General features: G+C 39.1%; 3 protein-coding genes and 1 pseudogene across 4 annotated transcripts; 1 reads left to right on the top strand and 3 right to left on the bottom strand.

Annotated features, from left to right (window-relative positions):
• Positions 1 to 274: 274 nt before the first annotated feature.
• Positions 275 to 74,615, bottom strand: LOC130838281 (zinc finger protein 665-like). Of its 2 annotated transcripts, XM_057711138.1 has the most exons (8): positions 74,363 to 74,615; positions 72,082 to 72,152; positions 61,942 to 62,127; positions 57,414 to 57,539; positions 49,403 to 49,529; positions 48,766 to 48,864; positions 41,967 to 43,826; positions 275 to 3,281 (listed from the first exon to the last, which is right to left on the bottom strand). In XM_057711138.1, the coding sequence occupies exons 4-8, from the start codon at positions 57,489 to 57,491 to the stop codon at positions 1,081 to 1,083; spliced, it is 4,365 nt and encodes a 1,454-aa protein (XP_057567121.1). In that variant the 5' UTR covers positions 57,492 to 57,539; positions 61,942 to 62,127; positions 72,082 to 72,152; positions 74,363 to 74,615; the 3' UTR covers positions 275 to 1,080. The 2 variants fall into 2 exon arrangements, with proteins under 2 accessions (XP_057567121.1, XP_057567120.1); XM_057711137.1 differs by lacking the exons at positions 41,967 to 43,826; positions 48,766 to 48,864; positions 49,403 to 49,529; ... (2 more) ...; positions 72,082 to 72,152; positions 74,363 to 74,615 and adding exons at positions 9,503 to 9,601; positions 10,110 to 10,236; positions 17,988 to 18,113; ... (1 more) ...; positions 21,411 to 21,700; positions 25,171 to 25,357 and having other exon boundaries at positions 275 to 4,262.
• Positions 74,616 to 102,220: 27,605 nt separating this feature from the next.
• LOC130838283 (zinc finger protein 11-like) lies at positions 102,221 to 124,635 on the bottom strand. The gene is made up of 5 exons (XM_057711139.1): positions 124,412 to 124,635; positions 117,790 to 117,913; positions 110,500 to 110,626; positions 109,891 to 109,989; positions 102,221 to 105,920 (listed from the first exon to the last, which is right to left on the bottom strand). Exons 2-5 carry the CDS (start codon positions 117,865 to 117,867, stop codon positions 102,919 to 102,921), a joined length of 3,306 nt encoding a protein of 1,101 aa, XP_057567122.1. The 5' UTR covers positions 117,868 to 117,913; positions 124,412 to 124,635; the 3' UTR covers positions 102,221 to 102,918.
• A 713-nt stretch (positions 124,636 to 125,348) lies between these two features.
• Positions 125,349 to 125,926, top strand: LOC130838167 (ras-related protein Rap-2a-like). Its single transcript, XM_057710910.1, has one exon. It carries the CDS (start codon positions 125,495 to 125,497, stop codon positions 125,924 to 125,926), a length of 432 nt encoding a protein of 143 aa, XP_057566893.1. The 5' UTR covers positions 125,349 to 125,494.
• A 10,998-nt stretch (positions 125,927 to 136,924) lies between these two features.
• LOC130838169 (zinc finger protein 665-like) lies at positions 136,925 to 138,315 on the bottom strand (annotated as a pseudogene).
• Between the last annotated feature and the right edge of the window lie 2,134 nt (positions 138,316 to 140,449).

The raw sequence follows: 140,449 nt of genomic DNA on the forward strand, positions 1-140,449 counted from the left end.
CGAAGTGTGCATTTGTCAATTCAAACCAAGATGAGCAGGATATTGCTGAGCTCGAGGAAGATGTCACTGAAGGGGTGGATGTGAAGTGGAACCTAGGATTCAGCGAGACTGTTGATCTCAGGGAAGGTTACCTAGTGCACAGTACCTACTGGACTGGCTAGTGTGAGGTCCAGGCACCTGCAGGCTGCCTGGCTACACAACACAGATGCTGAGGCAGCAACATCATGGAGCAGTTCAGGGAAACTCTCAACACCCCTCCTGTATTATCTTTATTATGACCACCACAGTGTTCCAGTAGTTACAGAAAGGGGGAAAGATACAAGAGAGAAATATGGAAATTACATGGCATTATTTCAGGTTTAAGGCCAGTAAGGAAACTAACTGTACATTCTACATTATGGTGTCCTTAATCTTCTAATGCAGGGGTCCCCAACCCCTGGGCCACGGATGGTTACCACACAGTAGGTGAGTTTCTGGCCAGTAAGAGAAGCTTCATCTCCGACTCCCCATCACTCCCATTACTTCCTGAACTGCCCTCCCCACACCACGGCCATGGAAAAATCATCCTCCACAAATCTGGCCCTTGGTGGGAAAAAGGTTGGGGACCGCTGGTCTAATGGAAAGCTAGTATAAATTATTCCCACCTCGTATAGAAGGGCTTCTCCCTCCTTTGAGGCGGCAACAATCATAAACATCAGTTCACACACACTAGACACAAAGCACAGCTTGTGGTAATCTGTGAGTTTAATTACATTCATTTTGGTTTTCAAATAATCTCAAATCATGTCAATATAAACAAGGATAGAATGATAATCACTGTACCTGTACAAACATCCATCCCTTCATCTTGGGATCCCCACCACCATGTCAATTTTCCACTTGTTATAACTATTGATGACTTCCTGTCGTATTCTCATTGACACTGATCAGAGAAAATAGGTATTGACTGAATGATTTCTAGTGTGCCTTCTCTTATCATTTTTGATTAAATACCTTTCTACATTGTATACATCATTCAAATACCTTTACTTACGTACTCTGGCGTTTTTTACAGTGGATATTTCAGACAAACCTCTTTCATCACTTATTACATTTGTAAGCTTTATTTCCAGCATGTACTCTCTGATGTTGAGTGAGGTGAGAGTTCTTAAAGCCTTTCCAACACTCTGTACATTTAGAAGGTTTCTCTGCACCATGAATCATCGGACATCGAGTAAGAGTTGAGCAACTGTTAAAGGCTTTGCCACATTCTTTACATTTGTATGGTTTCTCCCCAGTATGAGTTCGCTGATGTTTAAGAAGATCTGACTTCTGATAAAATGCCTTGCCACATTCTACACATTTGTACGGTTTCTCCCCAGTATGAGCTCGCTGATGCAGAGTTAGGCTTTCACGCCACTTAAAGGCCTTGCCACATTCTGTACATTTATAAGACTTTTCAGCCTTATGAATTCGCTCATGTTTACTAAGACTTGAGCTCTGAGTAAAGGTTTTCCCACATTCTCTACATTTATAAGGTCTCTCCCCAGTATGAATTCTCTGATGTTTAGTAAGGTGTGAGCTCTGATTAAAGGCTTTGCCACATTCTCTACATTTATAAGGTTTCTCTCTAGTATGGATTCGCTGATGTTCAGTAAGTCTTGACTTACGAATAAAGGCTTTGCCACATTCTACACATTTGTAAGGTTTCTCCCCAGTATGAATTCGCTGATGCAGAGTTAGGCTTGTAAGCCAGTTAAAGGCCTTGCCACATTCTATACATTTATAATGCTTTTCTTCACTATGAATTCGCTGATGTGTACTAAGGTTTGAGCTCAGCTTAAAGGCTTTCCCACATTCTCTACACTTATAAGGTCTCTCCCCGGTATGAATTCGCTGATGCTTAGTACGATCTGAGCTATTAGTAAAGACTTTGCCACATTCTTTACATGTGTATGGTTGCTCCCCAGTATGAATTCGCTGATGATGAGTAAGTTTTGAGCTATGATTAAAGGCTTTGCCACATTCTTTACATGTGTATGGTTTCTCTCCAGTATGAATTCTCTGATGTTCAGTAAGTTTTGAGCTATGATTAAAGGCTTTGCCACATTCCTTACATTTGTATGGTTTCTCCCCAATATGAATTCTCTCATGTTTATTAAGACCTGACTTTTGAGTAAAGGCCTTGCCGCATTCCTTACATTTGTATGGTTTCTCCCCAGTATGGATTCGCTGATGTTCAGTAAGTTTTGAGCTACGAATAAAGGCCTTGCCACATTCCATGCATTTGTACGGTTTCTCCCCAGTATGAATTCGCTGATGATAAATGAGTTTTGAGCTATGATTAAAGGCTTTGCCACATTCTTTACATTTGTACGGTTTCTCCCCAGTATGAATTCGCTGATGATGAGTAAGTTTTGAGCTATGAGTAAAGGCTTTGCCACATTCTTCACATTTGTATGGTTTCTCTCCAGTATGAATTCGCTGATGTTTAGTAAGACCTGAGTTCTGAGTAAAGGCCTTGCCACACTGCTTACATTTGTATGGTTTCTCCCCAGTATGGATTCGCTGATGTTCAGTAAGTTTTGAGCTACGAATAAAGGCCTTGCCACATTCTATACATTTGTAAGGTTTCTCCCCAGTATGAATTCGCTGATGTTTAGTACGATCTGAGCTGTGAGTAAAGACTTTGCCACATTCCTTACACTTGTATGGTTTCTCCCCAGTATGAATTCGCTGATGTTCAGTAAGTTTTGAGCTATGAGTAAAGGCTTTACCACATTCTTTACATTTGTATGGTTTCTCCCCAGTATGAATTCGCTGATGTTTAGTAAGACTTGAGTTTTGAGTAAAGGCCTTGCCACATTCCTTACACTTGTATGGTTTCTCCCCAGTATGAATTCGCTGATGTTCAGTAAGAATTGAGTTTTGTGTAAAGGCTTTGCCACATTCTTTACACTCGTATGGTTTCTCCCCAGTGTGGATTCGCTGATGTTTAGTAAGTTTTGAGCTACGAATAAAGGCCTTGCCACATTCTATACATTTATAAGACTTTTCTTCAGTATGAATTAGCTGATGTTGAGTAAGACCTGAGTGCTGCTTAAAGGCTTTCCCACACTCTGTACCTTTACAACGCTTCTCTCCAGTATGGATTCGCTGATGAAGAGTAAGATGTGATCTCTGATTAAAGGCTTTACCACATTCTGTACATTTGAAAGGTTTCCTTCTAGTATGAATTTGTCTGTGTCTACTTAGATGTGATGATATAGTAAAGACTTTTCCACATTTGTTACACTTGTAATGTTTCTGCCTCACATGAACACTCTGATGTTGGGTATGTTTTGAAGACTGGTTAAAACCTTTACTATATTCACTACAATTATATGTTTCCTCTCCAACAGGAATACTCTTATGTATAGTAAGACTTGAGCTGTGATCAAGGACAGTCCTACATTTACTACTTTTGGCATCGTTGTCTGGAAACTGAGGTCCCTGTTGTCTCAAAAGATTGGAGTCTTGGTCAACGTCACGCCCACTTTCCTTGCATGAATAGCTTGTCACTCCTTTAGAAATTCTCCTGTAACTATTGAAGGTAGATCTGTTGCTTAATCCCTTACTCATTTTATTACACATGAAAAGTTGTTCTGCATTAACTATATCATGATACCTATTAAACAATGGTGGTTGAAGAAGGTCTCTCTCATTATCTTCAACATTACAGATTTTGGAACAGGCAAAAAATATCTGTTGCTTGAAGAATGATGAACCCTTGCTACAAGATCCCTCCAACTGTTTATATTGAGATTTTTTTTCTTCATTTTCAAATTTCTGGTTTTCAGGCATGCTTGAACACATGTTTAATTGAAGTCTATGTTCAGAAAGGTTTGAATGAGGATTTGCAGTAGAGTCTAGATGACTTTCCAGATCTTCCAAATTTCCTTTCAGAGAACATATACATTTCAAAAAATGATGTGGGTCTTTGCTTACAAACATACATTTGTCTACACATGCAAAAGACTTCAATAGGTTTTTTCCCCATTTTGATTCATATCCTTGATTTCTTTTCGCTATCACGTTTGCATTACGGGAAACTGTCCCAATTTGGTTTTGACCATAACAACATCCTCTCTGCCCTTGACATGGCCTCGTATATTCCCCGTCTTCCATGAAGTATACCTTTCCAAGGCTACATCTTTTATATTTTCCCAGCTTCACTTTTCCGCACAAGTCTTCTAAGCCTGACTTTTTTGATATCAAACACTGGGTTTCAGGAGAAGGCACAGCTGAAAGATACCAAATAACAAGTTATTCGGCTACTATTCTCAGTGAATATACTTTGCAATTTATATAAAATTGATGGCCGCTTAGCTAAATTAAGAATAAAACAGAGATGACTCAACTAAAATCAGAAATGAAAGCAGAGACATTTTAAGTGATACCATAGAAAAAAAGCAATTACACAAAACTATTAAGAATAATTATATGCCAACATACTGGATGCTTTGAAAACACTTGTGAACTTCTAAAGATACACACTACACTGACGTTAGCATAAATACATAAAAATTACAACAAACCTACATGATTAAGTAGATTAAAAAATTAATTTATAAAAATTCCCAACAAAGACTATCCCTCATCGATATGAAATAATTGGGTCATGCCAAAATCATTTCAACAAAAATCAACACCAACTCTGAAAAACTGTTTCCAAAGTATGAAGAGAAGCAAAATTATCAAAATAGTTTTTATGAAGCCAGTGTTAATATTTTTGTTTTTTGTTTTTAATTTTTTAAAAATACATTATGGTATATACCCTTTCTCTCCTTTATTTATTTTTTTAATATTTATTTTTTTCTTGGGTTGTGCCTGTTATTAGTTGTGGCACATGGGTTCTTTTCAGTTGCCGCATGTGGGATCTAGTTCCCTGACCAGGGATCAAAACTGGGCCTCTGCATAGCAAGCGTGGAGTTTTAACCACTGGACCAGCAGGGAAGTCCCTCAGTATCATTTTCAAACAAAGACACTACAAATTAAACAAACATACACACACACACAACATGACAAGAAAGTATCTGGCATGAATACTGATGCAAAAGTCCTTAGTGAAACACTAGAAAAATAAATTCAGAAGCACATGTAAAGTAGTATACACAATGAAAAACTCAGAATTATTTGGAGAATGCAAGGTTGGTTCAATAAATTGAAACTTTTAAAAGTATATTAAGAGCATATGCACAGAATGAAGGTCATGCCACACAATTATATAAAATGATGCAGAAAAATAAACAATAGCCAGGAACCCATCACGAAAAAACACCCAAAATAGGAATTGACAAAAACAAACAGAATGTAATTAAGATCTAACACACAAAGATAAGAGTTACCATCATATTCAATAGTGAAAGACTGAAATCTACTTCTTAATATTCAAAAACATTTAAGAATCCACACTCTCACCATTATCATTCAACACAGTACTGGGTTTTGTACTCAAAACCATCAGGAAAAAGGAGAAAAAAAAAAGTCACTGAAACCAGAAAGGAAGGAGTAACAGATGTCTGTTCACAGCTGAAAAAAATCCTATATAGAAAACCCTCAACCAACCACATAAAAAAAACAGACAAATCGTAAAGTTAACAAAAATCAAACAAAAAATTAGTTGTATAATTATACACTAACAGAAAATATTCCAAGAAAAATACTGAGACTATATTTTCATTTAAAGTAGCATTAAAGAGAATAAACTACTTGGAGTTAATGAAGGTAGTGGAACACTTGTGTGATAAAAATTATCAAATATTCCTGGAAATAAGAAGAGAAGAGATAAACAAACATACATTCCCTATTCCTGGACCAGGATACTTAATATCATTCATTGTCAGTACTACCAAAGCTGATCAATTGCTTTGAAGCAATCTCTTTCACAATCCCAAGTTTGGCAAAAATTGAAAAGCTCCTTCTAAAATGAAGGTGGGATATCACAAAACAGTAAATATCCAATATAATCTGGTAAAGAAAATAAAAAGTTGGAAACACAATACTTGCTGATTTGAAAACATACTACACAGCAATAGTTACCGAAAATGGATACTTACAAACATACAAACAGAATAATGGATCAGCAGAGAGAGCACAGAGAGAAGCTCCTGTGTTTCCATCAAACAATCTTCAATAAGCGTGTCTACTGTACACAATTGGAAATGGACTGTATCTGAAATGGTGTTGGGAAAGTTGGATGTCCACATATGAAAGAATGTTGTTGGACCCTTACCTAATGTCACATATAAATGTTAACTCAAAAAGGGTTGAAGATAAGTATAAACCTATAACTATAAATCTCCTAGAAGAAAACACAGGGAGAAAAGTTCCATGACGTTTCATCTGGCAATGGCTGTTTGTATATGAAACTAAAAGCTCAGGCAAAAAAAGCAATAGTCAACTGGGATGACATCACACGTAAAAACTTCTGCACAGTAGACGAAACAATCATTGGGGTGCACAGACAACCTGCCGAAGGAGAGAAGACTTTTGCAGAGCATGTATCTGATAAGGAGGGGAGGTCCAGAATATATAAAGAACTCCTAAAACACAACATAAAGAAACAAACAACATGATATATGGACAAAGCATTTAGAGACATTGTTCCCAATAGGATATCCAAAGGGACAACAAACACATGAAAGATGAAGATCAAAACTGGCAATAATTAGAGAAATAAAAACAGAGCCACAATGAGGTACCTCCCATCCACTAGAGTGACCACTACCAAAGAAAAAATATATATGCATCAAATGTCGGCAAGGATTTGGAGAAATTGGAATCCTTATGCACACTTACAGGAAATACAAAATGGTGCCACCACACTAAAAAACTGTAGGAAGGTTTATCACAAAATTAGAAATAGAAGTATAATAGGATCCAGCCATCCCACTTCTGGATATACAAACAAAAGACTTCAAAGGAAGATGTGCAAGAGATATCTGCACACACAGGTACACTGTAGCGTTATTCATAAGACCATTAATAGAGCGAAGCAACTGAATATTTCCGGATACCTGAATAAAGAAAATATGGCATATACGTACAATAGATAAGTATTTACATTTTAAAAAGAAAAATTATTGTCACATGATACAACATGTGATCCTTGAAGACATTATGTTGTGAGATATGAGTCACACGATATGATTCCACTTATTTGAGTAATAAAATGTAGTCAAATTCACAGAAATAAAAAAGTGGAATGGTAGTTGCCAGGGTTGGAGTGAAACAAAATGAGGAAGGGGTTGTTTATGGAGTATTGAGTCAGTTTTGCAAGAGCAACATTTTCAGAGCTTAGTGGCACAACAACAAGAATATACTTGGCACACTGGACTGTAGGTAAAAATGCTTCAGATGGTAAACGTTATCTTGGGTTTTCCCACAATTAAAGACTAAACTAATACCAAAATAGAATCGTAAACGTGCTCAAAAATTACTTTCAATTCAAAATGTATCTCAAACACAAAGATGATATAAAATCATCAATAAATAGATGTGAAATTGAGACTATTTCCTAAACTCCTCACCAACAGAACAAAACAAATAGTGACCATTAACCCAAAGAGAAAGTAGATAAGTCATGAACACATTAGGGATAATAGGTATGTAGCTTTTTAGCAATACATGTGTAGCTTTTTAGCAATACATGTGGGAGATTCACACTTGACTTCAACACCGCATTGTCTTCAGTGTACTGAATTGAAAACCATCATTTACTTTTTGTTATAGAGGTAAAAACAAAAATCCTATTAACTAATTTTGAGCAACCTATCATAAAAAGGAAGCCAACTGGCACGGAATGACTAAATAAGAACAAGAGAAAACTCACTCCCCAAAATTCTGAATAAAATGAAATATTAAAATAGTCTCCATATAAATAACTTTTAATTTTCAACTGTGACTGTGCATCCATAAGAAGCAATCACTTTGAATCAATGGCATGTGTCGCAAAGCAGGAGAATGTCACAGAAATTGCTTTACACTCATTCATTAACAGCTGTAATGATTCTGCGAGTGGCCTAACCGCCAAAGTCTGGTCCTGAGGCTGTGGGGGGTGCGGGGGTGGGGGGGTGAAGGGGAAGCTGGGATGAAGTGAGAGAGTAGAATTCACATATATACACTACCAGATGTAAAACAGATAGCAAGCGGGAAGCTGCTGCATAACACAGGGAGATCAACCTGATGATGCATGATGACTTAGAGGGCTGGGATAGGGAGGGTAGGAGGTTGCAGGAGGGAGGGGATATGGGGATATATGTATAAATACAGCTGATTCACTTTGTTGTACAGCAAACACTGGCAAAGCAGTGTAAATAATTATCCCCCAATTAAGAGCTTCAAAAAAAAAACCAAAAAATGAAACCAAAAAAACCTCTAATGAAAAATGTGAATGAATGTGCATTCAAATGACAGAAATTTTTCATGTTATTAACATATTGCTCTTATATATGCAGAAAATATCAAGGACGTAACCCATTCTAACTAAGATACATAAAACCTTTTCTTATAAAGGAAGAACATGAAAGTTGTAAAATACCCAGAGAATCTACTAATTAATCATTTAAATTACTTCTTACCACACATATTTTTACTTAAGCCTGTTCTATTAGATCTTTTGAATCTAACATCATAGATGATCTGGATGAAGAACTAAATGAGAAAGTGAGAACTTATAGGCAACAGTCGTGGGAAACTCCATAACAAACAAGATAAACTGATAAAATAACAGTTAAGAAATTAAATAAGAATTGAGATGTTAAAATATGGTGGCAATGCTCTATGCTTCTGTATCACAATGATTTATTTGAGAATTCTAAGAGTGAAAAAAATGTATTAAAGTATTGTGGCATTGAGGAATTAGGGCAAATACACTTAAGATCTCTAATGTTAGTTCATACAAGAAAAGGGAACTCTTGTAGTAAAACTGAGTTTTGCATTTTCTCATTTTAGGGAGCTGCTTTATGCACAGCAGAAATTACTTGACTATGGAATTTATAAGGTCATATTTGACATTTGTAAGGGATTGGAAATTACAAAGCAGGCAACAAACACTATCTGTCCCCAGCATTCCCAGAAGTTTGGCAGTATCTCTATGACTCCATTAACTCACTTCCGTCTAAAGACAGAACGAGAACTTTCAAAAGGGCTTATCATAGTTACTCAGAAATGGGCAGAGTTTTCCTAGGACCCCAAGAAATGGAAGAGCAGCCAAGTCATGCAGGTCGTTGGAGGCCACGAGGAGAACTTTGGTTCTCACTGTGAATGTGAAAGGGAATCACTGGAGAAGAACATACGAATGAGTTAAAAGACAAGAATGGGCAGGAGATGACCCTCTAGGACAGTGACAGAAATATACCCAGACCTCTCAAAAATCACTTCCATTAAAGCAAATCTTCCCAAACCATATGACAAAGTATCACTTCCTCCATGATCCTTGGATCTCTCACCTCAGGCATCTGCTCCCTTGTTTCACACATACCTGGGTATAGGACTGTTGTCTCCACCATGTTCTTTACATTCCAGGGATCTTTGATGTGCTCCAATAAGGTGACCAGGTCTGGCTTAGAGACAACAAGTCCTGTTCATAAGGAAAGCAACATATGGGATGATGGAAATTCATCAGTTTACACTCCAGTGTGTGCTCAGGTGAGAAGAGAAGGCATCCTAGAATGTTAATAGAGTCTAGAAAATGATTTCCCCAAATACTTGATTGAAAGCATCTTTAGGATATTAACAAATACATAAAACTCACATCCTGAAAGACTGGAAAGTATTACTAAGTGAAAAGTAAGCACTGGAAATCGGATTTTAAGATGAGAAAAGAACTATTTTATACCACCATACATACAGAATTACCACTAATCTACAAAGAATGAGACAGATCACCTCAAGAAAGAGAAAGGTTAGAACTGTGATGAATCATCATGAAGTCTTTTGTTCTAAACTCAGAAATTTCCATTTTTTCCTAGAAAGTAGGGATCTGAAATTCTATTGTAGGAAGCAGAAGATTTCAGGAGACCTTCTAGAAATGAAGAAATCAAAACGCTGTGGGTGGATAAGGAATTCTGGAAGGAAGTGATCCTCACCCAAGGAGGCCAGGTTCCTGTAGTTCTCTAACATCACATCCCTGTACAATTCCCGTTGCTTGAGGTCCAGGCAGTCCCACTCCTCTGCAGAGAAATCTATGGCCACATCCTGGAATGTCAACAGTCCCTGAAATAAAAAGGACATATACAATGTGCCCAAGGGAAGACTTCATAATGTGTCCCAAGATAAAAACAGCAAGACAAGGAAACTGGTTTGATTTAGGAGAGGGTCTGCTATTACACAATAAGATAAGTTTTTCTGTGGGTTTTTTTTTTTTTTTTTTTTTGGTGCATGGGCTTAGTTGCTCCACGGCATGTGGGATCTTCGTGGAGCAGGGATCAAACTCGTGTCCTCTGCGTTGGCAGGTGGATTCTTAACCACTGAGCCACCTAGGAAACCCGATATAAGATTATTTTTTACACAGTAATATTCTCTACCATATTTCTAACCCCAAGAAAAGAGGATAACATATGATCCACAAAACCAATGTAGAGATTCTTCTTTCTGGAAGAAAAAGTATAAAATGATGACATCAACAAGGCATATGCCTTTTTCGAGTGTTGTAATTCTGTTACATAGGATAAACAGTCTATGAAGCAAAGGAGGAATATTTTTCAAAAGCAGACTGATTCAAAAGTTCTCAGGTGGGGCCACAATTCCACATTTTGAACAAACTCAGTTTTACCTTGTGATGCCAAAATCTCCGGTCCGTGAATGCTCCTTGTGAATAGCACAAAGGTAGAACAGCAAGTTCAGAATTCATAGCTCATGTTCAAGTTTAAGTGTTTCATGGATTTCACAGGTCTATTAGAAGAGTAAGCGTAGCAGCAACAATTCTTTTGACTATTCAGAATATACGAATGTGTCAAAAATTATCCGCACTCTGCTTATATTCAAACTTCTGTTGCCTGCATTGTCTTAGCAGCACTTTCTGTTCAAGGCTATTGTCTCCCCAGTCACTGCTGTGCAGGTGTGAACGTGTTACATCAGTTCATTTGTAACTGCGCTGCGAGCTAAAACGGATGCCCCACTTGTGATCTGCATGAAAGAAGAGCTGCATGCAGTGATTTGTTTTTTGGGGTCTGAGGGTGTCCCTGGTGACATTATTTATCAAAGACTTTGTATGCACACTTCTGCCCACACTGTCAAGACTCTGCACAATCTTTGTTTGGAGGTGTTAAAGCATCCTCCCTATCATTCTGGTCTTGCTCTGTCACACTTTCACCTGTTTGTCCCCTGAAAGCAGCCCTAAGAGACAAAGATTCACTGAAGAAGTGAAGACCGCGGCACATGCGTGGCTCACAGCTAAGCCTAGAACATTTGTTAATGAGGGAATACAAAAGCTTGTGGACACATGGACAAAGTGTATTGAAAAGCGAGGAGGTTATGTCACAAAAGAATATATTTGTGGGCTTCCTAGGTGGCGCAGTGGTTGAGAATCCGCCTGCCAATGCAGGGGACACGGGTTCGATCCTTGCTCTAGGAAGATCCCACATGCCGCGGAGCAACTAAGCCCGTGTGCCACAACTATTGAGCCTGCATTGTAGAGCCTGTGAGCCACAACTACTGAGCCCGTGTGCTGCAACTACTGAAGCCCAAGCACCTAGAGCCCGTGCACCGCAACAAGAGAAGCCACGGCAATGAGGAGCCCGCGCACCACAATGAAGAGCCCCCACTTAACGCAACTAAAAAGAAAGCCCGGGCACAGCAAAAAAAAGACCTAACACAGCCAATAAATAAATAAATAAATTTATTTAAAAAAAAAAAGAATATATTTGTCTTTTGAAAAGTTAATTAAAATAAATTCTACAGCCAACGTGTGGGTAATTTTTGACTCATCTTCGTACTATATATCTTCCTAACAAGTTTTTACATATTTTTGAATGAGCCACATAAACAATTTAAGAACAGTAATATTGCTGTTCCACCTTTTTAAGAATATTTTGTCAAATGTTCAGCATATGGTAGAGCTTGGGTTTTACTTCAGCGTTATCTGGACTAGAATATATCTAAAGAGAACTAAGAGAAATACACAGAGACAACTCTAATGAATATTTATTACAGTTTCCGTAACAAGTAAGAATGCTAAAAATAAGAAAAATGAATCAAATAATGTTAACATTTTCATGAACACAGGCATACACTAAAATGGGACCTACATACCTATTAAAAGTGATAGAGACAAAATATTCATGTCAATAAAAATCAAGACTTTTTTAATGGGTTCTATCTTATACATGTCTTTGTGGATGATAGTCTATCTTTTTAAGTACAGGAGGGTGCAAACCCACACAACAATACAGAATAAATTAGAGCTTTTGGTTCTGCATCTTTTATTTCTTGCAAATCTGGATCATTTGGGTGAGCTATGTTTTAGAAATATACCAGTTGAACACACATTCATAACAGGATTCTTGTAAATATTTTGGAAAATACAAAGATGTGATAAGAAAACTACATCTGTGCCATGAGCATGGAGTGCAATGGAAACTATCAGACCTGGGTTGCGTGATGAAAACCTCCATGCCCAAACCCAGTATCTCTACTAAACATGGCGAGTGTTCATTTTCCAAAACAAAGAGAAACGAAGAGGATATGGAGTTTCTACACTACCTGTGGTAGTCTATGCACATCCCTCAATAAACCTTTCCAAGACCCTTACTAAAGATAATAGGGAAAGTTTTGAACTTATTAGCACAGGGATCTCACAGAAGCATGTGAACCAGTGAACATCAGGTGCAATGCGATAAATCATAGCAGGTGACCGAAGTGTGTACACAGAAAGAGACTTTAAAAATGGAAAGAAAAAAAAAAGAAAGAAAGATATCACTACTTGGGTATTTTTGGCAAAAATACAGAAATCATAATTTGAATCTATCACGAAAATGTCAGTTTTGTGCAAATTTCAATTCATATACACCTCCCTTGTTCTGTATCCTAAGACTTTAAAGAGTACGTCTTCCACCTCCTAGAATAATGGAAATAAAAACAAAAATAAACAAATAGGACCTAATGAAACTTAAACGCTTTTGCCCAGAAAAAGAAACCATAAACAAGACAAGAAGACAACCCTCAGAATGGGAGAAAATGTTTACCAATGAAGCAACTGACAAAGGATTAATCTCCAAACTACACAAGTAGCTCATGCAGCTCAATATCAAAAAAACCCAACAACTCAATCCAAACATGGGTGGAAGACCTAATAGACATTTCTCCAAAGAACACATGCAGATGGCTACCAAACACATGAAAAGATGCTTAACATCACTAATCATTAGAGAAATACAAATCAAAGCTGCAATGAGGTATCACCTCACATTACTCAGAATGGCCATCAAGAAAAAAATCTAGAAACAATAAATGCTGGAGAGGATGTGGAGAAAAGGGAACCTCCTGCACTGATGGTGGGAATGCAAACTGGTACACTCACTATGGAAAACAATATGGAATTTCCTTAAAAAACTAAAACTAGAACTACCATATGACCCAATCATACCACTACTGGGCATATAACCTGAGAAAATGGTAATTCAAAAAGATATATGTACCACAATCTCCATTGCAGCACTATATATAATAGCCAGGACATGGAAGCAACCTAAATGCCCAACAACAGATGAATGGATAAAGAAGATGTGGCACATATAGACAATGGAATACTACTCAGCCATAAAAAGGAATGAAATTGAGTTATTTGTAGTGAGGTGGATGGACCTAGAGTCTGTCATACAGAGTGAAGTAAGTCAGAAAGAGGAAAACAAATACTGTATGCTAACTCCTATATATGGAATCTAAAAAAATGGTACTGATGAACTCAATATCAGGACAAGAATAAAGATGCAGATGTGGACATGGGGTGGGGGTCAGGGCAGGGGAAGCTGGGACAAAGTGAGAGAGTAACACGGACATGTATACACTACCAAATGTAAAATAGCCACAGGGAAGCTGCTGCATAACACAGGGAGATCAACTCAATGATTGCTGATGATCTACACAGGTGGGAAAGGGAGGGCGGGAGGGAGGCTCAAGAGGGAGGGGATATGGGGACATATGTATAGCTACAGCTGATTCACTGTGCTGTACAGCAGAAACTGGCATAACAGGGTAAAGCATCCATTCTAACCTCCTTATCAAATATGCTTTTACCTTTCATGTTCTCTCTCTTACAGGCTTTCTCAATCTCTCTAATGTGGATAAGCTGAGAATTTCCCACCATTTTGATTTGTGCTTCCCTTTTGATTAACAACTGTATATTTGCACTGTTTCTATCTTTTCACATTTTCCTATAATCATTCAAGAGAAACCAGGCCTCTCCTTTAAAACTATGCTTAGACATTTTCTCAACCAAAGATCCAACTACTCTACAACATACAGCTTGCACAAAACAGTAGGACAGAAACACAATTCAGTCAAGTCCTGTGCCACATTTTAATGACAATCACCTTTCCAATAACATGTTCCTCATTTCTGTCTGACACCACATTAGAATGGCCCTTACTGTCCACATTTTTACCACCAATTGGTGGATACACAAAGACCCTGAATAACCAAGGATTTGAGAAAGAAGAACAGAGCTGGAGGAATCACGCTCCCTGACTTCAGGCTATACTGCAAAGCTACAGTCATCAATACAGTATGACAATGGCACAAAAACACACACAAAGATTAATGGTACAGAATAGAGAGCCCACAAATAAAGCCATGCATTTATGGTCAATAAATCCATGACAAAGGGAGCAAGAATATACAATGGAGAAAAGCCAGTTTCTTCAATAAGTGATCCTGCCATGAAAGCAACCTAAATGTTCATCAAGAGATGAATAGATAAAGATGATGAGGTACATATATATAATGGAACACTACACAGTCATAAAAAAGAATAAAATAATGCCATTTGCAGCAATATGGTTGGACCTAGATATTATCATACTAAGTGAATTAAACCTGACAGAGAAAGACAGATATCATATGGTGTGTGAAATCTTAAATACCAATAGACATGAGCTTCTCTACAAAACAGAAATATACCCACAACATAGAAAACAAACTTATAGTTACCAAAGGGCATAGGAGTGGGGGGAGAGAGAAATTAGCAGTCTGTAATTAACATATAACACTACTATATATAAAACAGATAAACAGCAAGGACCTACTGTATAGCACAGGGAATTATATTCAATATCTAGATATTGAATATAATTCTAATTACATTGAGTATAGTTATAATTATAAATTAGTATAAGATTACAATTATTATAAGATTATAATATTCTTATGATATCCTAAAGGAAAAGTATTCTAAAATATATATATATATATATATATATATATATATATATATACACACACATGTGCATCACTTTGCTCTACACCTGAAAGTAACAAAACATTGTAAACCAATTATACTTCAATTTAAAAAAAGTATTGAGACGTCATGATCTGAATCTGATAAAAGTCACTTTAAATTGGGTACACAACTGGGAAACACGTTATTTAAAAATCAAAAGATATTCTGAAAGAAATTAAAGAGCATGCAAATAAATACGAAGACATCCTATGTTTGGTCCTTCCCTGGTTGGGCAGTGGTTAAGAATCTGCCTGCCAATGCAGAGGTCATGGGTTCGATCCCTGATTCGAGAAGATACCACATGCTGCAGAGCAACTAAGCCTGTGTGCCACAACTACTAAGCCTGCGCTCTAAAGCCCAAGAGCCACAACTACTCAATCCAAGTGCCACAACTACTGAAGCCAATGCGCCTAGAGCCCATGCTCCACAATAAGAAAAGCCACCACAGTGACAAGGCCGAGCACTGCAATGAAGAGTAGCCCCACAAGTAGGCACGTTAGAACTAAAGAAAGCCCTCACAGCAATGAACACCCAACACAGCCATAAATTAATTGATTAATTTAATAAAAACCAAAACATCCTGGGTTCCTTCCAATCCTGTGGATTGGAAGCTTAACCATATTAAAATTGTCCATAGGAACCAAAGAGATCTATAGATTCAATGTAATTTCTATCAAAACCGCAAAGGCATTTTTTAACTGGAAAAAAAAAATCATCTTAAAATTCACATGGAGTCTCAAAGAACCCAAGTTGCCAAAACAAACTTGTGCAAGAAGAGCCAAGCTGGAGGCATCACATTTTCTGATTTCAAGACACATTACAACCTAGAGTAATAAGGCAGAGTGGCACTGGCATGAAGACAGACATACAGACTAATGGAAGAAAAAACATGACCCCAGAAATAAGCCAATCCATGTACAGCCAACTGATATTTCATAAGGGCGCCAAGACCATATAGTGAGGAAAGATTCTCTGTTTAACAAATACTGGTGGAATAACTGGATACCTACAGGCAAAAAAAATGAAATGTTTCCCTTCTCTTACACCATGCACCAAAATGAACTCAAAATGGATGAAATATGGAAACATAAGTCTGAACATATAAAACAACTACAAGAAAGCTGGGGCCACTTTCTTCACTCTGAACTTGGCGATGATTTTGTGCATAGTGCACAGGCAACAAAAGAAGGTTTCTGTTTCATTTCACCATGAAATGAAAAGTGAGGGTGGGCTTCCTAGGTGGTGCAGTGGTTGAGAATCCGCCTGCCAATGCAGGGGACACGGGTTCGATCCCTGCTCCAGGAAGATCCCACATGCCGCAGAGCAACTAAGCCCGTGTGCCACAACTATTGAGCCTGCGCTTTAGAGCCCGTGAGCCACAACTATTGAGCCCATGTGCTGCAGCTACTGAAGCCCAGGCACCTAGAGCCCGTGCTCCGCAACAAGAGAAGCCACGGCAATGAGGAGTCTGCGCACCAGAGCGAAGAGTAGCCCCCACTCACCACAACTAAAAAGAAAGCCCGCACACAGCAAAAAAAAAAAAAAAAAAAAAAAAAAAAAGAGAGAGAGAGACACAACACAGCCAATAAAATTAATTAATTAATTTAAAAAAAAAAAAGAAAGAAAAGTTAGGGTGTCCCAGAGACTTAAGAAACTAGTGTTACAATGACGAGTCACAGTGAAATGAAACACTACACTCTTTAAAATTGCATCTTGCAGATAATTTTACTGTAAATAAAGTCAAAGAGAAATCAGATTGTTTAAAATGTGTATATTTTATTCTCTCCAGATATGAGAACCATTCACCAAAAGGTGCCCTTCACTCTGTTGCCCTCTCCCTTGAAAAAACAGAGAGGACACCCGGCCCCAGACCTGGAACAGCTGGATTTCACTGAAGGACAATTGGCAAGCTCATCTTGTCTATGAATATAGATGCCAGACTTTAAACTATTAATCAAAATGTAACCAACTATCAATTAAATTTCATTATGAACATATTCCCAATAATGAATGATTGATTTAATTCCCCTAAACAGTTATAAATGGAAATTTTTTTACTTTTATATAATTGAAATAAATAAAATGCATTTCAAAGTATTTTTAAAACTTCATAATTGTCAGCAATTCCCAGTCTTATATCATCCATTTCAAATCCCTCCTTTGCGGAGGGCAGGGGCAGAGTCAAATACTCTATGCATATCCTAGAAGCTTGTCAAAATTTGAGATTATTCATATCTTACACATTATATGCATGCCATAAAACTTATCATAAGAAATTGTTAATCCCAGATTTAAATCTCACTCAAAACGCCTAGATCATAACACAAAATCATTTAAGAATACTTAATATCATCTAATATCAGTTCATTTTCAAATGTTCCCAATTGGCCCACAAATATAATTTGCTGCGTGTATGTGCACTAAGTACATTTAACATGAGTTCTATGTGCTTAAGAAAATTTTAAGTGTGAAATCCTCAAAATTACTAAGTACACACAAAATGTACAGCACAACTCTAGCACTTACTCACCTTGCATAACTGAAAATGTATTCTTTTTGAACAGCAACTCTTCATTTTTCCTTCCTCGCAGACGCTGGCAAGCACCATTCTCTTCTTCGTTTCTATGAATTGCACTATTTTGCTGGATTTACAAACCTGGATTTAAACAGAGTTTATACATAAAAATTACTTCTTATAACCCTTAGGTTAAAAAATGTATGAATGTAATATATTATTAAAGGGGGAAATATCAAGTTAATAAAACAAATTTAAAAATTTTTGATATAGACAAACATGATTATGGCAAAAGGAACAGAAAAACAAACTGCCTTACAGATGACCCAACTCAGCTATTCAACAGCTAGTAAATGGTGGAGCCCTCACCTGAACCAGGTGGTCCGGCTTTAGAACAGAACCTACAGCATCACACATTTAAGTATCCCATGTGACACTAAAAGTACGTGACATAGTTCTTTCCTGAGAAAACCTGAAACAAGCTCAAGGCTGAAAACACACAACTGGCTGAAAGGTCACTATATACACATGTACACACACATGCATGCTGCTCTTAACTCATTCACATGGCAGGACAGGAGAAAACTCAAGGACATGGAAAGCATGTAAGACATCCTTTCAAGGATAATATAAATACAAGACTTATTTATGAAATGATGGTGTCGTTTATACACACCATGCCTTCCTGCTCACACACACAAGCATGTGCATACAAACACACATACTGAAACTAAGTGAAACAAAAGTGGTGGTGTCTAAAATGACATTTCAAAATATAGCTTCATTTTCTATTATTTTTTACTTGTGCATTTCAGCATTTTTGGTATAATGAACATGTATAAGTTGTACCAAATTTAATTAAGATTAAATTTATTTTAATTTATATTAAACATTATTCTATAGTAGCCTGGTTATTAAAAAACACTGCAAAAATTGGAAAAATACATTAAAAGACTTAACGTTGATCTCCATAAATACATATAATATGTAAACATACAGAATAGAATTTGGGTGGTGATGAGAGAAGATTGAAGGAAGGCCCTGGGGCGAGTCTGAGCAAACCTGTCAGGCAGGATACTTGAGAGTCAGAGATTATTAGTCCAAATGGCATTTCAGGACTGAGAGGACTGAACAATACACTAAGAATATGATCTTACCTGAGAAAGAGCCTCCTCTTCTTCCTCTTCAGGGCTTCCTTCTCAGGCAACAGGAGTCTTAAGATGTCAATCCTGAGTGTCAAAATATGCCACTTAATGCTTAGAATCAACACACCCCCTTCCTGTGCCACAACCACACACACAGGGAAGCCCTCACCACGTGGAACAGGCAGTCCTCTGCTGTAAGGTTTTTGACCCCTTTCTTCTGAACTCACTCCCCGCCGGTTAAGCCCACACACAAGCTGCACAGTGGGCATCTAGGAAGGACTGACCCTCCACTTCAAGGCAGAGAGCCAGCCCTGACCAAATGCCACGCAGAGGACAGCCCCCCCCACCTCTCTCTAGTTTAAGGGCAGGATTCAGTCCTCAGAAACACATGAGCCAGAGCCCTAGTGTTCTGGGTTAGATACAGATTCGATCCCCTGAGAATACTTAAACATCATGGAGGCTGGGCCCCAGGCAGCCATGACCTAGAAGAAAAATCTATGGGAACTGGGCACAAAAGAGGTATCTAAAACTGGCTCAGCCATCTAATGTAAAGTCAGGGTTGAGCATCCTTCAGAGAGGTCAACCCCAGCACACCTCCCACCCTGGGGCCCTGCTCTGTCCTGGGGCGCTGCCCTGTATCTGGACAGTGGGAGGGGAAGGAGCAGAGAGAAATACACAGAGCAGGCATTACAGGCTGGGGCTGGGGTAGGAGTGTGGCTGGAAAGTTAAATGAGAGGCTCAGACGAGGCCCCACTGAGAATGGGGGCAGGTGTGTGATCAGAACAAAGATCTGGGGGAGGAAGATCACCATGTGCATTTGAGGGGTCAAAGAGTTCTAGGAATCCCTGAGGCAGTGGTGACCCTGACTCCGGGAAAAGCAAACACATCTGTGTGGCTCAACCTCAGTGAGAAGGGAGGAGAAAAGTAGATGAGGTCACATAAGTACTGGGGGAAGTAGATCAGCAAGGCCCATGGTCTTAAGATGTTTTTTCTTCCCCATCCCAAGTGAATTCTGGACACTATGTATTGTCTCATCCATCTCCAGTTAACGTCTAATTCTTTTTTATCTAAAGTTAAAACACAAATAATGTAATAGCCTGTACACCTGAAAAACATGCTGAGATGGTCACACTGGCCCCGAGAAGTATGAGGCGGCTCTATTGCTTTTTTGGCCGCAACGTGCTGCACGCGGAATTTCCTTGACCAGGGCTCGAACCCGTGCCCCTCTGCACTGGACACGCAGAGTCTTAACCACTGGGCCACCAGGGAAGTCCAAAAGTACGACACTGCTCTTAACGGAGATGAGCAGGACTGGGGGGGGGGGGGGGGACACAACTGGGGATTCCAGGAGGTCATGTCTGGACAATGCAGCGAGAAGATGCCTGTTACACGCCCCAGCAGAGATGTGAAGGATACAGCTGGACAACAGGAGTCTGCAGTTGAGAGGTGAGTCTGAGTTGGAGATATGGAACTGAGAGACGTCAAGGTGTCTAAAGCCATAAGATAGTCAATGTGTGTGGCCAAATAAGGTCCCCAGATTGAGCTGGGGGCCCTTCCCCAATCAGAGACCAGGGGAAGGGCAAAACCAGAAGAAACTGAGATGGGAACAAGGAGAAAAGAAAATTAAAACAGATAGCCAGATTTTAAACGATAGTTAAAATTTATTTGTAAATACTGGGATGTCCTGAAAGCCATGAAAAATATAGGTATATATCTCAAGGAAGAGGGAGTGATCAATGGTTGCCAACAGGACAAGACAAAGACTGTCAATTAAACACTGGGTTTAGAAACAGGGAGGACATTACAGCCTCTGAAAGGAAAGTGGAACAGTAGATAGGAAAGCTTGATTAGATGGGGTTCAAGCAACAGCTGGAGGCAAAAGTGATGAACTATGTTTGACAAATAGTGCCATCATGTCCTCTTACTTGAGGACTAATCACTGTTTATCTTGAGAACATGTACATAATGGGTTGCATCTGTTTGGCTATAAAAAAGGGTGAGATATCGTTCTGCCATGTGGGTATACGTCCAGGAGTGTAACTGCTGGATCATATGGTAATTCTATGTTTAATTCTTTGAGCAAATTACCATACTGTTTTCCACAGCTTCTACACCACTTTATCTCTGCAAGCAATGCAAAAGGTTTCAATCTCTTCACATTCTCTCCTACACTTGTTATTTTCAGTTTGTTTGATAACAGCCATCCCAGGGGGTGTGAAGTAATATCTCACTGTGGTTTTGATTTCTAGTTCCCTAACGACTGGGGATGTTGAGCATCTTTTCGTAAGCTTACCGGCCATGTGTATATCTTCTGTGGAGAAATGTCTACCCAAGTGTTTTCCCTCTTTTGTAGTTGGGTTGTTTGTTTTCCAGTTGTAGGAGGTCTTTATATACTCGAAATAATAATCCTTTACCAGAGATACGATTTGCAAAATTTTTTTCTTATTCTGTGGGTTGCCTTTTCACTCTGTTGATAGTGTTCTTTGATGCACAAAGTTTTTTATGTTGATGAAGCCTATTCAACTATGTTTTCCTCTGTTGCCTATGCTTTCTGGTGTCATATCCAGGAGACTGAGCTTCATCCTGAAAACAATGGGAAGCCAGTAGAGGGTTAAATGCAACGTACTGAAATGATCTAACTTCAGATTTACTTCTGATGCGGAGACAGAACTCTGACACAGACTATGTCTCTGGGCTCTGCATCTTTCCTAATAGTTTTCATCCTTGTTGTTGGCCTGGCACTCCTCTAAGCTTATAATTACAATGGTCACCCTCTTGCAGAAAAAGGCCACACAGATAAACATACAATATTGCCAATCATTTCAGGGATCACTGTCATTCAGAAACCCTGATCTTGTTTATCACCTTTATGTTGTAGGTAGGTTCACTGAGGCCCAGAAGGGAAGTTACCTTAAGAACATCTGAGCTGACCTGTGGCACAGCACAGGGAGCTCAGCTTGGTGCTCTGTGATGACCTAGATGGGTGGGATGGGAGTGGGAGGGAGGTCCAAGAAGGAGGGAATATATGTATACATATAGCTGATTCACTTCGTTGACAGCAGAAACTAACACAACATTGTAAAGCAATTATACTCCAATAAGTAAATAAATAAGTAAGTAAACAAACAAAACAAAAGAAGATCTGAGCTGAGTGAGAACTGCATGTAACGGAATTTTCAAAGGGTGGCCTAGAGCAGGCACTGGGCAGTCTGTCCTTACCACCTCATTCCCCTTTTAAAAATCCCAGGATCATCTTTAATACAGCTGAGCAAAAGACACCTCTTTTGTACTTTTAAATACACTGATCTCAAGCATTTACTCCCTCTTTTGCATAAAATCACAGTGAAACATTGAAGAAAAATAAAATAAAGAACACAGATTTGGGTGCTGAAACTTTTAAAGAGGGTTAGCTATGGAAAGAAACTCACTGCAAATCTCTTTGCCATGAATAGATGGCCTCTGTTAGAATAAAGTTTCAAGGCAATCCAGTCCATCCCTCAATATGTTCACAGAATGGACAAAACGGACTTGAGGGGAACATCTACTTTGTAGCTCACAGCTCACTAATTCAATAAGTCACATAAAGGGAAGAAAAGAAGCTGTTGAATATTAGACTAACTCATAACCTACGTTCTAACTCTTAAGATCATAGACAGCCTTACCAAGTATATATTGAAATAGTCTAAAATTATTTACTAAGTACTAAAGAACGTTTTAACCTATGACAAAGGGTAGAAAGAATTCAGGGCTTATAATCAGAACCAGATACAATATATTGAAAAGAGAAAACAATTTGGGGCTTTTTTTTATCTAATGACTTCTGGATCAAATTTTTTAAAAAATTGAGACTACCTCATATTTAGAAAAGAATGATAAGAGCTGGTTATCACAACAAGTCAACAAAACTCATTTCAGAAGTGAATGATTTCCAGAACAGCCAGAATTCAGTATACTAAGATTTAATTCAATATGCCTAAAAAAATGCATTAAATGTAAGAGGGGTAGAAAGAAAAATGTACATCTACATAAAAGAAAAGAAAGCAATTGTTTTACTATTCCTTTGGAGAGCATCATATAGGGACAGAGTCACTAATTTTAGGTCCCAGTTCCCCTCCCTCACACCATTCCAAGAAAAGATGGAGACCCTAACTCTTGCCTTGAGTAAGGGTTGCAAATGGAAGCTACATTCTGAGACAAATAATGATAAAATGCAGAAGCCTTAGAAATAGGAAGTTTGCAATTCTCATTCTCATCTGTAAAAGGAAAACAATTAACCAAATTTTAAATTCAATATATAATGTAACAAGTCAATACATCACAACTTAATCAGCCATATCTCAACCAACTCACCACTCATGCAGAATCGCTTTCCCCTTCTTTCACCCTACTGTGTAATTCTGTCTATTAATCGGCTTATGTCTCCCTTTCCTTGTTTCTCTCCACTGTTTTTCCTTTTCTGTGTTTCCTCTCACATCCCCTGCTCCTCCCCTTTTCTCTATCCCTTTCCTTACACCTGTTTTGCACAAGTCTTAAAACCTACTTCAACTTCACTTTCTCCTCTCCAGCCTAGTCCCAATCTCTATGTGTCTGCCTTTTTCTCCCCCCATTTCTGTGCTCCCTCTGCTCTCCATTACATTGTCTTTCCTATCACACCCCCTCTGCCCCGACTCACTGCCATCCCTAGCCGCCTAGGCTCTCTCAGTGCTGTGTCTCACTCTGCCAATCCTAAGGCCCTGTGCTGTCCTTGCACTCAGCTCCCCCAACTCTTTTTCTCCTAACCACTCTGTCTGCCTCAAGTGCCTTGACCTTCCTGGGGAAGAGGAAAATGAGAAACTTGCACTCAGCTACAAATAACTTCATGCTCCTTCTGCTTCTGTAAGATATGGTTGCTGCGCAGAGAGGAACAAAATGACCTAGCAATCAACTGTAACCATAAGATGTTCTGATAAGCATGGAATGTTCTGCTCCTTCAAGTTTCTGTTTGGAAACTCCCTGCGCGGAACCCATAGCAACTCCCGCGCTCTGTAACTGCCCATAGCCCATAAAAACCAGGTAACCAATCAACCAATGCCAACTGTAACCTTGTGCACTGACCCCTACAAGGTAAAGCTCACCCTCAGCTCGCGGCCCCAGAACTTTAGAGCGTCAGCTCGTCTGGGACCAACGGCTTAATAAACCTGAGTTCTCCAACCCTCCGAGTGTGGTGCTTGGTTTCTCCACGGACTGATTTTCGCAATAGTGGCCCCCACTTCCACTAACCAAGGGTCTCTCCCTATTTTGCTCCCCTTCATCTTTCTGGAGCTCCTCCCTTTCCTCTATGTTTCTCTCTTCTCTTTTCTCCCCTTGCTACTTTCCGGAGTTCTTCCCTTTCACTTTGTCTCTTTTCAAGTCCTTCCCAGATCCCAGATCCCCTATCTTGCCTTCTCTCTATGGACAGCCTCACGGGTCTTTTCTCCCTCTCACTTTTCTGTCTCTCCTCACTCTCCCTGTTTCTCTTTCTCCTGACCCGCCTCACTCCCTTGCCCTGCCGCTTTCCTGGCCTCGCTTTGCGATCATCACCTCCACAAAGCCCCAGAGGCCCGCGTGGCGAAGGTGATTTGCTCTTGGGGCACCCCGACTTCTTCAGTCCTAAATCCCATCCTTCTGAAAAGTGTGCCCTTCCGGGACACTAGAACTCTTTTTAAAGGCGGGGAGGGGGAGGGACGAGGGGCTGGTTCTCAGGAAGGCGGTGGGGTCTGCAGAATCCCAGGGCCAGGGAGAGAAGCCAGGCCTCTCTGGGCCAAGACGGACGGGGACGAGGGGAGAGGCGCACAGTGTTCGCCTCCATCTCAAAAGCCCATCTTCCCCCGACGCTAAACACCGCGGGCTGGGAGGGGTGGTCACGGAAGGCTTTCACCGCAACACCGCGCGGCGGGCGGCACTACCGGCCTGAAGGCCCCAAGTCCACGCGCGGGGACGGCCTCACAAAGACTTTCACCCAAAACCAACGGGGACCCCGACCCTGCAGGCCGTGGTCAGGCTTGGGGAACGCTCACCCGGACGCCAGAACTTACCCAAGGTGAGAGGCGCGGGAACTTCCGCGTCCGTAGCAACCCCAAGTCCCCAGGAGTGTAGGGCCGCGGACTAGAGACACTCAGCTTTAAACTCTAAAAGACAAAAGGTCGCAGACGCCGGCGTGACCTCAAACGCCGGCGTGACCGCAAACCCCCGCATGACCTCAGAAACCCGCGAGCCTCTTCCGGGCGGCCGGACATTGCGCGCGCACGCGCGCTCCTTCCGGGCCTGCTGGGGGCGGGGCCTAGGCGGAGCGCCACGGAAAAGGGCGTTGATAGCGGCCAGGACTGGGCGGGGATCGCGGAAGGGCGGGGCAGAGCCGGGGCGGGGCCTGGACACCCCTTAGCTGTTCCCTGAGGGCCGGCGGTCCGGGAACTCGCGCCTGGACTCGGAGTCGCTGTGGGGCGATGGTTGGGTGCAGGAATGTCTCCTGCGATTAAAATGTAACTTCATGTAATTAAGCAAGGAGTGCAGTTGTCTGTGCCGGAAGTGCACACACGAATGTGAAATGCAAACCTCTGCGGGTGGGACGTGGGCCGCTTGGTGGGGACGTCTGTCAGAGCATCACATCTATTTCCACCTCTCACTTCCCCTGTGCTCAGTCCTGGGCTCAGCTCCAGGAACTTTCACAGCACAAGACCTGACAGTGGGCGTTAGAGGAATGAGGCATGGGATGACTTGGTCACCAACCATTGCTTTCAGAATGTTAAAAAGGAAAAATTGATAACAGACTGTGTTGTTTTTTTAGTACTTGTTAAATTCCATTCCACACTTGAGGTGAATGATAAACTCAAATACCTTTGAGAAAAATTTTTGAGACGTCATAATTCGTCAGTAATTTCTAAATATACCAATTTCTAATTCACTTTACATCTATCCAACAGTAACTAGGAAGAATATTTTTGATAAAAATATTGTTTTACAATTTAGCTCTTTTGTTTATTTTCTATTTCTCAGTGTTCTGTCAGGTGTGAATAACAAACCCTGTATGTACTCTTTAGAAAACTATTGAAGTTATTTTCACCTTAAAACTACTACTGCCATAATATTGCATTTGATAGGGATGTCTATATTATTTTATATGAACCCTAAAGGAGGCTAACTAGATTCATCAAATCTCTAATGGTCTTATTTATACCTACAATAAACACTAAGGCAATATCCCTGAGTTAATATCCACCATGAATATATGTTTCTTTCAAATCCCTAAACGTAGATTTCTCTCCAGTAAGAATTTTTTGATGCCTTAGAGGGCCAGGACAGGAAGAGAGGGAGGGAGTCGCTGTAGGGAGGGGATTTGGGGATATATGTATAAATACGCTGATTTGGTGTGAATCAAAAGCTGGTACCAGAGTGTAAAGCAATTATAGTCCCATGAAGAGCTTAAAAAAAAACATTTTGAATAAAAAATCTTTTAACATATTTAATCTGTAAGGTTTCACTGCAGTATATATTATATAATCTTTCACAAGGTTTAAGCATTGATTATGGCTTTTGGATGTTCATTACACTTGAATTAACTAATACTTAGGGAGGCTTGAGCATCATTACTCATAAATTCAAAAGATTTCACTCCCAAAATAATATCGCGACGATCTCCCAGGGATTGAATTTAGGACGAGAACTTAGCCACACACATCTTTTTAAAGATTACTCTTGGGTATTTATTTCCTGATGTTTAGTAATGTTTGGTTTGGGGTTAAATACATCGTCCCATTCATTATAATTTTAAGATCTCCCCCAGTGTGCATTTCTGATGACCAATGACGATTCTTGCTGCCTAAAGACCTTCCAAATTCATCGCGTTCTTTTTTTCTTTTTTCTAAATTGTATAACTCTAATATTTTTTTATCGAGGAAGAATGGATCAAAACTTTACCATGTTTATTGCCAAGACTGGTTTTGACACAAGGACGGATTCTTCCCAGTTGTGAAACTAAGGAACCATTTTGATACATTTCTTAACGTGATTACATTTATTCTATGCATGCTCAATTTTAAATCTCTGTAATTCACTCAGAATTAACTGAATGCTCAATCCAATCCTATTATTCAAATTAGTCCATGCATTTCTTCCCTGCACTAGACACACTTTTTTTTTAATTAAAAAAATATATATATAGTGTCAGGGATAGATTTTTAGATCTTTAGAAGGTAGATTATATAAATTATGCCATATTATGTATTATTGCCAACTAGCCATGTTGGCACAAAAGAGATTTCAGCATGGACTCCCATGTTCTCATGCAAATAAATAAATGGATGGTGAAACTTTTCTTCAAACAGAACAGCTGGAGAGAAGGCAATCATAGATGAAACTCATGAATCCACCTTATTTAAGGGAAGTTTTGTTGCTTGTTAAATTTACAAGGGAGCAAAATAAACTAATTCACAAGAAAAAAAAAGGATATTTCCTTAACCACAGGAAGATTTTGACATATGTCTCCCTGCAGTATTATAAAAACAGATGCAAATCATTAAAGATTGTTAAAGGGTTGAAAATAAAGACTTCAAAAATTTGAAAAACACAGGAAATAGTTTGACCTAGTGCATTAAACTCTGTATCAGAGAGAGATATTACATTTTTTAAGCACCCTGTAATATATAATATTTACTACTACCAAAATTTCTTAAAATATCTGGACTTAGGTAAGGAGATACTTTATACAAAAGATGATTGCAAACAGAGAGAATGCTCAACCAACCATGTATAAATAAGAATAGCTTCAGCATCCAGGCACTAATCATAATTCTTTCAAGACAATTTTTTCTTCATTTAATAAAAAATACTTCTATTAAAATTATACAACTCTAGAAAAAAACCGCCAGAAACAGAAGGGATATGGGTAAACAGGAACCTTCATTTGCTGCCAGGGAAAATAGAAATTGAATGATACAACCTTTTGGAAGAGCAAATTGGCAATATTAAGTACAGAGATGTGGGACTCCAAAAGCAGCAGTTTCACTGTAGTCAGATGAGCTAGAGAAATTCTCAGATAAATGCACAGAGATATGTTCAATGCAGCACTATTGTTACTAAAAGAAGAAAAAAGAATCTAAATGTATATTAATTTTAAAATAGAAAATCAAATTCACAAGGGGAATATTATTCAATAAATAAAATGAACCAATTCAATCTACGTGTATCAACATGCTGAATAAATTTTAAAGTCATGCTAAATAACCACGATGAGCTGCAGGAGAATATGCACAGTATGATGTAATTTATACAAATTTATAATTTTACAAAATTATATATATTTTAAAAGTGATCTGTGAAAAAAGTATAAAACCACAGAAGTATACTGTTTACGATGCTTGTCAAAATCCCCGGTGACTCCCTTCTTTAGGCTAAGCCTAATTTGGGTGCTTTTAAAAATAAGTGATGAGGTAGAAGTTTCATATTTTCAAAAGACCACAGATCACTCAAAGATTTTAAAAAACTTTTGATTCTTTCTGCAAAAATTTTCAGACATGACCACTCTGATTTCATCATCCTATGTATGAAATTTCTTCTTTTCATGTGTCCAAGTGAATCTGAACGCCCCTGCCCTCATGACCATCACCATTGATGTAGAGGACTTTCACCCCAATGAACGTATGCTTCCAAGTGGACAAAAAGAGGTACTATGGCTGTTTAGAAAATCACCTCTACTGGGGTCAAAATAAATTATAGTATAATATAGAATATATATAATCATATCCTCATTTGAGCCAAGTTTGATGGGTAGATTCCTCTCTGTTCTCTATTAGCAACATTAATCAGAAGGGTGGCGGGGAGGGTTTGGGGGAATGAATTGGTAGATAGTACACTTTAAGTATATGCAGTTTATTGTATGTTAACTGTATCTCAATAAAAGTTCTTAAAAATAAATAAAGCCATTAAGCTTAAAAAGAGATAACAGTTGACATACAATAAACTGCATATATTTAGTGTACAATTTGATATTTTTTTCTTATTAGTAATGTATATATGGTAATCCCAATTTCCCAATTCATTCCCCCCTCAACCACCCTCCTCCCCCCACTTTCCCCACTTGCTATCCATATATTTGTTCTCTACATCTGTGTTTCTATTTCTGCCTTGCAAACTGGTTGATTTGCACCATTTTTCTATATTCCACATATATGTGTTAATACACGATATTTGTTTTTCTCTTTCTGACTCACTTCACTCTGTATGACAGTCTCTAGGTCCATCCACGTCTCTACAAATGTCCCAGTTTCATTGCTTTTTACAGCTGAGGAATATTCCATTATATATATGTACCACATCTTTTTAATCCATTCATCCATTGATGGACATTTAGGTTGCATCCATTTCCTGGTTCTTAAAAATCATGCTGCAATGAACATTGGAGTGCATGTGTCTTTTTGAATTCTGGTGTTCTCTGGGTATATGCCCAGCAGTGGGATTGCTCGGACATTTTTAGTTTTGAGAGGAACCTCCATACTGCTCTCCATAGCGGCTGCATCAATTTACATTCCCACCAACAGTGCAAGAGAGTTCCCTTTGCTCCACACCCTCTCCAGCACTTACTGTTTGTAGATTCTCTGATGATGCGCATTCCGACCCGTGTGAGGTGATACCTCATTGTCATTTTGATTTACATTTCTCTAATAATTAGTGATGTTGAGCAGCTTTTCATGTGCCTCTGGCCATCCGTATGTCTTCTTTGGAGAAATGCCTATTTAGGTCTTCTGCCAATTTTTTGATTGGGTTGTTTGTTTTTTTGATATTGAGCTGGATGAACTGTTTATATATTTTGGAGATTAATCCTTTGTGTGTTGATTCATTTGCAAATATTTTCTCCCATTCTAAGGGTTGTCTTTTCATCTTGATTATACAATCCTTTGCTGTGCAGAAGCTTTGAAGTTTCATTAGGTCCCACTTATTTATTTTTGTTTTTGTTTCCATTACTCTAGGGGGTGGATCAAAAAAGATCTCGCTGTTATTTACATCACAGAGTGTTCTTCCTATGTTTTCCTCTAGGAATTTTCTAGTGTCTGGCCTTACATTTAGGTCATTAATCCATTTTGAGTTTATTTTTATGTATGGTATTAAAGAGTGTCCTAATTTCATTCTTTTACACGTAGCTGTCCAATTTTCCCGGCACCACTTATTGAAGAGGCTGCCTTTTCTCCACTGTATACCCTTGCCTCCTTTGTCCTAGTTTAGTTGACTGTAGTTTATCTCTGGGCTTTCTCTCCTGTTCCATTGATCTATATTTCTGTTTTTGTGCCAGCACCATACTCTCTTGATCACTGTAGGCTTGTAGTATAGCCTGAAGTTAGGAAGCCTGATTCGACCAACTCCGTTTTTCCTTCTCAAGATTGCTTTGGCTATTCAGGGTCTTTTGCGTTTCCATACAAATTGTAAAATTTCTTGTTCTAGTTCTGTGAAAAATGCCATTGGTAATTTGATCGGGATTGCATTGAATCTGTAGATTGCTTTGGGTAGTGTAGTCATTTTCACAGTGTTGATTCTTCCAATCCAAGAACATGCGTGGTATGTCCCTCCATCTGTTTGTGTCATCTTTGATTTCTTTCATTAGTGTCTTATAGTTTTCTGAGGTCTTTTACCTCCTTGGTTAGGTTTATTCCTAGGTATTTTATTCTTTTTGGTGCAACGGTGAATGGGATTGTTTCCTTCATTTCTCTTTCTGATCTTTCATTGTTAGTGTGTAGAAATGCAAGAGATTTCTGTGTGTTAATTTTGTATCCTGCAACTTTACCAAATTCATTGATGAGCTCAAGTAGTTTTCTGGTGGCATCTTTAGGATCTTCTATGTATAGTATCAGGTCATCTGCAAACAGTGACAGTTTTACTTCTTTTCCAATTTGGATTCCTTTTGTTTCTTTTTCTTCTCTGATTGCTGTAACAAGGACTTCCAAAATTATGTGGAATAGTAGTGGAGAGATTGGACATCCTTGTTTCAAAACAACTTTTGCAACCTTTTGGGGTTTTGCCTTTATCAACCCCTGCCTTTTCTCTCCTCCTCGGAATACATTTTCAATCCCTACTCGAATGTTTATTCTACCAAATTGCAATTCTCACACCCCATAAAATGCTTTTCTTTGTAGCTCTGTGAATTTTGTTTGACACATCCCACAGAACCTGGGAGATGGGGTGCTATCTTCTTCGATGTTTCCATTTCAAAGAGAAGCCTCCTAGGTCCTTCGAAGACATTCTTGAGTTATAATTCCAACAAACTATCTGTTTTTCAAGAGGATTTACATACATGTCAAAGGAAGGAGAAAATACATGTTTTCTACAGTTTCCTAAAGCTTTAGGAAAAATATGAGGAGGGATCTCTTCCCTCATTTTCAACAGGGAGAATTAATCTCATTTTTAATTTGTATTTGTCTCAATATTGCTGAGTGATTTTCCTAGGAAAATCTCTTTCCCGACCTCCTACACATATCCCTTGTGCTGTTCAAAGCCCTAACTGGGAAGATGGTCTCATGCCCTCAAACACTCCCAGGCTCCTTAAGGACATGTCTGCTGTAGTGCTCCAAGTGCAGCCCTAGATGCTGCATCCTCTCCCTGGGCCTGGGATTCTGTAGATCACACTCCTTCCCTGAGAGTCCCCATCCTCAGGGTCTCCTGGGTAGGGATCTGCCTCTCCCCAGAACTTCCCTTGGCAGCCATTGGCTTGGGAAGTCTCCTGACCCCTGTGCTCTGAGAGGCGACAACTTCCTGTTCTGTGATGCCATGAGTTTCTTGTGTCCCATGTCACATCAAACGACTGTGATGGCTGTTCCAATTCCAATTCCCACCGGAAATTCCAATTCCCACCAGAAGTTCCAATTCCCACTGGAAAGTGTCCTTCCCAGTAGGGTGGCATTTTTATTCCATTCCTTTTTCCCAAATTTGATCTCAAATCATTTTTTTTAATTTTCAAAGTACTTCTCTGTTAAAATGTGCCAGATTCAGAGTATCAGGTTTCTATGATTTTCTAATTCTTATTAAATATTGAATATATTATTTGACATTTTACTATATAATTTTACACTAATTTTAAAGTCCACTTGGTAAGGATGTCCAAGACGTTTTATATTGATCACAACTTAGTTTAACCAGTTTAGCCTAATACTCAACAGCTTCGTTTCTTCCCTTAATTTGCTACATTAGTGAAATTATTTCCAAGTTTCTTTGCTCTTTTCTACACATGTTGAAGGATTCACAAGATTGACTTACAGTTTTGTTCCAACGGAGCCCATCTGTTCCTGTTGCAGGAATTGCTCAGAGCTTATCTGAACATCTTTCATATTTTTTAGCACTAATAACTAGGTCTCAGCTCCACATTAAAAAAAAATACTGCGACTTTATAGGAAAAACAAAAAACCAGAAATGTCTGTTTGACCATTGAAGAAGTTTCCCTTGCTCAGGCACATGAAAACTTACTGGAATTTTTACACTTATGGTCAGAAAATCAAACCCTGTCTGCTCTCCCCTCGTGAACAGTGGGCCTTTCTTTGTTGGAGGATTTTTGATAACTGATTCCATCTCCTTACTTGTCATCAGTCTGTTCAGATTTTGTGATTCAGTCATGGTAGATTTTTTTAAATTAATTAATTAATTGGCTATGTTGGGTCTTCATTGCTGCACACGGGCTTTCTCTAGTGACTCCAAGCATGGGTTCCTCATTGCAGTGGCTTCCCTTGTTGTGGAGCATGGGCTCTAGGTGCGTGGGCTTCGATAGTTGAGGCTCATGGACTCAATAGTTGTGGCTCTCAAGCTCTAGAGCACAAGCTCAATAGTTGTGGCACACAGGCTTAATTGCTCCGTGGCATGTGAAAGCTTCCTGAAGCAAGGCTCGAACCCATGTCCCCTGCATTGGCAGGGGGGTTCTTAATCACTGCGCCACCTAGGAAGTCTGATGGTTAATATTTCTAGAAATTTATTTTTCTAGGTTATCAAACTGGTCACACTGTTTATAGATAGTTTGTATTTGTGTTGTTTGTTGTAATGTCTCTACTTCCATTTCTGATTTTGGGTCTTCTTTATTAGCGTAAGTAAAATTTTATCAATTTGATATTTTTTAAATCTAGTCATTAGTTTCCTTGCCATTTTCTTTTTTTTTTTTTTCTGGTCTGTATTTTATTTATCTTTGTGCTGATCTCTGATATTTCCTTCCTTCTGCTAACTTGAGCTTAGTTTTTTTTCTTCTTTTCCAGACATTTGAGCAGTAAATTAGGTTGTTTTTGTTTGTTTTTTTAAATGCATATATTGTTACCAGCTCCCCTCTTAGAACTCCTTTTGCTGCATCCCGTAAGTTTTGGCATGGTATTTTCATTTTCACTTGTTTCAAGATGTTGATTTCTCTTCTGACTTCTCCTTTGACACAGAATATCTTTTTCCATCCATTCACTTTAAGCCTATGTGTATCCTTAAATCTTAAAGTCTGAAGTGAGTCTCTTATAAGCAGCATGAAGTTGGGTCTTTTTTTTTTTTCTTTAAATCTGCCAGTCACTGTCTTTTGATTGGAGAATTCAATTCATTTACATTCAGACTAATTATTGATAGGTAAAGACTTACTAATGCCAACTTAGTTTTTTTAAAGGTTGTTTTGTAGTTCCCTTCTTCCTTTCTTCCTCTCTTGCTGACTTCCTTTAGAAATTTATTGTAGTCTATAGTGGTATGCTTTCATCCGCTTTTCTTTTTTTGTGTGTGTGTATCTACTGTAGGTTTTTAATTTTTGGTTACTATGAGGCTTACATAAACCATCTCAGAAATAAAAGTCAATTTTACACTAATAACAACTTTGCATTAAAAAAAAAACCTTTCCCTTTAATTTCCCCTGACATTCTACATTTCTGCTGTCACAATTTAACTCTATTTATATATTAACAAATATTATATAGTTATTTTTAATACTTTTTCCTTTTAATTTTTATACTTGAGCTAAGTCATTAGCATACCACTCTTACTACAGTATTGGAGTATTCCAAATTTAATTATATACTTCACTTTACCAGTGTGCTTTCTATTTTTTTTTTTTTGGCACACGGGCTTAGTTGCTTCGCGGCATGTGGGATCTTCCTGGAGCTAGGATCGAACCCGTGACCTCTGCATTGGCAGGCGGACGCTTAACCACTGTGCCACCTAGGAAGCCCATGCTTTCTATCTTGATGTTACCAATTGGCTTTTTTCAATTTGAAGCTCAATGTCCAGGGATTCTCAAAACAGTATTTCAAAAGCACTTTAAACAATTATACTGTATAAAGGGTCCTATATGTGCAATAGAAAGGAATGTGTACGCAGTTGTTAGCATGAGGAAAATTGTGGTCTTTCCCAACCAAGGGAAAAGAAACTTCAAGAGTAAACATTCAATTGTGAACTAGTCTTTTTTTTTTTTAAGCTCTTTATTGGAATATACTTGCTTTACACTCTTGTAACAGTTTTTGAGGTACAACAAAGTGAATCATCTGTATTTATGCATATATCCCCTCCCTCCCGCAGCTTCCTCCCACCCTCCCTGTCCCGGCGCTCAACGGCATCACTCATCATCGAGTATATCTCCCTTTGTTATACAGCAACTTCCCACTAGCTATCTTTTTTACATTTGGTAATGTATATATGACTATGCTACTCTCTCACTTCATCCCAGCTTCCCTTTAGCCACCCCCCCACCCCCATGTCCCCCAGTCCATTCTCTGCATTTGCATCTTTATTCTTGCCCTGTCATTGGGTTCATCAGTACCATTTTATTAGATTCCATATATATGAGTGAGCATAGTTTGTTTTTCTCCTTCTGGCTTACTTCGCTCTGTATGATAGTCTCTAGGTCTACACACCTAATTACATATAGCTCAATTTCATTCCTTTTTATGGCTGAGTCATATTCCATTGTATATATGTGCTGTATCTTCTTTATCCATTCATCTGTTGATGGGCATTTAGGTTGCTTCCATGTCCTGCCTATTGTAAATAGTGCTGCAATAAACATTATGGTACATGTTTCTTCTTGGATTATGGTTTTCTCTGGGTATATGCCCAGTAATGAGATTACTGGATCATATGGTAGTTCCATTTTTAGTTTTTTAAGGAACTTCCATTCTGTTTTCCATAGTGGCTGTACCAACTTACATTCCCACCAACAGTGCAGGAGAGTTCCCTTTTCTCCACATCATCTCCAACATTTATTGTTTCTAGATTTTTTGATGATGGCCATTCTGACCAGTGTGAGGTGATACCTCATTGTGGCTTTGACTTGCATTTCTCTAATGATTAGTGATGTTGAGCACCTTTTCATGTGTTTGTTAGCCATCTGCATGTCTTCTTGGATAAATGTCTGTTTAGGTGTTCTGCCCATTTGTGGATTGCATCATTTTTTTTTTTGATATTAAGCTGCATGAGCTGCTTGTATACTTTGGTGATTAATCCTTTGTCAGTTGCTTCGTTGGCAAGTATTTTATCCCATTCTGAGGGTTGTCCTCTTGTCTTGTTTATGGTTTCCTTCACTATGCAAAAGCTTTTTTTTATTTTATTTCCATTATTCGAGGAGGTGGGTCAAAAAGGATTTTGGCATCTATACTCATTAATGATGTTGGTCTGTAATTTTCTTTTCTTAGGACATCTTTGCCTGGTTTTGATAGTAGGGTGATGGTGGCTTCGTAGAATGAATTTGGGAGTGTTCCTGCTTCTGCTATGAAATTGAGACTGTGATTAAAAATCTCCCAACAAACAAAAGCCCAGGGCCAGACGGATTCGCAGGTGATTGTATCAAATATTTAGAGAAGAGCTAACACTTATCCTTCTCAAACTCTTCCAATATAGCAAAAGGAAGAACATTCCCAAACTCATTCTACAAGGCCACCATCACCCCGATACCAAAAACAGGCAAAGACGTCACAAAAAAAGAAAATTACAGACCAATATCACTGATGAATATAGATGCAGAAATCCTCAACAAAATACTAGCAAACAGAATCCAATAGCACATCAAAAAAATCATACACCATAATCAAGTGGGGTTTAGCCCTGGAATGCAAATATTCTTCAATATACACAAGTCAATCAATGTGGTACATCATACTAACAAACTGAAGGATTAAAACCATATGATAATCTCAATAGATGCAGAAAAGGCTTTTGACAAAATTCAACATACATTTATGATAAAAGCTCTCCAGAAAGTGGGTATGAAAGGAAGTTACCTCAACATAATAAATGCCATATATGACAAACCAACAGCCAACATCATACAAAATGCCAAAAAACTGAAAGCACTCCCTCTAAGAACAGCAACAAGACAACGGTGCCCACTCTCACCACTCTTATTCAACATACTTTTCGAAGTGTTACCGACAGGAATCAGAGAAGAAAATGGAATAACAGGAATTCCAACTGGGAAAGAAGTAAAACTGTCACTCTTTGCAGATGACATATTATACATAGAAAACCCTAAAGATGGTACTGGAAAACTCCTAGCACTAATTGTTGAATTTAGTCAACTAGTAGAATATAAAAATAATGCACAGAAATCCCTTGCATTCCTATACACTAACAATGAAAGAGGAGAAAAAAATTAAGGAAACAATCCCACTTACCATTGCAACAAAAAGGATAAAATACCTAGGAATAAACAAGACGCTGATGAAAGAAATCAAAGACGATACAAACAGACGGAGGGACATACCATATTCTTGCATTGGAAGAATCAACATTGTGAAAATGACTATACTACCCAAAGCAATTTACAAATTCAACGCAATCCCTATCAAATTACCAACAGCATTTTTCACAGAACTAGAACAAGAAATTTTATGATTTGTATGGAAATGCAAAAGACTCTGAATAGCCAAAGCAATCTTGAGAAGGAAAGATGCAGCTGGAGGAATCAGACTCCCTGACTACAAACTATACTATAAGGCCACAGTGATCAAAACAGTATGATACTGGCACAAAAACAGAAATATAGATCAATGGAACAGAATGGAGACCCCGGAGGTAAACCCACGCACATATGGGGACCTTATCTTTGACAAAGGAGGCAAGAAAATACAATGGCAAAAAGATAGCCTCTTCCATAAGTGGAACTGGGAAAACTGGACAGCCACATGTAAAAGAATGAAATTAAAACACTTCCTAACAACATACACAAAAATAAACTCATAATGGATTCAAGAGCTAAATGTAAGGCCAGACAGTATAAAACTCTTAGAGGAAAACATAAGCAGAACACTCCATGACATACATCAAAGCAAGATCCTTTTGGACCCACCTGCTAGAATAATGGAAATAAAAACAAAAACAATCAAAAGGGACTTAATGAAACTTCAAAGCTTTTGCACAGCAAAAGAAACCATAAACAAGACAAGAAGGCAGCCCTCAGAATGGGAGAAAATACTTGCCAATGAAGCAATGGACAAAGGATTAATCTCCAAAATATACAAGCAGCTCATGCAGCTTAATATCAAAAAACCAAATAACCCCATCCAAAAATGGGTAGAAGACGTCAATGGACATTTCTCCAAAGAAGACATGCAGTTGGCTAATAAACACATGAAAAGATGCTCAACATCACTAATCATTAGAGAAATGCAAGTCAAAACCAGAATGAGTTATCACCTCACACCGGACAGAATGGCCATCATCAAAAAATCTAAAAACAAGAAATGCCGGAGAGGGTGCAGAGAAAAGGGAACCCTCCTGCACTAATGTAAGTTAGTACAGCCACTATGGAAAATAGTATGAAGTCTCCTTAAAAAATGAAAAATAGAAATACCCTATGACCCAGTATTCCCACTGCTGGGCATATACCCTGAGAAAACTGCTGGGCATATACCCTGAGCAAACCATAATCCAAAAAGAAACGTACCACAATGTTCATTGCAGCACAATTTACAATAGCCAGGACACGTAAGCAACCTAAATGCCCATCAACAGATGAATGCATAAAGAAGATGTGGCACACATTTACAATGTATTAGATGTCTTTAGTCTAAAATCATACATGACGACTTCCCTGCTGGCGCAGTGGTTAAAAATTCACCTGCCAATGCAGGGGACACAGGTTTGACGCCTGGCCTGCGAAGAGTCCACATGCCGTGGAGCAACTAAGCCCATGCACCACAACTACTGAGTCTTCTTCATCTGCCACATTTCGTCAGACATGTGGTATCTGAAAGATTTGTTTACAGAGTTAATTTCATTCAACAACCACTCTCTACCACAATGTCTCCAATCTAGGCCTGAGAAAGTATCATAATCTCCTCCTAATACCAGTATCTGGTGATCAGTCTTGCCTAGAAACTCTTTACAATCAGGACAAAATGTGATTTCCCAGATTCTCAGAAACCCACATGTGCCACATTCCTGACTCTGTCATTTGTACATCAGAATGCACCCCCACTAGAAGCCTAACCCTTGGAGTGATAAGAGGGAGCTTCCTTGTAAGTTCCTCCCTGCATTTCCAAAGAGCTCTGTATTTGTGCTTTCCACAGATTCTCTCTCTCACTAAAAAAAAAACAACACAGCATCACTGTATTTCAGTAGTTCTCCCATCACTCTCAGGGCTGACTGCCTGAATGAACCCTCTGGTCCACAGACACCTCTCCTCTCTACCTCAGTTAAGTGACCAGAATGTTGCATTTTAATCTTCTCAGTGGCCTCAGGTTCTTCAGTATAATTTTACTTCTCATTGCATTAGAAACATTCAAAAGCACTCAGAACGTTTACCAGGTCCTGCATGGATGACACAGGGTGAGGAGAACAGTGAGAACACTGTAGTCATAACAGAGACAAGGAAGGATCATGACGGTGACTCACATGTAGCAAAGATGACCATGAGGACAATTCAGGACCTGGAGATAATTAGGAAATACAACGTGGAGATGTTTCTCCTAAATCCAGATGTCAGTTGCATAACAAGAAAATACATAGCAGCCCTCCACATGCAGAACTCAGGCAGCTCTTCCTCCTGCAGGTTTTCTGTCTCTTGCTTCAGGGGATCGCATCACTCTGTTCACGTATTTTTCTTTTAATTATGGAGGAATTATTATACACCCACCAGCTTCATGTTTGTTTGCTGACTTCATATAAACACTGAAACAACCCCATGACGTACAAAGTTTCTAGGTTTTCTCCTGGTCAATTTTCATAGTGAACTCATGAACTCTGATGAAGTCAATTATAAGAAGCTATAAGAAACAATAACGTAAAATGTTGTCTTAGATCTCCTCCAAATAAGAAGGAGGAAATGAAAAGTGATAATTAAACAAAATCCGCTGAATATGCTCACTGGGAAATTACTCTCTTCTTGAAATTAATATCTGACCTCTATTAAATTCAATAAAAACTATTCTTAAAATCCCTGAGCAGATCATATAAGCGATAATGAATTTTGAACTAATAAAAGATAAAATGGATTTTCATCATTAACAGGCTAGAAAACAAGACAGGAACTGCATGTGGAGAAGCTGACAACAAAAGTCCTGACATTTGTAAAATCAATTCACTGAAAAGTAGACAAAATAGATTAAATTTACAAATCAGTAAGTTTTGCAGTTCTTAGTAACCATGAAAAAATTTGAAATTACCAGTTTTCATCTAACATTTCTAAATTCCTTGAAAGACATGCATACAAATACTTATACACGTACATTTCCTTCTTAGGTTTGTTACTGCTAAAGTATACCTTCATATATTTATATATTGCATTCAATGTATGTCAAGGCCATGAAAAACTGGGTTTGTTAAGCCTAGACAAGGAACATGTACAAAGAAACATATAGGGTAAATTATAAAATATTAGCTCAGAATGATACAAATGTTTTTTCATTATATTTGTTGTGACTTTGTTAAATTTATTAGTTAAAACTAGTTCTTAGCAGAGAAGAGTATCAGTGGAATAAAAGACCATAACAAAAACTGAAGTAGGTGAGTTTATCACTCAAGGTCAAGAGAGAATTAACAGCAAGACTTGAGGGCCCACTGAGAGCAGTCAAGGCAAGAACCAGGCAGAGAAAGTGGCTGTACTTGGGGTTCAAGCCTTTATAAGTGACACTGGGTGAAGTGCCCTGGGCTTCCCAGATCAATTATGCATTGGTCAGCCCAAAACAAGATAAGCAGGATATTGCTGAGCTCGACGAGGATGTCACTGAAGGGCTGCCTGTGAAGTGGAACCTGGGATTCAGCAAGACTGTTGATCTCAGGGAAGGTTGTTATCTAGTGCATGTGCTACAGGACTGGTTGATGTGAGGTCCAGGCACCTGCAGGCTGCCTGCCTACACAACACGGATGCTGAGGCAGAAACATCATAGAGCAGTTTAGGGAAACTCTCAACAACCCTCCTGTATAACCCTTGTTATTATGACCACCACAACGTCCCAGTAGTTACAGAAAGGGGGAAAAGATACAACGTAGAAATATGGAAATTATATGGCATTATTTCAGGTTTAAGGCCAGAAAGGACACTAATGGCTACAGATGCCATGCCACAGTGTTACCAAATACTTGTTCCAATCTCTTCCCTGCAACCTTAAATAATGTGGGAGACGTGAATGTTGGAGGTGGACTAACACTTCATTCATTACACAGGAGCTGTAACAGTTAAAATCCATTCAGTGTTATTAATAAACATATATTAATTTCACACACAATCCAAATAAAGCCTTTTACAATTCACTGTGTTTTCCTTAATCAAAATACACATTATAAACATACAGTTCCATTTTTATTCCTCTGATATAATGATCTGGGAATTGTGATTTCTATGGTTCACAAAACAGAGGCTAATCATTTAGTAAACATGGACATACATTAATTTTATGACTTTTCCAGGAAGGCTTTGCTATACTTTTCTTGGCGTCAGGGAAGACGTCTTTATTTCAACCATGTCAAGAAATATTCATGACATCTGCCTGTTGATGTTACAAAGATACATCAGAGTTTAGTGATGTCATTGTGTTATCGTTAAAAAGCAAGCAACATTATTTAAAATTTAGAACAAACTTTTGTCTTACTTTAATACATGGAATGATTCCCTGAACACTTCCATTATGGGGACCTATAGGGATGTTTGAAATCAATGACAAACACCTCCAGTGAGATGTTCATTGTACATTTTACATTACGGTGTCCTTAATTTTCTAATGCAGGGGTCCCCAACCCCTGGGCCATGGACGGGTATGACACAGCAGGAGGTGAGCAGCTGGCAAGCTAGTGAAGCTTCATCCCCTGGTCCCCATCACTCCCATTACCTCCTGAATGGCCCTCCACATCACAGGCCGTGGAAAAATCTTCCTACACAAAACTGGCCCCCGGTGGGAAAAAGGTTGGGGACCGCTGTTGCAATGGAGAAGTAAATATAAATGATTTCCACCTCATATAGAAGGGCTTCTCCCACCTCTGAGGCAGCAACAATCATAAACATCAGTTCACACACACACTAGACACAAAGCACAGCGTGTGGTAATCTGTGAGTTTAATTACATTCCTTTTGGTTTTCAGAGAATCTCAAATCTTGTCATTATAAACTAGGATAGAGTAATAATCACTGTACCTGTACAAATATCTACCCCTTCATCTTGGAATCCACACAACAATATCAATTTTCCACGTGTTGTATCTATTGAAGACTTACTGTCATATTCTCATTGAGACTAATCAGAGAAGATGTATTGACAAATGATTTCTAGCGTGACATATTTACTTAGATTTCATTTTTGATTAAATACCTTTCTACATTGTTTACATCATTCAAATACCTTTTCTGTATGTACTCTCTGTTGTTTTCTACAGTGTATATTTTGAACAAACCTCTTTTATCACTTATTCCATTTGTAATGTTTCTTTCCAGTATGTACTCTCTGATGTCGAGTGAGGTGACAGCTCTGCTTAAAGCCTTTCCCACACTCTATACATTTATAAGGTTTTTCTGTACCATGAACAATCAGATGTCGAGTAAGAGTTGAGCAACTGTTAAAGGCTTTGCCACATTCTATACATTTATAAGACTTTTCTGCATTATGAATTCGCTGATGTGTACTAAGATTTGAGCTCTGATTAAAGGCTTTCCCACATTCTCTACATTTATAAGGTTTCTCCCCAGTATGAATTCGCTGATGTTTAGTAAGATCTGACTTGTGATTAAAGGCTTTGCCACATTCTATACATTTGTAAGGATTCTCCCCAGTATGAATTCGCTGATGTCGAGTTAGGCTTGCATGCCAGTTAAAGGCTTTGCCACATTCTATACATTTATAATACTTTTCTTCATTATGAACTCGCTGATGTCTACTAAGATTTGAGCTCCGATTAAAGGCTTTCCCACATTCTCTACACTTATAAGGTTTCTCCCCAGTATGAATTCGCTGATGTTGAGTAAGATCCGAGTTGTGATCAAAGGCCCTGCCACATTCTTTACATTTGTAAGGTTTCTCCTGAGTATGAGTTCGCTGATGTCGAGTTAGGCTTTTATGGCACATAAAGGCCTTGCCACATTCTCTACATTTATAAGACTTTTCTTCATTATGAATTCGCTGATATTGATTAAGGCTTGAACTGTGGATAAAGGCTTTGCCACATTTTGTACATTTGAAAGGTTTCCTTCCAGTATGAATTTGTCTCTGTCTACATACATATGATGATGTACTAAAGACTTTTCCACATTCATTACACTTATAATGTTTCTGCCTCACTTGAATACTCTGATGTTGAGTAAGTTTTGAAGATTGGTTAAAAAGTTTACTATATTCACTACAATTATATGTCTCCTCTCCAATAGGAATACTCTTATGTGTAGTAAGATTTGAGCTTTGATGAAAGACATTCCTACATTCACTACTTTGGGTATTACTGTCTGAAAATTGAGGTCGTTGATGTTTCATAAACTTTGAGTCTTGGTCAACATCACACCCAGTTTCATTGCATGAATAGCTTCTCACTCCTTTAGAAATTCTGCTGTAATTATTGAAGGTAGAGCTCTTGCTTAAGGCCTTACTCATTTTATTCCACATGAAAAGTTGGTCCACATGAACTGCACCATGGTATGTACTGAACAATGATGGTTGGATTAAGTCTCCCCCATTATTATCAACATTACAGAAAATGGAACAAGGAGAAAATATCTGTTGGTTGAAGAATAAGGAACCCTTGTTGAAGGATCCTTGCAATTGATTATATTTGGATTGTTTTTCCTCATTTTTAAACTTCTGGTTTTCAGGCATGTTTGAATGCATGTTTAACTGAAGCCCATGTTCAGAAAGGTTTGAATGCATGTTTAACTGAAGCCAATGTTCAGAAAGGTTTGAACGAGGATTTGCAGTAGAGACTAGATAACTTTCCAGATTTTCCAAATTTCCTTTCAGAGAACTTATACGTTTCAAAAAATGATGTGGGTCTTTGCTTACAAACATACATTTCTCTACAAATGTAAATGACTTAAATGGGTGTTTTCCCCAATTTGATTCATAGCCTTGATTTCTTTTGCCTGTCATGTTTGCATTATGGGAAACTGTCCCAATTTGGTTTTGTCCATAATGACATCCTCTCTGCCCTTCACATGGCCTCGTAGATTCCCAGTCTTCCGTGAAGTATAATTCTCCAAGGCTACATCTTTTATATTTTCCCAGCATCACTTTTCGGAATAAGTCTTCTAAGCCTGGCTTTTTGGACATCAAACACTGGATTTCATGAGAAGGCACAGCTGAAAGATACCAAATAGCAAGTTATTCTTCTACTATTCTCAGTGAATATACTTTGCAATTTATATAAAATTGATGACCTCTTAGCTAAATTAAGAATAAAATAGAGATGACTCAAATAAAATCAGAAGTGAAAGGAGACATTTTAAGTGATATCAAAGACATAAAAGCAATTATACGAAACTATTATGAATAATTATATGCCAACACACTGGATGCTTTGAAAACATTTGTGAATTTCTAGAAAGATACACACTACATTGACATTAGCATAAATGGATAAAAAATTACAACAAACCTACATTATTAAGTAGACTTAAAAATTATAAAAATTCCCAACAAAGGATATCCGTCATCTTTATGAAATAACTGGGTAACTCCAAAACCATTTCAAGAAAAATTAATACCAACTCTCAAAAAATGTTTCCAAAGTATGAAGGGAAGCAAAATTATCAAAACACTTCCCATGAAGCCAGTGTTAATATTTTTGTTTTTAATTTTTAAAAAATACATTATGGTATATACCCTTTCTCTCCTTTATTTATTTTTTTAATATTTATTTTTATTTTTTTCTTGGGTTGTGCCTGTTATTAGTTGTGGCACATGGGTTCTTTTCAGTTGCTGCATGTGGGATCTAGTTCCCTGACCAGGGATCAAAACTGGGCCTCTGCATAGCAAGCGTGGAGTTTTAACCACTGGACCAGCAGGGAAGTCCCTCAGTATCATTTTCAAACAAAGACACTACAAATTAAACAAACACACACACACACACAAAGTACAAGACAGTATCTGGGATGAATAGTGATGCAAAAGTCCTTAATAAGACACTGGAAAAATAAATTCAGAAGCACATGTAAAGTATTATATACAATGAAAAATTCAAAACTATTTGGAGACTGTAAGGTTGTTGCAATAAATTCAAATTTTTAAAATTATATTAAGAGCATATGCACAGAATGAAGGTCATGCCACACAATTATATAAAATGATGCAGATAAACAAACAATAGTCAGGAATCCATCATTAAAACCCCAAATTAGCAACTGACAAAAAAAAAAGAATGTAATAAAGATCTCATACACAAAGATGAGTTACCATCATATTCAATAGTGAAAGACTGAAAACTACTTCTCTATATTCATTTAAGAATCCACATGCTCACCATTATCATTCAATATAGTAATGGGTTTTGCACTCAAAACGATCAGGAAAAAGGAGAAAAAAGAAAAGTTGCTGAAACCAGAAAGGAAGGAGTAAAAGATCTCTGTTCACAGATGAAAAAAATCCTATATAGAAAACCCTCAACCAACAGGATAAAAAAAAGAGAGAGAGAGAGAGAGACATCATAAAGAAACTTAGCAAAAATCAAACAAAAATTTGTTGTGTATTTATACATTAACAGAAAATAATCCAAGAAAAATACTGAGACTATATTTTCTTTTCAACTAGCATTAAGGAGAATAAACTATTCAGAGTTAACTTAATAAAGGTAGTCAAACACGTGTGAGATAAAAATCATCAAATATTCCTGGAAATAAGTAGAGAACATATGAATAAACAAACACACATTCCATATTGCTGGACTGGGGTATTTAATATCAGTCATTGTCAGTACTACCAAAGCTGATGAATTGCTTTGAAGAAATCTCTTTCACAATGCCTACAACTTTGGCAAAAATGGAAAAGCTCCTTCTAAAATGAAGGTGGGATATCACAAACTACTAAATATCCAAAAAGTAAAAAGTTGGAAACACAACACTTCCTGATTTGAAAACATACTACACAGCAATAGTTACCGAAAATGGATACTACAAACATACAAACAGAATAATGGATCAGCATAGAGAGCACAGAGAGACGCTCCTGTGTTACCATAAAACAATCCTCAATAAGGGTGTCTACTGGACACTGTTGGAAATGGATTGTTTCTGAAATGGTGTTGGGAAAGCTGGATTTCCACATGCGAAAGAATGATGCTGAATCCTTACCTGATACTACATATAAATGTTAACTCAAAAAGGATTGAAGATAAATATAAACCTATAACTATACATCTCCTAGAAGAAAACAGAGAGGGAAAAGCTCTATGACATTTCACCTGGCAATGGTTGTTTGCATACGAAACTAAAAGCTCAGGCAAAAAAAGCAATAGTCAACTGGGATGACATCACATGTAAAAACTTCTGCACAGTAGAGGAAACAATCACTGGGGTGCACAGACAACCTGCTGAAGGAGAGAAGACTTTTACAAAGCATGTATCTGATAAGGAGGGGAAGTCCAGAATATATAAAGAACTCCTAAAACACAACATAAAGAAACAAACAACATGATATATGGACAAAGCATTTATAGACATTGCTCCCAACAAGATATCCAAATGGACAAGACACACGTGAAAGATGAAGATCAAAACTGGCAATAATTAGAGAAATAAAAACAGAGCCACAATGAGGTACCTCCCATCCACTAGAGTGACTACTATCAAAGAAAAAATATATATGCATCAAATGGTGGCAAGGATCTGGAGAAATTGGAATCCTTATGCACACTTACAGGAAATACAAAATGGTGCCACCACACTAAAAAACTGTAGGAAGGTTTATCACAAAATTAAAATTAGAAGTATAATAGGATCCAGCCATCCCACTTCTGGGTATACAAACAAAAGACTTCAAAGGAGGATGTGCAAGAGATATTTGCACATGCAGGTACATTGTAGCATTATTCATAAGACCATTAATAGACTGAAGCAACTCAATATTTCTGGATACCTGAATAAACAAAATATGGCATATACATACAATAGATAATTACTTAGATTTTGAAAAGAAAAATTCTTGTCACATGATACAACATGTGATCCTTGAAGATATTACGTTGTGAGATATGAGTCACACTATATGATTCCACTTATCTGAGTAACAAAATGTCGTCAAATTCATAGAAAAAAAAATGGAATGGTAGTTGCCAGGGGTTGGAGTCAAACAAAATGAGGAAGGGGTTGTTTATGGAGTATTGAGTCAGTTTTGCAAGAGCAACATTTTCAGAGCTTAGTGGCACAACAACAAGAATATACTTGGCACACTGGACTGTAGGTAAAAATGCTTCACATGGTATATGTTATGTTGTTTTCCCACAATTAAAGATTAAACTAATAACAAAATAGAATCGTAAAAGTGTTCAAAAATTACTTTCAATTCAAAATGTATCTCAAATAGAAAGATGATATAAAATCATCAATAAATAGAGGTGAAATTTAGACTATTTCCTGAACTACTCACCAACAGAACAAAACAAACACCGATCTTTAACCCAAAGAGAACAAAAGTAGGTAAGTCATGAACACAGTAGGGATAATAGATAAACATACAATTATGTAGCTTTTTACCAATACACATGGGAGATTCAAACTTGACTTCAACACCGCACTGTCTTAAGTGTACTGAATTGAAAATTGTCATTTACATTCTTGTCATAGAAGTACAAACCAAATGCGGTTAACTAATTTGGGATAACCTGTCATAAAAAGGAAGCCGATTGGCACGAAGTGGCTAAATAGGAATAAGAAAAAACTCACTCCCCAAACTTCTGAACACAACATACTTGAAATATTAAAACAGTCTCCTTATAAATAATTGGAATTTTCAACTGTGACTGTGCATCCACAAAAAGCAACCACTGTGAATAACTGGCATGTGTCGCACAGCAGGAGAATCTCACAGGAATTGCTTCACAACCACTCATTACAAGCTATAATGATTCTGCCTGTGGGCTAACCATCAACGTCTGGTCCTGAGGCTGGGGGGGAGGCGCCGGGGCGGCGAAGGGGAAGCTGGGATGAAGTGAGAGTAGCACTGACATATATACCCTACCAGATGTAAAACAGATGGCAAGTGGGAAGCTGCTGCATAACACAGGGAGATCAACCTGATGATGTGTGACTACTTAGAGGGCTGGGATAGGGGGGTGGCAGGGAGTCAGGGGAGGGAGGGGATATGGGGATATATGTATAAATACAGCTGATTCACTTTGTTGTACAGCAAACACGGGCAAAGCAGTGTAAATAATTATCCCCCAATTAAGAGCTTCAAAAAAAAACAACAAAAAATGAAACCAAAAAAACCTCTAATGAAAAATTTCAATGAATCTGCATTCAAATGACACAGAAATTTTTCATGTTATTAACATATTGTTCTTATATATGCAGAAAATACCAAGGATGTAACCCATTCTAAGTAGGAAAAATAAAACCCTCTTAATAAAGAACATGAAAGCTGTAAAATACTCAGAGAATCTATGATGTACACATTAAACATCTGTGATTAAATTCTACCATGATTCAGACACACAGAGAAAGTAAATAAAAACTACTAATGATTATTTTTGGTTTGAAGTAATCTTAAATTTATGATCCAAATATTTTCATTAATAAATGGTGACTACTAATTAATCATTTAAATCACTTCTTACCACACATGTTTTTATTTGAGCATGTTCTATTAAGTCTTTTAAATCTAAAATCATAGATGATCTGGACAAAGAACTAATTGAGAAAGTGAGAACCTATAGGAAACAGTCATGGGAAACTCCATAACAAACAAGATAAACTGATAAAGTAACAGTTATTAAGAAATTAAATAAGAATTGAGATGTGAAAATATGGTGGCAATGTTGTATGCTTCTGTATGACAATGATTTATTTAAGAATTCTAGACTGGGGCAGGGAGGGTGGGGGGGACTCGAGGGGGGGGCGTCAAGGAAGGGAGGGAATATGGGGATATGTGTATAAAAACAGTTGATTGAACCTGGTGTACCCCCCAAAAAAATAAAATAAAATAATAATTAAAAAAAAAAAAAAAAAACCATATGACAAAGTATGACTTCCTCCATGATTCTTGGACCTCTCATCTCAGGCACCTGCTCCCTCCTTTCACACATACCTGTAGGGTGTAGGGCTGTTGTCTCCATGTTCTTTACATCCCAGGGATCTTTGATGTACTCCAATAAGGTGACCAGGTCTGGCTTAGAGTCAAGAAGTCCTGTTCATGAGGAAAACAACATATGGGTTGATGGAAATTCATCAGTTTACACTCCAGTGTGTGCTCAGGTGAGAAGAGAAGGCATCCTAGAATGTTAATAGAGTCTAGAAAACTATTTCCCCAAATACTTGATTGAAAGCATCTTTAGGGTACTAACAAATACATAAAACTCACATCCTGAGACTTTGGTCAAGCACTACTAAGTGAAAAGTAAACACTGGAAATTGAAATTTAAGATGAGAGAAGCACTATTTTATACCACCAAACTTACAGAATTACCACTAATCTAGAAAGAATGAGGCAGATCACCTCAACTAAGAGAAAGGTTAGAATTGTGATGAAGAAAGAGAAAGGTTAGAACTGTGATGAATCATCATGAAGTCTTTCGTTCTAAACTCAGAAATTTCCATTTTTTTCCTAGAAAGCAGGGATCTGAAATTCTATTGTAGGAAGCAGACGATTTCAGGAGGCCTTCTAGAAATGAAGAAATCAGAACCCTGTGGGTGGATAAGGAACTCTGGAAGGAAGTGATCCTCACCCAAGGAGGCCAGGTTCCTGTAGTTCTCTAACATCACATCCCTGTACAATTCCCGTTGCTTGAGGTCCAGGCAGTCCCACTCCTCTGCAGAGAAATCTATGGCCACATCCTGGAAGGTCAACAGTCCCTGAAATAAAAAGGACATATAGCATGTGGCCATGGAAAGACTTCATAATGTGTCCCAAGACAAAAACAGCAAGGTAAGGGAACTGGTTTGATTTAGGAGAGTGTCTGCTATTGCACAATAAGATAACTTTTTACACAGTAATATTCTCATTTCTAACCCCAAGAAAAGAGGATAACATATGATCCACAAAATCACCATAGAGATTCTTCTTCTCTGGAAAAGAAATTATAAAATGATGACATCAACAAGGCATATGCCTGTTTTGAGTGTTGTACTTCTGTTAGATAGGATAAACAGTCTATGAAGCAAAGGAGGAATACTTTTAAAAAGCAGATTCTGATTCAAAAGTTCCGTGGTGGGGCCAGCATTCCACATTTTGAACAAGCTCAGTTTTACCATGTGATGCCAAAATCTCTGGTCCATGAATGCTCATTGTGAATAGCGCAAACGTAGAACAGCAAGTTGAGAATTCATAGCTCATGTTCAACTTTAAGTGTTTCATGGATTTCACAGGTCTATTAGAAGAGTAACCGTAGCAGCAACAATCCTTTTGATTATTTAGAATATACGAGGGTGTGTCAAAAATTATCCGCACTCCACTTATATTCAAACTTTTGTTGCCTGCTGTCTCATCAGCACTTTTCACTTTCCATTCAAGGCTACTGTCTCCCCAGTTACTGCTGTGCAGGTGTGAATGTGTGACGTCAGTTCATTTGTAACTGTGGTGCGAGACAAAACGGATGCCCCATTTGTGATTTGCATGATAGAAGAGCAGTGTGCAGTGATTTGTTTTATGGGGTCTGAGGGTGTCCCTGGTGCGGTTATTTACCAAAGACTTTGTATGCACACTTCTGCCCACACTGTCAAGACACTGCACAATCTTTGTTTGGAGGTGTTAAAGCATCCTCCCTATCATCCTGGTCTTGCTCCATCAGACTTTCACCTGCTTGGTCCCCTGAAAGCAGCCCTATGAGGATGAAGATTCACTTCTGTGGAAGAAGTGAAGACAGCAGTGCATGTGTAGCTCACAACTCAGCCTAAAACATTTTTTAATGAGGGAATACAAAAGCTTGTGGACAGATGGACAAAGTGTATTGAAAAACAAGGAGACTGTGTCACAAAACAATGCATTTGTCTTTTCGAGAGATTAATTAAAATAAATTCTACAGCCAAAGTGCAGGTAATTTTTGACTCCTCTTCGTAGCATATATCTTTCTAACAGTTTTTTATATACTTTTGAATGAGCCACATAAACAATTTAAGACCAGTAATATTGCTATTCCACAATTTTAAGAATATTTTGTCAAATGTATACAGTAGCACTTCGGTTTAACTTCAGTGTATCTGGACTAGAATTTATCTAAAGAGAACAAAGAGAAATACACAGAGAACTCTAATGAATGTTTCTAATAGTTTATATAACTGGTAAGAATGCCAAAAACAAGAAAAATGGATGAAAAAATGTTAACATTTTCATGAACACAGACATACACTAAAATGGGAACTACATACCTATTAAAAGATATAGAGATGATACATCCATGTCAATAAACTCAAGATTATTTTAATGGGTTCTATCTTATACATCTCTTTGTGGAAGATACACTATATTTTAAAAGACACTACAGTGCAAACCCACACAACAATAAAGAATAAATTAGAGCTCCTGGTTTTGAATCTTTTATTTCTTGCAAATCTGGATCATTTGTGATGAGCTATGTTTTAGAAATATAACACAGTTGAACATACATTCATAATAGGATTCCTGTAAATATTTTGGAAAATACAAAGACGTGATAAGAAAACTACATCTGTGACGTGAGCATGAAGTATAATGGAAACTATCAGACCTGGGCTTGCATAATGAAAATCTCCACGCCCAAAACTAAGTATCTCTACTAAACACACGTGAATGTTCTTTTTCCAAATCAAAGAGAAACGAAGAGGATACAGAGTTTCTACACTACCTGTGGTAGCTTATGCAAATCCCTCAGTAAACATTCCAAGACCCTTACTAAAAATAATAGGGAAAGTTTTGAACCTATTAGTGCAGGAATCTCACAGAGGCATGTGAACCAGTGAACATCAAGTGACAGCAGGTGACCGAAGTGTGTATATAGAAGGACACATTATCACTGCTTGATATGGAAAATATGGAAATCATAATCTGAATCTATCAGAAAAATGTCAGTTTTGTGCAAATTTCAATTCATATATACCTCCCCTGTTCTGTATCCTAATAGGTTATTTAAAGAGTATGTCTTCCAATGCAAATCAAAACTACAATGAGGTATCACCTCACACCAGTTCGAATGGGTATCATCAGAAAATCTACAAACAGTAAATGCTGGAGAGGGTGTGGAGAAAAAGGAACACTCTTGCACTGCTGGTGGGAATGTAAATTGATACAGCCACTATGGAGAACAGTATGGAGGTTCCTTGAAAAACTAAAAATAGAACTACCATATATGACCCAGCAATCCCACTGCTGGGCATATACCCAGAGAACACCATAATTCAAAAAGACACATTAACTGCAATGTTCACTGCAGCACTATTTACAATAAGCAGGACATGGAAGCAACCTAAATATCCATCAACAGATCAATGGATCAAGAAGATGTGGTACATATATACAATGGAATATTACTCAGCTGTAAAAAGAAATGAAACTGGGACATTTGTAGAGACATGGATGGACCCAGAAACTGTCATACAGAGTGAAGTGAGTCAGAAAGAGAAAAACAAATATCGTATATTAACACATATATGCAGAATATAGAAAAATGGTACAAATCAACCAGTTTACAAGGCAGAAATAGACACAGATGTAGAGAACAAACATACGGACACCAAGTGGGCAAAGCAGGGAGGATTGAGGGGGGAATGAATTGGGAGATTGGGATACCAAATAGTACACTCTAAATATATGCAGTTTATTGTATGTTAACTGTATCTCAATAAAAGTTCTTAAAAAAATAAAATGAGTATGTTTTCCACCTCCTAGAATAATGGAAATATAAACAAAAATAAACAAATAGGACCTACTGAAACTTAAACGCTTTTGCACAGCAAAAGAAACCATAAACAAGACAAGAAGACAACCCTCAGAATGGGAGAAAATGTTTACCAATGAAGCAACTGACAAAGGATTAATCTCCAAATTTTACAAGCAGCTTATGCAGCTCAATATCAAAAAAGCCCAACAACCCAATCCAAACATGGGTGGAAGACCTAACAAATATTTCTCCAAAGAAGACATGCAGATGGCTACCAAACACATAAAAAGATGCTCAACATCACTGATCATGAGAAAAATGCAAATCAAAGCCGCAATGAGGTATCACCTCACACAGTCAGAATGGCCATCAACAAAAAAATCTAGAAACAATACATGCTGGAGAGGGTGTGGAGAAAAGGGAACTTCCTGCACTGATGGTGGGAACGTAAGCTGGTATACTCACTATGGAAAACAATATGGAGGTTCCTTAAAAAACTAAAACTAGAACTACCATATGACCCAATCATACCACTACTGGGCATGTACCCTTAGAAAACCATAATTCAAAAAGATACATGTACCACAATCTTCATTGCAGCACTATTTACAATAGCCAGGACATGGAAGCAACCTAAATGCCCGTCAAGAGATGAATGGATAAAAAAGATGTGGCACATACATATAATGAAATATTATGCAGCCATAAAAAGGAATGAAATTGAGTTATTTGTAATGAGGTGGATGGACCTAGAGTCTGTCATACAGAGTGAAGTAAGTCAGGAAAAGAAAAACAAATACTGTATGCTAACTCATATACACGGAATCTAAAAAAAATGGTACTGATGAACCCAATATCAGGACAAGAATAAAGATGCAGATGTAGAGAACGGACTTGATGACACGGCATGGGGGTGGGGTGCCAGGGACGGGTAGGGGAAGCTGGGACAAAGTGAGAGAGTAACATGGACATATATACACTACCAAATGTAAAATAGATAGCTACTGGGAAGCTGCTGCATAACACAGGGAGATAAACTCGATGATTTCTGATGATCTACAGAGGTGGGATAGGGACGGTGGGAGAGAGGCTCAAGAGGGAGGGGATATGGGGACATCTGTATAGCTACAGCTGATTCACTGTGTTGTACAGCAGAAACTGGCATAACGGGTAAAGCATTCATTCTAACCTCTTTTTCAAATATGCTTTTTACCTTTCATGTTCTCTCTTACAGGCTTCCTCAATCTTTCTAATATGGAAAAGCAGAGAATTTTCCACCATTTTGATTTGTCCTCCCTTTTGATTAACAACTCTATATTTAAACTGTTTCTATCTTATCACATTTTCCTATTATCATTCAAGAGAAACCAGGCCTCTCCTTTAAAACTGTGCTTAGACATTTTCTCAGCCAAAGATCCAACTACTCTACAACATACACCTTGCACAAAACACCAGGACAGAAACACAATTCAGTCAAGTTCTTTGCCACAATTTAACGACAACCACCTTTCCAATAACATCTTCCTCATTTCTGTCTGACACATCATCAGAATGGCCCTTGCTGTCCACATTTTAGCAACAATTTGTGGCAACATGAAGACCCTGAATAAAGAAAACAATCTTGAGAAAGAAGAAAAGAGCTGGACGAATCATGCTCCCTGACTTCAGGCTATACTGCAAAGCTACAGTCATCAATACAGTATGACACGAGCACAGAAACACACACAAAGATCAATGGTACAGAATAGAGAGCCCACAAATAAAGCCATGCATTTATGGTCAATAAATCCATGACAAAGGGAGCAAGAATATACAATGGAGAAAAGCCAGTCTCTTCTTCAATAAGTGGTCCTGCCATGAAAGCAACCTAAATGTTCATCAAGAGATGAATAGATAAAGATGATGAGGTACATATATATAATGGAACACTACACAGTCATAAAAAAAGAATAAAATAATGCCATTTGCAGCAACATGGTTGGACCTAGATATTATCATACTAAGTGAATTAAGTCTGACAGAGAAAGACAAATATCATATGGTGTGTGGAATCTTAAATACTGATAGACATGAGCTTCCCTACAAAACAGAAATAGACCCACAACATAGAAAACAAACTTATAGTCACCAAAGGGCATAGGAGTGGGTGGAGAGATAAATTAGGAGTCTGTAATTAACAAAGACACACTACTGTATATAAAATAGATAAACAGCAAGGACCTACTGTATAGCACAGGGAATGATACTCAATATCTAGATACTGAATATAATTATAATTACATTGAGTACAGTTATAATTTTAAATTAGTATAAAATTATAATTATAAGATTATACTATCCTTATGATATCCTAAAGGAAAAGTAATCTAAAGAATATATATATACATACACATATATGTAAATCACTTTGCTGTACACCTGAAAGTAACACAACATTGTAAACCAATTATACTTCAATTTAAAAAAAGTATTGAGACCTCATGATCTGAATCTGATAAAGTCAGTTTAAATTGGGTACACAATTGGGAAATACGTGTTTAAAAATCAAATGAGGACTTCCTAGTTGGTGCAGTGGTTAACAACCCGCCTGCCAATGCAGGGGACACAGGTTCGATCCCTGCCCCAGGAAGATATAACATGCCACAGAGCAACTAAGCCCATGCGCCACAACTAATGAGCCTGTGCTCTACAGCCTGTGAGCCACAACTATTGAGCCCATGTGCCACAACTACTGAAGCCCACACACCTAGAGTCTGTGCTATGCAACAAGAGAGGCCACCACAATGAGGAGCCCGCACACCACAATGAAGAGTAGCCACCGCTCACTGCAACTAGAGAAAGCCCACGTGCACAGCAATGAAGACCCAACACAGCCAATAAAATAAATGAATAAATTTTTAAAAAAATCAAATGATATTCTGAAAGAAATTAAAGAGCATGCAAATAAATACGAAGACATCCTGTGTTTGGTCCTTCCCTGGTGGTGCAGTGGTTAAGAATATGCCTGCCAATGCAGCGGTCATGGGTTCAATCCCTGGTTTGGGAAGATACTGCATGCTGCAGAGCAACTAAGCCTGTGTGCCACAAATACTAAGCCTGCACTCTAAAGCCTGCGAGCCACAAATACTCAACCCAAGTGCCACAACTACTGAAGCCAATGTGCCTAGACCCCATGCTCCACAATAAGAAAAGCCACCAGAGTTACAAGCCCGAGCACTGCAACGAAGAGTAGCCCCCATGAGTAGCACCGCTCGCTAGAACTAGAGAAAGCCCTTGCAGCAACGAAGACCCAACACAGCCATAAATTAATTAATTGATTAATAAATTTAATAAAAACTGAAACATCCTAGGTTCCTTCCAATCCTGTGGATTGGAAGCTTAACCATGTTAAAATTGTCCACAGGAACCAAAGAGATCTACAGATTCAATGTAATTTATATCAAAACCGCAAAGGCATTTTTTAACTGGAAAAAAAAAATCATCTTAAAATTCACATGGAGTCTCAAAGGACCCAAGTTGCCAAAACAAACTTGTGCAAGAAGAGCCAAGCTGGAGGCATCACATTTTCTGATTTCAAGACATATTACAACCTAGAGTAATAAGGCAGAGTGGCACTGGCATGAAGACAGACATACAGACTAATGGAAGAAAAAACATGATCCCAGAAATAAGCCAATCCATGTACAGCCAACTGATATCCCATAAGGGCGCCAAGACCACATAGTGAGGAAAGATTCTCTGTTTAACAAATACTGGTGGAATAACTGGATACCTACAGGCAAAAAAAATGAAATGTTTCCCTTCTCTTACACCATGCACCAAAATGAACTCAAAATGGATGAAATATGGAAACATAAGTCTGAACATATAAAACAACGAGAAGCAAGCAGGGGACATTTTCTTCACTTTGAACTTGACAATGATTTTGTGCATACTGCACAGGCAACAAAAGAAGGTTCCTGTTTCATTTCACCATGAAATGACAAGTGAGGGTGTCCCAGAGACTTAAGAAACTAGTGTTACCATGACGAGTCACAGTGAAATGAAACACTACACTCTTTAAAAATTGCACCTTGCAGATAATTTTACTGTAAATAAAGTCAAAGAGAAATCAGATTGTTGAAAATGTGTACATTTTATTCTCTCCAGATATGAGAACCATTCACCAATGGTGCCCTTCACTCTGTTGCCCTCTCCCTTGAATAAACAGAGAGCACACCCGGCCCCAGACCTGGAACAGCTGGATTTCACTGAAGGACAATTGGCAGGTTCATCTTGCCTATGAATATAGATGCCAGATTTTAAACTACTAATCAAAATGTAACCAACAATGAATTAAACTTTATTATGAACATATTCCCCAATAATGAATGACTGATTTACTTCCTCTAAACACTTTAAAATGGAAATTTTTACTTCTAAATAAATGAAGAAAATAAAATGCATTTCAAAGTAGTTTTAAAACTTCATAATTTGTCAACGATTCCCAGTCTTATATCATCCATTTCAAATCCCCCCTTTGGGGAGGGCAGGGGTAGAGCCAAATACTCTATGCATATCCTAGAAGCTTGTCAAAATTTGAGATTATTCATATCTTACACGTTATATGCATGCCATAAAAAATAAGACATTATTAATCCCAGATTTAAAACTCACCCAAAACTCCTAGATCATAACACAAAATCATTTAAAAATACTTAATATCATCTAATATCAGTTCATTTTCAAATGTTCCCAAATGGCCCACAAAATATAATCTGTTGCATGTATGTGCACTAAGAACATTTAACATGAGATCTATGCGCTTAAAAAAATTTTAAGTGTGAAATGCTTAAAACTATTAAGTACACACAAAATGTACAGCACAACTCTAGCACTTACTCACCTTGCATAACTGAAAATGTATTCTTTTTGAACAGCAACTCTTCATTTTTCCTTTCTCGCAGACGCTGGCAAGCACCATTCTCTTCTTCGTTTCTATGAATTGCACTATTTTGCTGGATTTATAAACCTGGATTTAAACAGAGTTTATATATAAAAAATTACTTCTTATAACCCTTAGGTTAAAAATGTATGTATGTAACATTTTATTATTAATTTAAAGGGAGAAATATCATTAAGTTAATAAAATGAATTTTAAGAGTTCGATAGAGGGACTTCCTAGGTGGCGCAGTGGCTAAGAATCCACCTGCCAGTGTAGGGGACACGGGTTCCATCCCTGCCCCAGGAAGATCCCACGTGCCTTGGAGCAACTAAGCCTGTGAGCCACAGCTGCTGAGCCTGCGGTCTAGAGCCCGTGAGCCACAACTCCTGAAGCCCACACGCCTAGAGCCTGTGCTCCACAAAAAGAGAAGCCACGGCAATGAGAAGCCCACGCACCGCAAGAAGAGTACCCCTTGCTCACCACAACTAGAGAAAGCCCGTGTGCAGTATTGAAGACCTAATGCAGCCAATAAATTACTTAAAAAAAAGATAATTACAACAGAATGTGCAGCCCATAAACAGACCCTCACATATCATAAATACTAAAATGACTGCGGTCTGAGAGGTCCAATAATTTCTAATGTCCATTTTAGTAGCTTTATGTTCTTCCTTTCACTTATGCTTTATTGAATATCCTTATCAGGTACTTTTCAGATTCCATAGCTCTGCTCATCATTTAAGGGATGGTGGACCGCACCGTTAATACACAATTTATTTTTAGGCAGATTAATACATAACTTATTTTTAGGCAGAAAAATCTATCAGGGAACCAGAGACTCCAGTGACACACTGCCAGGTAGGCTTGTCAGACCTCAGTATTTCCTGCTTCTTCCCTGTCTTCCTTGGGGGATCAGGGAAAAGAAAGAGCTTCTCCCAAACACTCCATCTCTTTGGGGACACCAACTAAATACACGCTGCAATTGTTTTTGGTAATTGTCAAATGGGGAAAAAAAATTCCCAAAATTGTTCACACGTCCCCAAGCCTGCACTGCCACTGCCGCTACAGGTGAAATGAAAATTGCAGGTCTGATGGGAGGTGAGGACACAGAATCACAAACTCATATCTAGGGTCTGGCTGCTTCCCTCCCACACATGCAGTGACAGAAGCAATCCTCACAGCGAATCCACCATCCTGGCAGCAGAAAGAATTCGGTTAAGTAGTTTCTATTTCAGGTTGAAGAACAGAGTCTGTAAGGGTAGAAAGCGCATCAGGAGTCTGGGAAAGCGATCATGTCAGAATAGGGGTTCTTCTGGGGTAGAATCTGCTGCAGTGCCAAAGGTACTGAGGAATGAGGAACATCCCAGAGGCATGGGCTGAGCTAGGAGAGGGAAATGGAAACAATGGCAACTCCAGAACCTACTCCAAACCCTGACGATTCTTTTGTGTGTCGCCTGCAGTGGAAGCGTTGAGTCTAAACCTTCTTAACGTAACTTAAAAAAAATTTTTTTTTATTTTATATTGGAGTATAGTTGATTAACAATGTTGCATTAGTTTCAGGTGTACGGGAAAGTGATTCATTTACACCTATACACGTATCTATTCTTTTTCAGATTCTTCTCCCATTGAGGTTGTTACAGAATATTGAGCAGAGTTCCCCGTGCTACACAGGAGGTCCTTGTTGGTTATCCATTTTCAATATAGTGGTTGGTACATGTCAATCCAACACTCCCTAACTATCCCTTACCCCCCACCCTTCCTCTAACCACAACTTCATTTTCTAAGTCTGTGATTCTGTTAATATAATCCTTTTTGACAGTGTTTGTTGGTGTTTCATCCAAGTGATCATGAAATTTGATTTTTAAAGTACTTAAGTATTATATCTTAAGATGCTTAAATCACTACTCCTCTCTTCAGTGTAGCTTGCAGAAATCATAGACTAAACGCAGCTTTATGAGAGGTGCACCTTTAACACTTCCACCCTTGTAATAAAGAGCAGGATGGATCTAGAGTCCTCACCTAATCCTTTACAGAAACAGTCCGTCTTAATGGTAGGTGCTGGAATAAACGTGTTTATCTTACCTGGGTCACGATACACGTAAGGGAGACATCGATTCTGTCTCTACTGACAGCATCTGTAGCCTGATGATTATGATGACACTCCTCCGTCTTCAAGGTGGTAAAAGAGCATTTTAGGAAAAGTAGCCCTGGATTTGCATGTTTCTGACAGAAGTGGTTAGGCTCAATATAATCTTGTAATATATGCTCTGCTTTAAAAATATTGAATTTCAATCCCAAGCTCAATGTTCACTTCTCTTTGACTTTATTTTCCACCACATAAAAACTTCGGGCTTCCCTGGTGGTGCAGTGGTTAAGAATCCGCCTGCCAATGCAGGGAACAGGGGTTCAAGCCCTGGTCCAGGAAGATGCTATATGCTGTGGAGCAACTAAGCCCATGTGCCACAACTACTGAAGCCCGTGCGCCTAGAGCCTGAGCTCCACAAAAAAGAAGCCAACACAATGAGAAGCCTGAGCACACCAACAAATAGCAGCCCTCACTCACCCCAAATAGAGAAAGCCCGTGTGCAGCAAAAAAGACCCAACACAACCAATAAATAAATAAATAAATTTATACAAAAGACAACAAACTTCATTAATCTCAACTAATAGTTTCACTTAATGCAGGTATGAAGAGATAAATTTGTCTCTTGTTAACAGCATATATATGGGTCTTGTTTTTGTATCCATTCAGCCAGTCTGTGCCTTTTGGTTGGTGCATTTAGTCCATTTACATTCAAGGTAATTATCGATATGTATCTTCCTATTGCCACTTTCCTAATTGTTTTGTTTTTGTTTCTGTAGGTCCTTTTCTTCTGTTTCCTGCTTAGAAAAGTTCCTTTAGCATTTGTTGTAGGGCTGGTTTGGTGGTGCTGAATTCTCTTAGCTGTTGCTTGTCTGTAAAGCTTTTGATTTCTCCATCGAATCTGAATGAGATCCTTGCTGGGTAGAGTATTCTTGGTTGTAGGTTCTTCCCTTTTATCACCTGAAATATATCATACGACGCCCTTCTGGCTTGCAGAGTTTCTGCTGAGAAATCAGCTGTTACCCTGATGGGAGTTCCCTTGTATGCTATTTGTCATTTTTCCCTTATTGCTTTTAATAACTTTTCTCTGTCTTTAATTTTTGTCAATTTGACTCCTATATGTCTTGGCGTGTTTCTCCTTGGGTTTATCCTGCCTGGGACTCTGCGCTTCCTGGACTTGAGTAGCTATTTCCTTTCCCATGTTAGGGAGTTTTCATTCAGCTAGAATCTCTTCCAGTATTTTCTCGGGTCCTTTCTCTCTCTCTTCTCCTTCTGGGACCCCTATAATGTGAATGTTGGTGCATTTAATGTTGTCTCAGAGGTCTCCTAGGCTGTCTTCCATTCTTTTCATTCTTTTTTCTTTATTCTTTTCCACATCAGTGATTATCACCATTCTGTCTTCCAGGTCACTTATTCGCCCTTCTGCCTCAGTTAATCTGCTATTGGTTACTTCTAATGTATTTTTCATTTCGGTTATTGTGTTGCATATCTGTTTGTTTGTTCTTTAATTCTTCTAGGTCTTTGGTAAACTTTTCTTGCAACTTTTTGATCTTTGCATCCAGTCTTTTTTCAAAGTCCTGGATCATCTTCACTATCACTATTCTGAATTCTTTTTCTGGAAGGGTGCCTATCTCCTCTTCATTTAGTTGTTTTTCCGGCGTTTTATCTTGTCCCTTCATCTGTTACAAAGTCTTTTGCCTTTTCATTTTCTCTGTCTTTCTGTGGCTGTGCCTTTCAGTTCCACAAGATGAAATACTGTTTATACTACTTGACTCTGCTGTCTGCCCTCCTGTGGAGGAGGCTGTGTAGGAGGCTCATGGGTGCTTCCTGATGGGAGGGACTGATGGTGAGATGGGCTGGGTGGGCGGAGCTCAGTAAAACTTTAATCTGCTTGTCTGCCAATGGGTGGGGCTTGAGGCGACCCAGCACTGGAGCTTACAGGCTCTCTGGTGGAGCTAATGGTGGACTCTGGAAGGGCTCATGCCAATGAGCGCTCCCCAGAACCCCTGCTGCCAGTGCCCCTCTCTCCTCGGTGAGCCACAGCTGCCCCCTACCTCTGCAGGCAACCCTCCAACACCAGCAGGTAGGTCTGGTTCAGTCTTCTATGGGGTCATTGCTCTTTCCCCCTGGGTCCTGGTGAGCACACTTTTTTGTGTGCCCTCCAAGAATGGAGTCTCCATTTCCCCCAGTCCTGTGGAGATCCTACAATCAAATCCCACTGGCTTTCAAAATCTGATTCTCTGGGGATTCTTCCTCCCTTTGCTGGACCCCCAGGTTAGGAAGCCTGACATGGGGCTCAGAGCCCTCATTTTAGTGAGTGGACTTCTGTGGTATAACTGTTCTCCAGCTTGTGAGTCACCCACCTAGCACTTATAGGATTTTACTGTAACGCAACTGTGCCCCTCCTACCGTCTCATTGTGGCCTCTCCTTTGTTTCTGGATGTGGGGTTTTTTTTTTTTTGGTGAATTCCAGTATCTTTCTGTGGATGATTGTTCAGCAGTAAGTTGTAATTCCACTGCTCTTGCAAGAGGGAGTGAGCCCACGTCCTCCTACTCCGCCATCTTGATTCCCACCAGAATAGATAAATTTGTGATCTGAAATGAAAATAGTAATAACTTTATCTCTCTGTCACAACATCACATCATTTATTAAAGTTACATGGCCCATAATTTAGGGTGAGGCATAAACTGTTTAATTATGCAATGTTACTCTTCATTTACTGTGATACATGGCATTGCACTTTGGTCCTGACATCAAAGAAAATGAGTCTTTCTGTGGACATCCTAATATTGTATTCACTAAATCCAATTTGGTTATGGGGCACATTCTTTTAGTACTATACATTCTACTATACAATCTACATTTCACTATAAATTCTAAAGCTTTATTCTTAATTGACATTGACTTACAGAATCAATCTTTATATATAACTAGAAGATTCTAAGACTAACATTATAAAACAGAATACAACACTTGACACTAAGATGTCAAGGTATAAGACACAAAACTAAATATAGACGTGAATTATTTGAAAACCCAGCTGTCTTGAGTTACTAGTATAACAAAGTGGTTATGGGCACAGTATTTGCTACCAGCCCTTTCCTAAGCAGTATGTGCATTATGCCTAAGTACTTTCCCTCTATTAAATAAAAATACCATGAGGCCATATCATACAGTGGTGAATATATTAAAATGGAACATACGTGCAATGTCCATACCAGTGATGCACTGAAAGTGTTATTTAAAGGTATTAACCTTTATATCATAACCTTGATATGATCAAAAATTGCAGGCTTTCTAACACACAAGAAACAATGTATGTGTTCTTTGAGCAAGAATTAAGAGTAAACGTAAACCAATGGATTACAATCGACATGACACATGCAACTCATGCCACAAATTCCCAGCGAGGACCTTCTGGCCATGAAGATGAAGATGAGTGCCTTGGAACTGGCAGCATGGCCTCCAGTAATATGGCAAAGGGAATGATCTTTTCATTCCAGGATAGAGCTGGAATCCTGGGGAATTTCTTTCTTCTCTACCACTATGTCTTCATTCACTGCACTGCATACAAGTTAAGGTGGACAGATTTCACCCTTTAACACTTGACCAGAGCCAGCTCCTTGGTTATTCTGTCTAAAGGAGTCACCAACACAATGGCAGCTTGGGGTGGACCCATTTGCTCAGTGACAGTGGATGCAAACTTGTTTTCTGTGTTCACAGAGGGCGCAGGGCTGTGTCCATTGGTACCACCTGCCTCCTGGGCATCTTCCAGTTCATCAAAATTAGCCACATGAACTCCAGGTGAGCAGAGATGAAAGGAAACGTTCCCAGGTACACTGGATAATCCAATTTGCTGTGCTGGATGCTATGCATGTTAATAAACTTAGTTGCTCCTATGTGCATAACTGGCAAATGGAGTGTCAAAAACAGCACAGAGAGAAAAGATTTCAGATACTGTTCTGCCGTCCTTCAGGACAAAGTGACAACCTCACTACTTACACCACTGTCATTGCTCCCTGATGTGTTATGCCTGGGGCTCATGCTCTGGGCCAGCAGCTCCGAGATCTTCATGCTGCACAAGCACAAGAAGAGGCTCCAATGCGTTTGTAGGACTAATGTTTCCACCAGGTGCCCGCCTGAGTCCAGAGCCACCCAAAGCATCCTCGTCCTGATGGGCACCTTTGTATCTCTTTATACCCTCTCCTCCATCTTTCACATTTCTTTGGCCATTTTCAATAACCCCATTTTATGGCTAGTGAACACCTCTGTACTAGCTGTGGCGTGTTTCCTACCTGTCAGCCCCTACATTCTGAAGCACTATGACTCCAGAGTGTCTTGGCCCTGCCTTTTCTGGACAAGGAATACAAAATGCTCTGTAATTATCAGGAAAATGTAAATTGTACATTTTTACAATATTTAGTTGTTTGTTGACTCATCTCTCTCATAGTCCTAAGCAGTGTTCTGAAGCAGTCACATAGGTGAGTGGTGAGACACACGGAACATTTTCCAGTAGTAAAAAGGAAACCATAATAATGACTGTAGATGAAAAGTTATGCTTTTATTACGTAGATATTTATATAATTACGTTATTCATGCCTATGATAGACAAGTTCAGACACTCTGCAATAATAAAATTTTGTTCTGAAACAACCTAGAGATTATGGAGAAATATTTAAATGTGTGACTTTCAATCTGACAAATTAAATGTTCCAGATGTTAACTAAGTGTGAGATTTTTATGAGAAATCCCATCATATGCCATGATCATTCAACAAACTGGAGGAAATAAAAAAACTGATCCAAGGAAAAATGAATTAGCCTGGCATCAAGCTGATGATATACTCAGTATCAGGTAGCAGAAAAACTGGAGACCAAGTTATGCATTTTGCACATGAGAACCTAGAAAATGATACTCTTTTGAAATATAAATGAATACTGAGGAGGGACATTACCATATTTTAAGAGTTTTGATGTGAAAAATGAGCATATTACACCAGATTGTGACAAAAGAGAACACAAAAACTTGTGTTTACTGAGTTATTAAGAGACATCAGACCAGATTCAAAAATATTACAACACATGGGAATGAACTACATGGATTCTGGATGTAAAAGGGGATTCTTCTGTATAGTGATTATGTCAGTTGTCCGTACCGGTAACAAGGGATTTTCAGGGCACAGTCTCAGGATTTCAAAGTGAGAAATAAGTGTATGGTGAAAGCTCTCATTACAATGAAGAATGGATTAAAAAAATCATTTGGAGGGACTTCCTAGGTGGCGCAGTGGTTGAGAATCTGCCTGCCCATGCAGGGGACACGGGTTCGATCCCTGCTCCAGGAAGATCCCACATGCCACGGAACAACCAAGCCCGTGTGCCACAACTACTGAGCCTGTGCTTTAGAGCCCGTGAGCCACAACTATTGAGCCCATGTGTTGCAACTACTGAAGCCCACGCGCCTAGAGCCCATGCTCTGCAACAAGAGAAGCCACGGCAATGAGGAGCCCGCGCACCACAACGAAGAGTAGCCCCCACTCACCGCAACTAAAAAAAAAAAAAAAGAAAGCTTGCACACGGCAACAACAACAAAAAAAGAAATCATTTGGAGAGGGGAATTCACAAGCCCACTACAATTTGGGAAGTCTGTGGACTGAAGATTTCTAAGGGAGGAAAACAAATATTTCTTCAATATCAGAAATATTTTAATACAGTTTTCTACAGAAAACATTTGAAATCTGATTTAAAATACTAAGCATTCCAAAATCGGATGCATAAAATAATTTGGTTGACTTGAGAGATATATATATTTCAAAACCTTTAGCATAAAAGTAAAGAAACAATGTTTTTACAAGCTTGGGAGCTGAGAATATTTCTTACTACATTTTTCTCAGTGGTGAATTAGCAAAGACAATCACAACTTTCCATTATGAGATCACAGAACTCTAAAGAAACTGTTAAAGTGTTTTGGAGAAGCCCTTTCTTTTCCATCACCCTTGGAGGCCATCAAAGTGTCACATGCGGGGGAGCAGATAAATGCTGAGGCCTGAAAGATGAGGAATGGATAGAAAACCGTGTTTCTTTCACTGGATTGCAGGTCTCCCAAAGAAATTTTTTTACCTGAGATTCAGTTCCTTCCTAACTTTCAGACCACTGAGCTGCATCATTGTAAGTCAAATTGCAACCAAACAAATAACCTGAAAGATTTTCCGGGACAAACAATTAAAATGATGGAAATGATGCCAGCAGTTGACATGAGCCTGGTTCGGTGTTTTGGTGTGTTTTGGTTTCTTCTGTTCTGTTTTGATCTGCCTGATGGATACCTGAAGGACTGGCTCAAAGTACTTGCAAAACTATACCTAGGTGGAAGCGCTAACCTGAGGGCTTGGTCAAAAACACTTAAAGGTAAATATAGTAGCCACTGCCACCTAGGGCAAGGGATAACAACTTGGGCAAACAACAGACTGAAAATCCTGAGGAAAAAGTGGGGAGTGACTTGTACTGAGAATTAAGGAGTTTGAAAATCTCCCACATATTCCAGGAAATCTAGATATATTTGGGCATGCCTAGGACTGGAAATGTGAGAAAAGACCTGAGAAGCTCCTAAGCCTTCACCTCCAGCTGAACATCAGATTCTCTGCTAGCAAGAAGCGAATGCTAAGGAAGAGTTGTAAACTCCTTGCCTGAGTGTGTAAGGAATTCTCCAACACACAGAGCTCATCTACAAAGAGTATAAGGTGGTTTGGTTTTGGTTCCTGGTGGTTAAGGAAATCTACCCAATCACTAGCTGACCAATAAGCCAATAAAGACTTCAGTGGCCACACACAGCAATGAAAACACATCACACAAAATTAGTCGAGAGAAATAAAGACACACCAGCAATCACAAGAAACAACAACAAAGTCCAGGACAGGCGAGGGTGGGGGGGAGTGGATTACGACTTCCACACTTTCAACATATGCAACATATCCCATGTTTTAAACAAAAAGTTATAAAGCAAGCAAGGCAACAAAGTATAACCCATACAGAAAAATCAATAAATAAACAGCATAAACTGTCCATAATGGAGCCCAAACTAAATAAACAAACTTAACAAACACTTTAAGTCAACTATTTCAGCTAAAGGGAATGATGGAAACAGAATTAATGAAAATAAGGAAAACAGTACTTAAAAAAACAGAGAATATCAATAAAGCAATAGAAACTATAAAAAGAAACTGAACAGATATTGTAGAGCTGAAGAAGCAAAAAGAAAAAAAGACTGAATGTAAATGAACAGAGCCTAGGAAACCTGTAGATACATCAGCGGGCCAACTTATGAATATGAGAGTCCCAAAGAGAAGGAGAAAGAAGGCAGAAGGAATATCTGAATATGGTCAAAACTTTCTTAAATGAGAATAAAGATGTGAATCTACAAATCTAAAAACTGTATGAACCCTTTGTAGGAAAACTCAGAAATCCACACCATAACAAATTATAATCAAACTGTTAAAAGACAAAGGGAAAGGGACTTACCTGCTGGCACAGTGGTTAAGAGCCCACCTGCCAATGCAGGGGACATGGGTTCGATTGCTGGGCCCAGAAGATCCCACATGCCTCAGAGCACCTGAGCCCGCAAGCCACAATTACTGAGCCTGCGCTCTAGAGCCTGCAAGCCACTACTACTGAGTCCACAAGCTGCAACTACTAGATCCCATGCTCCAAAACAAGAGGAGCCACCGCAATGTGAAGCCCAAGCACCGCAAGGAAGAGTAGCCCCCACTAGCCACAACTAGAGAAAGCCCATGCACAGTAATGAAGACCCAACACAACCAACAAATAAATAAATAATACAATAAATCTTAAAAAAAAAAAAGACAAACGGGGAGAGACTCTTGAAAGCAGCAAGGGAGAAGGTATTCATCACATACGAAAGATCCACAGTAAGATTAAAAGCTGATTTACTGCCAAAACCATGGAGTCCAGAGGCCATGGGATGACATATTTGAAGTGCTGACAGAGAAAAACAAGTCAGCCAATTTTATCTCTAGCAAATTTCTTTTAAAAATGAGAGAGAATTTATGACTTCCAAGACAAACAAAAGGTGACGGATTTTTTTATGACTAGACCTACCCTATAAGAAATAAAAATGAGAACATTTCTCTTTTTTTTCTTTTCCATTATGGTTTATTACAGGATATTGACTATTGTTCCCTTTATTATACAGTAGGACCTTAATGTTTATCCATTCTATGTATAATAGTTTGCATCTGCTAATCCCAAACTCCCAATCCCTCCCTCCCCCACTGCCTCAGCCTGGCAACCACAGGTCTGAAAAGAAAGAATATTTCTTAATTCATTCCATGAGGCTGGCATTATTCTGATACCAAAACCAGACAAAAACATCACAACAAAAGAAACCACAGACCAATAAACTTCATGAATATACATGAAAAATCCTCAACAAAATACTAGCCAACTGAATATACAGCATACTAAAATTATACATCATAAACAAGGAGGCCTTATTACAAGAATTCCAAGGTAGTTGATTCAACATATGAATATCTATCAGTATAACAGCCCACAACAATAGGAGGAAGGGGGTAAAAAACTACATACTCATCTTATTGTATGCAGAAGAGATATCTGAAAAAAATCCAGAAATTTTTCATGAGGAAAACACTCTGCATACAAAAAGTATGAATGCTAATCATACTCTCTGAAGAATAAACCATGGCATACACATGTAAGGAACACTGTTGCAAGAACAACTGTTTGGCCAATGGTCTCACCGATATGTGGTTAAGAGCTTGGTGATTTTCTCCCTGGAATAAATCCCTGTACTTGAGACAACCCCAAATCAAACAGGATGATCATTAGTATACTTAACAGTGCCCACACTGCCCTTGAGAGACACTGGTGTGATGACCCACAAAACCCAGAAGTGTGGTGGGAACTCTAGGAGCTTTAGGGCCCAGAAGCCATAACTCAACTAGAGAGAAATGTACCTGGGCCCAGTTGGTATCTATAGGTGCCTGCTTACTCTGAAACTCCTCTTGCATGTTTCCTGCCTACCTCTGTTACTATGTAGCCCTTGTAACTCTAAAAACAGCCCAGAGGCCATGAAAGAAGAGTATCCAACCAAATCACATGCTACCTTGCTTGTTACCTTATCTGCCAGACAAAGAAAGCCTAATGTATAGGAGCTTAAAGAAAGGTATAAAAGAAACTGCCCTGCTCTGTTCGGGGCTTGGCCTTTGGCTATGGGCCTGGGCCGGCACAAATAAACACTGCTTGCTGCGTATAGCCTCGGTGTCTTGCTTCACTCTGTAAAATCCTGCAACAGAAGAACAACTGGAACCATCTATGTCAGGCTCTCCTGATACTTTCTACCTCAGCACCCTGCAACACGCTGACCGCTCTACTCAGTTACTTCAGGGGCACTGCCCTACACAGCATGATGATACTGTAGTATCTAAATCAAAGCACTCTCCACCAGGAATTTTCTTTTCCCCAGTCAAACTCCTCCTGGGAGAGTTCACTAAAGGTTGACTAGCACCTAAAGGGTGAGTTATCACAGCAGAAAACAGAGAATAACATTTCAGGCGCCAAGTAGATGTATTTCAGGAGCAAGTTTCAGCGGCAGAATCACACAAATCTGAAAAAATATGAAATCAGGTAGAGCCCAAGTTTTTCCACATTCCCATACTAAGTAGGCACTGCCAGAGAGAGAAAAAGAAAAGATATGAGAGCAAAGCAAGGGATTCTGATTTTTGTGGGAGGTTGACATCGGCCCTGGGGTCTGCCTACACACCCCAGGCTGTGCCTGAGATACGCTCCCCGTGAAGGACTGGGGACCAAACAAAGCTTCTCTCTGCCCACCATGTTTACAGTACTGCTGAGTAACCATCTCAAAAGATTCATGCTAGTCCCATGACACATGCTCCTGAAGGCAAAAGCAGAAATGAAGACACGGCTGAGGCACCTGCAGGGGCAGAGAGGGCTTGAGACAGGCCCATGTACTTGCCTGGGGCCCCAGACACAGTGGAAAAGCAGCCACTGTCCCCCATCCCCCAAAGAAGCTCGCTCACGTATGTGAAATGGGCATGGAAGCTGGAGGACAGGAGCCGGGACAAGGGGGACCTCAGCTCAGATGTGTGTGGACTGAGCCTACCACAAGAGGCCAGTCCCCCAGAGTCCAAATACAAAAAAAGTCACAGAGGGCAGATAAGAGAATGTTGTGAGTCAGGAAAAACACTTTGCCTTTGTCTTTGCAATGAGCTGCAATACCACTGGGATGGGAACAAACTTTTAAGACATATGAATAAGAGGAGAGGAAGAATAAATTCCTTTGAGAGCTCACAGCAATCAACTTCTGTTTTCCCAAAGACCTCTCACCCTTAGAAAGAATTTCCTAAAAAATATGTGATGAAGCAGTCACCTCTTTGCCATCTGAGTTCTTCCTTATGTTCATATCTTTGATACATTCCCTCCCACCTGATTTGTCTGTTTTTTGGCTTTTTTTTTCCTTGCTATGTTCACCTCACTCTTCCGAGGCCACGGCTCTCTCCCCTGCTCCAAGAAGGAAACTAATATTCACCTCAGAAAGAGAGATTCCTGCTTATGTGAGAAAAGGTGAATGATGTGCTGTGGCTTTTCCATAACACAATTCCAGCCGTCTGTCCAGCTGAAAAGGACATTACAGATGGGACAGAATAATATTCCACAAAGGTGTTTAATGACTGTCTTCTTCCAAATGCTTAAAGAGTATTTTAAACATACAGATATGCAGCTTTCTTCCAAGAACTACTAAATCAACAGTGCAGCAGTAAAACCAAGCAGACATTTTAAAATGTCGCCATAAGATTTTGTACTTACTCAACTTTCACAACCACCAACACCTAGCAGGAAGTGGGCAGATCATCTAAGGAAGGGGAGGTTTAAATTCCAGACACTCCATTACACAGCTTCTCATTTCCAAAGCAACATGGCTTCAGCCTTAGTCCAGCAAGGCAGGGGTTCCCAAAAGACTCAAGATAAATGCAAAGACACCCAAGAGCAGATCCCAATTTCTGGAGGGAAACTATCCTCACCCAGGGAGGCCAGGTTCCTGTAGGTCTCCAGCATCACGTCCCTGTACAAGGCCCTCTGAGCAGGGTCCAGGCATTCCCACTCCTCCTGAGAGAATTCTGTGGTCACATCCCTGAATGTCAACAGTTCGTGAAATGAAAACACATGTCCCCAAGAGGCCATCAGGAAGAGTACTTATCTTCACAAAAATAAGAAGAGTAGAGAGGTGTCAGGGTCAATTAGATAGAAGTAAGTGTTCTGACAGAGTCGCAAAAGAGAATCTTGAGCAAGTAATATATTCCTAACTTTGCTTTATTACACTTTTCTATCAGAGAATGTTAAACCCACTAAATTACTGAGGAATTTAAAATTATATGCAAGAAAACACATACACACACATATATACACAAATGAAAAAAGTTCAACAAAGGATTGTCTATATGCAAGTTGCAGATATTATACACCAAATGATAACTAACTTCCAGATGAGGTAACATCTTCAGGGATGACAAAGTTCACAGCAGATTGAAAGGAAGGCGAGAACTGAAAAAATGAGATAACGATAATTACAGTAACAACCAAAAGTTACCGCAAAGTAAGCGTTACCTTAAATGTTTTTTAAGTATTAGCTCATATAACAACATAGCATCCAATTTACTCCCACCTTACAGACATGCAACTCAACTATTCAACAGCTAGTAAATGATGGCGCCCTCACCTGAACCAGGTGGTCCGGCTTTAGAACAGAACCTACAGCATCACACATTTAAGTATCCCATGTGACACTAAAAGTACGTGACATAGTTCTTTCCTGAGAAAACCTGAAACAAGCTCAAGCCTGAAAACACACAACTGGCTGAAAGGTCACTATATACACATGTACACACACATGCATGCTGCTCTTAACTCATTCACATGGCAGGACAGGAGAAAACTCAAGGACATGGAAAGCATGTAAGACATCCTTTCAAAGATAATATAAATACAAGACTTATTTATGAAATGATGGTGTCGTTTATACACACCATGCCTTCCTGCTCACACACACAAGCGTGTGCATACAAACACACACACTGAAACTAAGTGAAACAAAAGTGCTGGTGTCTAAAATGACATTTCAAAATATAGCTTCATTTTCTATTAATTTTTACTTGTGCATTTCAGCATTTTTGGTATAATGAACATGTATAAGTTGTACTAAATTTAATTAAGATTAAATTTATTTTAATTTATATTAAACATTATTATTCTATAGTAGCCTGGTTATGAAAAACACTGCAAAGTTGGAAAAATACATTAAAAAACTTAATGTTGATCTCCATAAATACATATAATATGTAAACATACAGAATAGAACTTGGGTAGCGATGAGAGAAGATTGAAGGAAGGCCCTGGGGCGAGTCTGAGCAAACCTGTCAGGCAGGATACTTGAGAGTCAGAGATTATCAGTCCAAATGGCATTTCAGGACTGAGAGGACTGAACTAAGAATATGATCTTACCTGAGAAAGAGCCTCCTCTTCTTCCTCTTCAGGGCTTCCTTCTCAGGCAACAGGAGTCTTAAGATGTCAACCTGAGTGTCAAAATATGCCACTTAATGCTTAGAATCAACACACCCCCTTCCTGTGCCACAACCACATGTACAGGGAAGCCCTCACCATGTGGAACAGACAGTCCTCTGCTGTAAGGTTTTTGACCCCTTTCTTCTGAACTCACTCCCCGCCGGTTAAGCCCACACACAAGCTGCACAGTGGGCATCTAGGAAGGACTGACCCTCCACTTCAAGGCAGAGAGCCAGCCCTGACCAAATGCCATGCAGAGGACAGCCCCCCTCCCGTCCCCCCGCCCCTCTAGTTTAAGGGCAGGTTTCAGTCCTCAGAAACACATGAGCCAGAGCCCTAGTGTTCTGGGCTAGATACAAATTCGATCCCCTGAGAGTACTTAAACATCATGGAGGCTGGGCCCCAGTCAGCCATGACCTAGAAGAAAAATCTATGGAACTGGGCACAAAAGAGGTATCTAAAACTGGCTCAGCCATCTAATGTAAAGTCAGGGTTGAGCATCCTTCAGAGAGGTCAACCCCAGCACACCTCCCACCCTGGGGCCCTGCTCTGTCCTGGGGCGCTGCCCTGTATCTGGACAGTGGGAGGGGAAGGAGCAGAGAGAAATACACAGAGCAGGCATTACAGGCTGGGGCTGGGGTAGGAGTGTGGCTGGAAAGTTAAATGAGAGGCTCAGATGAGGCCCCACTGAGAATGGGGGCAGGTGTGTGATCAGAACAAAGATCTGGGGGAGGAAGATCACCATGTGCATTTGAGGGGTCAAAGAGTTCTAGGAATCCCTGAGGCAGTGGTGACCCTGACTCCAGGAAAAGCAAACACATCTGTGTGGCTCAACCTCAGTGAGAAGGGAGGAGAAAAGCAGATGAGGTCACACAAGTACTGGGGGAAGCAGATCAGCAAGGCCCATGGTCTTAAGATGTTTTTTCTTCCCCATCCCAAGTGAATTCTGGACACTATGTATTGTCTCATCCATCTCCAGTTAACGTCTAATTCTTTTTTATCTGAAGTTAAAACACAAATAATGTAATAGCCTGTACATCTGAAAAACACGCTGAGATGGTCACAATGGCCCCGAGAAGTATGAGGTTGCTCTATTGTTTTTTTGGCCACAACGTGCCGCACGCAGAACTTCCTTGACCAGGGCTCAAACCCGTGCCCCCTGCACTGGACACGCAGAGTCTTAACCACTGGGCCACCAGGGAAGTCCAAAAGTACGACACTGCTCTTAAAGGAGATGAGCAGGACTGGGGGGGGGGGGGACACAACTGGGGATTCCAGGAGGTCATGTCTGGACAATGCAGCGAGAAGATGCCTCTTACACGCCCCAGCAGAGATGTGAAGGATACAGCTGGACAACAGCAGCCTGCAGCTGAGAGGTGAGTCTGAGATGGAGATATGGAACTGAGAGACGTCGAGGTGTCTAAAGCCATAAGATAGTCAATGGGTGTGGCCAAATAAGGTCCCCAGATTAAGCTGGGGGCCCTTCCCCAATCAGAGACCAGGGGAAGGGCAAAACCAGAAGAAACTGAGATGGGAACAAGGAGAAAAGAAAATTAAAACAGATAGCCAGATTTTAAATGATAGTTAAAATTTGTTTTTAAATACTGGGATGTCCTGAAAGCCATGAAAAATATAGGTATATATCTCAAGGAAGAGGGAGTGATCAACAGTTGCCGATAGGACAAGACAAAGACTCAATTAACCACTGGGTTTAGAAACAGGGAAGACATTACAGCCTCTGAAAGGAAAGTGGAACAGTAGATAGGAAAGCTTGATTAGATGGGGTTCAAGCAACAGCTGGAGGCAAAAGTGATGAACTATGTTTGACAAATGGTGCCATCATGTCCTCTTACTTGAGGACTAATCACTGTTTATCTTGACAACATGTACATAATGGGTTGCATCTGCTTGGCTATAAAAAAGGGTGAGATATCGTTCTGCCATGCGGGTATACGTCCAGGAGTGTAACTGCTGGATCATATGGTAATTCTATGTTTAATTCTTTGAGCAAATTACCATACTGTTTTCCACAGCTTCTACACCACTTTATCTCTGCAAGCAATGCAAAAGGTTTCAATCTCTTCACATTCTCTCGTATACTTGTTATTTTCAGTTTGTTTGATAACAGCCATCCCAGGGGGTGTGAAGTAATATCTCACTGTGGTTTTGATTTCTAGTTCCCTAACGTCTGGGGATGTTGAGCATCTTTTGGTAAGCTTACCGGCCATGTGTATATCTTCTGTGGAGAAATGTCTACCCAAGTGTTTTCCCTCTTTTGTAGTTGGGTTGTTTGTTTTCCAGTTGTAGGAGGTCTTTATATACTCGAAATAATAATCCTTTACCAGAGATACGATTTGCAAAATTTTTCTCTTATTCTGTGGGTTGCCTTTTCACTCTGTTGATAGTGTTCTTTGATGCACAAAGTTTTTTATGTTGATGAAGCCCATTCAACTATGTTTTCCTCTGTTGCCTATGCTTTCCTCTGTTGCCTATGCTTTCTGGTGTCATATCCAGGAGACTGAACTTCGTCCTGAAAACAATGGGAAGCCAGTAGAGGGTTAAATGCAACGTACTGAAATGATCTAACTTCAGATTTATTTCTGATGCGGAGACAGAACTCTGACACAGACTCTGTCTCTGGGCTCTGCATCTTTCCTAACAGTTTTCATCCTTGTTGTTGGCCTGGCACTCCTCTAAGCTTATAATTACAATGGTCACCCTCTTGCAGAAAAAGGCCACACAGATAGACACACAATATTGTCCATCATTTCAGGGATCACTGTCATTCAGAAACCCTGATCTTGTTTACCACCTTTATGTTGTAGGTAGGTTCACTGAGGCCCAGAAGGGAAGTTACCTTAAGAACATCTGAGCTGACCTGTGGCACAGCACAGGGAGCTCAGCTTGGTGCTCTGTGATGACCTAGATGGGTGGGATGGGAGTGGGAGGGAGGTCCAAGAAGGAGGGAATATATGTATACATATAGCTGATTCACTTCGTTGACAGCAGAAACTAACACAACATTGTAAAGCAATTATACTCCAATAAGAAAATAAGAAAGTAAACAAACAAAACAAAAGAAGATCTGAGCTGAGTGAGAATTGCATGTAACGGAATTTTCAAAGGGTGGCCTAGAGCAGGCACTGGGCAGTCTGTCCTTACCACCTCATTCCCCTTTTAAAAATCCCAGGATCATCTTTAATACAGCTGAGCAAAAGACACCCCTTTTGTACTTTTAAATACATTGATCTCAAGCATTTACTCCCTCTTTTGCAGAAAATCACAGTGAAACATTGAAGAAAAATAAAATAAAGAACACAGATTTGGGTGCTGAAACTTTTAAAGAGGGTTAGCTATGGAAAGAAACTCACTGCAAATCTCTATGCCATGAATAGATGGCCTCTGTTAGAATAAAGTTTCAAGGCAATCCAGTCCATCCCTCAATATGTTCACAGAATGGACAAAACGGACTTGAGGGGAACATCTACTTTGTAGCTCACGGCTCACTAATTCAATAAATCACATAAAGGGAAGAAAAGAAGCTGTTGAATATTAGACTAACTCATAACCTACGTTCTAACTCTTAAGATCACAGACAGCCTTACCAAGTATATATTGAAATAGTCTAAAATTATTTACTAAGTACTAAAGAACGTTTTAACCTATGACAAAGGGTAGAAAGAATTCAGGGCTTATAATCAGAACCAGATACAATATATTGAAAAGAGAAAACAATTTGGGGCTTTTTTTTATCTAATGACTTCTGGATCAAATTTTTTAAAAAATTGAGACTACCTCATGTTTAGAAAAGAATGATAAGAGCTGGTTATCACAAGTCACCAAAGCTCATTTCAGAAGTGAATGATTTCCAGAACAGCCAGAATTCAGTATACTAAGATTTAATTCAATATGCCTAAAAAAATGCAGTATATGTAAGAGGGGTAGAAAGAAAAATGTACATCTACATAAAAGAAAAGAAAGCAATTGTTTTACTATTCCTTTGGAGAGCATCATATAGGGACAGAGTCACTAATTTTAGGTCCCAGTTCCCCTCCCTCACACCATTCCAAGAAAAGATGGAGACCCTAACTCTTGCCTTGAGTAAGGGTTGCAAATGGAAGCTACATTCTGAGACAAATAATGATAAAATGCAGAAGCCTTAGAAATTGGAAGTTTGCAATTCTCATTCTCATCTGTAAAAGGAAAACAATTAACCAAATTTTAAATTCAATATATAATGTAACAAGTCAATACATCACAACTTAATCAGCCATATCCCACCAACTCACCACTCATGCAGAATCACGTTCCCCTTCTTTCACCCTACTGTGTAATTCTGTCTATTAATCGGTTTATGTCTCCCTTTCCTTGTTTCTCTCCATTGGTTTTCCTTTTCTGTGTTTCCTCTCACATCCCCTGCTCCTTCTCCCCTTTTCTCTATCCCTTTCCTTACACCTGTTTTGCAAAGTCTTAAAACCTACCTCAACTTCACTTTCTCCTTCTCTCCAGCCTAGTCCCAATCTCTATGTGTCTGCCTTTTTCTCCCCCCATTTCTCTGTTCCCTCTGCTCTCCATTACATTGTCTTTCCTATCACACCCCCTCTGCCCCGACTCACTGCCATCCCTAGCCGCCTAGGCTCTCTCAGTGCTGTGTCTCACTCTGCCAACCCTAAGGCCCTGTGCTGTCCCTGCACTCAGCTCCCCCAACTCTTTTTCTCCTAACCACTCTGTCTGTCTCAAGTGCCTTGACCTTCCTGGGGAAGAGGAAAATGAGAAACTTGCACTCAGCTACAAATAACTTCATGCTCCTTCTGCTTCTGTAAGATATATGCTTGCTGCGCCGAGATAGGCACAGGATGACTTAGCATCAACTGTAACCATAAGATGTTCTGATAAGCATGGAATGTTCTGCTCCTGCAAGTTTCTGTTTGGAAACTCCCTGCGCGGAACCCATAGCAACTCCCGCGCTCTGTAACTGCCCATAGCCCATAAGAACCAGGTAACCAATCAACCAATGCCAACTGTAACCTTGTGCACTGACTCCTACAAGGTAAAGCTCACCCTCAGCTCGCGGCCCCAGAACTTTAGAGCGTCAGCTCGTCTGGGACCAACGGCTTAATAAACCTGAGTTCTCCTACCCTCCGAGTGTGGTGCTTGGTTTCTCCACCGACCGATTTCTGCCAAACTGGCCCCCACTTCCGCTAACCAAGAGCCTCTCCCTATTTTGCTCCCTTTCATCTTTCTGGAGCTCCTCCCTTTCCTCTATGTTTCTCTCTTTTCTTTTCTCCTCTTGCTACTTTCCCGTGTTCTTCCCTTTCACTTTGTCTCTTTTCAAGTCCTTCCCAGATCCCCTATTTTGCCTTCTCTCTATGGGCAGCCTCACGGGTCTATTCTCCCTCTCACTTTTCTGTCTCTCCTCACTCTCCCTGTCTCTCTTTCCCCTGACCCGCCTCACTCCCTTGCCCTACCGCTTTCCTATCATCACTTCCACAAAGCCCCAGATGCCCGCGTGGCAAAGGTGACTTGCTCTTGGGGCACCCCGACTTCTTCAGTCCTAAATCCCATCCTTCTGAAAAGTGTGCCCTTCCGGGACACTGGGACTCTTTTTAAAGGGGGGGAGGGGGAGGGACGAGGGGCTGGTTCTCAGGAAGGCGGTGGGGTCTGCAGAATCCCAGGGCCAGGGAGAGAAGCCAGGCCTCTCTGGGCCAAGACGGACGGGGATGAGAAGAGAGGCGCACAGTGTTCGCCTCCATCTCAAAAGCCCATCTTCCCCCGACGCTAAACACCGCGGGCTGGGAGGGGTGGTCAGGGAAGGCTTTCACCGCAACACCGCGCGGCGGGCGGCTCTACCGGCCTGAAGGCCCCACGTCTACGCGCGGGGACGGCCTCACAAAGACTTTCACCCAAAACCAACGGGGACCCCGACCCTGCAGGCAGTGGTCAGGCTTGGGGAACGCTCACCCGGACGCCAGAACTTACCCAAGGTGAGAGGCGCGGGAACTTCCGCGTCCGTAGCAACCCCAAGTCTCCAGGCGTTTAAGGCCGCGGACCGAGACGCTCAGGTTTAAAATCTAAGACACAAAAGGTCGCAGACAGCGGTGTCACTTCAAACCCCCGCTAGCCTCTTCCGGGCGGGGGGACACTGCGCGCGCACGCGCGCTCCTTCCGGGACCGCTGGGGGCGGGGCCTAGGCGGAGCGCCACCGGAAATGGGCGTGGATAGCGGCCAGGCCTGGGCGGGGATCGCGGGAGGGCGGGGCCGAGCCGGGGCGGGGCCTGGGCGCCCCGCAGCTGTTTCCTGAGGGCCGGCGGTACCAGAACTCGCGCCTGGATTCCGAGTCGCTGTGGGGCGATGGTTGGGTGCGGGAATGTCTCCTGCGATTAAAATGTAACTTCGTGTAATTAAGCAAGGAGTGCAGTTGTCTGTGCCGGAAGTGCACACACGAATGTGAAATGCAAACCGCTACGGGTGGGACGTGGGCCGCTTGGTGGGGACGTCAGTCAGAGCATCACATCTATTTCCATTCCCCACTCCCCCTGTGCTCAGTCCTGGGCTCAGCTCCAGGGACTTTCACAGCGACAAGACCTGACAGTGGGCGGTAGAGGAAAGAGGCATGGGATGACTTGGTCACCAACCATTGCTTTCAGAAAGTTAAAAAGGAAAAACTAGTACAGACTGTGTTGTTTTTTTAGTACTTGTTAAATTCTCTTCCACACCTGAGGCGAATGATAAACTCAAATACCTTTGAGAAAAATTTTTGAGACGTCATAATTCATTTGTCAGTAATTTCTAAATATACCAATTTCTAATTCACTTTACATCTATCCAAGAGTAACTAGGAAGAATATTTTTGATAAAAATATTGTTTTACATTTTAGCTCTTTTATTTTGTGTTTCTCAGTGTTCTGTCAGGTGTGAATAACAAACCCTGTATGTACTCTGTAGAAAACTATTGAAGTTATTTTCACCGTAAAAATACTACAATATTGCATATGATAGGAATGTTTATATTATTTTATATGAACCCTAAAGGAAGCAAACTAGATTCATCAACTTTCTAATAGTCTCATTTATACCTTCAATAATCTTTAAGGCAATATCCATGAGTTAATATCCACCATGAAATATATGTTTCTTTCAAATCCCTAAACGTTGATTTCTCTCCGGTAAGAATTTTTTGATGCAATAAAAGCATGTTGAATAAAAAGTCATTTAACATATATTTAATCTGTAAGGTTTCACTGCAGTATATATTATGTAATCTTTCACAAGGTTTAAGCATTGATTATGGCTTTTGGATGTTCATTACATTTGAATTAACTAATATTTAGGGAGGCTTGAGCATCATAACTCATAAATTCAAAAGATTTCACTCCCAAAATAATATCCTGATGATCCCCCAGGGATTGAATTTAGGATGAGAATTTAGCCACACACATTATCTTTTTTAAGATTACTCTTGGGTATTTATTTCCTGATGTTTAGTAATGTTTGGTTTGGGGTTAAATACATGGCCCCTTAATTATAATTTTAAGATCTCCCCCAGTGTGCATTTCTGATGACCAATGACGATTCATGCTGCCTAAAGACCTTACAAATTCATTGCGTTCGTTTTTTTTTTTTTTTTTTTTTTTTTTGGGCACACGGGCTTAGTTGCTCCGCGGCATGTGGGATCTTCCTGGAGCTGGGATCGAACCCGTGACCTCTGCATTGGCAGGCGGATTCTTAACCACTGCGCCACCTAGGAAGCCCGCGTTCGTTTTTTATTTTCAAAATTATATAACTCTGCTATTTTGTTATCAATGAAGAATGGATCAAAACTTTGCCATCTTTATTGCAAAGATTGGTTTTGACACAGGGAAGGATTCTTCCAAGTTGTGAAACTATGGAGCCATTTTGATACACTTCTTAACATGATTACATTTATTCTATGCATGCTCAATTTTAAATCTCTGCAGTTCACTCAGAATTAACTGCTCAATCCAACCCTATTATCAAATTAGTCCATGCATTTGTTCCTTACACTAGACACACTTTTTTTAATAAAAAAAAATAGAGTGTCAGGGATAGATTTTTGGATCTTTAGAAGGTAGATTATGTAAATTATGCCATGTTATGTATTATTGCCAACTAGCTGTGTTGGCACAAAAGAGATTTCAAAATGCACCCCCATGTTCTCATGCAAATAAAAAAATGGATGGTGAAACTTTTCATCAAACAGAACAGCTGGAGAGAAGCCAATCATAGATGAAACTCATGAATCCACCTTATTTAAGGGAAGTTTTATTGCTTTTTAAATTTACAAGGGAGCGAAATAAACTGATTTACAAGAGAAAAAAAAGGATATTTCCTTAATCACAGGAAGATTTTGACATGTCTCCCTGCTGTATTAGAAAAACAGAGGCAAGTTATTAAAGATTATGAAAGACTTCAAAGTAAAGACTTCTAAAATTTGAAAAACACAGGAACTAGTTTGACCTAGTGCATTAAATTCTGTATAAGAGAAAGAGACACTACATTTTTTAAGCACCCTGTAATGTATGGTATTTACTACTACCAAAATATTTTAAAATATGTGGACTTAGGTAAGGAGATACTTTATACATAAGATGATTGCAAACAGAGAGAATGCTCAACCAACCATGTATAAATAAGAATAGCTTTGTTGCAGAAATCTGTCCGACGACAAACCAAGAACCACTCTCGGAGGGTTGAAGAACTCAGGTTTATTAAGCCAGCGGTCCCAGGCGAGCTAACGCTCTAAAGTTCTGGGGCCCTGAGCTCAGGGTGAGCTTTACTTTTATAGGGCTCAAAGCAAAAGGTTACCGTTAGCATTGGTAGATTGGTTGCTTGGTTGCTATGGGCTGCGCAGTTACTGAGTTCAGGAGTTGCTATGGGTTACGCACAAGGAGTTTCCAAACAAAAGTTTGCAGGAGCAGGAGCAGAACATTCCATACTTATCAGAACATCTTATGGTTACAGTTGATTGCTAGGTCATCTTGTTCCTATCTCGGCGCAGCAAGCATATCTTACAGAAGCAGAACAAGCATGAAGTTATTTCTAGCTGAGTGCAAGTTTCTCATTTTCCTCTTCAGCTTCAGCTTGCATGCACTAATCATAATTCTTTCAAGACAACTTTTTTCATTTAATAAAAAATACTTCTATTAAAATTATACAACTCTAAAACAAAAACGCCAGAAAAAGACGGGATATGGGTAAACAGGAATCTTCATTTACTGTCAGGAAAAACAGAAATTGTATGCTACAACACTTTGGAAGAGCAAATTGGCAATATTCAGTACAGTGATATGGGACTCGAAAAGCAGCAGTTTCACCTGTAGTCAGATGAACTAGAAAAATTCTCAAACACATGAACAAAGAGATATGTTCAATGCAGCACTGTTTTTACTAGAAGAAAAAACAACAATCTAAATGTATATTAATTTTAAAATAGAAAATCAAATTCACAAGGGGAATATTATTCAATAAATAAAATGAAGCAACTCAACCTACATGCATCAACATGCTGAATAAATTTTGAAGTTATGCTGAATAACCACGATGAGCTTCAGGAGAATATGCACAGTATGATGTGATTTATACAAATTTTATAATTTTACAAAAGTATATATATTTTAAAAGTGATCTGTGAAAAAAGTATAAAACCACAGAAGTATACTGTTTAAGATGCTTGTCAAAATCTCAGGTGACTCCCTTGTTTAGGCTAAGACTAATTTGGGTACTTTTAAAAATAAGCAATGATCTAGAAGTTTCAGAATATTTTCAAAAGACTACAGGTTACTCAAAGATTTTTCAAAAAACTTTTAATTTTTTCTGCAAAAATGTTCACACATGACCACATTGGTTTCATTCTATGTGTGAAATTTCTTTTTTTCATGTGTCCAAGTGAATCTGAACGCCCCTGCCTTCATGACCATCACCGTTTATATAGAGGACTTTGACTGCAATGAACGTATGCTTCCAAGCAGACAAGAAGAAGTACTATGGCTGTTTAAAAAATCACCTCTCCTGGGGTCAAAATATGTGATAGTATAATACAGAATGTATCTAATCATAACCTCATTTGAGCCAAGTTTGATGCGTAGATTCTTCTCTTTTCTCTGTTAGCAACTTTAATCAGAAGGCTGGCATACTTTGTGCAGGGCTTCTCATGGGAACTTTGCAAGCCCTACTATTGCAATAAAGTGAAATTAATCATAGAAAGATGCTTGCAGATCCTGATGAGACTTACTTGAGACAAACTGTTAGCAGTCAGTTTGTTTTTGATTTTTTTTTCAAGAACTTTTATTAACATACAATTGACATACAATAAATTGCATATATTTAAAGTGTACAATTTGATATTTTTTCTTATTAGTCATGTATACATGGAAATTCCAATCTCCCAATTCATTCCCCCGCCCAACCACACCACACCCCCCCACCCCCACTTTCCGCACTTGGTGCCCATATGTTTGTTCTCTACATCTGGGTCTCTATTTCTGCCTTGCAAGCTGGCGGATTTACACAATTTTTCTATATTTCACATATATGTGTTAATATACGATATTTTTCTCTTTCTCACTTCACTCCATATAACAGTCTCTAGGTCCATCCATATCTCTACAAATGCTCCAATTTTGTTCCTTTTTACAACTGAGGAATATTGCATTATATATCTGTACCAAATCTTTCTCCATTCATCTGTTGATGGACATTTAGGTTGCTTCCATGTCCTGCCTATTGTAAATAGTGCTGCAATGAACATTGGAGTGCATGTGTCTTTTTGAATTATGGTGTTCTCTGGGTGTATGCCCAGCAGTGGGATTGCTGGGTCATATGGTAGTTCTATTTTTAGTTTTGCAAGGAACCTCCATTCTGTTCTCATTAGTGGCTGTATCAATTTACATTCCCACCAGCAGTGCAAGAGCATTCCCTTTTCTCCACACCCTCTCCAGCATTTACTGTTTGTAGATTCTGTGATGATGCCCATTCTGACCGGTGTGAGGTGATACTTCATTGTCATTTTGATTTGCATTTGTCTAATAATAAGTGATGTTGAGCAGCTTTTCATGTGCCCCTTTGGCCATCTGTATGTCTTCTTTGGAGAAATGCCTATTTAGGTCTTCTGCCCATTTGTTGATTGGGTTGTTTGTTTTTTTGATATTGAGCTGGATGAACTGTTTATATATTTTGGAGATTAATCCTTTCTGTGTTGTCATTTGCAAATATTTTCTCCCATTCTGAGGTTGTCTTTTCGTCTTGCATATACAGTCTTTTGCTGTGCAGAAGATTTGTAGTTTCATTAGGTCCCACCTATCTATTTTTGTTTTTATTTCCATTACTCTAAAAGGTGGGCCAAAAAAGATATGCTGTAATTTATGTCAAAGAGTGTTCTTTCTATGTGTTCCCCTAGGAGTTTTATAGTGTCTGGCTTTACATTTAGGTCTTTAATCCATGTTGAGTGTTAGGAAGTGTTCTAATTTCATTTTTTTACATGTAGCCATCCAGTTTTTCCAGCACCACTTATTGAAGAGGCTGCCTTTTCTCCACTGTTTATCCTTGCCTCCTTTGTCATGGATTAGTTGACCATAGATTATCTCTGGGCTTTCTATCCTCTTCCATTGATCTATCTTTCTCTGTTTGTCCAAGTACCATATTGTCTTGATTACAGTAGCTTTGTAGTATAGTCTGAAGTCAGGGAGTCATATTCTTCCAGCTCCAGTTTTTTCCCTCAAGATTGCTTTGGCTATTCGGGGTGTTTTGTGTCTCCATACAAATTTTAGGATGTTTTGTTCTAGTTCTGTAAAAAAATGCCATTGGTAATTTGATCAGGATTGCATTGAATCTGTAGATTGCTTTGGGTAGTAGTCATTTTCACAATGTTGATTCTTCCAATCCAAGAACATGGTATGTCCCTCCATCTGTTTGTGTCATCTTTCATTTCTATCATTAGTGTCTTATACTTTTCTGAGTCCAGGTCTTTTACCTCCTTAGTTAGGTTTATTCCTAGGTATTTTATTCTTTTTGGTGCAACAGTGAATGGGATTGTTTCCTTCATTTCTCTTTCTGATCTTTCATTGTTAGTGTGTAGAAATGCAAGAGATTTCTGTGTGTTAATTTTGTATCCTGCAACTTTACCAAATTCATTGATGAGCTCAAGTAGTTTTCTGGTGGCATCTTTAGGATCTTCTATGTATAGTATCAGGTCATCTGCAAACAGTGACAGTTTTACTTCTTTTCCAATTTGGATTCCTTTTGTTTCTTTTTCTTCTCTGATTGCTGTAACAAGGACTTCCAAAATTATGTGGAATAGTAGTGGAGAGATTGGACATCCTTGTTTCAAAACAACTTTTGCAACCTTTTGGGGTTTTGCCTTTATCGACCCCTGCCTTTTCTCTCCTCCTCGGAATACATTTTCAATCCCTACGCGAATGTTTATTCTCCCAAATTGCAATTCTCACACCCCATAAAATGCTTTTCTTTGTAGCTCTGTGAATTTTGTTTGACACATCCCACAGAACCTGGGAGATGGGGTGCTATCTTCTTTGATGATTCCATTTCAAAGAGAAGCCTCCTAGGTCCTTCGAAGACATTCTTGAGTTATAATTCAAGCAAACTATCTGTTTTTCAAGAGGATTTACATACATGTCAAAGGAAGGAGAAAATACACGTTTTCTACAGTTTCCTAAAGCTTTAGGAAAAATATGAGGAGGGATCTCTTCCCTTATTTTTGACAGGGAGAATTAACCTCTTATTTTTAATATGTATTTGTCTCTCTATTGCTGAGTAATTATCCTAGGAAAATCTCTTCCCAACCTCCAACACATATTCCTTGTGCTGTTCAAAGCCCTTACTGGGAAGATGGTCTCATGCCCTCAAACACTCCCAGGCTCCTTAAGGACATGTCTGCTGTAGTGCTCCAAGTGCAGCCCTAGATGCTGCATCCTCTCCCTGGGCCTGGGATTCTATAGACCACACTCCTTCCCTAAGAGTCTCCATCCCCAGGGTCTCCTGGGTAGGGATCTGCCTCTCCCCAGAACTTCCCTTGGCAGCCATTGGCTTGGGAAGTCTGCTGACCCCTGTGCTGTGAGAGGTGACAGCTTCCTGTTCTGTGATGCCATGAGTTCCTTGTGTCCCATGTCACATCAAATGACTGTGATGACTGTTCCAATTCCAATTCCCACCGGAAGTTCCAATTCCCACTGGAAAGTGTCCTTCCCAGTAGGGGGGCATCTTTATCCCATTCCTCTTTCCCAAATTTGATCTCAAATCATTTCTTTTAATTTTCAAAGTACTTCTCCATTGAAATGTATTGTGCCAGATTCAGAGTATGAGGTTTCTATGATTTTCTAATTCTTATTATATATTGAAAATATTATTTGACATTTTACTATATAATTTTACACTAATTTTAAAGTCCACTTGGTAAGGATGTCCAAGATGTTTTATGTTGATCACAACTTAGTTTAACCAGTTTAGCCTAATACTCAACAGCTTCGTTTCTTCCCTTAATTTGCTACATTAGTGAAATTATTTCCAAGTTTCTTTGCTCTTTTCTACACATGTTGAAGGATTCACAAGATTGACTTACAGTTTTGTTCCAAAACAGCCCATCTCTTCCTGCTGGAGGAATTGCTCAGAGCTTATTTGAACATCTTTTGTACTTTGTAGCACTAATAACTAGGTCTCAACTCCACATTAAAAAGGAAAAATTACTGTGACTTTATAGAAAAAAAAAAAAAAAAAAAAACCCAGAAATGTTTTTGTTTGACCATTGAAGAACTTTCCCTTGCTGGAATTTTTACACTTATGGTCAGAAAATCAAGCCCTTTCTGCTTTCCCCTTGGGGACAGTGGGCTTTTCTTTGTTGGAAGATTTTTGATAACTGATTCCATCTCCTTACTTCTCATTAGTTTGTTCAGATTTTGTGATTCAGTCATGGCAGATTTTTTAATTAATTAATTAATTAATTAATTTATTGGCTGCGTTGGGTCTTCATTGCTGCACACAGGATTTCTGTAGTTGCTGTGAACGGGGCCTACTCTTCATTGTGGTGCACGGACTCGTAATTATAGTGGCTTCACTTATTGTGGAGCACGGGCTCTAGGCACGTGGGCTTCAATAGTTGCAGCACTCGGGCTCAATAGTTGTGGTTCATGGGCTCTACAGTGCAGGCTTAATTTTTGTGGTGCATGGGCTTAGTTGCTCCATGGCATGTGGAATCATCCCAGAGCAGGGGTCGAACCCCTGTCCCCTCCCTTTGCCAGGCAGATTCTTAACCACTGCACCACCAACGAAGTTGGATGGTAGATTATTTCTAGGAATTTATATTTCTAGGTTATCACACTGATCAGACTATTCATAGATCTTTTCTATGTGCATTATTCATTGTAATGTCTCTACATCCACTTCTGATTTTGAGTCTTTTTTCTTAGCAAAGGTAAAATTTGATCAATTTTATCTATTTAAAATCTAGCCATTAGTTTCCTTGACCTTTTCTATTTTTTTTGTTCTCATCTCTATTTTATTTATCTCTGTGCTGATGTTTACTATTTCCTTCCTGCTGCTAACTTGAGCTTAGTTTTTTTTCTTCTTTTCCAGTCATGTGAGCAGTAAATTAGGTTTTTTTTGTTTTGTTTTGTTTTGTTTTGTTTTAATGTGGGCATTTATTGTTATCACTTCCCCTCTTAGAACTCCTTTTGCTACATCCCATAAGTTTTGGCATGGTATTTTCATATTCACTTGTTTCAAGATATTGGTTTCTCTTCTGACTTCTCCTTTGACATAGAATATCTTTTTCCAGCACTTCACCTTAAGCCTATGTGTATCCTTAAATATGAAAGTCTAAAGTGAGTCTCTTATAAGCAGCATGAAGTTGGCTCTTTTCTTTTCTTTTAAAATCTTCCAGTAACTGTCTTTTGATTGGATAATTCAATTCATTTACATTCAGACTCCTTATTGATAGGTAAAGACTTACTAATGCCAACTTACTTTTTCTTTAAAGATTGTTTTATAGTTCCCTTGTTGCTTTCTTCCTCTCTTGCTGACTTGCTTTAGGAATTGATGCTATTCTATAGTGGTATGCTTTCATCCCCTTTATCTTTTTGTGCATCTACTGTAGGTTTTTCATTTGTGGTTACTACGAGGCTTACATAAACCATCTCAGAAATAAAAGCCAATTTTAAAATAATAATAATTTTGATTGCATTAAAAAATCTTTGCCCTTTAATTCCCCCTCACATTTTACATTTTTGCTGTCACATTTTAACTCTATTTATATATTAACAAATATTATATAGTAATTTTAAATACTTTTTCCTCTTAACGTCGTTAAGCTAAGTTGTTAATATACCACTCATTACAATATTAGAGTATTCCAAATTTAATTATATACTTCACTTTACCAGTGTGCTTTCAATCTTAATGTTACCAATTTGCTTTTTTCAATTTGAAACTAAATGTCCACAGATCCTCAAAATAGTATTTCATAAACACTGTAAACAGTGTTTCATAAACACAAAAGTGTCCTATATGTTCAACAGAAAAGAATGTGTACACAGTTATTAGCATGAGGAAAATTGTGGTCTTTCCCAACCAAGCAGTGAGAAACTTCAAGAGTAAACATTCAAGTTTATTATGAAAGGGTATAACAAGATGGTGCAGTAGGAGGACGTGCACTCACTCCCTCTTGCAAGAGCACTGGAATTACAGCTAACTGCTGAACAATCATCCACAGAAAGACACTGGAGCTCATCAAAAAAAAACACCTTACATCCAGAGAGAAAGGAGAAGCTGCAATGAGACAGAAGGAGGGGCACAATCGCCTTAAAATCAAATCCCATAAATGCTGGGTGGGTGACTCACAAGCTGGAGAACAGTTAGACCACAGAAGTCCACCCACAAAAATGAGGGTTCTGAGCCCCACGTCAGGCTTCCTAACCTGGGGGTCCAGCAACAGGAGGAGGAATTCCGAGAGAATCAGACTTTGAAAGCCATCAGGATTTGAATGCAGGACCTGCACAGGACTGGGGGAAACGGAGACTCCACTCTTGGAGGGAACACAAAAAAGTGTGTGCACCAGGACCCAGGGGAAAGGAGCAGTGACCCCATAGGAGACTGAACCAGACCTACCTGCCGGTGTTGGAGGGTTGCCTGCAGAGGTGGGGGGCAGCTGTGGCTCACCGAGGAGACAGGGGCACTGGCAGCAGGGGTTCTGGGAAGCGTTCATTGGCTTGCACCCTCCCAGACTCCATCATTAGCCCCACCAAAGAGACTGTAAGCTCCAGTGCTGGGTAACCTCAGGCCAAACATTCAACAAGGTGGAAACACAGCCCCACCCACTGGCAGACAAGCAGATTAAAGTTGCAGTGAGCTCCGCCCACCAAATTAGATTAAGGTCTTACTGAGCTCTGCCCACCCAGCCCAACCCACCATTAGTCCCTCCCATCAGGAAGCACCCGGGAGCTTCCTAGATAGCTTCCTCCACAAGAGGGCAGACATCAGAATCGAGCAGTATCAGCAGTTTTTCATCTTGTGGAACTGAAAAGCACAGCCACAGAAAGACAGAGAAAATGAAAAGGCAAAACTCTTTGTACCAGATGAAGGACAAAATAAAATGCCATAAGCAACTAAATGAAGAGGAGATAGGCACCCTTCCAGAAAAAGAATTCAGAATAATGATGGTGAAGATGATCCAGGACTTTGAAAAAAGACTGGATGCAAAGATCGAAAAGTTTACCAAAGACCTAGAAGAATTAAAGAACAAACAAACAGAGATATGCAACACAATACATGAAATGAAAAATGCACTACAAGGAACCAATAGCAGATTAACTGAGGGAGAAGGGCGAATAAGTGACCTGGAAGACAGAATGGTGATAATCACTGATGCAGAAAAGAATAAAGAAAAAAGAATGAAAAGAATGGAAGACAGCCTAAGAGACCTCTGGGACAATATTAAACACACCAACATTCGCCATATACGGGTCCCAGAAGGAGAAGAGAGAAAGTATGCAAGAAAATATTGGAAGAGATTCTAGCTGAAAACTTCCCTAACATGGGAAAGGAAATAGCTACTCAAGTCCAGGAAGCACAGAGTCCCAGGCAGGATAAACCCAAGGAGAAACACGCCAAGACATATAGGAGTCAAACTGACAAAAATTAAAGACAGAGAAAAGTTATTAAAAGCAATAAGGGAAGAACAACAAATAACATACAAGGGAACTCCCATAAAGTTAACAGCTGATTTCTCAGCAGAAACTCTGCAAGCCAGAAGGGAGTGGCATGATATATTTCAAGTAATAAAAGAGAAGAACCTACAACCAAGAATACTCTACCTAGCAAGGATCTCATTCAGATTTGATGGAGAAATCAAAAGCTTTACAGACAAGCAACAGCTAAGAGAATTCAGCACCACCAAACCAGCCCCACAACAAATACTAAAGGAACTTCTCTAAGCAAGAAACATAAGAGAAGAAAAGGACCTTCAAAAACATAAACAAAACTATTAAGAAAATGGTAATAGGAACATAAATATCGATAATTACCTTGAATGTAAATGGACTAAATGCTCCAACCCAAAGACACAGACTGGCTGAATGGATACAAAAACAAGACCCATGTATATGCTGTCTACAAGAGACCCACTTCAGATCTAGGGACACATACAGACTGAAAGTGAGGGGATGGAAAAAGATATTCCATGCAAATGGATAGGAAAAGAAAGCTGGAGTAGTGATCCTTATATCAGATAAAATAGATTTTAAAATAAAATATGTTACAAGAGACAAGAAAGGACATTACAAAAAGATAAAGGGATCAATCCAAGAAGAAGAGATAACAATGGTAAATATATATACACCCAATATAAGAGCACCTCAATACATAAGGCAAATGCTAAAAACTATGAAAGAGGGAATCAACAGCAACACAATCATAATGGGAGACTTTAACACCCCACTTACACCAATGGACAGATCATCCACAGAGAAAATTAATAAAGAAACACAAGCTTTAAGTGATACAATAAATCAGCTTGATTTAATAGATATTGATAGCACATTACATCCAAAAGCAGCAGATTACACGTTATTCTCAAGTGCACATGGAACATTCTCCAGGATAGATCACATTTTGGGTCATAAATCAAGATTTGGTAAATTCAAGAAAATTGAAATCATATCAAGCACCTTTTCTGACCACAACGATATGAGATTAGAAATCAATTACAGGAAAAAAAATGTAAAAAACACAAACACATGGAGGTTAAACAATACACTACTAAATAACCAAGAAATCACTGAAGAAATCAAAGAGGAAATCAAAAAATACTTAGAGACAAATGACAATGAAAACACAACGATCCAAAACCTATAGGATGCAGCAAAGGTAGTTCTAAGAGGGAAGTTTATAGCAATACAATTCTACCTCAAGAAACAAGAAAAACCCCAAATAAACAATCTAAACGTACACCTAAAGAAATTAGAGAAAGAAGAGCAAACAAAACCCAACGTTAGTAGATGGAGAGAAATCATAAAGCTCAGAGCAGAAACAAATGAAATAGACACCAAAAAAAAAAAAGCAAAACTCAATAAAATTAAAAGCTGCTTCTTTGAGAAAATAAATAAAATCAATACACCTCCAGCAAGACTCATCAAGAAAAAGAGGGAGAGGACTGAAATCAATAAAATTAGAAATGAAACAGGAGAAGTCACACTGGACACCGCAGAAATAAAAAACACCATAAGAGACTACTACAAGCAACTATATGCCAATAAAAAGGACAACCTGGATGAAATGGACAGATTTTTAGAAAGGTATAGCCTTCCAAGACGGAATCAGGAAGAAATAGAAAATATGAACAGGCCAATCACAAGAAATGAAATTGGAACTGTGATTAAAAATCTCCCAACAAACAAAAGTCCAGGACCAGATGGATTCACAGGTGAATTCTATCAAACATTTAGAGAAGAGCTAACACCCATCCTTCTCAAACTCTTTCAAAACATTGCAGAGGAAGGAACACTCTCAAACTCATTTTATGAGGCCACCATCACCCTGACACCAAACAAGACAAAGATACTACAAAAGAAAGAAAATTACAGACCAATATCACTGATGAATTTAGATGCAAAAATCCTCAACAAAATACTAGCCAACAGAATCCAACAACACATTAAAAGGATCATACACCATGATTAAGTGGGATTTATCCCTGGAATGCAAGGATTCTTCAATATACACAAATCAATCCATGACATACACCATATTAACAAACTGAAGGATAAACCCACATGATCATCTCAACAGAAGCAGAAAAAGCTTTTGACAAAATTCAACACCCACTTATGATAAAAACTCTCCAGAAGGTGGGCATAGATGGAACTTACCTCAACATACTGAAGGCCATATGTGAGGAACCCACAGCAAACATCATTCTCAATGGTGAGAAACGAAGAATTTCCTTTAAGATCAGGAACAAGAGAAGGATGTCCACTCTCACCACTATTATTCAACATAGTTTTGGAAGTCCTTGCCACAGCAATCAGAGAAGCAAAAGAAAAAAAGGAAGCCAAATTGGAAAAGAAGAAGTAAAACTGTCACTGTTTGCAGATGACATGATACTATACATAGAAAATCCTAAAGATGCCTCCAGAAAACTACTTGAGCTCATCAATGAATTTGGTAAAGTTGCAGGATACAAGATTAATACACAGAAATCTGTTGCATTTCTATACACTAACAATGAAAGATCAGAAAGAGAAATGAAGGAAACAATCCCATTCACCATTGCAATGAAAAGAATAAAATACCTAGGAATAAACCTAAGCAAGGAGGTAAAAAATCCTGGACTCAGAAAACTATAAGACACTAATGATAGAAGTGAAAGATGACACAAACAGATGGAGGGACATACCATGTTCTTGGATTGGAAGAATCAACATTGTGAAAATGACTATACGACCAAAAGCAATTTGCAGATTCAATGCAATCCTGATCAAATTACCAATGGCATTTTTCACAGAACTAGAACAAGAAATTTTACGATTTGTATGGAAATGCAAAAGACTCTGAATAGCCAAAGCAATGTTGAGAAGGAAAGATGGAGTTGGTGGAATCAGGCTTCCTGATTTCAGGCTATACTACAAGGCTACACTGATCAAGACAACATGGTACTGGCACAAAAACAAAAATATAGATCAATGGAACAGGATAGAAAACCCAGAGATAAACTATGGTCAACTAATCTATGACAAAGGAGGCAAGGATATACAATGGAGAAAAGGCAGCCTCTTCAATAAGTGGTGCTGGAAAAGCTGGACGGCTACATGTAAAAGAATGAAATTAGAACACTTCCTAACACCATACACAAAAATAAACTCAAAATGTATTAGAGACCTAAATGTAAGGCCAGACACTATAAAACTCCTAGAGGAAAAGATAGGAAGAACACTCTGTGATGTAAATAACAGCAAGATCTTTTTTGATCCATTCCCCTAGAATAATGGAAATAAAAACAAAAAGAAATAAGTGGGACCTAATGAAACTTCAAAGCTTCTGCACAACGAAGGAAACTATAAACAAAATGAATAGACAACCCTCAGAATTGGAGAAAATATTTGCAAACGAATCAACACACAAAGGATTAATCTCCAAAATATATAAACAGTTCATCCAGCTCAATATGAAAAGAACAAACAACCCAATCAACAAATGGGCAGAAGACCTAAATAGGCATTTCTCCAAAAAAGACATATGGATGGTCAAGAGGCACATGAAAAGCTGCTCAACATCACTAGAGAAATGCAAATCAAAACGACAATGATGTATCACCTCACACCGGTTAGAATGGGCATCGTCAGAAAGTCTACAAACAGTAAATGCTGGAGAGGGTGTGGAGAAAAAGGAACGCTCTTGCACTGCTGGTGGGAATGTAAATTGATACAGCCACTATTGAGAACAGTATGGAGGTTCCTTGAAAAACTAAAAATAGATCTACCATATGACCCAGCAATCCCACTACTGGTCATATACTCGGAGAACACCATAATTCAAAAAGACACATGCACTCCAATGTTCATTGCAGCACTATTTACAATAGGCAGGACATGGAAGCAACCTCAATGTCCATCAACAGATGAAAGGATAAAGTAGATGTGGTACATATATAGAATGGAATATTACTCAGCTGTCAAAATCAATGAAACTGGGACATTTTTATAGACATGGATGGACCTTGAGACTGTCATGCAGAGTGAAGTGAGTCAGAAAGAGAAAAACAAATATTGTATATTAACACATATATGCATAATATAGAAAAGTGGTACAAATCAGCCAGTTTGCAAGGCAGAAATAGAGACCCAGATGTAGAGAACAAACATATGGACACCAAGTGGGGAAAGTGGGTAGGGTTGGGGGGAGAATGAATTGGGAGATTGGGATACCAAATAGTACACTCTAAACTTATGCAGTTTATTGTAAAAAATAAAATATTTTTTAAAAAAGGTATGGTACTGGCACAACACCAGAAATATAGATCATTGGAACAGGATAGAAAGCCCAGAGATAAACTACGGTCAACTAATCTATGACAAAGGATGCAAGGCTATACAATGGAGAAAAGGCAGCCTCTTCAATAAGTGGTGCTTGGAAAATTTGTCAGCTACAGGTAAAAGAATGAAATTAGAACACTCTTTAACACCATATTTTTGATAAACTCAAAATGGACTAAAGACCTAAATGTAAGGCCAGACACTATAAAACTCCTAGAGGAAAACATAGGAAGAACACTCTTCGATATAAATAACAGGAAGAACTTTTTTGATCCACTCCCTAGAGTAATGGAAATAAAAACAAAAAGAAATAAGTGGGACCTAATGAAACTTCAAATCTTCTGCACAACAAAGGAAACTATAAACAAGATGAAAAGATAATCCTCAGAATGGGAGAAAATATTTGCAAACGAATCAACACACAAAGGATTAATCTCCAAAATATATCAACAGTTCAACCAGCTGAATATCAAAAGACCAAACAACCCAATCAACAAATGGGCAGAAGACCCAAATAGGCATTTCTCCAAAGAAGACATACGGATGGCCAAGAGGCACGTGAAAAGCTGCTCAACATCACTAGAGAAATGCAAATCAAAACCACAATGATGTATTACCTGACACCAGTTAGAATGGCATCATCAGAAAATCTACAACCAGTAAATGCTGGAGAGGGTGTCGACAAAAGGGAATGTTCTTGCTCTGTTGGTGGGAATGTAAATTGATACAGCCACTATGGAGAACAGTATGGAGGTTCCTTGCAAAACTAAAAATAGAACTACCATATGACTCAGCAATCCCACTGCTGGGCATACACCCAGAGAACACCATAATTCAAAAGGACACATGCACTCCAAAGTTCATTGCAGCACTATTTACAATAGGCAGGACATGAAAACTACCTAAATGTCCACCAACAGATGAATGGATAAAAAAGACGTGATACATATATAGAACGGAATATTACTGACCTGTAAAAATGAATGAAACTGGGACATTTTTATAGTCATGGATGGAACTAGAGACTGTCATACAGAGTGAAGTGAGTCAGAAAGAGAAAAACGAGTATCGTATATTGACACATATATGTGGGCTATAGAAAAATGTTACAAATCAACCAGTTTGCAAGGCAGAAATAGAGACACACATGTATAGAACAAACATATGGACACCAAGTGGGGAAAGCGGGGAGGGTTGGGGGGGAATGAATTGGGAGATTGGGATACCAAACATTGCACTCTAAATATATGCAGTTTATTGTATGTTAACTGTATCTCAATAAAAGTTCTTAAAAAAAAAGAGTAAACATTCAATTGTGAATTATTCTTTTGTTTTTTATGCTCTTTATTGGAATATAATTGCTTTACACTCTTGTACCCGTTTTCGAGGTACATCAAAGTGAATCAGCTGTATTTATACATATATCCCCATATCCCCTCCCTCCCAGGACTCCCTCTCACCCTCCCTGTCCTGACCCTCTAAGGCATTACCCATAGTCAAGTTGATCTCCCTTTGTTATACAACAACTTCCCACTAGCTATATATTTTACAGTTAGTAGTGTATATGTGTCTATGCTACACTCTCACTGCGTCCCAACTTCCCCTTTGCAACACCGCCCCCTCCACAAGCCCATATCCTCTAGTCCATTCTCTGCAACTGCACTTTTATTCTTGTCCTGTCACTGGGTTCATCAGTACAAGTTTCTTAGATTCCACATATATGAGTTAGCATACAGTATTTGTTTTTCTCTTTCTGGCTTACTTCGCTCTGTATGACAGTTTCTAGGTCTATCCGCCTCATTACCTGTAGATCAATTTCTTTCATTTTTATGGCTGAGTAATATTCCATTGTATTTATGTGCCTCATCTTCTTTATTCATTCATCTCTTGATGGGCATTTAGGTTGCTTCCATGTCCTGGCTATTGTATATAGTGCTACAATGAACATTATGGTACATGTTTCTTTTTGGATTATGGTTTTCTCTGGGTATATGCCCAGTAGTGGGATTACTGGATCATACGGTAATTTCATTTTTAGTTTTTTAAGGAGCCTCCAAACTGTTTTCCATAGTGGCTGTACCAACTTACATTGCCACCAACAGTGCAGAAGAGTTCCCTTTTCTCCACACCCTCTCCAACATTTATTGTTTAGATTTTTTGATGATGGCCATTCTGACTAGTGTGAGGTGTTACCTCATTATGGCCTTGACGTGCATTTCTCTAATGATGGGTGATGTTGAACATCTTTTCAAGTGTTTGTTACCCACCTGTATGTCTTCTTTGGTGTAATGTCAATTTAGGTAGTCTGCCCATTTGTGGATTGGGTTATTTGCTTTTTTGGTATTAAGCTGCAAGAGGAAATCAAAAAATACCTAGAAATAAATGACAATGAAAAGACAATAACCCAAAACCTATGGGATGCAGCAAAAGCAGTTCTAAGAGGGAAGTTTATAGCAATACAATTGTACCTCAAGAAACAAGAAAAGTCTCAAAAAACAACCTAACCTTACACCTAAAACAAGTAGAGAAAGAAGAACAAAAAAACCCCAAGGTGAGCAGAAGGAAAAAAATCATAAAGATCAGATCAGAAATAAATGATAAAGAAATGAGGGAAACAATAGCAAAGAGCAATAAAACTAAAAGCTTGTTCCTTTAGAAGATAAATAAAATTGATAAACCATTAGCCAGACTCATCAGGGAAAAAAAGAAGATGCAAATCAACAGAATTAGAAATGAAAAAGGAGAAATAACAAACGAGATGGCAGAAATACAAAAGATCATGAGAGACTACTAGAAGAAACTACATGCCAATAAATTAGATAACCTGGAAGGAGTGGATACATTCTTAGAAAAGTACAATCTTCCAAGACTGAACCAGGAAGATATAGAAATTATGAACAGACCAATGGCAAGCACTGAAATTGAGACTGTGATTAAAGATCTCCCAACAAACAAAACCCCAGGGCCAGATGGATTCACAGCCGAATTCTATCAAACATTTAGAGAAGAGTTAACAGCTATTCTTCTCAAACTCTTCCAAAATATAGCAAAAGGAGGAACACTCCCAAACTCATTCTACGAGGCCACCATCACCTCGATACCAAAAAAAGGCAGAGATGTCACGAAAAAAGAAAATTACAGACCAATATCACTGATGAACATAGATGCAGAAATCCTCAACAAAATACTAGCAAACAGAATCAAACAGCATATTAAAAAGATCATATACCATGATCAAGTGTGGTTTGTCCCTGGAATGCAAATATTCTTCAATATACGCAAATCAATCACTGTGATATATATTAACAAATGAAAGGGTAAAAACCATATGATCATCTCAATAGATGTAGAAAAAGCTTCTGACAAAATTCAACATCTATTTATGATAAAAGTGGGCATAGGAGGAACTTACCTCAATATAATAAAAGCCATAGATGACAAATCAACAGCGAACATCATTCTAAATAGTGAAAAAGTGAAAGCATTCCCTCCAAGAACAGGAACAAGAGAGGGGTGCCCACTCACACCACTGTTATTCAACATAGTTTTGGAAGTGTTAGACACAGCAATGAGAGAAGAAAACAAAATAACAGGAATCCAAATTGGAAAAAAAGAAAAATTGTCACTCTTTTCAGATGACATATTACACATAGACAACTCTAAAGATGCTACCAGAAACTCCTAGCACGAATCAATGAACTTAGTCAAGTAGCAGGATATAAAATGAATGCACAGAAATCTCTTGCATTCCTATACACTAACAACGAAAGAGCAGGAAGAGAAATTAAGGAAACAATCCCATTTACCATTGCAACAAAAATAATAAAATACCTAGGAATACACCTGCCTAAGGAAGCAAAACACCTCTACACAGAAAACTATAAGACACTGATGAAAGAAATCAAAGAGGATACAAACACATGGAGGGACATGCCATGTTCTTGCATTGGAAGAATCAACATTGTGAAAATGACTATACTACCCAAAGCAATTTACAAATTCAATGCAATCCCTATCAAATTACCAATGGCATTCTTTACAGAACTAGAACAAAAAAATTTATGATTTGTATGGAAAAGCAAAAGACCCTGAATGGCCAAAGCAATCTTGAGAAGGAAAGATGGAGTTGGAGGAATCAGGATTCCTGACTTCAAACTATACTACAAGACTACAGTGATCAAGACAGTATGGTACTGGCACAAAAACAGAAATATAGATCAATGGAACAGAATAGAGACCCCGGAGGTAAACCCACGCACATATGGGGACCTTATCTTTGACAAAGGAGGCAAGAAAATACAATGGCAAAAAGATAGCCTCTTCCATAAGTGGAACTGGGAAAACTGGACAGCCACATGTAAAAGAATGAAATTAGAACACTTCCTAACACCATACATAAAAATAAACTCAAAATAGATTAAACAGCTAAATGTATGGCCAGACAGTATAAAACTCTTAGAGGAAAACATAAGCAGAACACTCCATGACATACATCAAAGCAAGATCCTTTTGGACCCCCCTCCTAGAATAATGGAAATAAAAACAAAAACAAACAAATGGGACTTAATGAAACTTAAAAGCTTTTGCACAGCAAAAGAAATCATAAACAAGACAAGAAGACAGCCCTCAGAATGGTAGAAAATACTTGCTGATGAAGCAATGGACAAAGGATTAATCTCCAAAATATACAAGCAGCTCATGCAGCTCAATATCAAAAAACCACATAACCCCATCCAAAAATGGGTAAAAGACGTCAATAGACATTTCTCCAAAGAAGATATGCAGATGGCTAACAAACACATGAAAAGATGCTCAACATTACTAATCATTACAGAAACGCAAGTCAAAGCCACAGTGAAGTATCACCTCACACTGGTCAGAATGGCCATCATAATAAAATCTAAAAACAGTAAATGCTGGACAGGGTGCAGAGAAAATGGAACTCTCCTGCATTGTTGGTAGGAATGTAAATTGGTACAGCCACTATGGAAAATAGTATGAAGGCTCCTTAGAAAACCAAAAAGAGAACTACAATATGACCCAGCAATCCCACTGCTGGGCATATACCCAGAGAAAACCATATACAAAAAGAAACATGTACCACAATGTTTATTGCAGCACGATTTACAATAACTAAGACATGGGAGCAACCTAAATGTCCATCAACAGATGAATGGATAAAGATGTGGCACTTAATGTTCTTTTTTTGTAGTATGTTTGTCTGGTTTTGGTGTCAGGTGGCCTCATAAAGTGACTTGGGGAGTATTCCTTCCTCTGCAATGTTTTGGAAGAGTTTGAGAAGGATGGGTGTTAGATGTTCTCTAAATGTTTGATAAAATTCACCTGTGAATCCATCTGCTCTTGAACTTCTGTTTGTTGGGAGATTTTTAATCAGATTCAATTTCATTACTTGTGATTGGTCTGTTCATATTTTCTATTTCTTCCTGATTCAGTCTTGGAAGGTTATACCTTTCTAAAAATCTGTCCATTTCATCCAGATTGTCCATTTTATTGGCATATAGTTGCTTGTAGTAATCTCTTATGGTACTTTTTATTTATGTGGTGTCCATTGTAACTTCTCCTGTTTCATCTCCAATTTTATTGATTTGAGTCCTCTCCCTCTTTTTAAATATATCGTTTCTTGTATATTAACTGTATCTCAATAAAAGTTCTTAAAAATTAAAAAAAAATGTGGCACATATATACAATGTATAAGATGTCTTGAGTCTAAATTCATACATGACGACTTCCCTGGTGGTGCAGTGGTTAAGAATCCACTTGCCAATGCAGGGGACACAGGTTCAACCCCTGATCTGGGAAGATCCCACATGCTGTGGAGGAACTAAGCCCGTGCACCACAACTACTGAGTCTTCTTCATCTGCCACATCTGGTCAAATGTGTGGTAACTGAAAGCTTTGTTTACACATTTCACTTATTCAACAAACACTATCTACCACAATGTCTCCAATCTAGGCCTGAAAAAGTATCCTAATCTCCTCCTAATACCAGTATCTGGTGATCAATCTTGCCCAGAAACTCTTTAGAATCAGGAGGACAAAATGTGATTTCCCAGATTCTCAGAAACCCACTTTTGCCACATTCCTGACTCTGTCATTTGTACATCAGAATGCACCCCCACTAGAAGTCTAACCCTTGGAGTGATACGAGGGAGCTTCCTTGCAATTTATTCCCTGAATTTCCAAAGACCTCTGCATATGTCCTTTCCACAGATTCTTTATCTCTCACTAAAAAAAAAAAAAAAAAAACACACAGCATCACCGTATTTCAGTAGTTCTCCCATCACTCTCAGGGCTGACTGCATGAATGAACCCTCTGGTCCACGGACACCTCTCCTCTCTACCTCAATTAAGTGACCAGAATGTTGCATTTCAATCTTCTCAGTGGCCTCGGGTTCTTCAGTACAATTTTACTTCTCATTGCATTAGAAAACTGCAAAAGCACTCAGACCGTTTACCAGGTCCTGCATGGATGACACAGGGTGAGGAGAACAGTGAGGACGCTGTAGTCATAACAGAGACAAGGAAGAATCATGACGGTGACTCACATGTAGCAAAGATGACCATGAGGACAATTCAGGACCTGGAGATTATTAGGAAATACAACATGGGGATGTTTCTCCTAAGTCTAGATGTCACTTGTGCAACAAGAAGATACAGTGTCCCTCCACATGTGGAATTCATGCAGCCCTTCCTCCTGCAGGTTTTCTGTCTCTTGCTCCAGGGGATCGCATCACTCTCGTCACGTATTTTTAATTATGGAGGAATTATTATACATCCACCAGCTTCATGTTTGTTTGCGGACTTCATATAAACACCGAAACAACCCCATGATGTATAAAGTTCCCAGGTCTTCTCCTGGTCAACTTTCATAGTGAAGTAATGAACTTTGATGAAGTCAATTACAACAAATGTAAGAAACAATAATGTAAAATGTTGTCGTAGTTCTCCAATTAAGAAGGGGGAAATGAAATGTGATAATTAAACAAAATCCACTGAATATGCTCACTGGGGAATTATTCTCTTCTTGAAATTAATTTTTGACCTCCATTACATTGAGTAAAAACTACTCTTAAAATCCCTGAGCACATCATATAAGCAATAGATAATGAATTTTGAACTAATAAAACATGAGATTTTCATCATTAACAGGGTACAAAACAAGAAAGGAAATGTATGCGGAGAAGCTCAAAAGAAAAGTCCTGAGATTTGGAAAATGAATTCATTGAAAAGTAGGCAAAATAAATTTAATTTACAAATCAGTAAGTGTTGCACTACTTATTAACCATCAAAAATCTTGAAATTATCAATGTTGATCTAACATTTCTAAATTCCTTGAAAGTATACAAATACTTATACACACATTTCCTTCTTATTTTGTCACTGCTGAAGTATACCTTGATATACGTATATATATTGCATTCAGTGTATATAAAAGCTGTGAAAAACTGGGTTCTTTAAGCCTAGACAAGGAACATGTACAAAGGAACAGACAGGGTAAATTTTTAAAATATTGGTTCAGAATGATACAAATGAGTTTTCATTGTATTTTTTGTGACTTTATTAAATTTGTTAAAATTAGTTCCTAGCAGTGGATGCAGAGTATCAGTGCAACAAAAGGCCACAAGAAAAACTCAAGTAGGTGAGTTCACCACTCAAGGTCCAGAGAGAATTGAGGGGCCACTGAGAGGGGCCAAGGCAAGAATCACACAGAGAAAGTGGCTGTACTTGGGGTGCAGGCCTTTATAAACTGACCCTGGGTGAAGTGCTCTGGGCTTCCCAGGCGAAGTGTGCATTAGTCAATTCAAACCAAGATGAGCAGGATATTGCTGAGCTCGAGGAAGGTGTCACTGAAAGGGTGAATGTGAAGTGGAACTTGGAATTCAGCGAGACTGTTGATCTCAGGGAAGGTTGTTACCTAGTGCACATGCTACCAGACTGCCTGATGTGAGGTCCAGGCACCTGCAGGCTGCCTGGCTACACAACATCATGGAGCAGTTCAGGGAAACTCTCAACACCCCTCCTGTATAATCCTTGTTATTATGACCACCAGAACGTCCCAGTAGTTACAGAAAGGGGGAAAAATACAAGATAGAAATATGGAAATTATATGGCATTATTTTAGGTTTAAGGCCAGTAAGGAAACTAACTGTACATTTTACATTATGGTGTCCTTAATCTTCTAATGCAGGGGTCCCCAGCCGGTCAGTCACAGACAGGTACCACACAACAGGAGGTGAGCTTCTGGCCAGTAAGTGAAGCTTCATCTCCGACTCCCCGTCACTCCCAATACTTCCTGAACTGCCCTCCCCACCCCACGGCCATGGAAAAATCATCCTCCACAAATCTGGCCCTTGGTGGGGAAAAAGGTTGGGGATCACTGCTCTAATGAAGAACTAATACAAATAATTTCCACTTCGTATAGAAGGACTTCTCCCACCCCTGAGGCAGCAACAATCATAAACATCAGTTCACACACACACTAGACACAAAGCACAGCTTGTGGTAATTTGTGAGTTTAATTACATTTATTTAGGTTTTCAAATAATCTCAAATCATGTCAATATAAACAAGGACAGTGATAATCTCTGTACCTATACAAACATCCACCCCCTTCAAATTGGGATCCCCTCCACCACATCAATTTTCCACGTGTTATAACTATTGATGACTATCGAATTCTGATTGACACTAATCAGAGAAAAGAGGTATTGACTGAGTGATTTCTAGTGTGCCTCCTCTTACTTATTTAGATTTCATTTTTGACTAAATATTTTTCTACATTGTTTACATCATTCGAATACCTTTCCTATATTTACTCTCTGGTGTTTTTTACGCTGGATATTTCAGACAAACCTCTTTCACTGCATTACATTTGTAAGGTTTCTTTCCAGTATGTACTCTGATGTTGAGTGAGGTGATAGCTCTGCCTAAAACCTTTCACGCACTCTACATTTATAAGGTTTCTCTGCACCATGAATCATCTGATGTCGAGTTAAGAGTTGAGCAACTGTTAAAGGCTTTGCCACATTCTTTACATTTATAATACTTCACTATGAATTTGCTGATGTATACTAAGGTATGAGCTCCCATTAAAGGCTTTCCCACATTCTCTACACTTAAAAGGTTTCTCCCCAGTATCAATCCGCTGATATTTACTAAGACTTGAGCTCTGAGTAAAGGCTTTCCCACATTGTTTACATGTCTATGGTTTCTCCTCTGTATGAACTCGCTGATGCTGAGTAAGTTGTGAGCTATCAATAAAAGCCTTGCCACATTCTATACATTTGTAAGGTTTCTCCCCAGTATGAGTTCGCTGATGTTTAGTTAGGCTTTCACGCCACTTATAGGCCTTGCCACATTCTATACATTTATAAGACTTCTCTTCATTATGAATTCGTTGATGTTTACTAAGAGTTGAGCTCTGAGTAAAGGCTTTCCCGCATTCTCTACATTTATAAGGTCTCTCCCCAGTATGAATTCTCCGATGTTTAGTAAGGTGTGAGCTGTGATTAAAGGCTTTCCCACATTCTTTACATGTGTATGGTTTCATCCCAGTATGCATTCGACGATGCTTAGTAAGGTGTGCGCTATGAGTAAAGGCCTTGCCACATTCTATACATTTATAAGGTTTCTCCCCAGTATGAGTTCGCTGATGTTGATTTAGGCTTTCACGCCACTTATATGCCTTGCCACATTCTATACATTTATAAGACTTTTCTTCACTATGAATTCGCTGATGTGCACTAAGCTTTGAGTGCCGATTAAAGGCTTTCCCACATGCTGTACACTTAAACGGTTTCTCCCCTGTATGAATTCGCTGATGTACAGTACGATCTGAACTGTGAGTAAAGGCTTTGCCACATTCTTTACATTTGTAAGATTTCACCCCAGTGTGAGTTCGTTGATGCTTAGTTAGGCTTTCACGCCACTTAAAGGCCTTGCCACATTCTATACATTTATAAGACTTCTCTTCATTATGAATTCGTTGATGTTTACTAAGAGTTGAGCTCTGAGTAAAGGCTTTCCCACATTCTCTACATTTATAAGGTCTCTCCCCAGTATGAATTCTCTGATGTTTAGTAAGGTGTGAGCTGTGATTAAAGGCTTTCCCACATTCTTTACATTTGTATGGTTTCATCCCAGTATGAATTCGCTGATGCTTAGTAAGGTGTGAGCTATAAGTAAAGACTTTGCCACATTCTATACATTTGTAAGGTTTCTCCCCAGTATGAATACGCTGATGTAGATTTAGGCTTGCACGCCACTTATAGGCCTTGCCACATTCTATACATTTATAAGACTTTTCTTCACTATGAATTCGCTGATGTGCAGTAAGGTTTGAGCCCCGATTAAAGGCTTTCCCACATTCCGTACACTTAAAAGGTTTCTCCCCAGTATGAATTCGCTGATGTATAGTACAATTTGAGCTCTGAGTAAAGACTTTGCCACATTCTTTACATTTGTAAGGTTTCACCCCAGTATGAGTTCGCTGATGTTTAGTTAGGCTTTTATGGCACATATAGGCTTTGCCACATTCTACACATTTATAAGGATTCTCTCCAGTATGAATTCGCTGGTGTTGAGTCAGGCTTGCATGCCACTTAAAGGCCTTGCCACATTCTATACATGTATGAGACTTTTCTTCACTAAGAATTAGCTGATGTTGAGTAAGACTTGAACTCTGCTTAAAGGCTTTCCCACACTCTGTACCTTTATAAGGCTTCTCTCCAGTATGAATTCGCTGAAGTTGACTAAGATATGAAAAATTATTAAAGGCTTTGCCACATTCTTTACATTTGTGTGGTTTTTCCTCAGTATGGATCTGCGGATGTTCAGTAAGATTTGATCTCTTATGAAAGCTCTTGCCACATTCTGTACACTTATAAGGTTTCTCTTCAGTATGAATTATCTGATGTCGAGTAAGGTTTTTGCACCAAGTAAAGGCTTTACCACATTCTTTACATTTGTATGGTTTCTCTCCCGTACAGATTCGCTGGTGTCGAGTAAGGCTTGAGCTCTGGCAAAAGGCTTTGCCACAATCCTTACATTTATAAGGCTTCTCTCCAGTATGGATTCGCTGATGAAGAGTAAGATGTGATCTCTGATTAAAGGCTTTACCACATACTGTACATTCGAAAGGTTTCCTTCCAGTATGAATTTGTCTGTGCCTACTTAGATGTGATGATGTAGTAAAGACTTTTCCACATTCGTTACACTTGTAATGTTTCTGCCTCACATGAATACTCTGATCTTGAGTAAGTTTCAAAGGCTGCTTCAACACATTACTATATTCGCTACAGTTAGAAGTGTTCTCTCCAATATGAATACTGTCATATATACTAAGACTTGAGCTGTGATCAAGGACATTCCTACATTTACTACTTATGGCATCGCTGCTTGCAAATTGAGGTCCTTGTTGTCTCATAAGATTGGAGTCTTGGTCAACGTCACATTCCCTTTCCTTGCATGAATAGCTTGTCACACCTATAGAAATTTTCCTGTAATTATTGAAGGCAGATCTGTTGCTTAAGCCCTTACTCATTTTATTACACATGAAAAGTTTTTCTGCATTACCTATATCATGATATCTATTAAACAAAGGTGGCTGAATAAGGTCTCTCTCATTATCTTTAACATTACAGATTCTGTAACAAGCAAAAAGTATCTGTTGTTTGGAGAATGATGAACCCTTGCTACAGGATTCCTCCAATTGTTTATATTGAGATTGTTTTTCTTCATTTTCAAATTTCTGGTTTTCAGGCATGCTTGAACGCATGTTTAATTGAAGGCTATGTTCAGAAAGGTTTGAATGAGGATTTGCAGTAGAGACTAGATGACTTTCCAGATTTTCCAAATTTCCTTTCAGAGAACATATACGTTTCAAAAAATGATGTGGGTCTTTGCTTACAAACATACGTTTCTCTACAAATATAAAAGAGTTCAATGGGTGTTTTCCCCACTTTGATTCATATCCTTGATTTCTTTTGGCTATCACGTTTGCATTACAGGAAACTGTCCCAATTAGGTTTTGTCCATAATAACATCCTCTCTGCCCTTCACATGGCCTCGTATATTCCCAGCCTTCCATGAAGTTTACCTTTCCAAGGCTACATCTTTTATATTCTCCCAGCTTCACTTTTTGGTGTAAGTCTTCTAAGCCTGACTTTTTTGACATCAAACATTGGGTTTCGTGAGAAGGCACAGCTGAAAGATACCAAATAACAAGTTATTCGGGTACTATTCTCACTGAATATACTTTACAATTTATATAAAATTGATGGCCCCTTAGCTAAATTAAGAATAAAACAGAATAAAACAGAGATGACTCAACTAAAACCAGAAATGAAAGTGGAGACATTTTAAGTGATACCATAGAAAAAAAAGCAATTACACAAAACTATTATAATTATATGCCAACATACTGGATGCTTTGAAACATTTGTGAATTTCTAAAAAGATACATACTACACTGACATTAGCAAAAATGGATAAAAAACTACAACAAACCTACACAATTAAGTAGACTAAAAAATTAATTTATAAAAATTCCCAACAAAGACTATCCCTCATCTATATGAAGCAATTGGTTCATTCCAAAATCATTTCATGAAAAATTAATACCAACTCTCAAAAACTGTTTCCAAAGTATGAAGAGAAGCAAAGTTATCAAAACAGTTTCTATGAAGCCAGTGTTAATACTTGCCTTTGTTTTTTTGAATTTTTAAAACAATACATTATGGTATATACTCTTTCTCGCCTTTACGTTTTTAATGTTTCTTTTTATTTTTTTTATTTGGCTCTGCCTGTTTTTATTTGTGGCACATGGTTTCTTTTCAGTTGTGGCATGCGGGATTTAGTTCCCTGACCAGGGATCAAAACCGGGTCCTCTGCATTGAAGTGTGGAGTTTTTAATCACTGCACCAGCAGGGAAGTCCCTTAGTATCATTTTCAAACAAAGACACTACAAATTAAGCAAACAAACACACAGACACACACACAGAAAATACAACAAGCCAGTATCTGCGATGAATACTGATGCAAAAGTCCTTAGTAAAACACTAGGAAAATAAATTCAGAAGCACATGTAAAGTATAATCCACAGTGAAAAATTCAGAATTATTTGGAGAAGTCAAGGTTGTTTCAATAAATTGAAAATTTTAAAAGTATATTAAGGGCTTCCTAGGTGGCGCAGTGGTTAAGAATCCGCCTGCCAATGCAGAGGTCATGGGTTCGATCCCAGCTCCAGGAAGATCCCACATGCCGCGGAGCAACTAAGCCCGTGTGCCAAAAAAAATTCTAAAAAAAAAAAAAGTATATTAAGAGCATATGCACAGAACGAAGGTCATGCCACACAATTGTATCAAATGATGCAGATAAATAAACAACAGTCAGGAATTCATCACAAAAAACACCCAATATAGGAATTGACAAAAACAGCCAGAATGTAATACAGATCTCATACAAAAAGATGAGTTACCATCATATTCAATAGTGAAAGACTGATATCTTTTTCCCTATATTCAAAAAAAATTTAAGAATCCAGGGACTTCCTAGGTGGTGCAGTGGGTTAGAATCTGCCTGCCACTGCAGCGGAAATGGGTTCAATCCCTGCCCTAGGAAGATACCACATGCCGTGCAGCAACTAAGCCCATGCGCCACAACTATTGAGCCCATGCTCTAGAGCCCATGAGCCACAACTATTGAGCCCATGTGCTGCAACTACTGAAGCCCATGTGCCTACAGCCCGTGAGCCACAACTGTTGAGCCCATGTGCCACAACTACTGAAGCCTGTGCGCCTAGAGCAGATGCTCTGCAACAAGAGAGCCCACCACAATGAGAAGGCCGCGCACCACAACGAAGAGGAGCCCCCGCTTGCCGCAACTAGAGAAAGCCCGTGTGCAGCAACGAAGACCCAACACAGCCAATAAAATGCATACATACATACATACATACATAAATTTAAAAAAAAAAAGAATCCACACTGTCACCATTATCATTCAGCACAGTAGTGGGTTTTGTACTCAAATCGATCAGGAAAAAGTAGGAAAAAATAAGTCGCTGAAACCAGAAAGGAAGGAGTAAAAGATCTCTGTTCACAGATGAAAAAAATCCTATATAGAAAACCCTCAACCAACCACATAAAAAAACAGAGAAGTCATAAAGTTAACAAAAATCTAACAAAAATTAGTTGTATATTGGACTTCCTAGATGGCGCAGTAGAATCTGCCTGCCAATGCAGGGGACATGGGTTTGATCCCTGCCCCAGGAAGATACCACATGCTGCAGAGCAACTAAGCCCATGTGCCAAAACTGTTGAGCCTACGCTCTAGAGCCTGTGAGGCACAACTATTGAGCCCATGTGCCGCAACTACTGAAGCCCATGTGCCTGGAGCCTGTGCTCTGCAATAAGAGAGGCCACTGCAAAGACAAGCCCATGCACCACAAGGAAGAGTAGCCCCTGCTCATCACAACTAGAGAAAGCCTGTGTGCAGCGAGAAGACCCAACACAGCCAATAAAATAAATAAATAAATTTATTTATTTGAAAAAAAAATTAGTTGTATATTTATACACTAACAAAATATTCCAAGAAAAATATTGAGAGTATATTTTCATTTCAACTAGCATTAAAGACAATAAACTATGTGGAGTTAACCTGGTGAAGCTAGTGGAACACTCGCTTTATAAAAATTATCAAATATTCCTGGAAATAAGTAGAGAACAGATAAATAAAAACACATTCCATATTCCTGGACCGGGACACTTAATATTGTTCACTGACAATACTACCAAAGCTGATCAATTGCTTTGAAGCAATCTCTTTCACAATCCCAAGAACTTTGGCAAAAGCAGAAAAGCTCCTTTTAAAATGAAGGTGGAATATCACATTACACTGTGTCTCTATGTGAATATGGACAGTTAGCATTTACCAACATGTATCTGTCTACTTTCTCTTGTTTAAAAAAAGAAAAAAAAAACTTAAAAAAATGGGGTTATAGAAGGTCAGCAAAGGGTGCGTTTGAGATGTTTGGGTGGGTTAAGTGGGCATTTTGACAACATGGCTTCTTCTTTGGCATGTTTAATTGATATTTAACGGACATCCTTGCAGTTTAAGATGACACTTTTAAAATAAAATTCTCTCCTAATGATGACCTGAGCCCTGCCACTCAATGGGAGAATCAGCAGAACCTGTAGGATCTTATTTGCAATTGACATTCTCTATTGTAATTTTGTTCCTGTTTACTTTTAAATTTTTCTTTTTGTTTCACTGGAAAGGAAAGATGATGCTCAGTTTTAAACGTTAAAAGTGTACAAGTTGCTTTGTTACAATAAAACTAAATGTGTACACACACACACACAAAATAAAATAAAATGAAGGTGGAATATCACAAAATAGTAAATATCCAAAATAATCTGGTGAAGAAAGTAAAAAGTTGGAAACACAACACTTCCTGATTTGAAAACATACTACACAGCAATAGCTATCCAAACGGGATAGTACAAACATACAAACAGAATAATGGATCAGCAGAGAGAGCACAGAGAGAAGCTCCTGTGTTTCCATCAAACAATCCTCAATAAGGGTGTCTACTGGACACAACTGGAAATGGATTGTTTCTGAAATGGTGCTGGGAAAGCCTGATGGACATATGTGAAAGAATGATGTTGAATCCTTACCTAATGTCACATATAAATGTTAACCTAAAAAGGACTGAAGGTAGGGATTGGAAATTACAAAGCAGGCAACAAACAATATCTGTCCCCAGCATTCCCAGATGTTTGGCAGTATTTCTATGACTCCACTAGCTCACTTCTGTCTTAAGACAGAAACAGAACGTTCAAAAGGGCCTATCATAGTTACTCAGAAATGGGCAGAGTTTTCCTAGGACCCCAAGAAATGGAAGAGCAGCCAAGTCATGCAGGTTGTCACAGGCCAGGAGGAGAATCTTGGTTCTGTGAATGTGAAAGGGAATCACTAGAGAAGAACACATGAATGAGTTGAGACAAGAATGGGCAGGAGATGATCCTCTATGACAGTGACAGAAGTATATCCAGGCTTCTCAAAAATCATTTCCACTGAAGCACATCTTCCCAAACCATATGACAAAGTATCACTTCCTCCATGATCCTTGGACCTCTCACCTCATGCATCTGCTCCCTCCTTTCACACGTACCTGGGACTAGGGCTGTTTTCACCACCATGTTCTTTATATCCCAGGGATCTTTGATGTGCTCCAATAAGGTGACCAGGTCTGGCTTGGAGACTACAAGTCCTGTTCATAAGGAAAGCAACATATGGGTTGATGGATATTCATCAGTTTATACTCCAATGTGTGCTCAGGTGAGAAGAGAAGGCATTGTAGAATGTTAATAGAGTCTAGAAAATGATTTCCCCAAATACTTGATTGAAAGCATCTTTAGGATATTAACAAATACATAAAACTCACATCCTGAGAGTTTTGTCAAGTACTACTAAGTGAAAAGCAAACACTGGATATCAGATTTTAAGATGAGAAAAAAACTATTTTACACCACCATACTTACAGAATTACCACTAATCTACAAAGAATGAGATAGATCACCTCAAGAAAGAGAAAGGTTAGAACTGTGATGAATCATCATGAAGTCTTTTGTTCTAAACTCAGAAATTTCCATTTTTTTGCTAGAAAGCAGGGATCTGAAATTCTATTGTAGGAAGCAGACGATTTCAGGAGACCTTCTAGAAATGAAGAAATCAAAACCCTGTGGGTGGATAAGGAATTCTGGAAGGAAGTGATCCTCACCCAAGGAGGCCAGGTTCCTGTAGTTCTCTAACATCACATCCCTGTACAATTCCCGTTGCTTGAGGTCCAGGCAGTCCCACTCCTCTGCAGAGAAATCTATGGCCACATCCTGGAAGGTCAACAGTCCCTGAAATAAAAAGGACATATACAATGTGGCCATGGGAAGACTTCATAATGTGTCCCAAGATAAAAACAGCAAGACAAGGGAACTTGTTTGATTTAGGAGAGTGTCTGCTATTACACAATAAGATAATTTTTTTACACAGTAATATTCTCTACCATATTTCTAACCCCAAGAAAAGAGGATAACATATGATCCACAAAACCAATGTAGAGATTCTTCTTCTCTGGAAGAGAAAGTAGAAAATGATGACATCAACAAGGCATATGCCTTTTTTGAGTGGTGTACTTGTGTTACATAGGATAAACAGTCTATGAAGCAAAGGAAGAATACTTTTAAAAAGCAGATTCTGATTCAAAAGTTCCGTGGTGGGGCCAGAATTCCACATTTTGAACAAACTCAGTTTTAACTTGTGATGCCAAAATCTCTGGTCCACGAATGCTCGCTGTGAATAGCACAAACGTAGAACAGCAAGTTCAGAATTCATAGCTCATGTTCAAATTTGAGTGTTTCATGGATTTCACAGATCTAATACAAGAGTAAGCGTAGCATCAACAATCCTTTTGACTATTTGGAATATACGAGGGTGTGTTGAAAATAATCCGCACTCTGCTTATATTCAAACTTCTCTTGCCTGCACTGCCTTATCAGCACTTTCCCATCAAGGCTACTGTCTCCCCAGTCACTGCTGTGCAGGTGTGAATGTGTTACATCAGTTCATCTGTAACTGCAGTGCGAGCCACAATAGATGCCCCACTTGTGATTGGCATGAGAAGAGCAGCGTGCCATCATTCATTTTTTAGGTTCTGAGGGTGTCCCTTGTGACATTATTTATCAAAGACTTTGTATGCACGCTTTTGCCCACACTTTCAAGACTCTGCACAATCTTTGTTTGGAGGTATTAAAGCATCCTCCCTATCGTCCTGACCTTGCTCCATCAGACTTTCACCTGTTTTATCCCCTGAAAGCAGCCCTAAGAGATGAAGATTCACTTCTGAGGAACAAGTGAAGACAGTGGTGCATACGTGGCTCACAGCTCAGCCTAAAACATTTTTTAATGAGGGAATACAAAAGCTTGTGGACAGATGGACAAAGTATATTGAAAAGCAAGGAGATTATTTCACAAAACAATGTATCTGTCTTTTCTCAAGGTTAATTAAAATAAATTCTGCAGCCAACGTGCAGGTAATTTTTGACTCATCTTTGTACTATATACCGTTCTAACAGTTTTTTACATACTTTTGAATGGGCCACATAAACAATTTAAGACCAGTAATACTGCTGTTCCACCTTTTTAAGAATATTTTGTCAAATGTTCAGTATATGGTAGAGCTTGGGTTTTACTTCAGCATATCTGGACAAGAATTTATCTAAAGAGAACAAAGAGAAATACACAGAGACAACCCTAATGAATGTTTCTTACAATTTATATAACTGGTAAGAATGCTAAAAACAAGAAAAATGAATCAAATAATGTTAACGTTTTCAAGAACACAGGCATACACTAAAATGGGACCTACATACCTATTAAAAGTAATAGAGACAAAATAATCATGTCAATAAAATCAAGATTATTTTAATTGGTTCTGTCTTATACTTCTCTTTGTGGATGATACTCTATATTTCTAAATACATGAGGGTGCAAACCCACACAACAATATAGAATAAATTAGAGCTCTTGGTTCTGAATCTTTTATTCCTTGCAAATCTGGATCATTTGTGTTGAGCTATGTTTTAGAAATATAACACAGTTGAACATGTATTCATATAGGATTCTTGTAAATATTTTGGAAAATACAAAGATGTAATAAGAACACTACATCTGTGACATAAGCATGGAGTGCAATGGAAACTATCAGACCTGGGTTGCGTGATGAAAACCTCCATGCCCAAACCCAGTATCTCTACTAAACACAGGTGAGTGTTCATTTTCCAAAACAAAGAGAAACGAAGAGGATATGGAGTTTCTACACTACCTATCGTAGTTTGTGCACATCCCTCAGTAAACCTTTCCAAGACCTTTACTAAAGATAATAGGGAAAGTTTTGAACTTATTATTAGCACAGGAATCTCAGGAAAGCATGTGAACTTGTGAACAGCAGGTGCAGTGGGATAAATGATAGCAGGTGACCAACAGTGTGTCCACAGAAAGACACATTATCACTGCTTGGGTATTTCTGGTAAAAACATGGAAATCATAATCTGATTCTATCACAAAAATGTCAGTTTTGTGCAAATTTCAATTCATATATACCTCCCTTGTTCTGTATCCTAAGAGTTTATTTAAAGAGTAAGTCTTCCACCGCCTAGATTAATGGAAATAAAAACAAAAATAAACAAATAGGACTTAATGAAACTTAAACGCTTTTGCCCAGAAAAAGAAACCATAAACAAGACAAGACAACCCTCAGAATGGGAGAAAATGTTTACCAATGAAGCAACTGACAAAGGATTAATCTCCAAACTACACAAGCAGCTCATGCAGCTCAATATCAAAAAAAACCAACAACCCAATCCAAACATGGGTAGAAGACCTAATAGACATTTCTCCAAAGAACACATGCAGATGGCTACCAAACACATGAAAAGATGCTTAACATCACTAATCATTAGAGAAATGCAAATCAAAGCCACAACAAGGTATCACCTCACACCAGTCAGAATTGCCGTTAACAAAAAATCTAGAAACAATACACGCTGGAGAGGGTGTGGAGAAAAGGGAACCTCCTGCACTGATGGTGGGAAAGTAAATTGGTAAAGTCACTATGGAAAACAGTATGGAGGTTCCTTAAAAAACTAAAACTAGAACTACCATAAGACCCAATAATACCACTACTGGGCATATATCCTGAGAAAACCATAATTCAAACAGATACACGTACCACAATCTTCCTTGCAGCACTATTAACAATAGCCAGGACATGGAAGCAACCTAAATGCCCATCAACAGATGAATGCATAAAGAAGATGTGTCACATATAGACAATGGAATATTACTCAGCCATAAAAAGGAATGAAATTGAGTTATTTGTAGTGAGCTGGATGGGCCTAGAGTCTGTCATACAGAGTGAAGTAAGTCAGAAAGAGGAAAACAAATACTGTATGCTAATGCATATATATGGAATCTAAAAAAATGGTACTGATGAACCCAATGTCAGGACAAGAATAAAGATGCAGATGTAGAGAACGGACTTGAGGACATGGGGGGAAGGGGGGGCAGGGGAAGCTGGGACAAAGTGAGAGAGTAACACTGACACATACACACTACCAAATGTAAAATAGATAGCTAATGGGAAGCTGCTGTATAACACAGGGAGATCAACTCGATTGCTGATGATCTACACAGGTGGGATAGGGATGGTGGGAGGGAGGCTCAAGAGGGAGAGGATATGGGGACATATGTGTAGCTACAGCTGATTCACTGTGCTGTACAGCAGAAACTGGCATAACAGGGTAAAGCATCCATTCTAACCTCCTCACCAAATATGCTTTTACCTTTCACGTTCTCTCTCTTACAGGCTTTCTCAATCTTTCTAATATGGATAAGCTGAGAATTTTCCATCATTTTGATTTGTGCTTCTCTTTTGATTAACAACTCTATATTTAAAATGTTTCTATCTTTTCACATTTTACTACAATCATTCAAGAGAAACCAGGCCTCTCCTTTAAAACTGTGCTTAGACATTTTCTCAGCCAAAGAATCAACTACTCTACAACATACAGCTTGCACAAAACAGTAGGAAAGAAACACAATTCAGTCAAGTTCTGTGCCACATTTTAATGACAACCACCTTTCCAATAACATGCTCCTCATTTCCCTTTGACGCATCATCACAATGGCCCTTGCTCTCCACATCTTTACCACCAATTGGTGGATACACAAAGACCCTGAATAACCAAGGATTTGAGAAAGAAGAACAGAGCTGGAGGAATCATGCTCCCTGACTTCAGGCTTCACTGCAAACTACAGTCATCAATGCAGTATGACACTGGCACAGAAACACACACAAAGATCAATGGTACAGAATAGAGAGCCCACAAATAAAGCCATGCATTTATGGTCAATAAATCCATGACAAAGGAAGCAAGAATATACAATGGAGAAAAGCCAATCTCTTCAATAAGTGGTCCTGCCATGAAAGCAACCTAAATGTCCATCAACAGATGAACAGATAAAGAAGATGTGGTATATATATATAATGGAATACTACTCAGTCATAAAAAAAGAATAAAATAATGCCATTTGCAGTGACATGCTTAGACCTACAGATTATCATACTAAGTGAATTAAGCCTGACAAAGACAAATATCATATGGTATGTGGAATTTAAATACCAATAGACATGAGCTTCTCTACAAAACAGAAATAGACCCAAACATAGAAAACAAACTTATAGTTACCAAACGGGAAAGGAGTGGAGAGAGACAGAAATTAAGATTCTGTGATTAACATATACACACTATTATATATAAAACAGATAAACAAAAAGGACCTACTGTATAGCACAGGGAATTGTACTCAATATCTAGATGTTGGGTATAATTATAATTAAATTGAGTATAATTATAATTATTAATTATTATAAGATTATAATATCCTTATGATAACCTAAAGGAAAAGTAACCTAATATATATATATGTGCATCACTTTGCTGTACACCTGAAAGTAACACAACATTGTAAACCAATTACACTTCAATTTAAAAAATGTATTGAGACCTCATAATCTGAATCTGATAAAATCAGTCTAAGTGGGTACACAACTGGGAAATACATGTTTAAAAATCAAATGATATTCTGAAAGAAATTAAAGAGCATGCAAATAAATACAAAAACTTCCTGTGTTTGGACCTTCCCTAGTGGTGCAGTGGTTAAGAATCTGCCTGCCAATTCAGGGGTCACGGGTTCGAACCCTGGTCTGGGAAGATACCACATGCTGCAGAGCAACTAAGCCTGTGTGCCACAACTATTAAGCCAGCGCTCTAAAGCCCGCGAGCCACAACTACTCAACCCAAATGCCACCAACTACTGAAGCCAATGTGCCTAGAGCCCATGCTCCACAACAAGAGAACCACCACAATGAGAAGCCCGAGCACTGCAATTAAGAGTAACCCCCATGAGTAGCACCCACTCGCTAGAACTAGCGAAAGCCCTCGTAGCAGAAAGACCCAACGCAGCCATAAATTAATTGATATATTAATTTAATAAAAACCAAAACATCCTGGGTTCCTTCCAATCCTGTGGAATGGAAGCTTAACCATGTTAACAGTGTCCATAGGAACCAAAGAGAGCTATAGATTCAATGTAATTTCTATGAAAACTGCAAAGGCATTTTATAACTGGAAAAAAAAAATTATCTTAAAATTCACATGGAGTCTCAAAAGAACCACGTAGCCAAAACAAACTTGTGCAAGAAGAGCCAAGCTGGAGGCATCACATTTTCTGATTTCAAGACATATTACAACCTAGAGTAATAAGGCAGAGTGGCACTGGCATGAAGACAGACATACAGACTAATGGAAGAAAAAACATGACCCCAGAAATAAGCCAATCCATGTACAGCCAACTGATATTCCATAAAGGTGCTAAGACCATACAGTGAGGGAAGATTCTCTGTTTAACAAATACTGGTGGAATGGACTTCCTAGGTGGCACAGTGGTAAAGAATCCACCTGCCAACGCAGGGGACACAGGTTCGAGCCCTGCTCTGGGAACATTCCAGATGCCACGGAGCAACTAAGCCCGTGCGCCACAACTATTGAGCCTGTGCTCTAGAGCCCGTGGGCCACAACTATTGAGCCCATGTGCCGCAACTATTGAAGCCCATGCGCCTAGGGTCCGTGATCCACAACAAGAGAAGCCACTACAATGAGGAGCCTGCGCACCACAATGAAGAGTAGCCCCCACTCGCAACAACTAGGGAAAGCCCGTGTGCACCAACGAAGACCCAATGCAGCCAATAAATAAATTAAATAAATAAATAAATAAATAAAACTCTACAAGGGAGTGTCCCCATTTAAAAAAAAAAAAACACTGGTGGAATAACTGGATACTTACATCCAAAAAAAATGACATGTTACCCGTCTCTTACACCATGCACCAAAATGAACTCAAAATGGATGAAATATGGAAACATAAGACCTGAACATATAAAACAACGAGAAGCAAGAAGGGGACATTTTCTTCACTTTGAACTTGGCAATTATTTTGTGCATAGTGCACAGGCAACAAAAGAAGGCTTCTGTTTCATTTCACCATGAAATGAAAAGTGAGGGTGTCCCAGAGACTTAAGAAACTAGTGTTACAATGACTAGCCACAGTGAAATGAAACACTACACTCTTTAAAAATTGCATCTTGCAGATAATTTTACTGTAAATAAAGTCAAAGAGAAATCAGATTGTTTAAAATGTGTATATTTTATTCTCTCCAGATATGAGAACCATTCACCAATGGTGCCCTTTACTCTGTTGCCCTCTCCCTTGAAAAAACAGAGCGGACAGCCCGCCCCAGACCTGGAACAGCTGGATTTCACTGAAGGACAACTGGCAAGCTCATCTTGTCTATGAATACAGATGCCAGATTTTAAAGTATTAATCAAAATGTAACCAATTATCAATTAAATTTCATTATGAACATATTTCCCAATAATGAATGCTTTACTTCCTCTAAACACTATAAAATGGAAATTTTTTACGTTTATTACATTGAAGAAAATAAAATGCATTTCTAAGTATTTTTGAAACTTCATAATTTGTCAGCGATTCCCAGTCTTATATCATCCATTTCAAATCCCTCCTTTGGGGAGGGCAGGGGCAGAGCCAAATACCTTATGCATATCCTAGAAGCTTGTCAAAATTTGAGATTATTCATATCTTACACATTATACGCATGCCATAAAATTTATCATAAGAAATTGTTAATCCCAGATTTAACTCTCACCCCAAACCCCTAGATTATAACACAAAATCATTTTAAAATATTTAATATCATCTAACATCAGTTCATTTTCAAATGTTCCCAAATGGCCCATAAATATAATCTGCTGTGTGTATGTGCACTAAGAACACTTAACATCAGTTCTATGCGCTTAAAAAAATTTTAAGTGTGAAATTCTTAAAACTATTAAGTACACACAAAATGTACAGCACAACTCTAGCACTTATTCACCTTGCATAACTGAAAATGTATTCTTTTTGAACAGCAACTCTCCATTGTTCCTTTCTCCCAGCCGTTGGCAAGCAACATTCTCTTCTGTTTCCATAAATTTCACTGTTTTGTGGGATTTTTTAACCTGGATTTAAACAGATTTTATACACAAAAATTACTTCTTGTAATCCTTACGTTAAAAAATCTATGAATGTAATAGTTATATTATTAATTTAAAGGGGGCAATATCATTAAGTTAATAAAACAACTTTTAAAATTTCGATAGTTACACAAATATAATTATTGTAAAAGGAATAGAAAAACAAACTGCTGGAACACTGAGGATTCACTGGAATAAAACATGGAGATAAACAGATAAAGAGACACCAAATCATCATTTCTTATTAGCACTGTTTTGGCAGACACAGCCAGTGTTCGGAGGAATAAAAAATTAGGACAGCATGCAATTTTGGAAGAGAGAACAAATAAGTTTGTTGTTGGAAGATGGAGTAATTGTCTACATAGCCAATGTAAGAAAAAGTGGTTTACGGGAAAAAAAAAAACCTGTTAGTATTGTAGAAGCAGGATATTTTAGGAAAATTACTGGATGCAGAATGAATCTATCAAAATCACATACATTTCCAATCAAGTAAAACCTAATTTAGCAGCCACAATTAATTAAATAATGTTGTGAGATTAAACCTCAGAAAAGCTGCGCAAAGGGTTATAAAGAAAGTCAGAAAATACTCCTGGCAGACAAAAACTTAATCCAGATAGACAGTGACCCAAATCCATATCTGGGAAAAGGTATAAAAATATAAATCCTCCCTAAACTAATGGGTGATTCAATCGATTCCAATTAACAAGTAATAAATTTTTCTGAGAACAAGACATGACTGTTGAAAAATTAACAAATCAAACCACAGGACCAAATGAAGGGAAAGGAAAGTTAAAGAAACACAGCAAAGTGAGGTGCTCATTGTAGAGATACCATGAGCTGTTGCAATGAAATAATAATGAAGAGAACCTGGGATGGAATGTTAACCTAAGGTTAGTGCAACAGGGACTTCTCAGGTGGCACAGTGCTTAAGAATCCGCCTGCCAATGCAGAGGACACAGGTTCGATCCCTGCTCCAGGAAGATCCCACATGCCACGGAACAACCAAGCCCGTGTGCCACAACTACTGAGCCTGAGCTTTAGAGCCCGTGAGCCACAGCTATTGAGCCCATGTGCTGCAACTACTGAAGCCCACGCGCCCAGAGCCCATGCTCTGCAACAAGAGAAGCCATGGCAATGAGGAGCCCGCGCACCACAACAAAGAGTAGCCCCCACTCACCGCAACTAAAAAAAAAAAAAGAAAGCTTGCACACGGCCAAAAAACAAAAAAAAATAGAAATCATTTGGAGAGGGGAATTTACAGGTCCACTATATTTTGGGAAGTCTATGGACTGAAGATTTCTAAGGGAGAAAAACAAATATTTCTTCAATATCAGAAATATTTTAATACAGTTTTCTACAGAAAACATTTGAAATCTGATTTAAAATACTAAGCATTCCAAAATCGGATGCATAAAATAATTTGGTTGACTTAAGAGATATATATATTTCAAAACCTTTAGCATAAGAGTAAAGATACAATGTTTTTGGAAGCTTAGAAGCTGAGAATATTTCTTACAACATTTTTCTCAGTGGTGAATTAGCAAAGACAATCACAACTTTCCATTATGAGATCACAGAACGCTAAAGAAACTGTTAGGAGTGTTTGGGAGAAGCCCTTTCTTTTCCATCACTCTTGGAGACCAACAAGGTCTCACATGTAGCGGAGCAGATAAATGCTGAGGCCTGAAACACAAGGAATGGATAGAAAACTTGGTTTCTTTCATTGGATTCCAGGTCTCCCTGAGGAATTTTTTTATCTGAGATTCAGTTCCTTCCTAACTTTCAGACCACTGAGCTGCATCATTGTAAGTCAAATTGCAACCAAACAAATAACCTGAAAGATTTTCCGGGACAAACAATTAAAATGATGGAAATGATGCCAGCAGTTGACATGAGCCTGGTTCGGTGTTTTGGTGTGTTTTGGTTTCTTCTGTTCTGTTTTGATCTGCCTGATGGATACCTGAAGGACTGGCTCAAAGTACTTGCAAAACTATACCTAGGTGGAAGTGCTAACCTGAGGGCTTGGTCAAAAACACTTAAAGGTAAATATAGTAGCCACTGCCACCTAGGGCAAGGGATAACAACTTGGGCAGACAATAGACAAATTGAAAACCCTGAGAAAAAAGTGGGAAGTGACTTGTACTGAGAATTAAGGAGATTGAAAATCTCCCACATATTTCAGGGAATCTAGATATATTTGGGCATGCCTAGGACTGGGATATGAGAAAAGACCTGAGAAGCACCTAAGCCTTCACCTCCAGCTGAACATCAGATTCTCTGCTAGCAAGAAGTGAATGTTAAGGCAGAGTTGTTAACTCCTTGCCTGTGTAAGGAATTCTGCAACAAATGGAGCTCATCCACAAAGAGTTTAAGGTGGTTTGGTGTTGGTTCCTGGTGGTTAAGGAAATCTGTCCAATCACTAGCTGACCAATAAGCCAACAAAGACTTCAGTGGCCACACACTGCAACGAAAACGTATCACACAAAATTAGTTAAGAGAAATAAAGACACACCAGCAATCACAAGAAACAACAACAAAGTCCAGGACAGGCGAGGGTGGGAGGGAGTGGAATATGACTTCCAAAGTTTCAACATATTCAATATATCCCATGTTTTAAACAAAAAGTTATAAAGCAGGCAAGGCAACAATAAAGTATAACCCATACAGAAAAATCAATAAATAAACAGCATAAACTGTCCATAATGGAGCCCAAACTTAATAAACAAAGAATATACAAACTGAATAAACACTTTAAATCAACTATTTAAGCTAAAGGGAATGATGGACACAGAACTAATGAAAATAAGTAAAACAATGTTTAAAAAAACAGACACTATCAATAAAGCGATAGAGACTATAAAGAGAAACTGAACAGATACTGTGGAGCTGAAAGGGAAATTTACCAAAAGGAAAAATTTCCTAGAGAAGTTCAGCCATCAGATTTGATCAGGCAAAAGGGAGGATCAGCAAACTTATAGGTATATCCATTGGAATTACCCAGTCTAAGAAGCAAAAAGAAAAAAAGACTGAATGTAAATGAAAAGAGCCTAGGAAACCTATAGATACACCAGTGGGCCAACTTATGAATAATGGGAGTCCCAAAGAGGAGAAAGAAGGCAGAAAGAATATCGGAATATGGTCAAAATTTTCTTACATGTGAATAAAGACATGAATCTACAAATCTAAAAACTGAATGGACCCTACACAGGAAAACTCAAAGATCCACACCATAACAAAGGGAAAGGCACTTACCTGGTGGCGCATCAGTTAAGAGCTTGCCTGCAAATACAGGGGATATGGGTTTGATTGCTGGGCCCAGGAGATCCCACATGCCTCGGAGCAACAGAGCCCAAGAGCCACAACTACTGAGCCTGTGCTCTAGAGCTTGAGAGCCACAGCTACTCAGTCCACATGCTGCAACTACTAGAGTCCGTGCTCCAAAATAAGAGAAGCCACTGCAATGCAAAGCCCAAGCACCATAAGGAAGAGTAGCCCCCGCTCGCCACAACTAGAGAAAGCCCATGCACAGTAAGGAAGACCCAACGCAGCCAATAAATAAATAAATAAATAATACAATAAATCTTAAAAAAAAAAAGACAAACGGAAGGAGAATCTTGAAAGCAGCAAGGGAGAAGGTATTCATCACATACGAAAGATTCACAATAAGATTAAAAGCTGATTTCTTGCCAAAACCATGGAGTCCAGAGATAATGGGATGACATATTTGAAGTGCTGATAGAGAAAAAGAGTCAGCCAATTTTATCTCTAGCAAAACTCTTTTAAAAATGAGGGAGAAATGACTTCCAAGATAAACAAAAGGTGACGGATTTTTTTTTTTGACTAGACCTGCCCTATGAGAAATAAAAATGAGAACATTTCTTTTTTCTTTTCCATTATGGTTTATTACAGGATATTGACTATTGTTCCCTTTGTTATACAGTAGGACCTTAATGTTTATCCATTCTATATATAATAGTTTGCATCTGCTAATCCCAAACTCCCAATACATCCCTCCCCCACTCCCTCACCCTGGCAACCACAAGTCTGAAAAGAGAGAATATTTCTTAATTCATTCTATGAAGCTGGCATTATTCTGATACCAAAACCAGACAAAAACATCACAACAAAAGAAACCACAGACCAATAAACTTCATGAATATAGATAAAAAAATCCTCAACAAAATACTAGCCAAGGGGCTTCCTAGGTGGCGCAGTGGTTAGGAATCCGCCTGCCCATGCAGAGGTCACGGTTCGATCCCAGCTCCAGGAGGATCCCACATGCCGCGGAGCAACTAAGTCCATGTGCCAAAGAAAAAAAAGAAAAAAAAACAAAATACTAGCCAATTGAATACAGAGCGTACTAAAATTATACATCGTAAACAAGTGGGCCTTATTCTAAGAATTCACGGGTAGTTGATTCAACATATGAATATCTTTCAATATAATAGACCACATCAATAGGAGGAAGGGGGTAAAAAAACCTACATAATCATCTTATTGTATGCAGAAGAGATATCTGAAAAAAATCCAGAAACTTTTCAGGAGGAAAACACTCTGCATACAAAAAGTGAACTTCCTCAACCTGATAAACATCACTTATGAAAACCTCATAGCTAAGAATGAAATAGTAAAACTTTTCCACCTAAAATAGGAAATAGACGCCCACTTTCCCAACTGCTATCCAGTTATCCAACGTTTGTGTTAAAAGTTCTACCCAGAACAATTAGGCAAAAAAAAAAGAAGAAATTAAAAGTATACAAACTGAAAATAAAAATAAAAAGTATCTCTATGAGCAGATGACACAATCTTGTATACCAAAAATTCCATAAAACACACACACACAACCTATTAGTCTTATAAATGACGTCAGCAAAGTTCCAGGATACAGTATCAACAGATGAAAATCAATTTTGTTTCTATATACCAACAATAAACAATTTGAAAAAAAATTTTAAATAATTCCACTTACAATAACGTCCAAAGAATAAAATCTCTAAAAATGAATTTAAGCAAGCAGATAAGATACATATAGACTGGAAACTACAAAACATTGCGGGTATAGATAACTAATAAGGACCTACTGTATAGCAACAGGGAAGTCTACTCAATACTCTGCAATGGCCTATATGGGAAAAGAATCTAAAAATAGAGTGGATATATGTATAACAGATTCACTCTGTACACCTGAAACTAACACAACATTGTAAATCAATTATACTCCAATAAAAATTAAAAAACAAAACAAAACCATTGTTGATAGAGATTAAAGAAGACCTAAATAAATGGGAAAACACTCCATATTTATGATAACATTCACTGACATGGTCTATAGATTCAATGTAAACTATCAAAATTCCAAGAACCTTTTCTGGAAAGGGAAAAGATGATAAAATTCATAGGTAACTGCAAAGGACCCTGAATAGTCAAGAAAATGTTGCAAAACATATGATATACACAGAATAGATAAATCCACAGACAGAATGCAGAGTGGTCGGTGCCAGGGACTGCGGACTGAGGAAAATGTGGAGAAACTGCTTAGTGGGGAATGAATGCTAATCATACTCTCTGAAGAATAAACAATGGCATACACATGTAAGGAACACTTGCGAGAACAACTGTTTGGCCAATGGTCTCACCGATATGTGGTTATGAATTTGGCAATTTTCTCCCTGGAATAAATCCCTGTACTTGAGACAACCCCAAATCAAACAGGATGATCATTAGTATACTTAACAGTGCCACACTGCCCTTGAGAGACACTGGTGTGATGACCCACAAAACCCAGAAGTGTGGTGGGAACTCTAGGAGCTCTAGGATCCAGGGGCCATAACTCAACCAGAGAGAAATGTACCTGGGCCCAGTTGGTATCTATAGGTGCCTGCTTACTCTGAAACTCCTCTTGCATGTTTCCTGCCTACCTCTGTTACTATGTAGCCCTTGTAACTCTAAAAACAGCCCAGAGGCCATGAAAGAAGAGTATCCAATCAAATCACATGCTACCTTCCTTGTTACCTCATTTGGGAGACGAAGAAAGCCTAATATATAAGAGCTTAACTAAAAGTATAAAAGGAAATGCCCCGCTGTGTTCCAAGCTCAGCCTTTGCATAGGAATCCGCTGGGCCTGTGCCAACACAAATAATGGCTGCTTCCTGCGTGTAGCCACGGTGTTCTGCTTCATTATGTAAAATCCTACAACAAGGCCTCTATGGGCCAAGAGGGTCGGGGATGAGGGGAGAGGCGCACAGTGTTTGCCTCCATCTCAAAAGCCCATCTCCCCCGACGCTAAACACCGCGGGCTGGGAGGGGTGGTCACGGAAGGCTTTCACCGCAACACCGCGCGGCAGGCGGCTCTACCTGCCTGAAGGCCCCAAGTCCGCGCGCGGGGACGGCCTCACAAAGACTTTAACCCAAAATCAACGCGGACGCCGACCCAGCAGTCAGTGGTCAGGCTTGGGGAACGCTCACCCGGACGCCAGAACTTACCCAAGGTGAGAGGCACGGGAGCAGGAACTTTAGCGGCCGTAGCAACCCCAAGTCCCCAGGCGTGTAGGACCGCGGACTAAGACGCTCAGGTTTAAACTCTAAACGGCAAAAGGTCACAGGCGCCGGCGAGACCCGAGACCCCCGCGAACCTCTTCCGGGCTGCGGGACACTGCGCACGCGCGCTCCTTCCAGGACCCCCTGGGGGCGGGGCCTAGGCGGAGCGCCACCGGAAATGGGCGTGGATAGCGGCCGGGGCGGGGGCCGCGGAAGGGCGGGGCAGAGCCGGGGCGGGGCCTGGGCGCCCTTCAGCTGTTCCCTGAGGGCCGGCGGTCGGGGAACTGGGGCCTGGTTCCGGGTCGTTGTGGGGCGATGGTAGGGTGCAGGAATGTCTCCTGCGATTAAAATTTAACTTCGTGTAATTAAGCAAAGAATGCAGTTGTCTGTGCCGGAAGTGGACACACGAATGTGAAATGCGTGGGCCGCTTGGTGGGGACGTCAGTCAGAGCATCACATCTATTTCCATTCCCCACTGCCCCTGTGCTCAGTCCTGGCCTCAGCTCCACCTGACAGTGGGCGGTAGAGGAATGAGGCATGGGATGAGTTGGTCACCAACCACTGCTTTCAGAAAGTTAAAAAGGAAGAACTGGTACAGACTGTGTTGTTTTTTTAGTACTTGTTAAATTCCCTTCCACACCTGAGGCGAATGATAAACTCAAATACCTTTGAGATAAATTTTTGAGACGTCATAATTCATTTGTCAGTAATTTCTAAATATACCAATTTCCAATCTAAATCTTTATTAATTTTAAAATAGAAAATCGGGCTCCGGCGGCTCCTTGGCTCCCGCTCCCTGCTCGCCCTCGGTGTCTGCCGGCGCCTGCGGGGCCGCGTTGCCGCCCGGCTCGGCCCATGCCCAGGGCTGCTGCTCCCTCCGCTGGCGCCCGGGGGGCCGCGGCGGCCGCGAGGTGGGGGCGGCCGCGGGAGGCGGCGGGGCCGGCAGCCGGCGCAGGGTCCGGGCGCGCGGCGCGGCGGGCGTAGGTCTATGTCGCGGGCGGCGGCGGCGGCGGCGGCCGCGGAGGGACGATGCGCGAGTACAAAGTGGTGGTGCTGGGCTCGGGCGGGGTCGGCAAATCCGCCCTGACCGTGCAGTTCGTGACCGGCACCTTCATCCAGAAATACGACCCCACCATCGAGGACTTCTACCGCAAGGAGATCGAGGTGGACTCGTCGCCGTCGGTGCTGGAGATCCTGGACACGGCGGGCACCGAGCAGTTCGCGTCCATGCGGGACCTGTACATCAAGAACGGCCAGGGCTTCATCCTCGTCTACAGCCTCGTCAACCAGCAGAGCTTCCAGGACATCAAGCCCATGCGGGACCAGATCATCCGAGTGAAGAGTTTGAGTGCTTTGTTTCACAACTCAAATTTGGCATTCTGTGAACCCACAGCACAGCTCTTTGTCTCCTGGATGTTACTAGTAGCGCTTGTGCAGAACCCCAAAGGAAACAAAGTTTAAAACTTGCAAGGGGGAGAGGGGCGGGTTGGTTTCTGCTGGGAAAAGGGCAGCTGTGGAAGTATAGTGGAGACATTTTCAGATTGAACAACCACAGAAAAACCCTATCTTTGCAGTATTTGACAGTAAAAATTGCTCACACGTATATGGTTAAAGATGTCAAGTCCAAAGGAAAGAGACCTTTCTCATTTCATAGATTGGATGGTGCCAAGGCGTTTCACAAAAAATGAACTCTCCAATTAAGATCAAACTTTAAAGACAGATTATCAAATGATTTGAAGACATGACTCAGTGGGGTTAAGAAAGTATTAGTATATAGGATCACAAGTATCCCATTCACATTAAAGAATGCTACTTAACTTTTTTAAGTCTAGCTGCCTCATTCCTCTCAAAAGCAAAAAAGAAAGCAAGAAAAGGGAGGGAAAAAGGTATTCCTAGAAATAAAACAAGTTTCTTCAAAGGTGTGATTCAGATATTAGCTAATTTAAAGTAAATGCAAATAAGATCTTTCCTGATATGAACTCTTTTTTGCTAAAGTGTGCATTTTAGAAATATGAATGGTAGCCTAAATGGCTTATTATATTTGTTTTCTCTTAAATTGACTGAGTATATTTTTTCCTATAATTTCAAGCATCAGAAATGTAATATCTGAGTTCAGAGTTTTAGCAAATTTTTCTAATTACTGTTTAAGTAGGTTACTGTTTTGTCTGATTCTTATTAGTTAATAATTGCTAATAATTTTGATTTAGTGTAATTTTGTTTTTCTTACCCAATTCTAACTATAGCCGTAAATTTGTAGACGTTTGCTGAAAACTGGTTGTAAGTGTACTGTAGACATAATCTCATTTTTAGTCAGTTTGAGTCTACTCATTTTGAAAGAGCAAATACCAAGTCACGTGTACTCAGGGGTTGCTCAAAAATTCATTACAAGAAACAGATTTTTAATGCCACGTATGAGATCAAAGCGGAGGCCCTCTCCTGAAGCCATCCCACCCCTCTTAACTCACTGAATATACACTTTAACAGCTAAACTAAAATTTAGTATGTTACTTCTTTCATTAAATTTTAAACCAGAATAAAGTGGATATTTTTATCACCTTTAAAAAAATAATAATAAATAAAATAAAATAGAAAATCAAATTTACAAGGGGAATGTTATTGAATAAATAAAACGAACCAACTCAATCTACATGCATCAACATGCTGAATAAATTTTGAAGTCATGCTGAATAACCACGATGAGCTGCAGGAGAATATGCACAGTATGATGTGATTTATACAAATTTTATAATTTTACAAAAGTATATTTATTTTAAAAGTGATCTGTGAAAAAGTATAAAACCACAGAAGTATACTGTTTATGATGCTTCTCAAAATCCCAGGTGACTCCCTTGTTCAGGCTAAGCCTAATTTGGGTCCTTTTTTTTTTTTTTTTTTTATTACCCCGGCCTCTCCCTCCCTCCTGGCTATTGTAAAGAGTGCTGCAATGAACATTGGAATGCATGAGTCTTTGTGAATTATGGTGTTCTCTGGGTATATGCCCAGCAGTGGGATTGCTGGGTCATATGGTAGTTCTATTTTTAGTTTTCAAGGAACCTCCATACTGTTCTCCATAGTGGCTCTATCAATTTACATGCCCACCAACAGTGCAAGAGCGTTCCCTTTTCTCCACACCCTCTCCAGTATTTACTGCTTGTAGATTTGCTGATGATGCCCATTCTGACCGCTGTGAGGTGATACCTCATTGTCATTTTGATTTGCATTTGTCTAATAATAAGTGATGTTGAGCAGCTTTGCATGTGCCTCTTGGCCATCCGTATGTCTTTGTTGGAGAAATGCCTATTCAGTGCAGCAATGAACATTATGGTACATGTTTCTTTTTGGATTATGGTTTTCTCTGGGTATATGCCCAGTAGTGGGATTACTGGATCATATGGTAGTTCCATTTTTAGTTTTTTAAAGGTATATTTACAAGATGCAAATGTGATTTTGTAACTATATAGAGCTAAATGGGATTCCATGTTGGATGTGTTTGACTTCAACCTTTGCTTTTTGCTGCTTTTGTTGTTATAATCAAACATGATGGCCAGCCTCAGGGAACTCTGCCCCTCTGCCTGAATGTTAAAGTGTCTCTGTGCAGCTCACAGGCAGGCAATCTGCCCTGCCCACCTGTGTGAGTGTCTTAAATTAACATATCCGTTCACCAAGGTTGGTTATTCCCGGAGATCTTTTGTAAGACTGATGGCCCTTTCACTTTATATCCTCATAGCCTCTCCCTCTCTGATTCTATAAAACAAACTGGCATCCAGATCCCAATAAGATGGTTTTTTGAAGACACTAGTCTGCCATCTTCATGGTTTGCCGGCTTTCCGAATAAAGTCATAATCCTTGCCTCGACACCTTGTCTCCGATTCATTGGCCTGTTGTGTGGTGACCAGAGTGAGCTTTGACTCAGTAACAATGCCTGCAAGCAAATCTCATAAATTACCCAGGAGCCCTCGTGCTCATCCCAACCTCAACTTAGAATCAGCTGGAGCACTGAATTAAAACAGCGTTGGTGTTCCTACCCAGACGAATAGACAGAATCTGTGGGGTAGAGCACAGGGGAGGATCATTCTTAAAACGCCACGTGTGATCCTACGGGGAAGCCTGGGCTGAGAAACGTCGATCAAGCCTTGCTTCTCCAGCTTTAATGTGCATAGAAACCACTAGTGTTTTGTGCCCATGCTAAGAACGTGTGATTCCACAGGCTTGCAGTGGGGCTCATGAGTTGGCGTCTTAACAGGTTCCATGTTAGTGCTGATGTGGGGCCACCCAGACCCGTTATCGGGTGAACTAAGCTAGAGAAAGTGCAGATGATGAGGGCAAACTTCAGCCTCTCTGCACCGGTACGGAGTTGAATCTCAGAGACAGGGTTTTGGGTGAAGGAGAAAAGAATAGCTTTATCGCTTTACCAGGCAAAGCGGGCTACAGCGGACTAATGCCCTCAAGATTGTGTGTCCCAACCTGGAGGGGGTAGTGAGCAGTTTCATTGTAATGGATCAAAGAGGAGGGCGTGATCCGCTCCGGGACATTCTTCTGATTGGCTGGTGGTGAGGTAACCGGGAGTCAGCATCATCAGCCTTCTGGTTTCAACCATTCTGGGGTCTTGGAGCTTGTGGGCGGCATACATTTAACTTCCCCACCTGGCAGGGATGTCAGTATCTGCCAAACAGCTAAAGATACTGTGATCCGTATCTCTTGTGGGGAACCCTGACCTGCCCCAAGACTGCACTATTGTTTCTAGACTGTTCCTCCCTTGTCTCTGCAACCCAACCCTTCCCTAATTAGCAACTGTTTGAACCTGCCCATTGAAACTCATGGAAGGTGCGGAGGCTGAATGACGCCTATTTCCAACAAATAAGAAATGGGGGACACAGAAGGGCTTTTGTGCCCAGGAGCCCCACAGGGTCCTACTCAGTTTCAGCAACACACCTGAACCCCTTATACCCACTATCTCCATAGAGTTGGTTCTCAGAGAAGATGACCAATCACTGTCCTGAAACATCCCATTCTTTGCTGACCCTTTAAAGAAGGTGGAGAAGGCAGCAGTGTCTGAGCAAGTCGGCATTTGGAAATTAAAATAGATCTATAATGAAAGCAGGAATTCCTGTGCACTCACAAGTAGGTTACAGTGCACAGTCTGGGACCTCGCCTACGTTTATGTGAATTAATCCTCATGAATCTTGAGGAGTTGGGTACTAGGTGTCCCATATTCTCCCTGAGGATGTAGATGTTTGGCCCTGCCTCTCTGTTCCTTCTGCTCCTTCCCTAACATTGATTATACATAAATGTTTGTAAACAATAGGAGCTACATAGATATGGATGGAACACGGCAAGGAACAAGTAGTACTTCAGAGGACATGCTCATTGTTTTCTTTTAATTTGGCGCTAGGGTAGATGGAAGAGAAGAAGAGTAGTTTTTCTCTAAGCTTTGTAAGGGCAGGAAAAAATCTCCCTTCTAGGTTCTTTGGCTGGTCTAACAATTTGATATGACAGATTAATGAGAACAAAGTTTAACAACATGTACGCCTCCTGTATCCATGGGAGAGATTCAAGAAAACTGAGCAGCTCCCCCAAATGGCCAAAGCCATCACCTTAAATGCCATCTTCATCTAAAGCCAAAGATGTTGGGGACGAGGAGTCAGCTGTGGGAGACGACCAGGAAAACACAGCAAACAAGGCTAAGGTTGTTATGCAGATGTAGGTCTTTCCCTTTTCCATGGACAAGAGTCTCTAGAGATTTAGACATCTTCTTCTTCTTCTTCTTCTTCTTCTTCTTCTTCTTCCCAGTAGATAGGATGACTTACAAATGGAGACTTTTTTTTTTATGAATGTAAATGTCTCTTACAAAAGGAAGCTTCTACTCAGTTTTCAGAGCTTTTGCTGTGTCTGCTGTTTCTAAAAATAGCCTAAAGTAATTCCTATTTTAGGAGATACATTTTGGGGTGAAAATTTTCATTCCCATTTCAGTGGGTAAATGGTTAATTTTATAAATAACTGTTAAACAATTATTTAAAGTGAGTGTAATTTTGTTACCATAATAAGGGCTATTCTGTACACCGAGGCCTAATGGAAATATGGAGACAGATTTTGGAGGAAGAGAGATGGCTTTATTTTTCCTTGCCAGGCAAAGCGAAGACACAGCAGGCTAGCGCCTCAAGAACTGTGCCCCCTCCCCCATCCTTGGGAGTCGGGGAAGATTTTATACATGGGACTCACAGTCTGGGGTTTGTGATAAGGATTAAGTGCGTGGAGGTCTTGCATTCTTTTTCCTCCCCATTATTCTAAAAGGGTCAAAGCATAGCTGGAGTCAGGCCACCATGTAACTGGGGTCGGGCAGTTTGTTGATTGTCCCTTTGCCTCCAGTTCATTGTCTGGAGACCTTCTTTCTGAAATGCAAAACACACTGCAGAGGATGACTTGTTACATTGTCCTATGGAATGCAGCTTCCAGGTTGTAAATCAGGTTTGCAAGTGGAGAGGCAGGATGTAACTCACACAGAGTTAAGGATCAGGGAGTTAGCTTTGTGAAGTAAAAATCTAGTTACTATAGATTAGTGACAGCTAGACTAAAACAAGGAATGATTAACTCTTTCAGGCCAGGTTATCCTTCTTCTCTAGCCCGTTCTACGTTCTCTTGGTTTTCCTTGCTCTCAAGAGGAAAAAGAACAATCACTTCTATTTGCATTGCAACACTTTTTACACTTTTACACTTTGCTGTTATCAGTCATTTTTTAGTATAATTTTAGCCATTCTGGAAAATGTTGTTTCTCAATATAAAATTTGAAGTGGTCTCACTATAGTTTCCTGGTGATTAGGATGAATATGGTAGAGGTAGAAAAGTTTTCCCTTCTAGCTTCTTGGTCCAATAAGCCAACTAAAAACAGGCACTTGCCATCTGGCACTGCAAGAATGAAGTAGTATTAAAACATACTACTACTGGGGAATTCCCTGGCGGTCCAGGGGTTAGGAGTCCGTGCTCTCACTGCCGACAGCCCGGGTTCAATCCCTCCTCTCCTCAGGGCACAAGTCGAGGAGTGCGGCCAAAAAATTAAAAATCTGCTACTACTAAGTGTTAGCACAGATGTGGAGTGATTAAAACCTATGTCCACTGCTGGTGAGAATGTAAAATGAGGAGCCTCTTTGAAAGACACTCTGATGTTCTCTCAAAAAATGTAAGCATAGAATTACCATATGATTCATCAATTCTCCTTCTAGGCATATATCTAAAACAATTAAAGAAGGGACTCAGATATTTGTACATCAGTTTTCAATGTAGCAATATTCACAGTGTCTAAAAGATTTTTTTAAAAGCCCACACGTCCATAGACAGATTAATGTATACACACAATGTGATATATACGTACAATGGAATGGTATTCAGCCTTTAAAAGGAAAAAAATTCTGAAACATGCTACGTGGGTAAGTCTTGAAAACACTGAGCTAAGTCAAATAATCCAGAAATAGAAGGACAAATATTCTATGATTCCACTTATATGGGGTGCCCCAAATTTGAATAGTCAAGTGTGTAAAGATAGAAAGTAGAAGCCTAGTTACCAAGTGGTAGAGAAAGTGGAGAGTAGGGAGTCAGTGTTTCAGGGGTACAGAGTTTCCGTTTGGATGGATGAGAAATGTCTGCAGTTGAACAGTGATGACGATTGAACAACAGTGCGAATATACCTGATGACACTGCACTTATGTTTAAAAATGATTATGTCGGTAAATGTTACATATATTTTACCACAATAAAAAAAAAAATGAAACGCACCTTTGCTTATAGCCGTGATGGAGTAGCGGAGAACAGATCTGCCTCCTTCTGGAAACAACACATACAAAGACAAATAACACATGCAACAATGGTATTCAAGAAACTAGACATCCAGCAATGAAGGAAAATGATGCTTGAGAAATGAGAACAAAAGGATGTGAGCTATGTGACTCTGCACATTACTCCCCAGGGAGGAGTGTTCAGCAGGTGAGCTGAGGCAGTCACGGCAAGGCAATCATATTTGACCTAATAATCTTTTCATCCGCCCAGATGTGACAACACATCCGATTTGGTTTTCTGTCTTTTATTTCATCACATGTACATACTTCTGAAATCATACACTATAATTCGGTATTTGCCATTCCCAAGCATTTAAAAATTTTACCATATATACATTTAACAACATACACTCTTTCTCCATGTTTACGATTTTTACACACAGCTACATATACTGTTTTCTTGAGCATTTTGTCTTTGTTCTGAAATTATTGTTTCTTAGGTTAACATATGTGTCTCTAATTCATTGAATTTCACCAATGCTTATTTTTTATTTGTGCGGCTGTGATGGTAAATATTTCTCTTTTTAAAAATTTTTTGGCTGCATTGGGTCTTAGTTGGTGTGTGCAGGCTTTCTCTAGTTGTGGTGAGAGGGGACTCTTCGTTGTGGTGCACGGGCTTCTCATTGTGGTGGCTTCTCTTGTGGCGGAGCACAGGCTCTAGGTGTGCCAGCTTCACTAGTTGTGGCACGTGGGCTCACTAGTTGTGGCACATGGGCTCAATAGTTGTGGCTGGTGGGCTCTAGAGCGCAGGCTCAGTAGTTGTGGCACACGAGCTTATTTTCTCTGCACGGCATGTGGGATCTTCCAGGACCAGGTGTCGATCCCGTGTCCCCTGCATTCATAGGCGGATTCTTAAACACTGCACCACCAGGGAACTCCCAATATTTCACTTTCATTAGTGATACTGCCATGAATATTCCTGGGCACATCTTGCTGTTGTTAGGAACAGACAGTGAGGAATAGAATTGCTGAATGGCCAGTTTTGTGCATCTTCAGGTTTAGTCCATATGACCATTTTGTCTGTCTTCCGAAGGGATTAAATCAGGAACACCTCTGCCATCGCTGAAGGAGATCCCCCACTTCCCACATCATCCCACAGTGGGGAGTGTCTGTACTTTTATTATGTGTGTGATATGCTATTGTTGATTTTATTTGCACTCATCTCATGATTAGTGATGCTATTTTTATTGCCATTTATTATTCACCACATGAAGCTACTGGTTTATTAATGATCTGGTCATACTCATGTTTTCATTTTCCACTTTTTTCTTTTGTTTTTGGAAAGGTAGAAAAAATTTTAAAGTCTAATCACATATATATGGAATCTAGAAAAATGGTACTGATGAACCTAGTGGCAGGGCAATACTAGAGACGCAGACATGGAGAAGGGACTTGAGGACACAGGGCAGGGGGAGGGGAGGCTGGGACATCATAAGAGAGTAGCAATGATATACATTCACTACCAAATGTAACATAGATAGCTAGTGGGAAGCTGCTGCATAGCACAGGGAGATCAGCTGGGTGCTTTGTGATGACCTAGAGGGGCGGGATGGGGAGGGTGGGAAGGAGGCTCAAGAGGGAGGGGATATGGGGAAATATGTATACATATAGCTGATTCACTTTGTTGTACAGCAGAAACTAACACAACATTGTAAAGCAATTATACTCCAATAAAGATGTATAAAAAATAAAATATTGTGATTCTGCAAGTTTGGCGTAGGGCCCATGAACTGGAATCTTTGACAAGTTCCATGTCAGTGCCAACATGGCTACCTCTCGATTTATTACCAGCACCACTAAGCCAGAGAAGGCAGACACAGCACACTTCAGCTCCCTACTCTCAACCATCTTATCCCAAAAATAATACCGTAGGTTCACACTGAAGACCAACATTCGCTGCCTTGAAACATCACATTTATTGATCCTTTCCAATTAAGTACAAACAAATAAAATGTATTGGCTAAACAAAATCAACCCAATATGCTCACTGAGGTATTACTCTCATTTTCAAATTAATTCTAAACAGCATTAAATTTAATGAAGATGATTCTTAAAATCCTTCAGCAGATCATATAAGCAAGAGTTCATAAATTGTGGAAAATAATACATAAGCTAGCCTTTTCATGATTAGCAGACAAGTAAACGAGACAGGATTTGCATGGGGAGCATCTAAAACCAAATGTCGGGACTTCCCTGGTGGTCCAGTGGTTAAGAATCACCTTCCAGTGCAGGGGACGTGGGTTTGATCCCTGATCAGGGAAATAAGATCCCACATGCTGTGGGGCAACTAAGCCCACTTGCAACACAACTACTGAGCCCGTGTGCTCTGGAGCCCGCACACCACAACTAGAGGGAAACCTACACACTGCAAGGAAAGATCCCACATGCTACAATGAAGACATGACACAGCCAAAAAATAAATAAATAAATAAATAAATAAATAAAACCAAATATCCTGAGATCTGGGAGAAATGAATTCAACGTAGACAAAATAGATTTAACTTTACAAATTGGTAAGTTTTTTTAGTTTAAATCATCAACAATTTTGAAATTACCAGCTTTGATCCAATTTCTAAATTCTTTCTAAAGATATATGTACAAAAACAACAAAAACAAACAAAAACAACAAACAAAGATATATGTACACATATACTCTTCTTCCTTAGTTTTCTTCCTCCAAAAGTATAGCTTTATACATTTACATATTGCATTCAATGTATATCAAAGCCATGAAAATCTGTTTGTGTTCCATCAGCTGAGAAAAGAAATATGTGAAAAGAAATGTAAGGTAAATTTTATAGCTATTGGTTCAGAATTTCAGATATTTGGCTTATAATTATACTTGCTGTGTTGCTAAATTAACACTTGCTAAAATGAGCCCCCAGCAATGGATGGTGAGCCTCAGTTCAACAAAAGACCCCGAGGGAAACTGAAATAGTTGAGTTTATTACTCACTGGTTCTGAAATAGTTAATAGCAAACCTTGAGGGCACACTCTTGGAGGCCAAGGCAGGATGCAGACAGAGAAAGTGGCAGTACTTGGGGCATACACATTTATTAGTGGCCATGAGTGAAGTATTGTGGGTGACCTGGGCTAAATGTGGATTGTTCAATTCAAATGAAAATGAGCAGGATTTTGGTGAGCTCTGTTGAGGGTCTTCTCAAAGGGACACAGGAGAAGAAAGGACTGAGATTCAGGAAGACTGCTGATCACAAGTGCTGCTGCAGAAGACATATCAGGAAGTTATACTTGCTTGTGACTTTGCAGGCTCTTTTCTAGTGCATGTGCCCAGACAAGTGGCTGGTGTCAGTTCAAGGCACTTACAGGCTGCATGGCTATTCCAAAACCTATTCTGAAGAAGCAGTGTCATGGAGTAGTTTCAGTAAACTATGAACAATACTTTTGTATAATCCTCATTACAGCCATCGTAATGTCCCAGCAGTTACAAAATGGAAGGAGCGATACAACATGCAAATTGTGGAAAACAGAATCACAAATTATATGAGATTTAAGTCCAAGAGGAAAAGGGATGACTAGAGATGTCATCCCACTGTGTGACCAAATAGTTATAAGGTGAGAGAGGTTAATGTTGGTTGTGGGGTCACACTTCATTAATTACACAAGTTTAACAATTAAAAACATTCCATTTTATTAATTAACATATAAGTTCACACATAGCCTTTCAAAAACAACTGTATGATCCTAAACCAAAACACAGATTATAAGAATTCAAAAGCATTCTTGTTCTCTGATATAATGATCTGAGAATTGTGATTTCTATGGTTTACAAAACTGAGTAATCATGTAGTAAACATGGACAAACATTAATTTTATAACCTTTCACTAAAGGGTGATCTGTACTTTTCTTGCATATCTGTGAAGATGTTTTTATTTCAACCATGTCAACTAATATTCATGACTTCTATCTATTATTATGAAGATATGTTATGAAGATATGTTAAAATATTAATAAACTGCAGATTTTTATCCTTAAAAAGCAATTGGCACTATTTAAAATTTAGAATAATCCTCTGTATACTTTAATAAGAAGATGATTCCCTGAATATTTATCTAATGTCACCTCTGCAAAGGTTAAAAATCAACAACAAGCATTATCTCTATTTAGATTTTCACTGTGCATGTTACATTTCAGGATTCTTAGTCTTCCATGGAAAAGTAGATATGGTGATTAACAACTAATATAGAAGGGCTTCTCTATCTTGAAGGCTGCAACAGTCAAAACAGTGAGTTCACATACATACTCGAAAGGCATAGCATGTCCTAATTTGAGAGATGTTAATTTTTGTTTTCAAATAACTCAAATAATGTCACTATAAATAAGGATACAATGATAATAATTATACTTGTCCAAACATCCATTCCCTTGATGATTTATACAAACAAATAATTTTTCAAAGTTTTAACTTTGGATATTTTCTATAATATTCTGACTTACACTAATACCAGAAAAGAGTTATTGACTGAATGCTATCTATTATGAATTATGTGATATTTATTTGTATTTGATTTTTTATTAAATACATCCCTACATTTTTTTACATCATTAAACTTTCTTTCCAGTATGAACTCTCTGGTATTTTCAAATGTGTATATTTAGGACTAATGTCTTTCATCACTTATTACATTTGTAATGTCTCGCTCCTGCACTCACTCTCTGATGTTGAGGGAGGTGACAGTTCTGCTTAAAGGTTTTGCCACATTTGTAAGGCTTCTCTGCTTATGAGTTACCTGGTGTTGAGTAAGAGTTGAGCATTGAGTAAAGGCTTTACCACATACTTTACATTTGTAGGGTTTCTCTCCAGTATGAATTATCTGATGTTGAGTAAAAGTTGAGCCCTTGATAAAGGTTTTGCCACATTCTTTACAAGTGTATGGTTTCTCCCCAGTATGGATTTTCTGATGTCGAGTAAGAGTTGAGCACTGGGTATACGCTTTGCCACATAATTTACATTAGTATGGTTTCTCCCTGGTATGAATCCTCAGATGTTGAATATGACTGGAACAGTGGGTAAAGGCTTTACCACATACTTTACATTTGTATGGTTTCTCCCCAGTATGGGTTTTCTGATGCTGAGTAAGAGTTGAGCACTGGGTAAAAGCTTTGCCACATCCTTTACATTTGTATAGTTTCTCCCCAGTATGAATTCTCAGATGTGGAGTATGACTTGAGCACTGGGTAAAAGCTTTGCCACATCCTTTACATTTGTATGGTTTCTCCCCAGTATGAATTCTCAGATGTCGAGTATGACTTGAGCACTGGGTAAAAGCTTTGCCACATCCTTTACATTTGTATGGTTTCTCCCCAGTATGAATTATCTGATGTCGTGTAAGACTTGAGCAGTAGGTAAAGGCTTTACCACATACTTTACATTTCTAATGTTTCCCTCCAGTATGGATTTTTCTATGTCTATTTAGATTTAACAATTGATTAAAGACTTTCCCACACTTATTACACTTGTAATGTTCTTCTTTAGAACGACTACCCTGATGCTGAGTAAGTTTTGAATACTGGTTAAGAGCTCCACCACATTCACTAGATGTGTAATTCTTCTCTCCAGTATGGATATTCTCATGGGTGACAAGATTTGAGCTTTGATAAAGAACATTTCTAAATTCATTCCTTACATAATGGCTCTCTAAAAATTGAGTTCTCTGATGTTTCATAAGATTTGAGTCTTGGTCAAAGGTATTCCCAGTTTCAGTGCATGGATATTGTCCAACTCCATTATAAATACTCTCATAATTATTGAACATAGGGCTTTTGTTTAAGGCCTCACTCACTTGATTACACATGTAATGTTGTTCCATATTATCTCCACTATGATACGTATCAAAGGATGATGGTCGAATAAAGACTTCCCTGTTATTATCAACATTACAGATTTTGGAACAGGGAGAAAATGTTTTTTGGTTAAAGAATAATGAACCCTTGCTAAAGGACCTCTCAAATTGACCATATTGGGATATTTGTTCTTCATTTTTAAACTTCTGGTTTTCATACATGTTTGAATAAACGTTTAATCCAAGCCTATATTCACAATGATCTGAATAATTATTTGCAGCATAGGGTAGATAAGTTTCCATAGTTTTCAAATTTCCTTTCAGAGAATATGGATTTTTAAAAAAATGATGTGGATCTTTGCTTTCAAAAACATTTTTCTGAAAATGTTATTGCAAAATGTTTTTCCCAGCTTGATTTATATCCTGATTTCTTTTCAGGGTAATGTTTTCAACGTGGGTAAATGTCAGAATTTTTTTATGCCCATAATAACATCCTTTCAACACTTCACATGTTCCCTTACATTCCCAGTCTTCTATTAAGTATAAATTTCCAAGGTGATTGATGGCTTTCATATTTTCCTGGCAGCACTTTTTTGGAATAAATCTTCTACGCATGGCTTCTTTGGCAACAGACCCTGAGTGTCTTGAGAAGTATAGCTGAAAGATATCAAATAGCAAATTATCCCACTTACTACTTTGAGTGAATATACTTTACAATTTTGAACTTGACAAACCCTTAGCTAGATGAAGAATATAAGAGAGAAGATGCAAGTAAAATCAGAAGTAAAAACAGAGACATCATAAATGATATCATAGGGACTTCCTTGGTGGTGCAGTGGTTACAAATCTGCCTGGCAATGCAGGGGACATGAGTTCGATCCCTGGTCTGGGAAGATTCCACATGCTGTGGAGCAACTAAGCCCGTGTGCCATAACTACTGAGTTCTAGAGCTCTAGAGCCAGCAAGCCACAACTACTGAAGCCTGTGTGCCTAGAGCCTGTTCTCTGCAGCAAGGGAAGCCACCACACTGAGAAGCCCACGTACTGCAATGAAGAGTAGCCCCAGCTCACCACAACTAGAGAAAGCCCGCACACAGCAACAAAGACCCAACAGAGCCAATAAATAAATAAAAACAAAGAAATTAAAAAAATAAGTAGTTGAAAGCAACTTCAGTAGGCAAGAACATCAAAAGTAGATAATTAAAGGTTTGTGGGTTCTCAATCCATGACATTTCAGGAGGAAAAGCAAACCCAGCCTCTGACCCAGGACAGGACATTTACCTGAGAAGTTGCCAATCCTCCTCTTCTTCCTCCTGCACTGGGTCCTCTTCTCATCATGATTACATGGAAGAATCACATCAGCATCTTGAGAATATACCTTCAAAGGTGTCAGTACAGCTCCTTCTCCTGCTCCCAACACACCCACAGGCAGAAGGACCTTGAAAAGCTGAAAAGGGCAACCTCTCCCGTCCTTTGTCTCAGGAGAGATTCAGGAACAATCAGTTCCTACACGGAGACCAATCTATGAGTTTTTCTTTGCTGTCTACACTTCTTCTCTCTTCATATAAATGTCCCAAAATTCTGCTAACATGGGGTATGTGGGCTGCACGGGCTTGCCCCTTGAACTCTGAGCTCTCACAAATATACCCAAAGCCCACGTGCTTAACCTCGGCCTCACCTTAGAATCACCTGGAGCACTTAATTAAAATAACTCTGGGGCTTCCTAGGTGGCGCAGTGGTTAAGAATCCGCCTGCCAATGCAGAGGTCACGGGTTCGATCCTAGCTCCAGGAAGATCCCACATGCCGCGGAGCAACTAAGCCTGTGTGCCAAAAAAAAAAAAAAACTCTGATGCTCCCACAGGACCAATAGATGGACTCTGTGGGAAGGGCACAGGTGATGCGATTTCTTATTACCAGTCATCCGATTCTAATGGGAAACCAGATAGGAACTACTTAGCTAAACTTTTTTTTCTGAACCTTGAAAATGAATACAAATCTCTTTGGGATCAGGACCCCATTGTAAGAAGTTATGAATCTGCACGTTTGTGGTAGTGGCCATGAAATGACATCTTTAACAGGTTTCCTGTTGGTGCTGATGTTACGCCCTCCAGACCCATTTTCTGTAGCCCTGAGCTAGAGCTATCACACTCAGCACACCTGAGCCCTCTGAGGAGCGCGAGGATTGGGGGCTGGAACTTCTAGAAGCACAAGGTCCATCAGCCTGATTCTCTGAGAAGGTTTGAACATTGTAAGTTTGCATAAATAGTCCCAATAAACCTAAATTGGTAAGCAGGACTCTCAATTTTCTTAAGTTTCATGAGATACTCTTACTGGCAGACATGTAACACTTTTTGAT

This window comes from Hippopotamus amphibius, chromosome 16 (genome assembly GCF_030028045.1).
Source record: "Hippopotamus amphibius kiboko isolate mHipAmp2 chromosome 16, mHipAmp2.hap2, whole genome shotgun sequence".
Taxonomy (NCBI): Eukaryota; Metazoa; Chordata; class Mammalia; order Artiodactyla; family Hippopotamidae; genus Hippopotamus; species Hippopotamus amphibius.

Bases quoted from the DNA above. Each gene is read 5' to 3' on its own strand.
- LOC130838281 (XM_057711138.1), bottom strand. From the start codon at position 57,491: ATGGTGCTTGCCAGCGTCTGCGAGAAAGGAAAAATGAAGAGTTGCTGT. The intron at 43,827-48,765 runs GTATGTGTGAAA...GGTATCTTTCAG, and splicing joins AACAGCCCTACACCCTACAG to CTGTGCCTTCTCATGAAATC. The intron at 3,282-41,966 runs ATTACAAATGGA...TGAGGCAGAAAC, and splicing joins AGTACATACTGGAAAGAAAC to ATTACAAGTGTAACAAATGT.
- LOC130838283 (XM_057711139.1), bottom strand. From the start codon at position 117,867: ATGTTGCTTGCCAACGGCTGGGAGAAAGGAACAATGGAGAGTTGCTGT. The intron at 109,990-110,499 runs GTGAGGATCACT...CCTTATGAACAG, and splicing joins CAGGAACCTGGCCTCCTTGG to GACTTGTAGTCTCCAAGCCA. The intron at 105,921-109,890 runs GTACGTGTGAAA...GGTATCTTTCAG, and splicing joins GAAAACAGCCCTAGTCCCAG to CTGTGCCTTCTCACGAAACC.
- LOC130838167 (XM_057710910.1), top strand. From the start codon at position 125,495: ATGCGCGAGTACAAAGTGGTGGTGCTGGGCTCGGGCGGGGTCGGCAAA.